This window comes from Numenius arquata, chromosome 6, assembly GCF_964106895.1.
Source record: "Numenius arquata chromosome 6, bNumArq3.hap1.1, whole genome shotgun sequence".
Taxonomy (NCBI): Eukaryota; Metazoa; Chordata; class Aves; order Charadriiformes; family Scolopacidae; genus Numenius; species Numenius arquata.
This window is the reverse complement of record NC_133581.1, coordinates 69,923,833-70,068,011: the sequence shown is the minus strand read 5'-3', so window position 1 is coordinate 70,068,011 and position 144,179 is coordinate 69,923,833.

The window sequence follows — 144,179 nt, the reverse complement described above, 5'->3', positions numbered from 1 at the left end:
GAATGGATTAATCTGGTAAGAATCATAATCCTTGCTACGTGATGCGGTGGAACAAACGGGTCTGCTATTTTCTGCCCTGCTCTTTTCTCAAGTGCAGTCACTCCTGCGTTTCTGTGGAGTGGAAATACACTTGTTTTGCTTTTTCACTCCAATTTCCTACTTATTGATCCCTCTTCAGACAGAAAGTGCAACAAAGAAAGGAGGAAACAGAGAGAGCTGCAGAGCGGCTCCTTGGCGTTCCCTGGCCGGGCAGCCTGCCGAAACGTCCCCTTTTCGGCTGCTTTTGACGCGCTTGTACCCTTGGGGCCACTCAGCCCTTCTCTTTGTCCACCTTTCATCCCACTGGACATTTAAATTTTGAGCCTCAGGGCTAGGGCTAATGTTCTTTATTGCTGTCTTTGGCCACACAATAAAAACAGATACAGGTTAATTAGGATTTGTTAATGCGGTCGGAGGGAAGCCGGCAGCCCCGGCAGCAGCAGGGACGAGCCACCGCCGACTCCCGTTTGCTCATTTCCAAGGGAGATTTTATGCCGGAGTCCTTTGCCTGGAGACTCTCTTCATGGGCACTGAGGGTGTCTGTTCCTATTAGAAATGGTGCAACAAATAGGAATTACATGCAGCATTTCATCCAAATCTCCAGCCTAGCGAAGGATACCTCCTCTGTTTCTTCCATTGCTGCTGCTTTTTTTTTTTTTTTGTTTTAAATTGCTTTGGTGAGATGCAATGTAGAAAGAAGAAAGTGATCCTAAAGGAATTATGACTCATGGAGATTAGATAAATAAGACAACTATAAAAGCCATGTTAAAAGCAGTTTTGCATACAAGTCCTAAAAATTGTCTGGTGGTTTGTAATTCCATCATGTGAATACAAAGCTATTTCTGAGACAAAGATTTGGGCAATAAGTATGCACTTGAATTTTAGTTAAGAAAATAATATGTCCTAAGGGTACATATTCTTGAAATCATTTTGCATGCGTGCCATGTTCCTTTTGAAAAGAGGAACTGCTATTATTTGACAGCTAACTACATAAACTAAGAAAATTAATAAGAAGATGCACTCAGAGCATGTGCGTTATTGCTGGGGACGGGCTGCTCGGCAGAGCGTCGGCTCCGAGGAGCCCAGGGGACCCGGTGGCTGATGTCCAAGCACGGAACGGGTGACCCAGCTGCACTGCAAGCGCCCACTGAACATGGCTTGGGAACGCTGGGACTGAGATAAAAAGGGTGATTGGTCCTCAGGGAAATCACAGGAGCAATTTGTTCACCGATTTTGTCATTGAGGTTTTGTCCAAAAAAAAAAGATTTTTGTGCTCTGCTTAGCAAATGTTTTTATTATTCCAGAAATTGCTTTTTGGGGAATTGAAAAAAATAATATCAACTGACAAGAGTTAAATGGAAACTTGAGAGAACGTGGTTATTACCTCGAAAGTGAAAGGAGTCTCGGGTGACCTTTCTCGTTCAGAAAACTCTGCTATCGGCTGCGTTTTAGACACATCTGGATAAAATATGTTTAGGTTTAATTGAGACACAGCCCTGCCATCAGGAGCCCTTGCCTAGTCACCATGCCGAGGGTCCTTCTGGGCGTCCTGCCAGTGGGGTCCTACTGGGGGTACTGCTGGGGGTCCTGGGGGGGGTCCTGTCAGGGCTGTACCTTTCAGGCTGAATTTTGACTGACTTTTTTTCGGGCTTTTTCAGTTCAGGTTCCTCTAGTGTCTGTCAGCAGAAATATGAATTAATGAAGCTGAAGCGACAGAGGTTTTGGAAGGTGTGAGGGGCTGTGGAGGTGGATGGGGGGGAGGACACCAAACCAAGCACACGCAGCACCCTCATCCTGGTACCTCTGAACACCAAGAGCGGGGTCATGTCCCAGTTTCCCCATTGCTGGTGGAGATGTCCAGACACTGGAGGGGCAGGAGCGTGGGGGGAGCCTGTGGAGGGGGCTGGACCCCCAAGGGCTGCTATGGACACAGAGGACACCAGGGACACCCCATCCTGGCTCAGGCATGAGGAGCATCCGGAGCCCTGGGCTGCGTCCCCCCTGTCCCGCTGGGGAGGCGATGGGGTGGGCAGCGCTGGGGGTCCTAAAAGCAGCATCTCAAAAACATGTGGCCAGCCGTGGGGTTTTTTTTGTGTTTTTTCTCCTCAAGTAGTTAGTGCCTGGACATAAGAGTATCTGCTGCAGCAGGGAAAAATCAATACCATTACTATGCCGTGGGGCTACATCTGACTAGAGCCGCCGGGGAAGCAGAGAGACATCCTTCACAGCCATGCTGCATTGCAGGTGAGGGGGGTGCCCTGGATGGGGGGAGCGCACTGGAGAGAGCAGTCCTAATGGAAAGAAGCCGCCCAGACCATCTTTTCCCGTGAAAGCAATCCCAAAAGCCGACAGACATTGGTGTGACTCTAATTACCAGGAAGGCGAACAGTTAAAGATTAGTGGCTATTAAGGAGATGCTATGTAAGCAGCTTACTGGCCCTGTGCTCCAGCTGGAGGTCTGTGGGCAAGCTAAGCAGCTTGTGCTATTGCATAGGTGACCTCTCCTCCTGATCCCGAATTTAATTATTAGTAGACCAAAACCCCTGCTGACTCACGGCCGTAACTCCCAGGGGAGCTGCTCTCTGCTGGAAGAAAGCCATGCCGGTCCGAGGAGTTTGTGTTCGCACGGATCCTTGGGGGTGAAGGGAAGGGTGGGGGGAGTTTTGTCACCCAATTAGCTTGTTTTAGCTTATTGTATTGCCCCTCTTCCTCCACATTTCTCCACGGGGAACCATAACCTTCCTCTCCTCTGCTGAAACCCCAAAGTGAAATCCTGCAAGCAAATAAGGTGGAGGTGAAAAGTGCTCACAATTAGCTGCGTGCAGCCATCCCGAGGAGGGGGCTGCAAGTGCCAAGCGAGGGCGAGCGGCCAGCAGGGATGTTGGCAGGACCCACCACCCCCAGATGGGGAGAAGGTCAGCCCGTGATGTCCTCCTCCTCCCCAGCCGAGCGCACGGCTCCTGCCAGGTGGCCACGGGTAATTACTGTGACCTGCCTCAGGCTTTGGGAAATATCTGCCTGTTCAACAGTTTGCTCTGGACAAAAGTAGCAGAGATCCCTCCCTCCACACACACAGACCAAGGCAGAATATTCTTCTGACCTGAGTTACAAATCCAAAAGTACCTATTAACCCCTTGCTGCACCCGTGCATGTGACAAAGTAGGAGAGTTTCTTCATAACTTTGTAACCACACTGTAAAGGTTATCAAACACTGGAAGAGGCTGCCCAGGGCAGTGGTGGAGTCACCAACTCTGGAGGTATTTAAAAGCCGGGCAGACGTGGTGCTGAGGGACATGGGTCAGTGGTGGGTTTGTCAGTGTTGGGTTGATGGTTGGGCTTGATGATCTGAAAGCTCCCTTCCAACCCAGACAATTCTATGATTCTCTGATAAGCTTATGATTGTGGTATGGCCTCAGAAATATGGGATTTCTTTAAAACCACACTTAAATCCCCATTTGGGTGCTGGGGAGCTCTGTCTCTGCTGGGGTGGAGGAAAGCCAGCAGAGCTGCCTCAGCTCCTCTGCTCCCTGAGCCACCAAACCCAGTGTGTGAGGAGCACGTCTTTGTGCTGGAGGGTCTCCCAGTGCTGGAGCCGGCCCCGCACCTGCCTGCTGCAGGGCACAGGGAGTTTCTTTCCATTGGCAGACGCCATGGGGACGGGTGTCCCAACTTATGGGGAGCAGGTCACCAGTGTGCTCTCATGGTCTACTTTGGGCAGTGGGTGAAAGGACACAGTTGGTGATGGGTGATAGGTGTGCAGTTAGAGGCAGACAAAAGAGCAAGAACAGAGCTCTGGAAAACTTCTGGAGAAGGAGTTCTGAATTTTAACAATTCCTCCAGGTTGACAGGCTGGCTGGGATGGGTTGCTCTCCATGGATTTTACATGCATGCAGTCTTGCAAGGAGTGTCCCCAGGTATTTCCTCCCTCCGACCCATAGTCAGGTTTCACAGAGGGATGCTCCAGGGAGCCAGAGAACCTGTGCCTGCAGCTCCAAGTAGGACAGACAACTTTGTATGAGGATGTTGAGAGTGTAAATGCACAATTTGGAGATCAAAGTGGGGATGAGCTTTGTGTAGAGACACCTTGGCTGTCACACAGGATGGACTTTGCCATGGTGTGTGCCACCATCTGCACAAACCTTCATTACTAGTGAAGTTAGAGCACTTATATAGAGAAAAGTCGCAAAACCACTAATAATCTAGTTCAAGGTGTAGCATGCACACACACAGTTTTCTCATTTTCTATCCCTTCTCATAGGGCTGTGCTCACCCTTGCCCTGCTCCTCTGGGTCTTCAAGTCAACAGCTTTGGGCAACTGGAGAGGATGACACCATCCATCATCAGCCTCAGCGTCTCTCACTGAGAGGAAGGTGATGCCCACGGTGATGGTTTCATCTTCCTCCTTCCAGGACCCTCTTGGGGTCGTTGTCCCAGGTTTGCTGATGTGGCTTTACACCTTTTCCCTTTCTTCTTTGACCTGCATTGGTCTGCATCTCCAGGTCATGTCTACTATCTGTGATGCCTTTTAAGTATGATAGATACGTTTTCTTTGTTCTCTTTGTTACCCCTGAAGCCATTTCTGTCCATCTGCAGCTGGCAGTGAGTGAGGGCACTTGTTCTCTTAAGTGGTGGAGAAAGCAGGGACTAACCCCCTTGTGCTCGCTGGGCTTGGGGACCAGTGGGCTCTGGCAGAGAGCGCAAGGGCTGGCAGAAGCAGGGACATTTCTGCTCAGAAACCTGCCAGCACCATTTCTCTGAGCTCTTGACTCCTCTCTAGGCGATTTTATGAATCTTTATTGCACTTTGATTCTGATTATCAAAGAGAAAAATCCACGGTAGACTTAAATAAACAGATTGCCTGCTCTTTGCTTCATGTATTAATTGCTATGCACACCACAAGCACTTCAGCTTATTTGCACAAAACCTCATATCTGGACTACCTATCTGCATGGCTAAGTTTTAAATATTTAAAAATATATTTACATATGTTAAAATATTAACTGTTTAAAATACAAATATATTAGCAATAAAATTAAAGTGTCCACTGAAGCTCTTTATGGATTTTGTAATATTCTGTCCATATTTCTAGCACTTAACTTCTACTCACTGTACCAAAAGCCTGCTCTGCCTCCAAGGCCAAGGGTGGGCAATTCCTCTGCCACCTCAAGTCATTTTCCCTTTGAAGGATGCACGCAGAAAAAATACCAGCACAGAGTGGTGATAGGGATATAGACTATCATTCTGCAAACTGATTTTTCTCCTGCAGCTTTCCATGGGAGCTGGGAGGGAAAGGATGCACAATAAGAGTTAGTGGAAGAACTAAATTGAATAAATCTCAGAAATCACAGCCTTCCAGTCCAAGCAACTTACTGGTTGCTGCTTGGTTATAGCTAATAAGTATAAATTTTGTATTGAAAGCTGGCTTATTTCTAGTTGCACTGTAACTGAGACATTTTTAAAGCTCTCTAAAAGCTGTTGATGATCTCCTTCTGGAGCCCTGTCTTTAGTCTGAGAAACATTGGGCCTGAAGAGAGCATCCCTGGAGGACAGTTTGACAGTGGTGTGGGAACGGAGGGTTGTGTTGGGGCTTTTAAGCACAGGCACTGGTCTATGGGAAGTTTTTTTTGCCTTTTCCAGTAGAACAGCTGGCAGAATAAGCTTATGATGTACCTACGCTCCCAGACACTGTGATCCAGGAGAGCTGTTGGTGTAGAAGAGGTCAGAGCTGCTGGGGGGAGCGTGGTGGGGAGCATGTGCTGGGAGTCTGGTTTGGCGCTGGTAGAAAGGGATGGGAGCATGGGATGTCATAGAATCATAGAAACATAGAACTGCCATGGGTTGGAAAGGATCTTTCAGGTCATCTAGTCCAAAGTCAACCTAACCTGTGTCAGGGTTTGGGCCAGGAGACAGCACACAGTGATGTATTCTCTGTTCCCACCCAGGGCAGTGAGCCTTCTGGAAGACTGGAGAGTCTCAGAGGGAACTATGACCCTTCCAGGATGCTCCAGAATCAGAGGACCACAATTCTGCATGTGCCACGTACAAGTGCACCCCCACCACAGGGGTGCAAGCAAAAAAAGGGCAAAGGACCTCAAGGTCCTCTTTTCTTTCTTATTTTATTTTTTGGATTGAAAGAAAAGCTGCTGTGTGCAGGATTTAATTCCTTTCTCTTTCTTATATGTACTGGCAAAAGTAATGAAAATCAGAACAGTCTATCTAAGCCTAAAATGGAGCCCACATAACTGTCAGTTTTTAACTGAATCGCATTTTTCCGTACTTAACAATATGTTTTAATTGTATTATGGATTTGCTCTGGGTGATTTTATGGCTTACACTATTCCAGGGACAGGTTAGGTACCCACAGAAGTCTCCTCAAAACTATTAATGTGCTATTTTTGAAGTGTGCACACCAGCTAATGAATTCCTGTAACTGGATGGATCTCAGAGTCTGTGTTTATGAACCCATCCAGAGCAGGCATCGCTGTTTTCCCCTGTGCTGAGAAATGCAGCTGGAAACCAAACGGTTTCTGTCATTACCACTCCCAGGGTGAGAGTACCTGCTTGCTCCCTGGTTTTGTCAGGGTGTGAAGTCTGTGCCGTCTGGAAACACCACGCTGTCAGCAGCTACAGCCGAGGTGTCACCCACCAGCCGTGCCACCAGGGTCCCCTGGGGATGGCAGTGGGATGTTGCCATGACATGGGACGTGTCTCTGGGCTCCGTCAGGGCCCAGGCTCATCGCAGAGGACAGGGATGCAGCTGGTGGCACCACCTCTCCCCGTGGAGGAGGCTCATCTCCAGCCCCTCCATCCCTCTGAGACCCCAGGAGACAGTTATCAGGCCAGGAGAAGTGGTTTTAAGCCACATTTTCCCCTCAGGTCACCTGCTGGACCACGAGGCCATATTTATTAGTCGTCTGTATGACAGAAAGGGGATGCTGCTGCTGTGAATATTTGTAAACTGTCGTTCAATTTAACCTCCTGTCTTCCCTGAGGTGACAGGTTTCACTGTGAAGTGAGAGTATTTATCACATTCACACTTCTATCTTGCCATTACTCATCTTCACTTCTAATTCCAAACCCCGTGTCCTGGTATGAAAAATGGAAGAGTCGATGGGGCCGCAACGTCTACCTGATTTTTTACCTGATACAACCTTTGCCTTTTGAACCTCAACTGATTTTCAGTTGAATTGCAACCCATCAGCTGTGGTTCTGCAGCAATTCCATTTATTTATCTGATGTTATCAGAAGTCATCAATACATAAAATGGGAATAATAGACCATAACATGGAAACCTGTGTTTCTCCCTGAAGATGTCTCAGTGGTTGCTGCAGAATTCTATGGTGTTATCATAGTCTTACTCTTACTCCTGTAAACTACAGATTATTACTAATAATCTGAATATTTTGCAATGCTTCTTTATAGCCAAGTAAGACTTTTTTTTTAAAAATTGATGTACAATTTCAGTTAGGTTTTATATCATTACAATAGATTCTTTCTATGAAGAAGCGGTTCCTATCCTGCAGTCAGGATAGGGAGGGGGAAACAGAACTCAGGGCAGAGTTAACACCATTGCCACCTTTGAAATATAAAGCTCACTTTTATGTAAACACAATTGCGAGGTTTTCTATCTGATTTTTCAAATCACAAAGGCAATGAAAGTGTCTTAATGTGCCCTGAATTGCTTGCTTTCTGTTATTCACTCAGCTCTAATGCTCAGACATCACTTTCTCACCATATTTAAATACATGGAGAAGGCACGGCTCCTTCACAATAAAGTAACAAAAATCTGTATACTTTTATTATTATAGAGAGAGGGCAATATTCTCACACACAAGCGTGTCGGGGCTGCCCCCCAGCCCATCTCAGCCCCTGGCAGCTCCCGCAGCCCGGCCGCTCTCAGCAGCTCGGGGGCCCTTTCCTCATCACTCCTGTCATACCCCGTGTCCCCCCCGCCGCCGAGATCACATCGCAGCCAGATGAAGTGGTTTCAATGCTTAGCTGTGTCAGACGGGGGTTAACGGCTCCTTAAGGATGAGACATTATTTTTTCATCCCTACTTGAAGCATTATACTGTTCTGCTGCTTCTGAAGAGAGAAGAGCAGTGTCCATCAAACACTTCACCCCGTCGCTCTGGCAGTGGGCAATAGTCCTGTTCTGTGTTTGGAACTTTTTATCTTCTGCATACACTTTAAAAAAAAAAATCCCCCTTATTGACCCATTGTAATTAATAGAGAAATAATGACAAAAATACGTATTTTTTTTATTCTCTCCTCATGAATGGTCTGTACTTGTGACCACCAGCAGAGACGGGTGTCAGAGAGGCTGGAAGGGGGATGATGTGGGGGATGCTGGGGGGCAGCACGCCTGTGCCTGGGGTGAAGGGGAGGCCGGGTGGTTGGTGCTGCCAGAGCAGACAGAAAGCGAAGGCGAAGCAATCCCTGTCTTTTTTTCTTGGTGTCTCGATGTGAGCAGAGGGGGGAACAGCAGCAACCTGCCCCCTGTGTCAGCATCCCCTGAGAAGGCAGGTTCTTAGTGACAGAAGATGCTGCAGGGTCCCCATCTGCTACCTGCAAGGGCTCCCATGCAGTGTTAGGGCCGCTAATCACGTTACCCAGTTAACTCTGCTTTCCTGAAATGGATTCACAAGTTAAGGAGCTGTTGTGAGCAATGGTCAGAGTTCCTTAAGGATCAAGAAAACGCCCCTCATCACTTGCGCCAGGTCCAGGGGCATCTCACAATCCAGATGGTGCATTTCAGCATTTTCTGGAAAATACCTTGATGTTGAAAAGTTTTCTGTAATTATAGAAAGTCTGAAATTGTGAATGATAGCAGCGTTCACACACTGTTTTAATGCCTATTGTATCACACCAGCCTGATCTATGATAGCCTTTGATAACTGTCTTTACTCCTGTTGTCCTACAGAATTGCAATGTCACATCAGGCAGCCGAGCAAGGCTTACAACGAATTGATTTGAAATTAAAAATGAAGACAGCCGTTCACTTTTCATTACTCTCCCCGTTTTTCGGACAGTAAAGGTAAAATCACTGTCTCTGACTCTTGGCAGCTCCGGGGGCTGTGGAGGCCGGGTGCATCCCCAGCTCCCCGGGGTGTCTGGGTGCTCTCTCCCCTGCTCTCTCCGAGCCATGGCCTCCTGCTCCTGCCAGGGCTCCATCTCGGCAGCAGCACTTCATTGTGGAACGTCCCACCCCTCACCGCCCCGCGGGACGGGGGTTGTTCCTCTACAGCAACACGCACAGTGTATAACCACAGACACCAGCCTCTGCCAGTGATACGCCGTGTCCTTTGTGATTTCTACTTGTTTTCTGAAATTCTGCCGTTGTTTTGAACAGAAGTGTTTACCTACTTGCAAATATTTTGCATATATTGTCTTACAGCCTTGCTATTTACATCTGTTGCGTGCCTAGCCCAAAATGGCACATTTTCATTTAGCTTCTGTCATCTCATGGCACAGCACGTTTGGGTTCCTGAATAATTCATCACAATCTAATCTGTGTTATAAACTCTTGTAGCTTTTGAGCCCAGCACTCCGAGTGTACACTGTGGGCAACCGTCGGGGTTTTTTTCTGAAGAGGAAAAAAAAAGAAAAGGTAAATGCCTTATGAATAAATAAACTGAGAACTTTGCAGAATGTTTCGGTTTTAGTGTATAGTTACAGCGAAGTGAATATGACTCAATGCTCCAGAACTGACCTTGCCCAGTTTCTCTGCAGCCCGCACTGGGGTGTCCCCTCCGCTCCAGCAGAGAAGGGAGATCCGAGCTCAGGGCAAGAGAGAAACAGCCAGTTCTCGACGTTTCTGCACCCCTGGAATGGAGCTGCTCAGTGCTCTGCTGCCGGGGCTGCAGAAAGGAGCTGGCAAGAGAAAACAAGCTCTGAAAAAAGGACAAAGACACACTGTATGGAAAATAAATTAGGTTTCTTGATAATCTAAAGCTGTGTTCATGAACAAAAGTTTCTTAAGTCATTTTATCTCATAAAAACAGGATGGCAGCAGCTAGCTGGAAGTGTCGCTCTGAGAGCGGTGGGCTGGCTGGGCACTGCCTCCTGAGAGGGCTGGCTGCTGGGCAGTTGGGTGGGATGGGATAGGATGGGATGAGATGGGATGGGGATGGGATGGGGATAGGTCAGGGATGGGGATGGGATGGGGATAGGATAGGATAGGATAGGATAGGATAGGATAGGATAGGATAGGATAGGATAGGATAGGGATGGGATGCAGATGGAATGGGATGGGGATGGGATGGGATGGGACAGGGTCTTGGCCACCTCCTCCACGCCTGGAGCCTCATTTCACGCTGGTGCAGGATGCTGTGTATGGACACACTGCACTGGATGATTGTCACGTTTGCTCCTGCCCTCACAACCTGCGTGTCTGTCACTTTTTTGCCCAGTTTTCTCAGTTTTTTATTCTGAAAAACTGAGTCTCAATTTTTCGCTCTGAAGCAGATGTGCCCAGCAGCACAGCCTCTGTCAGAGAGCTGGTTTGGAAACACCAGCTCACACACAACTTCTGGGCTGGTTTGGGTTGAGAGAGACCCTGGCACCGACGGGGTGAGAGATCAGCGTGTGCTCATGCAGTGACCTGTCACTGGGCAGTGTGATCATCAGTGCATTAGATAACTGTCATACCTCTGTCACAATTATTTTAATACATTTATATGCAAAGGGCATGTGTCTGTGTGTGTATCTGAATGCATAGTTGCTCTTTAAGCTAACACCATATAAACCTGGGCATGTTTAGTTTGGAGAAGAGGAGGCTGAGGGGAGACCTCATTGCCCTCTACAACTCCCTGAAAGGAGGGTGTAGAGAGGTGGGTGTTGGCCTCTTCTCCCAAGGGAATAATGACAGGACCAGAGGAAATGGTCTAAAGTTGTGGCAGGGGAGGTTTAGATTAGATATTGGGAAGAATTACTTTACTGAGAGAGTGGTCAGGCACTGGAACAGCCTGCCCAGGGAGGTGGTGGCGTCGCCATCCCTGGAGGTATTTAAGGAACGTGTAGACGTGGCACTTCAGGGCATGCTCTAGTGCCTGAGATTGTTGGTTTGTGTCTGTTGGTTGGGGGGGTGTGGTGTAGGGTTGTGGGTGGGTGTTTGTTTTGGTTTGGTTTTGGTGTTGGTTTTTGTTTTTTTTTTTTGTTGGTTGGACTTGATGATCTCAAAGGTCCCTTCCAACCAAGAAGATTCTGTGATTCTGTGAAAATGAATAATTTTATAGATCAGATTTTATTTATTATTGGTTTTGCAGAGAGCTGTCTGATTCCCCAGCCTGTCAAGGCTAATAGTAGCATTTTGCAGGGGCCGAGATTTTTTTCTAAGGTACAAGGATTCCTGCAATGCCTAGGGATGGTGGCTACCATGTAAGCCTGCCATTTAAATTCAGAGCAGTGTTGGATCAGCGCACTTTCTATGTGCAGCAAAGCATATTTCTGCTGCGTTTAATCATGTGGTTTAATTAATTTGCTGTGTGCCTCTTCAAAATGGCACTGAATCCAGGTCAAAACTCAAACCCAAAGTCTCTGCTGGTGAAGTCATAATGAATGGATTTGCAGACTAAATGTCAGTTTTCTGAGAGCTGATGGTGCTTGTCGTAAGCATCTTCCAAGGTTTCAGTGCAAGTCGTCACCCTGCTGCAGGTGTTTAGACTCTGTGTGTGTTTCCCAGGGGTTATTGGTGTTCCCTTGAGGACGTGGGTGGGGATGGATCAGTGGAGCATCATCCACTGCTGCCCAGGGCAGTGCCCGCATTAAATACATGGTTTTACAATTTCCAGGTGCTTGTCTCAGTGGTGTAACCCGGCCCTGTCACCCACAGTGCTGCCGTTCCTGAAGCCAGGGCCACAATCTTGAGCTGGATGCGTTTGCGTGTCCTCCCTAAAGACATCTGCTTCCCCAAAACCAAAGTGAGTTGGGATTTCTGTTTGTACGTGTACATTATTTCTGGTCCTGAGACAGGGGCTGAGCTCCCTGAAGCAGACATTCAGATGGGAGTGCTCTCTTTTCCAAGGTCAAAATTTGCTTTCTGTAGAGGTCTGTTACTTCCTCATTTCTCTGGTTTTATTGCTCCTCCTGCCTTACTGAGCCTTCCTGGCACTGACCATGAAATAAAGTCCTGGAACAGAATTCTAAAATACTAGGGATATATTTCAAGGTATATAGGGTATGTATTTTCTTCTTACATAAACATAAGGAGAACTGAACTATGCAATAATCCTGCCACAGGAATGTACTAAAAAGTATCAAATTTTGGTCCATTTGATTATTTTTTCTGTAACCTATTCTTGCATTATTTTACTACCTTGAAGATTCAGACCAGGTCATCATTTACATGTTATTCTTTCTGTCTTCTATTAATATATATCTACAAAGCAAAGGAAATATATTTCAGGAGAAACTGGAAACTTTGAAGACTTTGGCATCTGCCCTTGCAAAGGTCCCGTTATATCCAATAGATGTTTTAGCAGCGTAAGGACACAGTGAAAACTGCAGGGTATCGTCCTGTTTGAATTTTAATATGCTTTCATTTTTTGTTTTTCCCTTGTTTGCTTGTTTGTGAAACAGTCGGTAGCATATAAACATAGGTTTGTAAATAAGAAAGTAAAAGATATGTCAATACTTGCAATCCCAGAGGACTGACTTTCTTTCATTTTAATTACACTAAAAGTCAGTCTCCCCACACACCTTTTGCTCAATGTTTTTCTCTTCCTGATATTATATGGGGAAAAAATGCAGGCAGCGTCTGGTGCTTTCTTGACAAGTTCAATTGATCGTGGCACGAGTGAGAAGTCAGGCTGGTATAAAACAAGCTTTCATTGATTGCTGGAGTGGCACCGGCTTCACGGGGAATTTGAAGCAACGTCAGGTTCAGGACCAAGAGCCAAATAAGTAGCAAGAAACTGGTGTCTGCAGATCTGGAGGGTTTTTGACTGGCTTTGCATTTTTACTAGCTTTCAGTGGGGCAGCAACCATGGGGGACTGCAATATTTTTTTTATTTTGCTTTTATTATTTTTTTAATCATATGCTTTGAACTCCAAGTAAAATTAAAATAACATTTACTAAACGCACTGATGAAATGAATATTATGTGATAAAAGATCTTGTTTTTCCAGAAATGCATACACTTTTGGCTGTAACAATCAGTTGAAATAAAGCTTCTAAATCCTCAGACCATCTAAATGAATGTGATTATTGCCAATGATCGCTGCTGTCAAGAAGCTTAAAATCTGTTGTGTGCTTTTATCACTAACTATTGTGTGATTTTATCACTGAGGGGATGGTGATCTGTCGGGTCTTGCCATTTGTCCCAGAAAGTTTGACAGAAGTGAATGAAATCTGTGTTGTTTTCTGTTACAGAAATCTGTGCTGTTCTCTATAGATACGTAATGGAGCAACTGATGGGGTCTAGAGCCACATTGTTCAGTGACGTATAACTAAAGGGAAAGTTGAATAACAAACCCAACAGCAATAACAACAAATCACCGCAGTCCTGTAGACGGCGTGGTTTAATGATGGTTTTTATCAGAGTTGGGTTGATGGTTGGACTAGATCTTAAAGGCCCCGTCCAACCCAGACAGTTCTATGATTCTATGATTCTAAGATGCCTGACGGCACTGCCCCCACTGCCTGGAGAAAAGCCGGTGCTGAGCTTTAAACGTTCCCACTCCTCTGTCCCATTGGGAAAGCCTGTCTGGGGGGTTCTCATGGCATTTTTTCCCAGTGAAGAGCAGAGTGAGCTAGGTGCTTGGTTGGGATGGAGCAGTTCTGTTTTTCCTGTTGTGAGTGATGTTGAACCAGTTTACACCCAAGGGGATCTGCCGCACATTCCCAGTTCTGCCAGTGGCTGAAGGCTGTGGGGGGGCTGAGCTGCTGCTGGCAGCGGTGGGAAGGGAGGACCAGCCTGGAGCTGGGACTGTCCCAGGGTCTGGCCGGGCCAGTGACACTGAGCAGGTCTTGGACCCCAAACACCTGCACAGACCCGGGAGGTCTTTCAGTGGCCCCATAGAAATGTTGCACAACCTTCATGAGCTCATTCATAAATCCCAGAGGCCGGGGGAGAAGTCTGTCTCGGGTAAGATCTGTGATTACAGCTGTAACTGGTGGTGATAGCACCTTGAATAGATATTGCATGCATTTTTATTATATAATTTTCTGAAGTACCGCTATTAAAAATATGACATTCATTGCACATTCCACACGAAAATGTGTATCATTGATTTTTTGGTGTTTACCTTAGAATTCTGTTTATTCTATGTTATCTTTTCCATGAAAATGAAGATACAGAGAATCCAATGTGTTTTTTTACTGCAGTGAAAAACACCCCTCATCTTTATATTTTGAACCATCACAGAGAATGACATCCCACATCCCAATATCTTTATCTCACATCCTAGTCTGAAATGTATCAGTGTAGGATAATAATGACTTACTTTTTCACAGGATATACATAAAAGGAAAGTTATAACCAACTTTCACTCTATTATCATTTTGCTATTTCAGTTGTGAATGGTCCATGGTGAAAAGAAAACAAGACTTAAGAAACAATAATTTTAATCTATAAGCTTTTGGTTGTGGTTTTTTTCAGTATTATGCTTCTTCCAGTCCTCATTTTCTAATGAGAAAGAAACCCTAATATTCCCTATTCATCTCTGTACTAAGCAGGGTGTTTCCCAGCTTTACACCTGGGGGACACCGACACGGTCCTTGGTGATGCTTTTCTGCAGTGGCTCCAATGGGAATGACCCACTGCTGCCAGCAGTTGAGCGAGTTGTACTGGGGGAACCAAGGGGCACAGAATCATCTGCATCTCACAGAAACAGAGACGGGAATCTGTCCCCATGACTTGTTCCAAGTGCTGGGGAGGTGGCACCCAGGGTCTGTGACCAGGGCAGTTCGTGTTTGCTTTGGGAGTTGTCTTTCCTTTGTTTTGTGAGGGCTGGGCACACCAGGCGCCAGTCCTCTGGTACAGAAAATGGTCATTTCAAGTTCCTGATTAAACATTGTCCTCTCCCCAGAGTTAAGTTAAATAAATTTGTCCTAACTTTATGTTGTTAACTTTCAAAAGAGCCTTTTCCTGGTTAATTCTCATCTAAATATCAAACTATTCTCACTCTGGCTGCAGGAATATTCGTTGCCTCACTGAGAACAGCCTCTTTAGTTTTGCCCCTTTCCAGGCTGCCTGTGCCCATCACCTGGACCCCCCAAAATGTTCAGGAGGGCAGGCAAACCCATCATCCCGGGACACGCTGCACCTCTGTCTTGAGGGAAGGGCAACCTAATAACAACACTAGTTAGAGGGACAGCACTAATTGCACTGCCCGTCTGGTAGGATGCCACAGCGGCACAGCGGGGCCCCTGGGCTGCAAGGGGGGTGCCGTGACCAGCCAGGATGAATCGTCTGGCTCAGCCCAGTGGCCTGTGGGCACTGCTGAGGTACAGCTTCCACGGAAAACCATCCAAGGCCATTCCCAGCTGCAGTCTGGTCTGGGCAATCTGCTCAGGATTCCAGTTTGTGCTTGGGACTGGGTAGAAGCGCTGCTGGTCTTTCTCATTGTGATGGGAAGGATGATGGATAAAATGAAAGAGATTTGTCTAGCATTGTGTCTACTTTTAGTGTATGTCTTCGTATCTGCTGAAAAAAAATGTAGAAATATAGAATATAGAAATGTTGCCGAAGACAGTCAGTGAAAGTATTTTCTGCAGTTCAGGACCGTGGGCTGTTGGAATTTCCCACAGAAGATGGAAGGCTGAGACTCGATGGCCTGGTCTCTGCTGGGGGATGAGGACAGTGCCTGTGCCTGGTGATGGGAATGGGGAGCCCTGCCAGGGGTGTCCCTGCCCACCAGCTGTGTGATGTCCCCACATCTCTCCTCTCACTCCCGCCCGGATGCTTTTATCTCCTCCCTTGCCTACTTGGGTGGCTCATCTCTCCCATTCCTCCCTCGTCCTTGCTTCCCTACAGGCTTTATATTTTTCTGGCCCTAGACACATGCCCTAAGAAAGGAGAACAGCTATGAACACATTAGCTTACATAAAAGGGTTATCATTTCGCCCTAGGCAAGCCAAATGTTATTTCCTTCCGAGTCTTACGGTCACAGAATGTAATTTCCTTCTTTCTACACAGCTGCCATGGTGCCACTTGCTCCTGGTTTAATGATCAAAATCTTTTGCCTTGTTATTTAGTAAGACGTTTGCATGCTGATCCTCCAGTCCTACCTTTAGCAATAAACAGCCATTCACGATCACCAAACAAGAGACACATTCGTCTCTCATTTCCCATCCTTCTTCCTCTTTCCAATCTCTAAATTTTGGCTGACAAGCTCGTTTTTAACTATTTGGTGGCAGTTTCTCAAAAAGCTTTTAGGTATATTTAGAAAAATTTTGCAAAGTAATCCTTAGAATGTCTCAATGGTAAACATCAATTCTGAGGGGCACAAATGAAATACGTTTTATCTTCCTCTTCTCTAAAACACAGAAGCACCTAAAAGTGAGCCCCTGAAACCCGCCCATGTGATGCTTTCACACTGGGAAGGGTCTGTGTTAGCACCAGGGAGGCTGGAGCTGTGGGAACGAAGGGGATGGAGCCAGGCTGGATGGGATGGAGGTGTGTAATGCTGGGCCAAGACCACACTGTCCTGCCAGACCCCACGGAACATGGTTCTCAGTAAGTTTACATGGTCAAGCAGAGGAAGGAGAGGAATGAGACTATAAGACACAGAATCACATGGTTGGAAGGGACCTTTGAGATCATCGAGTCGAACCACAAAAAAAACCCCAAAAACCAAAAAAAAAACCCCCAAAAAGCTCCACCAAACAAACAGACACAAACAAACAGGCACAAACCAACAATCTCGGGCACTAGAGCACGCCCTGAAATGCCATGTCTACACATTTCTTAAATACCTCCAGGGATGGCGACTCCACCACCTCCCTGGGCAGGCTGTTCCAGTGCCTGACCACTCTCTCAGTAAAGTAATTCTTCCCAATATCTAATCTAAACCTCCCCTGCTGCAACTTCAGACCATTTCCTCTGGTCCTGCCATTATTCCCTTGGGAGAAGAGGCCAACACCCACCTCTCTACACTTTTTGGTTGCATTTGAAAGCTGTCCCAGATTTGTCCTGAGCAGAAACTGATTTCTGGGGACGGAGCGGAACAGCCGATGGGTTGATGCCAGCGGGATGCGCTGCAGGAATGAACCAGAGCCTCGCAGGGGCTGGTTTTGGTTGTACAGAGCATTGACAAAAGCAGGGCTGGGGATAGATGGGCTTGCATTACAAAAATGAGGGCTGTACTAGAGCTGTGTTCATCCTTCATCTTCAACCCTATGGGGCAGTTTTCTTCCCTAAGACTGAAGTGTGGGGACATTTCTGCCCCCCTGTGACTGTGTATGCCCTGCTTTGCTGCCACAGCCACGTCTGGATCTGCAGCTTCACTTCCCAGCATCAGCTGGTGCACAGTGTCGGGAAGATGCTCCAGCAGCAGGGTGGGTGGCAGCCCAGTCTGCCCCATCTCCACTGCAGCCATCGTGCTTGGCCACCTCAGGGGCTGCCCCTCCACGGGGATCTCTGGGGGACATGACATGCAGGACCAGCAATGTTCTTCCAGAGAGCTGGTTCTGCAAGCAGGTACGACTGAAGGAAGGTTAGAAGGGGTGTAGCAACACGCTTTGTCATCATCCCACCCTTTGGACTTAGAAAGATTTTGGAATTTTGTTTATTTTTCATTTTATGGAGTTTTTGCAATGTCTTTTCCCACATGATTAAAAGCACAGATAGTTGCATCTCTGGCTTGAAAAGGTCAGGCACAGAACCGTCAAAATATTACAGCAAAGACTATTGTTAGATTTTAATTTTTGCCCCTGCCAAGGTTGATATGAGAAGGAATCATTCATGAAAGCCCAGTCCTGTGACATTTCTAGCTAGATTCAGACATAAAAGACCCTTTCCATTTTCAGACTCAGCTCTTGCATTAAAATGTTAACCTTTTAAAATGTTTTGCCATTGTATATGGACTTTGGTGTAGTAGTTTAGCAAGCACAGAACATTTCTTAGTAAGATATTGTAGGAAATGATTGATTTGCTTTGCAGAGGAGTTCAGCTTATTTTAGTGAGCTACTGGGTCATTTGGAAAATAAAGTTCTGGGAAAATGAGGGGTCAGAGGGACTGATGAAGATTGTAAAGGCATAAAGCACAGCAGCTCCTGTTCACAGGCAACTGAAGGTGAGAAAAATTTCTTCTGTATCTCACTGTTATTAAAATATCAAGTATCCTTACCTGCCAATTATGTAACTTCTATGCCACAAAGGCAAATTATTTTAATTATAGGATTGTCGCATGCTCAGAGAAGATTATTTCTTTGGAAAATAAAATAAGCTGAAATTCAGATATTACAAGGTAAAAAAAAAAAGGTTAATTGCTCTGAGCTAGAGACTTGTAGTGAGGGAGGTGTGATGCCCAGAGAAGTTTCATCAGGTCTGGCAAGAAGCAGCAAATTCAAGTTAAATACAGGTTAGGCTGAATCACTGCTAGCTCCATGTGATTATATTATATTATATTATTGAGAGAAAAGGGTCTCTAGTGGCTGTAGCACAAAGGATGTGAGTAGGTGAAGGGGACCACTCATTTATCCTGCTGGAATGGAGGGCAAGAGGAGTCCCCTGTACCCGCAAACAGGCAATGCAGCAGGGAGTCACTGTGCCCCCAGCCCCACAGCCGATACCTGTGAGTCTCTGTCACGGTTCGCAGTTCAGTTTCATGTACCGAGGCTTTGGAGCTCCCCTCCCAGCCCACAGCTGTGGGCACATTCTTGGCTTGACCCTTTCAGGTCCATTTGAAAAGAGCCACGAGAAGCCCCTCTGCACCAGCTGGTGCTGTAGGACTGATCCTGCCACAGGAGAGGGACAGAGAATCATAGAATCACAGAATGGTTTGGGTGGGAAGAGACCTTAAAGCCCACCCAGTGCCACCCCCTGCCCTGGGCAGGGACACCTCCCACCAGACCAGGTTGCTCCAAGCCCCCTCCAACCTGGCCTTGAACCCCTCCAGGGATGGGGCAGCCACAGCTTCTCTGGGCAACCTGGGCCAGGCTCTCACCACCCTCACAGCAAAGAATTTCATCTTCAGATCTCATCTCAATCTCTCCTCTTTCAGTTCGAAGACATTACCCCTCATCCTGTCACTACATGCCCTTGTAAAAAGTCCCTCTCCAGCTTTCCAGAAGAAAGGAAGCTGCCTTTGGGTTCCAAGTCTCGTCTGTGTGTGGCTGTGATCACGCTGAGGGTTGTGGTGCTGGTTGAGGTCACTGCAAACCTTCCTTTGGCTTTGGAATAGGATCTCCAAAAGACACATTGGGCCATGGGGTGAGCAGAGAGGAACAAGTGAGTCAAAAGCAATTAGAAGGGGGCAAAAACCTGGAGATCGGTAGAAGAGATGCAACCAAACATTTGGCGTCGCTGCATGTTTCAGCTCTTTGGAGGCTGAATTTGGCCATCACAGGCACTGGTACCAGGCTGGTGTGGGTGCCTGAGGCCGGTGAGTCTGCTGGGGGCTGGCACAGTATCACGGGGCAGGATCAGCCCCCAGACTCCAGCAGCATCTGCTCAAACCTCAGGTGCTGCAGAGAAAGGACTGCTGGGTTCTGTGGAGTGGATTCCCGCTGGAAGGTCTAGAAGTTGCTTAATATGCACTTTGATGTGATAAGATATTCTCATCAGACAATGGCACCCTTTATAATCTGTCTCTTTTTCTTCACAGAGGAAGCAAGAATTGTATGGAAATTTTATCCAGATATGCTGAATGAAGCTAAAAGAGTTTTGCAGATCCATTGAAATCTTTCTCCTCTTAGACGATGAATCACAGTTTTAACTAGAAGAGAGTATTAAGCTAATATCTTTTGGACCAGTAATGTATTTCAAAGGGCATACAAGCCACTAAAGGTCTCCAGTGACCCTTTGTCTTATTTTTATTAAATACTTCATCACTCTAGAAAATACCTTAGAGCTTGTTACAGCTGAAGACTGCTTTAAAATATGATAATATAATGCACCACAATGGCATATCCATTTTTACATCTCTCCATTCAGATTGCAGAGCAAGGATGCTCATAACAGACGTATTTAGGTGTCTAGGAACTGTTGCTGCCTTCCAATCACATTCGACTGCTCCTCAGATAACTCCCTTCAGAAGAAAGTTTCACATGTCACTCGTTGTTTGAGGCATAGCCTTTCCCTTTGTGAGTAAATAATTTTCAGGTCGATCAATTTTTGGTAGAACAATATGTTCTACTCACAAGAAAAGGTGGGCTGTAAGTCCTGACATTCACAGGAGATGGATGGTGAAAGTTCTGCCCCATGCTTCTCTTCGACAGCCCCACACCGGCTCCATCGCCTCCCCATTGGCCTGTTCCCTGTGATGCTGGACCCCAGCGGGGGCTTGAAACCTGCACATCAGAGTAAATATTTTTATGGTTGGTGGAGTTTCCCAGCCCCGACACGGCTCCCGATGTCTCCTCACCTCCTGCCTGGGCTCAGCCACTGCAAGGTAACGCCGACTCCATCCCCTGCTGCATCCCTGCGCAAGTGGCCAGCACAGCATCGGCTGTATCCTCCTGGGAGTGCTGCTGACTGATGGCCCGTCCTCTCTCACAGCCCTGACAAACACTTGAGAGCTGAAACAGACAAATTAAAAATGAGGCATGGGAAGGCAAAAGAGGTCTCCGGGAAGAGCAGTTGACATGACTGCTCTCCAGGGAGAAGTTTATGGAGTGCTGGCGGAATGCACATCTGAATTTATAGACGAGTGTGTGCATATATATATATACATGAAGACATACAAGTACATACATATTCCTGCAATTCTGAAATAATTCCAGAATTCTCAATGAACTGGGAAATAGTTCTGCTTGTGAAAACACTTTATTTCAATGCAGAGCTGTTGATAATTCAATCAAAAACTAGAAACATTGCTCTATGTGGGCTTTAAACTTCTAAATCCAAAAGCTTGTGATGCTTTCTGAAGCTGTCTCTCACTGCAAAGAGCTGAGGTTTAGAAACCTTTTCTTTTCAGACACATGTAGCATGTTTTGCTGAAAATCTCTAACCTTTCCTTGGAAAGTGGCCTCCCCCAATACGGGTCCCTGCCCCACCGCCCGTCCCCTTACTGGGTGTCTGGGTGCAAGGAGCGGCTGTGTTGGGCCATGTCACAACATCATCCTCTCCAGGTACTTGGAATAATTTGGGTACCAGACCCACTGCTTCTTTTTCCAACACCAAAAAGTGCTTTGTCACCCACAGGTCGCTTTGCTTTCAGCAAGAGTGTGTCCTAGTAACAGAGCAGGAGAAATCTTCTTGTAGTTTTGCTTATGGGGAAAATACATCCTGATCAACAAATGAAACAAACAAAAAAAGATTATCTCTGGCGGGATCCAGATCGCTAAGTGCAACATCACCAGGAGGCTGCACTTTCTAGACACACACCAGGCCCTTGAAAGAAAATCTTTGTTGAAAACCTGCCTTGTTCAGGGAGCGGGTACAAAGCGCCCAGTATGCTCCTCGGCAGCGGCTTCGGTTGTCCCCTCTTGGCTGTTAGCTCCCTTTTCATCTCACCTCCCTTTCAAGGGAGCGCAGACAAAGCCGGGAGTTGAGCCGTAGGAATGGGTAGAAAGATGGTGTTGCCATGTTATATATTATCACAGCGATCGCCATGGAAACGGGAGGATGGGACTGACCTTGCTAGTTTGCCACTGATCCTGCGAAGGCTCAGCCTTGCGTCTCACGTTAAGTTCTTCTGACGTTGGAGATACACATCTGAAGCTAATAAATTAGAGAGGTAAAAGCCACAGAAATTTTGGAAATGCAAAATGTAGGATCCTTTAATCTGTGCTTCGGATGGGCTTTTCTGTGAAGAAACAGCTATTTTTGTGCAAATGGTTCACTGAGATATAAAAGGGGTTTAATATTAAGTTCACTGTTAATTATACAATTCCCTAGGCTTTCTAGTGCCTGTCTATAACACAGGTCTCCAAATGGGAAGATAGTTAATCCCTTCTTTCAAAACCTCCCTCATCCCTTTGGCAGTGTCCAGCTGCAGGAGGGGCTCCTTCTTTGGGGGCTTTGGGTGTTTCTGCCCACCTCCCCATTAACCTCACAACTTACAGAGGTTTTTATTGCAAGGATGAGCCAAGGATGTCCCTGAAAGGGAAACTGGATGCTTACATGGATTTCCCTCTCACATAGGTACAGAAGTCTTGTTTTAACCACATTTTTAATTATATCCTGTTGCAATATTTATACAGAAAACCTCCTGTATCAGTCTGTGGTGCTTGATCAGCCTGTAAGTAGCACTGGAAAGGCTCTGAATGCACTGGGCTTTGCACAGCCTGCCCTGCACCGCCACCATACCCAGGGCTGCAGGCACCCGCCGGGCACCCACCGCATGGCCAGCCCTTGGAGGGGCTTTCCCCGAGTCATGAGGGTCCCTGATTCAGGAGAGGTTTGGATGGATTTGAAGAAAATTATCCATTCAGGATGCATATTAGGAAAAATTTCTTCCCCAAAAGGGTTGTCAAGCACTGGCAGAGGCTGCCCAGGGCAGTGGTGGAGTCCCCATCACTGGAGGGATTTAAAAGCCGGGCAGACGTGATGGTGAGGGACATGGGTTAGTGGTGGGTTTGTCAGTGTTGGGTTAAGGATTGGACCCAATGATCTTAAGGGTCTTTTCCAACCTAAACAATTCTTGTTGTGGCTATGTTACAAACTCAGCATGTCTGGTGGCTCTCATGGAGATGATGGTCATTTGGATCTTTGCAGGAGCAGCAGTGGTCCTCAGGCCAGGATGCCCTGGATATGGGGCATAAGGAGGTCTCTTCTGTGGTGGGGCATGAGAAGCAGGTACAGAAATGTTGAATCTCTTGGAGTTCCTAAGAAAATGTGTGCACTGATATTGTGCTCCTTGTGCCGTAGCAGCCAGACACCGGCGTCTTGAGGCCAAGAGGTTTTTCAGGGTTTTATTTGTGTGTGGGACCTGCATGTGACACCCTCTTCTGTTCATGGAAAATACAGACGAGGCAACATCCAAGACACAAGAGCAGGCTGGTCCCCTGGTACTGAGCAAAGAATTAATTACAAAATACAACTGCAAAGTAATAAGAATAATTGATGTGCTTGAGTAATCCAGCAGTGAAACGTGCAAAAGGCCACGATGTAGGAACCTGGGTGTTTACAGAACTCAGGCTACAGATTTACATAACCAGTTCCAGAGCTGTGGGCTCTGCTCACTCGCAGACACCCCGCAGACACCCACCGTGGTGAATCCAGAGCATGTGCTGCCGTTCCTCCCCTCTAGAAACAAGAGTGCTTTCCCCTGTGGGATTCTGAGTCCATTTTTATCAGTAACAACAGCGGTGTAACTTTAAATTAGTTTGAAGAATGGTAAGTTGGCAACCACTACTATCTGAGTAAATAAGTTTGTCTCCAGAACTTGGTTTCAAATGCCTCACGGTGTTACTTTAGATACATGTACCTGACTGGAAATGTAAGAAAATATTTACATGGCCTTAATTTGTTCTCTGCTTTTTGACCTATGTTCACAAGTGACCTATATAGCTTTTTTCATAGCTGTTTGGTATGAAGGTGTTACTTTCATATTTACTTTTAATTTAATTTGTAAATTTCTTGCAGGTTTTATGTCTTCTCTTGCTGTTTGCATTATTGGGATTAGTCTATGGGGATTTTCAAAGTGGAGAAACCTGTTTTGCATCCCTTTCTCTTGATCTTCTCTGCTTTTTTTTAATTTTCAGAGTAGTTTGTCTTCTCACTGGTGTTACCAGCCCATAACATCCTGCAGAGAAAATATTCAGGGTGGCCTGAGAAAAAGCCAGCTGTTATTTAAGGTGCTCAGGCAGCCAGCCTTGTTAGAGCAGCACAGTGTGCCACTGCATTAAGCTCTAATCAAGGGCTATTAATATGGAACAGAAAAGCTTACCCAGCTCTGCCTTTTGGGGAGCTCTGATGTCTCTGCAGGCTCCTCGTTCCCCTTTTATTGACAAACCTCACTCCCAAATGAGACTTTGCCCCATTGGACACTTTTCCATGGTGTGAGGAGACAGGGATGTTCCCGTGCCCAGCTGAGACCCTTTGGTTTTTTCCCCTGTGAAGTTTCCATGTGTGGCTGCTCCATTTTTGGGACCTGTCCCTGGTGGTGTCTGGTTGTGCAAAACCAGCCGTGACTGTGTTCCCTTCCGCCTCATCCCGGGGTGATGCAGAGGGGCTGGGGGAGATGCAAACACACGCAGAATAATGTGATGAGGAGGAGGGAAGAGCTCGTGACTGCTTAAAAACAAAACCTCAGGCTTAAATGTCTTGAGAGGAGCAGCCTGCAGCCACCGGTATTTTCCTCTCAAATTATTCTCTATTATTCTTCCATAAAATGTTATGTTTCGGCAATGCTGTGGGGAAGAGCCCAACCCAAAACTTTCAACCCAGAAATAAGATCATTTTGAGGCAAAAGGTCCCACTGGTTTCCAGGGCTACCCAGCCTTGGGCATTTGATCCTTCTTCAAATATCTGGGTTCATCGCTGTAGTTTCCAGCGAGCAGTTTTCCACTGCCGGTGTCTGCCTGCTGGGGTGGGGGGGGTCCCTGGGGCTGTTTTGGGCTCTGCAGTGAGATCGGCAGTGGTTGTGCAGCTGCCTCAATGGAGATGGGGATGCCTGTGGCCATTGGAGATGGAGGTGCTTTTGGCGGTTGAAGACAGAGGTGCCCCTGGTCATTGGAGATGGAGAATATTATGGTCATTGATGTTTGAGGTCACTATGGCCCTTGGAGTCTTCTAAGCGTGCTTGAATGACCACAAGGGGCTGGCAGACAAGGTGGCAGTGAATGGGGAACCACATCTCTCTGAAGAGACACCTGGAAGCCAGGCTCAACGTGTACTAGGGTGTCTCAGATGGAAACTGGAACCTGTCCCAGGTGACGTAATTCAGTCTCTTTCTGGCTACAGCCACTGCTGTATGTAAAACAGCCACAAACATTGCAGGAGCTCTGCTGAATTAGATAATCCTGACAAAAAATCTGGATAAAAAGACCTATTTGGACAATAAGAAGGGAGCATTATTTCAGGGAAGCCTTGCTGGCCTCTGACACTCCCTTTGGGTCTTTACTGTTCGAGTCAGCCCAGACCAGGTCTCTGGCACAAAACGCAAACCAGCTCATGCACAAAGCCTTAATCTTCTACTTTGGTATTTGAAAAAGGAGACCTGGTAGTTGGACTCTTCAGGACAGGAGGCTGTTCGTAACCTTGAGGGTATGTGGGGGAGAGAAAGGGGAGAGGAACCTGGAAGGATATTACTATTGATCATATTTACTCTGCATAGGAGGAATAAGGGCAAATCTATTCATCTGTCCAAAAGCCTCAGACCTTCTGTGAGAAGTAAGAATAATTATATTTGAAAAGGTCAGCGTGAGAGTTTAAATCCAGAATGCCAAAGAGGAGAACAGGCTGGATGTGCTGTGACAAGGGAAGGTTGAGCACACGCACGCAAGTTGCCAAACAAAATTGGACGTGTCATTTAGTTGAAATAACTTGATTTGCAGGAACACATGTACCAGTTTGGCTGAGGAGGGAGCCTGTGGTCCCAGGCAGACCGATGGGCACGGCAGAGCGGTGGAGCAAGGTTCCTGCTTTGTCTTACCCAGCCATGGGGTCTCCCTGCTCCGCTGCGGAACCTGATGGGGACCCTCCTGGTGTCCCTCATGCCAGCTGAGCACTGGCACCACGGGCCACCCCAGCACGTGCCTGGGGGAGGGAGGTTTTCCCTTTCTTCTCCCCCTGCCCCTTCTCTTTATATTTCTGAAAAAAAGGTTATATTTATTCCTATTTTCTTTCTTTCTCTTTCTTTCTTTCTTTCTTTCTTTCTTTCTTTCTTTCTTTCTTTCTTTCTTTCTTTCTTTCTTTCTTTCTTTCTTTCTTTCTTTCTTTCTTTCTTTCTTTCTTTCTTTCTTTTTGATATGGAAAAAAAGGTTCTACACTTTCGTGGGAGAGCAAAATGTTTTTTACTTTGCACTGGAGCCTTACACCGCAGCCTTTTCAGAAAATGACCAAAGTTTGAGCAGCTGGGCTATGGCTGAGCAATGCAGGTTGGTAGATAGAACCCTGCAGCCCCAAGTGATGGTAGGGACACAGCTTTGGTGGTGTGGAGCAGCAGCTTCTGCTCACGTCTCCTCCCTTCCCAAGCAGGAGAAACATCTGGTTTGTGGCTCACTTTGCTGTGAAGGTGTGTGAGATGGCCAAGGGTGTGTGGTGCAGCCTCTCTGGAGGTGAGCTGCACAAAGCTGTGCGGCATCCTCACTCCTCACCCCATGTGCCCCCAGAGCTGACACTCCACATGGCATAGAATCATTGAATTGCATGGGTTGGAAGGCACCTTTGAGATCATCGAGTCCAACCATCCACCCAACACTGACAAAACCATCACTAACCCACCTCTCCTGCTCATCCTGCACCCACAGTGAGTTGCTGCCACCAAAGAATTCAGGATGACGGTATTTTGCTACAGGACTTCATTTCTAACATGGAAATTACTTGGTATATGACTGTCGTTGCTCAAAAACATAAAGGGAATCCATCCCATGGTCTGGTCAGGACTGTGAGTGGCTGAGCAGAGGACATAAATTACCCGCCCACAGTTTGCTGATGTTATTTTACCCAAGTAAGAACCCAGACTATTTCAAAGAAAAAGATTATCAGATATCAGAGTGGTTAACTTTTAGTTAAAAATAAAACTTTTCTTCTCTTTCTTCCTCAGGTATTTAGTGAGAACTGTACAACTTAATCCATCTTCTGGCTATCAATGCTGCTTTTTTGTGAGAAGTGATAAAAGAGAGGTTTCAAAAGACTGTGATGCCCTGGGGTCCTCGGTAAGATCCGCAATAGAACCGGATCAGAAAACAGTGAATGGGAAAGAGTTTTCTCTGCTGTTAATTAAGTAGAATTTTTCATCTGACTACAAAAGATTAAAAATAAAATCATAGCTGGAGGATAAGAGGTGGGAAGATTTGAAGCTCCAGAGCTGGTCCCAGACTTGCCTTTGGTCACTTTCTGAGGCAGGTCCCTGGCTCTAGGCCATCTGGGAATGATAGAATCACAGAATGGTATGGGTGGGAAGGGACCTTAAAGACCATCTAGTCCGCCCCCCTGCCCTGGGCAGGGACACTGAGCACCCCCAGGGAGGGCAGTTTTGTCTGTGATATGAACTACAGGGGTTTGCTGTGGCAGAAGCTCATTCTCCTCAGGTGAGATTTGTTTAATTGGAAAACTTCAGGGTTTGTTTTTTGTTTTCTCTCTTTTCCATTTGTTTGTCTGTTTTATTTTCTTTTTCTATGAAAAAAAAATGAAAGGATTTTGCAGAAAGGTTTCCCTGGGCCCAGCGTCGGTGGGAGGCAGTGTCTCCGGACAGGCAGCCCCCCGGGGCGCAGGCAGAGCAGAGGGGAGCACCTTGGCTGGCCCCAGGGCTCCGCTCACCCCCCTCCAGAGACACCCATCTCTGCTTTCACCAGTCCTAGCTGTGATTCTTTGTTAGTGTCATTAGCCGCAAAACAGCTCTGATTCATTTATTTAATTTATGCAATGCTGTATGTTAAAGAGTCTCTGCAATTATCCAGTAAAGTCTATTATTCTAGATTAGAGCTGTGCGAATACAGTAATAGAATATATGACTGTTTCTTTGAATCCTAAACTAATTTCAGTGCGAACATGCATGAGACATCTTTATATTCATGTTCAATTTCCATTTACGTGGAAGCTCTGTGAATAAGAGTCTGTGGTAAATTCATTCTCAGTCACAGTGCCCTCATGTAAGGAAACCTCTTGATCAGTGAGGGGAGCCATAGGAGGAGGGGGAAGGGTTTGACACTGCAAGAGGGGAGATTGAGATGAGATGTGGGGAAGTAATTCTTTGCTGTGAGGGTGGTGAGAGCCTGGCCCAGGTTGCCCAGAGAAGCTGTGGCTGCCCCATCCCTGGAGGGGTTCAAGGCCAGGTTGGAGGGGGCTTGGAGCAACCTGGTCTGGTGGGATGTGTCCCTGCCCAGGGCAGGGGGTGGCACTGGATGGTCTTCAAGGTTCCTTCCAACCCAAACCATTCTGTGATTCTATAAAATACACCCAGTGTGCATGATACAGTTCAGTTTAAGAGGCGTGTGGATTGCAAATACAGGTGCTCTCTGAAATCAGTGTTGTGCTGCTGCAAGAGGTTCAAATGCTAAGGCTTTAATCAAAGATTTCCAGATCTCTTTCCTTTGCAAACAAATTAGGTCTCAGAAAATGCAGAAGTGTCCATGTTTCCCTAAACAATGATCTGCACTTAGACACAGTAAACAGTAAATATATAACAATAGTTATACTTATTTCTTCTCCATTATCTTCACTTACCCTGATTTGTTTAAGGAAATCGATGCTCAGAGATGATGCTGGTAACAATGATAAAAGAATTTGCCAGATACTCCTCATTAGAAAACCCTCATTTTAGTTGCTAATAACTTTGCCAAGGTTTCCAAATCAGTCTCTTCCCTCAGGCTGGTGATTTTGGGATGGCTTAAGAAAAAATTGTCTCTTGGCAAGTCTGTGTTGTCTGTTTGTTCACCCTCCCTGTTCGGGCGGACAACTGAAAGAACCCAGCGCCAAATGATGCGATGGGCTCACAGGGTGCCAGAGCACCCAGCTGAAATGGGCCCTGGTGGTCCCCCAGCCCATTTTCCACCCTCTGGCAGGATGATCTGCTCTAGCAGAGCCATCACGGATGGGGCTTTTCAGGGGACATGCTGGACCCAGCCAGTGGAATGGCTTTGTGTGGGGAAAATTCCCTGTACTGTGCTTTCTGCAGCGGAGGGTGGGGATGGAGAATTTATCATTGTATTTTACTTGCTGAGGTGTTATGGGGAAGGGACCTTCTGCTTCAAATACACCTTGAATGACTTTAAATCACGGCGATACCTGGCAGATGCTGGCCCTGGCTGCCGGCGTCAGCAGCTCCTGTTCAGAGGAGGGCACGGACTCTGCCCTCCCAGACTGGGCTGGAGGTTGCTGTCACCTCGGGCCAAGGGAATAGAAATGTCCAGCTCCTTCTGCATAATCTCATGAGTTCTGTTACTTCTCTTGCTTCATCGCCATTTTTTAGCGAATTACCATGCCTGTTGTACTGTGGGAAAAAAATCATTTTTCATACCTTGCTCCCGCCAGGTCTCATGGCTCCTTCTGCCGTATATGTTTTTCTCATTGTACTTTTAATCAGGGCAACCTTTGGTTTCATTGTTATGCAGATGGCATGCCAGCATCTGACTGCTTCTTCAGATTCACCAAAAATAATTTCCACTGCTGATTGGTGTTTTCTAATACTGCGTATAATAGAGTCTTTCTGAAATAAACATCTCTCCTTGATTTCTTTATTGAGGTGCTGCAATTTTACTTCCCTTCTCATCTCTGTGACTCCTGACGAGGACTCCCAGGCTGCAGCGTTCCCCATTCCTGCTGGGAATGTGGATTCCCCCCTAACCCCGGTCCTGCCCAGCGCCAGCCTGGGCTCTGCTGCATCTGGGAACTCACTGTGCTCTGGAAATTAAATAATTGAAATGGCTTTAGTAAATATTAGAAGTAACGTAACTGACACTGCCTGAAAGGGCATGAACAGAATAACACATGCACTTGTAGCCTCTGTATTAATTGTTACCACTCGCTTTCCCATCATGTCAGAATTCTGTTAATATTCTGCTACATGCAGCCTCAGTGTGATTCAATCAGCTTAGTGAATAATTCGTAATATTATCTAATTGAACGTACATCTGGGAGGAAACTGATGGGAAAAGCGGTCTCCGTACCCACCGTTATTTGTAGGCTCAGCATCCAGCCCAGCCCCCGCCCAAACCCCACACTTTCCCCCTCCCTGGGTAAAGACCTTTCCATTAGCACACTCTGAGTTCAAGTTTTCAGGAGACTTCTCTAAGCAACATGTTCCTCTGCCCATATATTAAAGAGCTTTTATCTCTCCCAACAATTCCAGAATCAGTCTATTGGGTCCTTGCTCATCGATATGAGCCCTTCTCTGTGACGGACACAGCAAGGGGGCACTTGCTGCGGTGGGTGTTGTTTGGAGATGCTCAGGGTGAGCTCCCAAGGGCTGGCACTGGCGGGACCTTGGCTTCTTTCTCCACAATTTTTCTATCTGGGCTCACCAGCATATTTTCCACTGTGCATTTTTCCTTCAGCGTTGTTGGTGATGTGTCAGGCAGGGTGAGGAACGGCTGGTAACAAATTCCAGCTGAGAGAGGAAAGTCTCATTCCGTGGTGTCACTGCACTGGGTGGGAGAGGCAGTCCTGTGGCTCAGGGCACCATTCAGGTGCTGCATCAGATCACCCCTCCCGGGGGTTGTGTTTCCCCCTTTAGACAGACGGGATCATCTGGAGTTTCGACTGGACGAGGGTTCACAAAAACTAACTGTACCCCTGACAGTGACCTTCAGCATTGCCTACAGGAACATCATCTTGAGTGAGCTCTCATGGCAAGTGCAGGGCAGCCGAGGGATCAGGGCCAGCCAGCATGGCTTTATGAAAGGGAGGTCCTGCTTAACCAACTTGATCTCTTTCTATGACCATGTGACCCGCCTTCTTGATGCAGGGAATGCTGTGGACGTTGTCTACCTGGATTTTGGTAAGGCCTTTGACACCGTCCCTCCCAGCGTTCTCCTGGAGAAGCTGGCAAATCATGGCATAGACAAGTGTACTCTTCACTGGGTAAAAAACTGGCTGGATGGCCATGCCCAGAGAGTTGTAATTAATGGGGTGAAATCCAGTTGGTGGCCGGTCACCAGTGGTGTCCCTCACGGCTTGGTTTTGGGGTCGGTCTTGTTTAATATCTTTATTGATGATCTGGATAAGGGGATTGAGTGCACCCTCAGTAAGTTTGCAGATGACACCAAACTAGGTGGGAGTGTTGATCTGCTTGAGGGTCGGAAGGCTCTACAGAGGGACCTGGACAGGTTGGATCGATGGGCCAAGGCCAATGGGATGAGGTTTAATAAGGCCAAGTGCCACGTCCTGCATTTCGGTCATCCGTGCTCAGCGAGTTGTGATTAATGGAGCAAAATCTGGTTGGCGGCCGGTCATCAGTGGTGTCCCTCAGGGCTCAGTTTTGGGGCCAGTCTTGTTCAATATCTTCATTGATGATCTAGATAAGGGGATTGAGTGCACCCTCAGTAAGTTTGCGGATGACACCAAACTAGGTGGGAGTGTTGATCTGCTTGAGGGTCGGCAGGCTCTACAGAGGGACCTGGACAGGTTGGACCAATGGGCCAAGGCCAATGGGATGAGGTTTAATAAGGCCAAGTGCCAGGTTCTGCATTTCGGCCACAACAACCCCAGGCAATGCTACAGGCTTGGGGAAGAGTGGCTGGAAAGCTGCCTGGCAGAAAAGGACCTGGGAGTGTTAGTGGACAGCCGGCTTAACATGAGCCAGCAGTGTGCCCAGGCAGCCAAGAAGGCCAACGGCATCCTGGCCTGTATCAGGAATAGCGTGGCCAGCAGGAGCAGGGAAGTCATCGTGCCTCTGTACTCGGCACTGGTGAGGCCTCACCTCGAGTACTGTGTTCAGTTTTGGGCCCCTCACTACAGGAAAGACATTGAAGTGCTGGAGCGTGTCCAGAGGAGAGCCACCAAGCTGGTGAGGGGTCTGGAGAACAAGTCCTATGAGGAGAGGCTGAGGGAACTGGGCATGTTTAGTTTGGAGAAGAGGAGGCTGAGGGGAGACCTCATTGCCCTCTACAACTACCTGAAAGGAAACTGTAGAGAGGCGGGGGTTGGCCTCTTCTCCCAAGGGAATAACGACAGGACCAGAGGAAATGGTCTGAAGTTGCGGCAGGGGAGGTTTAGATTAGATATTAGGAAGAATTACTTTACTGAGAGAGTGGTCAAGCACTGGAACAGCCTGCCCAGGGAGGTGGTGGAGTCACCATCCCTGGAGGTATTTAAGAAACGTGTAGACGTGGCTCTTCAGGGCATGCTCTAGTGCCCGGGATTGTTGGTTTGTGGTGGGGTGTTGTGTGTGGGGTTTAGTTGATGGATGCTGCTTGCTTTTTTTTTTTTTGGGGGGGGGTGTTGTTGTTTGTTTGGTTTTGTGTTGTGTTTTTTTGTTTGTTTGTGTGTTTTTGTGGTTTTTTTTGTTTTTTTTTTTTTGTTTTTTTTTTTTTTAATGTGGTTGGACTCGATGATCTCAAAGGTCCCTTCCAACCACTAAGATTCTGTGATTCTGTGATTCTGTGAAAGATGGACACTTTGACTCACATCTGGTTCAGCTCCGCACGCTCCCCGGTGCAGCATCGTACCGGGGTGAGGGGGACAGTAATGTTCCTAAAGTGCAGAGAGGTAAGGGCTCCTCTGGGGCACCAGCCCAGTGCAGTCACTGCATTGTTTAGAGATAATAAATTTAGGTAATTTTCATTGTTTTGATGTAAAAACAATGTGGTCAAGGAAGGGAAATCTGGAAAAGAGAAAATTGTTCTTTCGCTGTCTCAGAATGAACTTTTTTTATTCAAAATCATTAAACTGTGCTAAATACACATTTTTAAAAAAAGTTTTAATGTGCAACACCATTTCGATTCTGGTTGGGACAAACTGTTTGAACCAAACCTAAGCTATTTGGAATTATCACTTAAGCACAACAGAGCAGATGAAAGAAGCAGCTCCTTGGCCCTTATTCAGTCTGTTGCTTTCTCTCTAAATCATGGAAAACATGTCAAAAAAAAGTGAAGTGAAATCTATTACAAGAAAGGGATCTTACACCTGAGCAAGCATATTAATTTACTTTCTTTTCAATAGCTCAGCTGTCTTATCTATCTCAGCCATTCAGTCTAATTTAATTGCCAAAAAAAAATGTTAATTCTTTTTTTCTTGCTCTGTCATATTTTATAATCCTGGAAACAAAATATCTAGCTACTCTGATGTTAAATGAAAACTTTTGAAAGTCCAGCTGCATTTCATTTTCAAACACAACAGAAAAACAGACCGAGTTGCATGATTAATATCTTTGGCCCACAATTATTTTATTAAGACGCATAAGAAGAAAATGTATGAGAAGAATGCAGCAAAATGCTAATGACAGAAATGGAAAATTGTTTCATCTTCACAAAATACGTATGTTGAAATTCATTATCAGTAAAAATTGAGGTCAACACCTGTGATCTTTTAACCAGAACATTTCAAATTTCTTAATTCTTTTAGCATAATCAGACATTTTGAATTTTAAATTTCAATTGATTGTTACTTTTTCTTCATAAAATAAAAACCAGTCATTGTATGAAAAAAATAACTCCAAAACATTATACTCATATATGTACACATACAAACTGCATATACAATGCCTATAACAAGCATTGTATAGATTTGATTACACAGATTTGTGTATGAATAGTTTAATTATATGTTATTGTATATTATAGGTATCATACATGTTAAAGTAGTATTGTGCACTGCTACAAATACTATCATTGCATACTTTTGTATATAATACTACATATTAATTATACAATTATCATATATTTATTTATTTTTATATATATTTACACACATATGCGGAACTTTCCTTGGGTCAAGTTCCATGTCTAACACTTTACAGATACATCAACAGGTTTCTTGCAAAGCTTTCAATCCGACCATCAGGCGTTTTTCTGGGAAAGCTCTATGAAGCCGGACATTTAACGCCAGGCCTGAGGGATTGCCCTGTGCCTAAAGAGCAGAAGCAAGCGTCTGGCCGGGATTTTGGACCTGCTGATCCCTCCCCTCCCAGCCCCCCCAGAGAGGGAATGTCACACCGACCTCCAGAAAATGCTGCAGTAAACAGAAATGTGACGGCTCCTCTCTGCTGCTCTGGCTGTGACAGTTTGCAGTGACAGGTTTGGTCCAGGGAGCTGCTAATTCCACACTCTCTGGAGTTATTTTATTGGTGTTGGAAACCCGCGCCCTCTCCCAGCACCTTCCCATGGGGGCTGAGAGCTGCTGTGCCGAAATATCCCAGGAGGGGGACTGGGTAGGGGCTGCCATGAGGGTCCCTGGGGGCCACACCAAGACACTCATTTCTCCCACCCACAGCCTGGCAGCTGGTAACAACAGATACAAGAGGGTTGGGATGTTTCTCAGACTGTTAAAAAAACCCCAAACCAATACAACAAAAATAGACTAAAACAAATAAAACAAGGGTGTGAGGGGTGCTGGTCCTCTGGGTGCTGCAGCAGAGGAGCCCCAGGAAGGACGAAGATGCTCACCACATGCCAAAATTGGGTGGCAATCCCACCTGGGGTGGGATGGGGATGTTCACCCCCAGGTGTTGTGATTTCCCAGAGCCCAGTAGCTGCCAGGTCCTTGTCTTGACGAAAGAGCCAAAGGTAGCACGGTACCTTCTGTTCACAAACAAGTAACAGACTGAAAAGACCCTGGCATTTTTATCCTCCTCAATATTCATTCATCAGAAAGATAAAAAATTAGTGTGGCCATTGTGCAACAGATACCAGCATTTTCATAAAGCAGAAAATTTTAAGGCAGGCTTTTTCTGCAATATTGCACATCTGCAAAGGTTTATTGTGATAGAAAAGCACTTCTCCAGGTAAAACCATCTATGCAATGCAAATAACATTCACATAAAGTTTGACTTCTGTTTATTTGTTTTTTTTTCTGTCATAGGCTCCTCTTTCTGTGCTTGCACTTTCACAAACCTTGTGTGTTTGTGGGGGATAAAAAAAGAGAAGAGGAGATTTCCATCTCCCTCTTTAAAGCTCACCACTGAAGCCTGTACTTCCAGAGTCTGAAAGGTTCCTTATCAAAATTTCTCAAAGATTATGTGATTTCTAAAAGCATATTCTTCATCATTTCACTAGCTGAAACCTCTCCACCCCTTCCGATTGTGAAAACTCCTTAATCCAAGCCGTCTTTGAAGAGCTGGGTAAATCCGAGTGGGGCAGTGGAAGTGGTTCTGCTGCCTGCGATGCCCGTCCCTGCCTCCGCCAGGCGCAGGCGGGGGGGATGCTCTGCCCCCACATCTCACCACGGTCGGTGGCCGGGGGTGTCCCCAGGATGGAGCAGCTTCTTCTGCAGCCAAGCGGTCCCTCTGCACTGACTCAATTAGTGGATTACTTTGTTATCCAGTCTGCAGTTTACATTTTCAGGTGAAGCCATGCCCCTGAAATCAGCAGAAATGGAGAATCTGGAGCAAAATCTGCTCTGCTCTCTGCTCACAGAGCACCCGGGGCCAACAGCTACCCAGAAATCAGACGGACGCATTTGCACTGCAGTTTGCCGTGATTTGCTGGAGGAAAGCACTGCGCTGCATCAAAATGCTCTCTCTGTGCTCCCCTTCCCTTTGCATTCTTAGGAATCATCAAAAATGAGGTTTTGAGGAAAACACTCTTTTATTAGAAGCTGAGTATGTCATGATAAAAATGTAATGAAATAAGCAAATTTCACGGCAAAATAATCCAGGACCTGACAGAAGTCTCTTACAACTGAGAATCGTTTCCTGCTGAGAACTGTGTATAAAAATCATGGTGTTTTATTAATATATTTATGTCTACAGAAAAGAGGTGCAGGAAATGAAACAATCCCCACCTGAAATTGCAGTTATTTGTATATTTGTGTGACACTTCAGGAAAGCCGCGTTTCTGAAACAGAGCCCCTCTGCTGCCCAGTTTTTAAGCTTAGAATCATAGAATCACAGAATGGTTTGGGTGGGAAGGGACCTTTTAAAGCCCCCCCAGTGCCACCCCCTGCCCTGGGCAGGGCCACCTCCCCCCAGACCAGGTTGCTCAAAGCCCTGTCCAACCCGGCTTTGAAAGCTTCCGACTCATCACTCAGCCTGCAAAGCACATTTCAGATTCATGCTCAGTGGTTTTTCAAGAAGAGAAATAGGCAAATTTTGTATAAAGCCGTAAAAGTGTATTTCAAATAGGGTGGCGTTCCACAGGTGAGTGGGCCATCCTTATCTCAATCAAATGCTGAATTGAACCTTTATGTTAAAGAGGCAAGCGGGGACATGGGGTGTGCTGGGGACCACCATCCCCACCGCAGCTCCTGGGCCAGCGCTGCCAGCCAGGCTAGACCTGAGTTTGGCCACTGTGGCTTACACCCATCATGAGACACCCCCAGTGTTTCAGATCTGTCTTCTGGACAAGAAAAGCCATTCAGAGCTCCCTTCAAGAGTGCAGAACCGTGCTGGAAACCCTTTATTCACAACCAAAATGTAAATAATTCAAACTTCTGCTGCTGGATAAGGAACCGCAGTTTGGGAGTCTGGGCTGCTGCTGCCTTCTGCTTGTAATTCTTGTAGTTTTGGTTGATTTTTACCAATCATGCCCTTGTCAGAAGAGAAATTACTGCTAGGTTTCCATACGTGAACTTGGCCTGAGTGTGTGTGTGTGTGCGCACCGGTGCAGTCCTGTTACATGGCATTTCAGCAGCAGAGTTATCGTGATCCCATCCCGAGGCCGTAAGTATCCGTATTTCAGTCTAGTAAGAAGCTTCCTAATTCCTTCATTGTTAAGTGAAATTCCAAGCTGATCTGAAACACGGATGAACAGTTAATTCATTGTGTTTCAAACACAAAGGACAAGGTCTGCAGAGCAGAAATCTTCAGATTTCTTGTAAACCAGAAATTACAGTGTCTCTTCAATCTCCTGCTAATTGTTTTGTCTCGGAAAGATTCAACTCCTTCTGAACGTGCCCTGAAAGCATCTCGCTTTCCCGTATGCTCTGCTGTTGTGACACCATGTGCTGGGGAGAAGGGACTGTCCGTCTGCCCGTAACCCAACATACAGAGCCAGTGTCCATGTCCGTGTGATAGCGGGGTGGTATGGTCCCCATCTGCAGTGACACCGTGGTGGCTGCCGAGGAGAGGGGGCAGAACCCCATCGGGCCGCTCCTCCGGCGGCGACAGCCTTCTCGCTGCGGTACTTAGTATTTACTGCTGTGCTTCTCTTACCTTTAAATTAACTCCTATAATGTGCCTTCACGACTAATGAATTTGATACATAAAGCCCATGCACTAGAAATGGTGCCATTCGTTTTCTGATGTTCCCCACAAAAATGATTGTCAGCTCCTCCAGCCTGGCAGTGCAGATGCCGATATGAATCCCTCGCTGTAATTATGTTCCCCCGGACTTCCTTTTCATTGCTAATACAGCCATCTCTTCCCCTTTCTCCCTTAATAAGGTTGTTTGCCTCCTTGGCAAGGACACTGTCATCCATATTTTGGTGCCACATTCTGCGCCTCCTGGTTTCTCTCTTCAATTTTAAGATAAATTATCTCGCCTTTGCAGGGCTGTCATCAGCATGTTTTTGAAGGACCGCATTATCAAACAGTATAAGGCTTGCAGTGGGGCAGCCTAACCTAAAAAGACATGTTTATCTTTATTATCACACTCCTATCTCTTCATTAACTTTCAGATATCTTCATGTTCCAAGGGTAGCTGTTGTCACATCTTGTGAGCGATAGTATTAATCTTCCCCCGTGCCTCTGCCCGGGACCGTGCTGCCCTATGGCTTCCTTTGAGGTTTCCTGTTATTTCTGTAATCAGGTCAATATTACAGTTCTGCATAAACAAACAAGTAATGTTTGTTATGAATCCTTATGAATTTATTATGATGGAAATTCTTCTCTTTTATATGCATGGTTATTCCCTGACCTATTATTCTACATTTCTGATGTATAGAAGGAGGAGTATGAGCAGTTGTACATAATTTAATCTCTTCTCCCGTTACATTAACATCCTCCTCTTACTGAGAAGCATCCAGCTCGCTTTGGGTGGTGATGGCATTATGCCAGCCTGGCAGGGCCACCTGCACGGGTGGTGACTTGCCAAAGGGAAGGGAGCTGTGGCTCTGGGTGTCCCTCGGTGGCCGTGGGAGCGGTGGAAGCCTCGTGGGGATGCTCCTGAATATGTTTTTGGGCTCATCCCCTGCCCGGGCTGTGTGTCCCACCAGCCTTGCTCTGCAGAGCACCACAGACATTGCAGGGCGGAAGGAGGGGGCTGCTGTGGGAAATACAAAATCCTTCCTTAAGGGGCAAAGATTTTTACTGAGATAGGAAAGTATGAATGAAGCAGTAGATAATGTGACATGGTTCGGTGATGGTTTTGTCAGAGTGAGGTCAATGGTTGGACTCAATGACATGAAGGGTCCCTGGACAGTTCTATGTTTCTGTGATTCTGTAATGGTGCAACATCTCCATCGTGCTGGGCTTGCTGCCCCTGCCCTGGGTGTCACTGCACGACAGGACCTTCTGGCCAGTGCGACAGATCCAACACCATTGACCTCTCCTCTCCAGCACAGCCCTTAAACCCTGGTCCTGTCCTGAGTCCCCTTTCGCAGCAAACCATGGTCCTGCCGCCCGGATTGGCTTTACGGGAGATTCAATCAAACAATGAAAATGTGGCATGGATGCAAAGGCAGGGAAGAGCATGGCATGTCCTGGAGAGGAGACGCCAGGGTAAATGGTATTGGTCATGCTTCTTACACAGGTGAAAAATGGCTGAATTTGTGAAGGTGGGCAGGTGTTTGGTGCTTGGGCAGGCGAATGTCCAACCCCGAACTCTCCAACTCTGCCAGGAGCCTGTCACTTTCCAGCTGCACCAGGATGGGCTGGCTGTAGATATTGGTGACACCTAGGATAACCAAAAGCAACACGTCTCAAGTCGTCTGGTTGGTAAAGAGAGATGAGGCAGAAACAGCAGCTGGAGGCTGGTCACTCCTTGTGCTGCTGCACAGACTAGGGAACCCAGGGGTTAGAGGGATGGAAAGAGGCATCGCTGCAGAGAAAGCATTCCCCAAGGAGGGGTGAGGTCTCGGAGAGACAAAGGGACCAGACAGAGGAAGGTGCTGGTCACTCCAGGAGGAATGATGCAGAGGAACCAGGAGAGGAGTGCTGGGATGCCCGGGGGCTCCTGTCCCACTGCCCTGCAGCAGCAGCGGGAGACGATGGGGGGAGTGAGACCATGAGATGGGGGAGTGAAGTACCAGCTCTGACCGCCCCAGCTCTGAACCAGCCTTGGCTTCCAGCCCCAGGGCTGGGTGCTGCTTCCTCGACCTCCCTGTGCTCTCTGGACCTCTGCAGAGACAAAGACAGCAGAAAGCAGCAACGAGCCTCCTGCCCTCCTCCCATCCATCGTCAGATAACTTCTCCTCCATCCCTCATCCAGTGCCAGGTCTCAGGCCTGTCCTCAGGGGCTTATCTGTGAGACAAGGAAGATGAAGGTTCCCTGTCCATTCCCCCTGAGTCAGATACACCAAGCAGAAGTTAGGTGAGTGCTGTGGTGCCGGAGCTGTTGGCAGGGCTCACAGGGCTCCTCAGCACAGGCAGAGTGTCCCCTTTAGCATTTTGGTTCAGAACAAAGCAAGGTTCTGAAGCAACTTCCCTGTTTGACCCCATTTACTCAGCATGGTTTGGTTTTCAGAGTGGTGCTGGCACATGCAAACCAGAAATTAAAGCAGAAGATCCATTCCAGATGCGTATGGCACTCTCATCAGTCTCCAACTAGTACAACAGTTCAAGGCAATGACTAGTCCCTCTGACAGCTTCAAGTCATGTCTGTGGTGGGGATGCTTTAGCTGAACTAAATTAGCTAAAGCCAACCCAACCCTATGACATCTAAAGGATGGAAACTCCCAGGTCAGACTGTGTAGAAAGGTGGCCCTTGGCTCCACCTGGTTTGGCTCCGTGATGCAGTGCTTCTGCACTAAACAATGTGCTAAAGTAGATGCAGATAATGTGGGAATATCTGGGATAAGTTCCTTGCCAGCTTGCTTGTTAGCGATCGGAGCAAGACCCACCAGTGCTCTCCTGTTCCCACAGGCTCTTCTGCTCCATGTTCACTAACCTGCTGGCTATTGGAGAGACACATCTTACTTCTGGATCTACAGGTTCTTCCAGCCCTCCTTCCCCACTGTCTGCCACTGCCAGATGGGGTCCAGAGCCAGGAAGGAGCTGAGTCGTTCCAGAGTCAAGCTGCTCCCTCTCTGCAGTGACCACCCGCTTCTCAAAGTCCATCATTGTACTGTCCGGAATGTAGAGCTTTCCCTGGGTGCTGTAGACCAGCCCTCCCGCTTCTCCATGCCCTAAATTCACATCCTTTTCCATTTCATCAACGTGTGTGATGAGAAGGTGGCACTGTCCTATAGGATAGCAGAAGACAAACATGGAGATATGGAATCGGAACAGTTAAGGGTGTTTTTTTTTTTTTTTTACAAACATGCTTTTGTCTTTTTTTCCTAAATCAGACAATCCAGTGTTGTTCATGCTCTTATCCGTGCCCTGAGCAGGATGAGTCAGTGCTTCAGACACGTGGGTGTTTGCTGGTATCTGCATCACATCTCTGACAGCTCCCGCAGGTATGTTCCTGGCTGTATGTCCTCAGCGAACACTGAGCAAACAGGCTGCATGGAGAACATTTTTATTTTTCTATATCTTTAAACCACCAAACTGAGTCATAACTTCCATTGCTGCCCTTTTGGAATCATCCAAAATGATTGCTTTTTTTAAGCAAGGATTAATACTAGCAGTTTATCATCAACTTCCTGATTTTTAACACAGCTTTAATCTAGAGAGAACACAAGAGTGATTTTAGAAACAGCAATTTCCAGCAGGCGTGTATTACATCTGCCCGCGGTGTTGTATTAGAAAATACAAATGCAGTGCAAGAGAAGGTACAACACTCTTATCCTTTATATATACATATATATCTATCATCACATGAACTTCCTCTGTATTGTGGAGATCTGGAATTTTTATTTTTTTAAAATACAATACTATCCCTCTAATGGACAAACACAATTTGAATTGAAAGTGCCTGCCAGGTCACAGGACTTTCAGGCAAACCTCTGTCCTCTCAGACATTGTGTCCCAAGGTATGTTTTTAGGCTTGACCCATTTACGTCTCAGGTTGAGGAGAACTTGCCTTTGTGCAGCCTGTGATGGCTCTTCCCGTGGAGCAGGGAACGCCTGGAGAACGTCTGCGGGGCTGGATGGGATCCAGCAGGTCTGAGCAGTAAAATGACGTGTTAAAACCTTGCCAGGGGAGCACTTACGTGGCCCTTGCATGTCCAGGTGCAGAAGACCCATAGGTCATGCTGCCCCACGTCACCTCCAAGCTGGCCACGATGCCCCACAGAGACCTGCCTTGTGTGTCCCAGGGGTCTCCTGGGGTTTCCCCGCTGCTAACGGAGGTCACCTTAAATCCAGAGGGTGCCGTGAAGCTGGGCCTGGGGCGTTGGTGAGGTCTCTCTGCAGTCCTGTGCTAATGAAGTTACACAATCCTGCTCTGCCCCGGAGGCATGGAAGGGCTGTCACGGGCACAGAAAATCATCTTCCTGTGTCTCCCCCCGCTCCGCCTGCCCCCTTCTTCCCTTCCACAGCATTTCTGCATCCTTGTGCATTTTCTCTACTACGTGTCCCCGGTTTTGTGGCCGAATCATCATATCTCTCAGAAGCCTAAAATAGCTGTGCATAATTAGGATCTTGTTATGCTGACTGTAGTTTACAGAATAATTGCCACAACCCAGGTATAGAAAATAACCTTATAAATAAATTAAAAAGTGAGACCAGGGACTCTATTAGGGCGCGCGTGAATGGGAGCTCTGCGGAAGAGAGCAGTTCCCTCTGGAGCAGGGCAGATGCCGAAGCTGCCATGGAGCCGGCCCCAGGGACAGGCTGGGTCTCCCCTCCCTGGACCTCCCAAATCTGTTGGTGGTTTTCAGTTGGACCATGCAGGGCAGCAAACCTCTCTCTGCTTTGAGGTTCCCCCTGAGATAGAAACGGTCATTAAAAGTTTGGTAGTGAAATTTTTCAGTATAATGAAATGTCTGTAAAGGCAAGAAGGAAGAGAAAGAGGTTGCTGGGAACAGCCCCCTTTGTCTCCCATGGAGGAAGAAAGACTTTTAAAACTCCCAGCTCTTGTGTTCAGTCGGAAAAGTCACTTTTATATTGGCCCTTGGAAACTCTATTTGGTATGGACGGCTGTGCATTGTGCTTAGTTTTAAAAATAATCACTCTTCTCTCCCTTCTCCCTTCTATCCCTCAAAAACCAACAACCCACAGTCTTACTGTTCCCTGTAGAGTGGTAGGGAGGGTGCTGAGATTTTGTTCAGAGAAGGACCCACTTCTGTTTCTGGTAGGTGTCTGAGCCATTATTTCCAGCCTGCCCGGTGACAGGGTGACAGGGTGACAGGGTGACACTCCACTGAGACACTTCTTTGAGCCCTCACCCCTAAACCGCACCAGCTGCCAAGGGGAACTCTGCGTTTCCCACAGGGGAAGGTGCATTTTGATGTCCATGTCACATTCACACGAGACAGGGCAAAAAAATATATGACCGCTTCCCAGCCTGTGCAAGTATCTCACACTCACTGATGTCTCTTCTTGTTTCCATCGCTTTTCTGAGGCTGCCGACAGAGGTGAAGAAAAGGCAGTTAAGGAAATATGCAAAAAAATGAAATGATAATGAATGAAACTTTTTTTTCATAATTAAAAGTGTGACACGAAAATGTGAAATGTCAAAAGGATCAACTTCAAAGCTGTATGAAATGAAACCTGCACTTTGATTTGAATATTACTTTATGAAGAAAGATATAAGAAGAAGAGCTTTCTGTGTAAATATTAGAATTACAAATCACAACTTTCATGATTAAAATCATACTTTGAATAGTAAAAAAATTCGTACAACTTCAGAATGGGCAGAAGAGCAGAAAAGATGGATTTTCATGTTGTGTCACGACGTTGGGAAGTAGCAGGTGGAGCTGCAGGTCCCACACCTTCCCCGTGAGCACAGACATGGCTGGTGCACGGAGGGATGCTTGGAGGGATGCTCCTTCCAAGCTCAGACCCCCATGCCGGCTGGGGTCTCTCCCTACCCCCGCACCCCACCGCCTTCACCCTGGGTTTTCTTCCATTAACATTATATCCTGACACCTGAGTTCTGCACCTCCAAAATATTGTGGGATTTGGTTTTTTTTTTCATTTCAAGGTTGTAACAAACCCCAGCAGAGTACTGTGTGAGACTCCCGTGCTGTGATCGTGTTCAACTAAAATGCAGTTCTGCGTCCGTAACTTCCCCCGTCCACACCAGGCGATGCTTTTCCAGACACCAGTGAACATTTCTGGTGCCTGTGCATAGAACTGTGGACAACAGAGGTGGCCTCCAGCATGCACGCTTGGGTGCAGCCCGCAGGTTGTGTGTTTCTGCTGCTCTGAATACGCTCTCATCTTCTAAGGGGAAATAAAAAAAAAAGTCAATGAATTTTAAAGCAGCTCCAGCCATGGGCTTACCTCTGAGAGGATAAAACAGAGAAACCTGCTGGGCTGTCCCACGTGCGATTATGGAGTAGAAATCCCTGTCCTCACCCACGCATGACAGTACCTGCCTCAATTCATCCAAACACACAGGAGTCTTCAGTCCTTTTTTTGACCTAGGGTTTTTTCTTGGAAAATTTTGTATTAGCTGAAACACACCATGGTTATACACTTAGATATGGGCCCATACTAATCTTTCAAATTCCTCACTGTGTTATTGGCACCTCCATGCCCACAGCTGAGATACAACATATGCAAAATGTAAAAAAACCCTCAGGTTTATGGGCATAAACTTCATCAATGTGCATCTTCTCTGAGGAAATTAACCTCAGTTATCCAAAATTTTTTTTTTTTTTGGATAACAAAGAACCAGATCTAATTAAGATCTGATTCCAGATCTAACTGAAAACTTCACATTTTGGGTTTTTGTTTGTTTGGTTACTTGGCTTTTTGTCTTCTGGTGCCAGACACCTGTGTCCTCCCATCCCACCTCTGAAACCAGCCTCCTCTCACGGCACTACCTGGGCTTTTCCCACTTCACACCTTTTTCTGCCCATTCAGCAACTTCTCCCCCTGTGTCCCTTCATGTCCAGTGTCCTGCCCAGGTGGCACAACACAGGGGCTGTGTCTCACACCTTGTCACATTGGTGCAGCCCAGGGATGCCCACCTGAGACTGCTGTCACCAGCCAGCCACCATCACCACTCCAACTCAAATTACTCTTTGTACTACATCAAAATCCATGGAAAAAAACCCCAAAATATCTGATTGCAAGGAGATAATTGTTCCTGAATCAAATCTTCTGACTCTGCCCCTAGTTGTGCAGGCAGCTTTCCCTGGTGTTTGAATACAAAGCTGCTAGAGCTGGAAGGCTGTGCCCAAACCTGGGCTTCAGGAGCCTTCTCATCTGAAGCAGAGCTGCAGCGTTTCTACCAAATACCGTGGGGAGGAATCAAGAAGCACTTTTATTCTTGGAGCTGGTGGGCGCTGTGCCCCCCCAGCCCCCGGCTGCGGTACTTACCCAGGAATGCTGCTGCCGGTGCCGCATCTCCTTGGGAGCAGGTGAGGGAAGGCAGGGATATTTTTAGAGCCTGCTCATTTCTTAATATCCCGGTTATATACCCAGTGCCTTCTGGGGAGACATCTTTGTCTCACTTGTTACCTAAAACGAAAAGCAGAAGGCAGGTGTAAGGCAGGATATTGTGCTAAGCCGCTCCTCTGCCTCAGCGGAACACGGATCTCTGCAGGCAAAGAGTAACATTTCCTGTAAATATTTAAATATTTACATCTGATTTACAGATCTTTAGATACGATTTACATTTGCAGCTCTCCATGGTGAGTGGTGATGCAGGTTCTGTGCAAGTGAAATCTCGGCTCTCAATTGATGAGCTCCGTGGGTTTTTCTTCCCTCATCTGAGGGAGATGCAGCACATCCCTGGCACGCCTTTGGCCTGCTCACGCTCCCCTGCGTGGGGAAAAGCTAATTGCTGGTATATTCAAAATAACAAATGCGCGGATAAAATGAAAGTTGGAGTTTCTTAGCAGAACACAATTATTTTAAAATGAATGATACTCAGTTTTCTTTCTATTCATTCTGAATTTCATGGAAGGTGTCACTGTGGTTGCTTATAAATGATCACTGCGGTCACCTAATGAGTAGAAGATAAATTACGTTACAGATATTTTAAATTCATCATTTTTGTCCAATCTGAAGTAGAGTTTTTTTACAATAGCATGGAATGAAAAATTAAAAAATACTCCCAGGAGCATTCAATAAAATTGTCTAAATTATCTACTCAGGCAAAGGATTGATTTGTGTGGTTGGGGGCAAGGTGTGAAAATTGACCTGTCTGTGGCTGGAGCAGGAAGATGCACCTCGAGCTCAGGAGGAAAGCTGTGTAGGAAAGCAAAGGGCCATCACCTTTTCATTTCACTCCTCGACAGACACTGACCTGTGGATAAAACCCCACTTTCTCCCTTCTCTCAATATTACAAGTTTGGCACTGTGGGACGTTTTGATTGTTTGTTTGCTTTTACCACGTATAGATCGGTTTGTCCTCAGACTCATGGCAGGGTTTTAAAACACAGCAAAATATAGTCATTTTTTGCTAAACGAGCACAGCAGAGAGCTGCTGCATGGCTTCTTCCGTGGGGCCGGGCACGTGTGGGGCTGAGCAGGCTCCATCCCATGGACCACGGGCTGCTTCAGAGCTGGGGGAGACACCAGTGGGGTGTCCCCGCGAGAAGACCCTCTGTTAGGACTTTGGCAGAGGGGAAAGGGCTCTCCATGAGCCCAGTTCTGTGCAGGGCTGGTGGTCTTGGTGGGACAACCCGGCTTGAGGAGGAACATCCCTGTGCAGAGGGCTGGGGCTGACGGCTCCCCGTCCTCTGCACCTTGGCTTTTGCAGTGTCTTCACCCAAAACCTGGCTCGGCACATCACACCCTGTCTGCTCAGGCGGAACTGCGCTGGGTCTTTGCTCATGGCCTCTGGCCTGCATGTTTTTACTCTACAAATAATCTCAACTGAGATGAATAGCTCACTAGAGGAAATGGGTAAAATCCCTTTTCAGTTTGAGATGCCATCATGGTGTTTAAAAAAATATCCCTTGTTGTAAATCACTGTCCATTAAATGTTATCAATTTTCTGATTAAATACTGTTTGGATAAATGGAATTATCAAACAGCAAAGTATTTCTCAAGCAAATTAAATAAAACCACTGCTAACACATCTGGCTTTTAGCTGCTGTAAAGATAATTAGGAGGACAGATATTTTTAGCCTTAGACATTTTAGCAATTTCAAGAGGTTGTCCCTGGCTGGCAGATGTGAAAAGGTGCCATGAGGGTCTCCCATCAGGTGATGCTTTTTCCCGTGGCAGAACCTGTGCCCGGGCCCATGTCGGACAGCCACAGAACCTGGGATTTTTGTTGCTGGCTGCGGTGTCAACCAGGTGCAGGACCCATTTCTGGTAACCTCTTCCATATGGACATGAGGCTTTGGGGAGCACCCATTCTCCTGCCCCGGGCGCTGCCGGGGGGAGCTGTGGGGTGGGGGCTCCTTGAGGACACCCCAGGGACGGCCCTGGAAGTGTGTGTCCTGGTGCTGCAACCCAGCAGAATGCCACCTGGGTTTTGTCTTCCCTTTCCTGTTTGTTTGGATTGAAAAAAGTGATATTTTTGTGTTGGGCAGGACAAGCACCTCCAGAGCTGTTGTATGGAGATGGGTGAGCAACAGGGGCTGAGATGAAAGGAGGGTAATGTCAGGGAGCTGAGCCAGCGGAGATTTTTGTCTAGGCTATTTATTTTACTAGGCTTTGGCTTAGGCCAACAATGCTCTTTCTGGCCTCATAAATTCACTGGAACAAAACAGAAATGATTGGGTCAGTATGGTGTTTAGGGCCAAACGCTCTCTCAAACGTATCCATCCATCCATTCCTTCAGGCCGGGCTGGGCATCCCATGCCCTGCAGAGCCCCCAGCCTGTTTGGGTCCCCCTGGCCAGGCGCGAGGGCCATGGTGGGGCGAGGGCACCGCGCTCCATGATGGGGACACAGGCAGAACCCCTGGGCATGTCCCTGGCAGAGCCACAGCCACTCCGGTCAGGAGGATGGTTCATCCTCTAATCCCTGTCTATGCCATTTGATTTTATCACTGTTCTATGTGTATCTCCCACGGCCAAGGCAGTTTTTTTCCCAGGTGTGGCTTCTGTGGGTCCCTTTGTGCCCGGGAAGGGGTTGGCACCTGGCAGCTCAAGCCTGACAGGGGTCCTTCCAGCCCCTTCCAGGGAGATGGGATGTCTGTCCTGCCTGAGAAGTCCACTCTGGGGGAGGAGTTTTTTAAAGACAGGTTGGACGGGGCTTTGAGCAACCTGGTCTGGTGGGAGGTGTCCCTGCCCAGGGCAGGGGGTGGAACTGGATGGTCTTTATGGTCCCTTCCCACCCAAACCATTCTCTGATTCCAAGGGGGAACCAAACTCCCTTGGAGAGTGAACCCCAGGCAGGTACGCCATCTGCTTCTCTGCAAAATTCTATCTCAGGCTGAAATTCAGCAGGATTTTTCAATTGCTTTTTCAACATCTCCTACACTCCCTCGAGATTAAGCAATTATGCCAGGAACCAAGTGTATTTTTTTGTACTTTGGAGACTCCACGGTCCCGATACTCCAAAAGTAAGTGCTGCATTCAGTGAACTAGAGCAAATGTTATTCTCAAGTGTATAAATCTCTGTAATTTTCCTTTTTAAGACACAATATAAACTACAATATAAATGCACATATATTTTTAAAAAAACTGCCTGAAAACAGGGGGTGAGTACTTGGCATGCATGTATTCCTATGTGCCCTACTCAATTCCCCTCCAAATGCAGAGCAAATGGTAATTCTTTAAGTCAAACACTGAAAAGTGCAGAATATAGGTTTTGATAGGATGGATTTAAAGAGCCAGTGTAACCCTTACCGACACAATTAAGTCTCACCTCATCATGCCTGATGCTTTTCACTTCCCTGCCTGTTTTGGCTGGTGTCCTGTACTGGTGGTAATTTACTCTTCAACAGAGGTGTCTTTCTCAGGAGCTGCTTCTCTCCCTTCATGCCATCGGCTGCTGTCATTATATCTCCTCCTCATCCCATCGGGTCCATGGCTGTGGCTGTTAGGGAAGTCCCAGATGTCACCCATTAGCCTCCCCGAGCCCTTTCTGAGAGATGCTGATGAGGTACCTGCACGATTGCAGGTCCCCAGATGGTACTCAGCACGCCTGAGATAAAAATCCAAGTGCCAGCCCAGCTTTGCTTGAATGGGAGGGAGAAAATATGGGAAAGGCTTAAAGACCAGCTGGAGACCTTTTTCTGTAAAAAAAAAAAAAAGGAAAAAGAAACCTGGTTGTTGATCCTAGAAATATTAGGGGTTGTTCCATTCCTTTAAATGGCTTTTGGCTGCTCCAGTTCGTGCCCGTTGATGGATGTCTCTGTGATAGCTCTGCCCTCCCTGCTCTGCTCCAGAGTCCTCCAGCAGCCACCGGCTTGGGGATGGGGCAATCCCTTGTCCCTCTGCCCAGGGAATGGCTGGAGATGGTCCGCTGGGGATCTCAGTGGGACGGGGACATAGTTGCCCTTCAATGCCTGCGGGCAGCTGGGGCTGCTGGCAGAGTTGGGTAAGGAATAGTGGCAGAAACTGCATTTTGAATAATCTTGTCAAGGAAGTTACAAGAGACACCTGGAAATGGCCATTTCATAACCCCTGAACATCCATGACCAGTGGTCTCTGCTGGAAGAAGGGTCTTGCAGCTGGGCACCTCCAGCCAAGCCACACTGCTAGGGGCAGTACTGGCCTCTCTGGAGCTCCACCAAGGGGCAGCAGCTCTGGAAACCTGTCCCTTGGTCACCTCTTGACTTCCTTGAAGAGAGCCATGAAGCTTCTTGCTTCATGAAGCTTCTTCTGGGCAGTTACAGCTGTGCCCAGTAACCCGTGTGTGCGTTTCCTGATGTTCATGGATCGCCTCTCGAGGGGAAGAAGAAAACGCTGGTCCAGGAAAGGTGAACCATTTTGAAAGAGCAAGTTTTTTGTGACTAAATCAGCCATTTGATCCTCCATGAAGAATAAAGGCTTATTTTCTGGTTGCTGGATGCTTTGCCATAAGGGAAAAACAAACAAAAAATGAGCTCATTATTTTCTGATGTGCTTTCAGTGATAAACCATAGATGACTTTCAAAGGGGAATAACACACAGGCAGTGATGCCTTGCTTATTCCAGGGAGGTCTCTTCTCTCTTTGTTTTTTGGTTTGGTGGTTTTTTTTGTGCTGGGTCCCAAAGTATTGGTTATTATCATTGTTGCCTGAGAAGTGCAACAACAAGGGAGACTATGAGAATATGAGGGGAAAAAAAGAAAAAGAGGAATTATCTTACGTCCTTCTCAGGCTGTGCAGTTGTTATCCCTTCACAGGCACAGAAAAATGTGAGCCTGTTACTTTTCTTGCATTATAGTTAGATTTAGAAAGGCAATAAGCCAGGTCTGAGTAAAGGACACAGTTCCGTAAGCAGAATGTGATGAAAAAAGGCTGAATGTGAGTGATACTTAAAGAAGGATTTTCCAGACTCAAAAAGTTTCTCTCATTAAGTAGTATATAAACGTAAATACAGTTTCATTGATTTGTACAAAACATAAAACATATAAATAGACATCAGAAAATGAAAATCAGTTTGTCCCATTTTATTAACTTACACCTATGTTTCCAGCACTGCATACTGGGTGTTACATTTGAGCCTTATTAAAATAAATTGGATGTTAACACAGGCTTCAGTTGAGACAAAGTTTCACCTTCTGCATACGGCGCAATTAGTTTGTGGATCTTTTTGTCCTGAATACGTGTAATTATTTTTGAGGATATTTATATTTTTAATTTCCAAACTCTCCCATGGCTCTCGGTTCCATGTTTAATTATGTATCATGTGGAAGAAAAGTTCTACTAATTAAACCCTGTTTTTATTTTAAACCTACCGTTAGACCATTTGTTCAGTGACCCCTAGTTCTCATGATGGGAGAAACAGTGAACAATTGTTCCCCAATTATTATTTTTTCATGCCATTCAGTTTGGGTTTTTTCCATCAGAAGACTATGTCAGACTTGAAAATATAGATATAGTTTATCTAGTTGCTAGAGATACCCAAGAGCAGCAGCGTGACGACTACAAACACCAATAGATCAAACGTGACCGTGCAAATATGCAATAATGGATAAAGTTGCTTTAATGTGTGCACCATGATCCTGGTTTTAATTTAAAATGTACTATAGAACGAGCGTAACTTGGGGTCTGGCTTGGGAATCCTTGGTGCGCTAGTTGTGTAATATATACATTTACACACAATATTGCAACTTCTGAGTATGTGAATGATACAAGGGACAACCAAAGCAGCCAAGACGTAGCAAAAGTACGAAGCACAAATTCTGCCTGGGACAGTGGGATCACAAGTTTTACGCTTCCCACTCCACAGCAGCTTTCAGATGGACTTTCTGTCACTTTTGCTGGGAGTACCAATTCACTGGTTTTATCACTCTAAAATGCTGTAACTCCTCTGTGTGCCTGGACTGGGGTCACCGTCTCAGAGACGCGTTACCACCACAAACCGGGGCTGTTTGAGGGGCTCTGACTGTGGATCCCTCCCGTGGGATGCTCTGTGAGAGGACTATCCTCTCATGGTGTAGATTGGACTCACCAACATTCCTCAGGAGAGATGAGCTGCACACACGGAGGTGTCTGTGCTCTGCCCAGCCAGGGCAACCCCTCTGAAGGCAACTTTTGGGCACCTGGGGAGTATCCATGTGTTTAACATCCATTTCTCTGCCAGGGTGAACACAGACAAAGACGTATGGAGAAGTGACCACGGTGATGCCAGTGTTCTGTTTCCCAGAATTGTACCCTGATTTGCTTGTGTTTTCTTTCTTAAAGAACTGGCAGGTCCATGCTGGCCCCCTTTCTTGCACCTTCCTGCAGTGTCATCCAGAAGATAAAAGCTGTGTGTGAGCAGAGCCTCATGCAAGGTGGGTGAGAGCTGCCCCAAAGCCCCGGGGCGGGGGGGGGCACAGCCCCTTGGCAGGGGGAGAAGATGCTTGACACAGAGATGAAGGGACTGGCACTGCTGTTGTGGGCTCAGAGGATATGGGTCACTGTCATTGTCACCCCACAACTGGCTCCCCTGGTCTGTGAGCATCCACCGAGCTGCTAAGCACTCGGAAACACTGCTAAGAAAAACGATCTGCTTGGTTTCATTTGTTGTTTAGCACATGAAAGCACTGTCTGCAGGATATTGCCACCAATAAAATTCTTTTGTCAGAATACCTGAGTGTACGTTCCCTGAAATAAGCAGTTAATTTATTCTTTTCAGACAAATTTATTTTACTTGCCTTTGGTTTATGTATCATGAATTGCAAAAGGAAATGAGATTTAAACCATTTATTTTATTGCAAGTTAGCATTGCAATAACGGTAACTGTAAATGTCAGGAGAAATAGCTGGAGCTGAGGAAGAATCTTACAGCCTTCAACTCCTTCTGAACTGCATCTTGACGAGGACATATGGTGGCACAGACACATAGACACGCCACTGATGGCTCTGGTACCGTCCCAGATGTATTGCACAGATGTCACCAGCAGAACCGGGTGGCTGCTTCGGATTTTGGAGAACCCTTTGCATGATTTCCCCTCTGCCAGCTAAAGCAGCACACAGGCCATTTGTTAGTTCACACGCTTCTGCAGGTGAGTTTTTGCTGAGCTCCCCCCCTGCAGCGTCCCACCAGCTCGAGCATCCCGCCAGGGGGTGGGTGTGCACGGGCAATTAGCAACAGGCACACGCATAAAATAGAGCATCCGACATTGAACATCCACCGGTTCCTCCTCATTGAGCCTCTGTGTTCTGTTTGCCTCAGAGAAAGATAACAGTGATAAAATGCAGCTCATCTCTGATACCAAGAGGAACGTCCAGGATTCCCGCCCCTCCCTCTGTGTTTCCAGCCATGGTGGTTTGTGACACGCTCTTGATCCCACCTCAGTGGGTGGCTTGTCCCTTCAGGAGGTGGTTGCTCGGGGGCTGGACCCACACCCGGGCACAGCCGGCACACATCCCCTGGATGCTGTCCTCTCTCCTGAGCTCTCTAAAGAGGAGAACACCCTCTGATGATGCCAACGATGAAGCCTGGAAATGTCTCCTCGGGAAGGAAATGCTGACCTGGGGTCATGCTCACCCAGGCCAGGTGCCGGCTCTGGTCTGCAGCAGCATCTCTGGTGGCCAAGTGGCCACCCCCGCCCCAGGACAGCCCACCCGGGACACGCGAAGCAGCTGGCACTGCAGTGTGAGCATCAACCGGCACTGGTTTATGGCTGTGAGCCGGTGTTCATGTTATAGCTGAACAGTGTTGCTTCCTTCAGTGCAATTCCCAACACAAAATATTTGTTCTTCAGTACCAGGACATGTTTTGATTTAGTTTATGTTGCTAGGGAATAGATTTAAGGTATATTGAAAAAGCTGTTTTATTCAATAGCAGTCACTACAGGAAGAGATATAGTGAAATAATTACTGTAGTATAGTTATATGGTAATTATGTTGGTATAATTGATGAACCTTTCCAGTGCAGAAAAACCCTTACTGCTAATAGCAAAAAGAAATTGTAGTTTTCCTGTCTTCAGAAAATGGTTTATAGCCCAGTCAAAATACACAGGCAACCGGTTTGACAGAGAAATTTAGGCCAGAGGGGGAAAGATCTCCACAGCATAATTAATCTTGATCCATCTAGAGCCCCATGTGAAGGGTAGAGTAGATTCTGGGATATAATTAAGCTTTAGTTCAAAATCCTAAACTTAAATTGTGTTCCCTGCCCTGTTGTGCCCCTCTGCACGTTTCACATAATGCCGGTACCCACCAAGGCATTTACTGCAGGGAGAAACTGTTGTTCCTACAGGGATACCTGTTTTCTGAACTGCCTGCCCCAGTTTCCTTTTTCCCCTGGAAAGCAGGGGCTGGTTCATGGTGTGTAACGCGCCGCGGGGGTTCTGTGTCCAGAGTTCACTGGGGGGTTTAGTCTGGCTGCTCTCGGAGAGAGGAGGAGGAGGAGGCATGAGAGAGATCAGCAAACCCACGGATGCTGGGTCCCGGTGCTGGTGGGGAGCAGGAGGGGGGCAGAAGCAAGAGAGACCTTTCAACCCAAGTTTTGACATGTTTAAATGTGATTGCCCCCCCGTGCCCCTGGGTCCCACCACTGCTGTTACTCTACCTGCTCACACCCACATTAGTGTTGCACAGAGATCTCCTTCTGCTCAAGCGAGACAAGGGCTCCTGGGAGTGAAATCTCATTTTCAGCGCCCTCAGGGGCACATCTCTCTTCTGGGCTAAGAGAGAGGCAGCAAACGGCTCCCAGGGTGAGGCTTTGGATGGACGATCTGATATGGCCATGGGCAGTGCAAACGTTAGAAGGTGAACAAGAAGAAATAAAAACCATTCCCAGATGAAAGATCTCAGACCCTGCACGAGGGAGAATTTTTGTCTGGGTTTAAGGTTTTTGATGGTATCAACAGGGGCAGTTTGGGGTTTAAACTGAGCTTTCTAACAAGTGTCTCCTGTGCAATGGAGATGCAGCCCTGGTGGCTCACCCAGGAGAAGGAGCATCTCTCAGCCGGGGACTGGAAACGACTCTGCTGTATCTCCATTTCTCACTCTGCTTACAGCCACCGTCTCTGGTCCTTCATAGGGGTACGAGCTGAGGGGGAGTCCAGGGTGTCCTCCCCAATGTCCCCCTGTGCCAGCATGTCCCCGTGCCAGCATGTCCCCATGCCACCAGGCTGGGAATGACAGACACACACTCTGTGATCGGGGCAGCAGCCATAGGACCACTAAGGATGTATCTTGTCTGCAGCTCTTGTAGCAATTCTGGAACATGATCCAAAATTCAAATTATGTTACCCTGCTGCTTTAAACCTGATTTATCTCAAATGACTCAGACATCCTTGAATATTACTTCTTAATAAATAAAAGCACAATTCTGTTAACACTGCTTCAAGTCAGGTTACATGGCAGCCTGAGGGCGTCAAAGTCCTTTGTCTTTTCATTATCTTCTGTAGTATACTTTTATACCCAAACCCCACAGTTTTGTAAGTCCTACCTATGGTAGTTAAAAGACACCATCAAATCAGATCAGATTCTGCCAATATTTGAATGCAAAATAGAGGAAACAACACTAAGTCTCGAGAAGAATCAAAAGGAAGCAGCCCCTCGTCAAGCAGTTTGTCTTACTCTTTAAAGCCATAGTAATTGGGAGGATTAAAATCTCATTTTCTTCCATATGTTTGGAAGGACCAATTATGCTGATTAAAGTGGCCTTATCTCAGTTTGAACCAAAATATGCTGTGGCCACTGGTAACGAAATGAAGCCAGAACCTGAGCTATTGACTAGGCTGAGAGGAAAATCACACAGAACGAGATGCTGCATTTTCTGCATATTTACTCACCCTCCTTAGGTTGTACCAATTCAAAATTATCTCTTTTCCTCAAAGCTTCACACCCTGGTCCCAGGGCAGACAGGACGAGGTGCTGTTCCTGGGGACAGGAGCCGTTTCAGTGATGGCTGGAAGGACCAACGGACCTGCATGAGCCAGCGCCACCCTCCCAGGCCCTTGCGCCTGGTTTCGGCGGGTGCCCATGAGCTGAAGGAGCCACCTCCTTTGGGACACCGAAGGAGACAAACGCAGGTCACATTGTCTGATGGTTATTTTGCTTCCTTAAAGCCGTATTCTGGGATGAGGATGATGAAGGCAGGATGCTCCACTGAAAAACAGAATTTCATTTTTGTAACCTCAGAAACCGTATGGCTCGTGTTTGAAATGTGGATTTACTGCTGGTTTCAAAGTTCTAAAAGCAATGGAAAGTTCAGGAATGTTCTTTTCAGTTATTCTAATTTGCTGTGGTTTTAATAACATAAGTGTTTCTTGAGGTTTGCATCGTCACTTATTCAGGTTCAGTGGGGTATGCATCACTAGCGTGAGGGTAAGGAGGAGAATTTGCATTTTCAAAGAAACTTTTCAAAATTAGTTTAAATATTGATGCAATTTCCTAGAAAGCCCTGAAATTAAATCTATTTGTTATAACAGAAAAAGCCCTAAGCTGGGAAAAAGGTCAGTGTCATTTTATTACAGATACAACTTTTCTCTTCTGCATTGCTCCGGCACTGAATCACACTGGCGTGCGCAAGGGTGCTAATGCTGCCAGCCTGAGGAAAATTAATTAAGCAAATACAATATTAGAAACACCTTTTGTGCAATCAATAATATTCTGTACTTGTTGTATATACCTGAATTATTACCATCATTTTAAATGCAATTAAAACCATTTGTTGTTGAGTTTCTAGCTCAATACAAAGCTACTATAACAGATGCTCATATATCGCGCTGGAGATATTTTGATAGGAGATGGCGATTACAGAAGAATAAATTGTCATCGTTACCCACATAAATGGACAGATAATATCTTTTTTTTTTTTTTTCATAATTGTAATCAAAACCTTGAGGTTTTGCAGTTTGGTTCCATTTCACACGTGTCTGGGTGAAATTATCCAGCTTGTTCCACAGGACTTCTCTGTATTCAATCCTGTGAAGTGAGAATGAAGAACAATTATTTAATCAAATAAAAAGGAAAGATTTCAGCCTTACTCATGACATCTTTCCCCTTTTTCTCTCTATTTTTTGAGTAAATAGGAGTGGAAATTTTACAAGGGGAAATGGGCATAGTTCCCCTTCCCAATGCAACAAGGGGAAAAGGAAGAGAGCTAAAATATTATAACTCAAGAAAAGTACTATTTGTTGCAAGTTTTTCTGTAAAATCTGTGACTTAATAAAATTTAAATCTGTTTCCTAAAAAATTTCAATGGAATTTCATTCTAATTTAGTTTTAAGTGGAAGTTCCTTTTTTTTTTTTTTCTTTTTTTTCCCCCTCCCTTTTTTTTTTTTTTTTTTTTCAACATTTTGGTCTTTATGAAGCCAGCAGGGCCTTGCCAGGCTTCCCACAGGTGCAGCCCATGGCCTGACCTTGCAGCTGGGGAGGGACCCTGGACACTCGCGCTTTCGCAGGGTCTCAGCTTCTCTTCCACCCCAGCTTTGCCCCAAGTGAGACGCGGCTGAGGTAGGGTTTGGGGCACGCAGGGAACCGTGGGGACACCAGGCTCTGTGCCCGCCGGGCCCCCAGAGCTGCCTTATTGCTTGAAAACCATCTTGGCTGGAGATTTGTGCCATTCAGTGCTTTATCTCGCTGCTTTTTCTGGAGAAAATGAAAGAAGAAAAAAAAAAGGCTGTTCCTTGTAGAGTCGGGGGCAGGCACGGGTGTGCGAGTGTGCAGCGCAGGTTTCTGCGTTGCCCTGATGCCGGCTGGGGTGGTGCCGCTGCCGGGAACTGCTGGGCAATCTGTGTTTGTCACGGAAAGGTCAATACTGAGAAGAGGCAACTCGCACCTCGCTCTGCTGCTCGAGCACAGGCGGCAGGTAATAAGCTAGCTTTTACCCTTTGGTGTTTACAAACAGAAGTTAAATTTGTCTAGCGTTTGTTAGGAACCACTGACTTCGTGAGCCTCTGTACAACCCACTGCTGAGGGAGCAATGGCCATTTGATGTAGGGGGCTTTTTGGTAATACAAAGAATAAGATTGTCAGGAAATACTATTTTCCTGATAAACAATGTGATGTAATAAGCACAAAGACTGCAGGCTCTGCATTCTGACTTGTTTATCTTGTAAAATAATGTTATGCCAAAGTCTTCCCTGGGGAGCTGCTGTGCCACATGTAGAAGAAAACAACAAATCTTCTCCTTGTTCATATTAAAAATTGGAAAATGTGAAGTGTGATGTAGAAGCAGAGACACGGTACTGCCCTTGCTTGCTACTATTAACGCAGCACCTTCAGCAACTCGGCTGCTGGAAGTTGCTGGGAAAAAAAGAAAAGAAAAGCAGAGTTCAGTGCAAACTCAAATTAGCTCTTCTAGTTGTTTCAAATATATGTCTGTGGCTTTAATTACAAGCAGGGTCAATGCTGCGCTCTTGTCAGGGAGCCGCCATGGTGCAGGCTGTGGTTTCAGCTTTCCTCTTCAGCTGAGACTCAGTTTCCAGCATCAGGACCTAAGAAGGCAGCTTTTCCTAGAATCACAGAATGGTTCGGGTTGGAAGGGACCATAAAGCCCATCCAGTGCCACCCCCTGCCCTGGGCAGGGACACCTCCCACCAGACCAGGTTGCTCAAAGCCCTGTCCAAACTGGTCTTGAACCCCTCCAGGGATGGGGCAGCCACAGCTGTCCGGGTCCCTCTGGATGGCATCCCGTCCCTCCGGCATGTCAATGCTCCACACAGCTTGGTGTCATCAGGAAACGTGCTGAGGGTGCATGCAATCGTACTGTCCATGTCACCAACAAAGATGTTAAACAGCTCCAGTCCCAGTACTGATGCCTGAGGAATGCCACTCGTCACTGGTCGCCACTTGGACATCGACCATGGTGGGGTAGACGTTCCCCATGCCCCTGTACACCCCTTGCCATGGTCCTGGAGCTGTGAGGTCTCATGGAGCCTGTACAGGGAGAGGACCTCTGTCCCTGCCTGCCCCACCAGCTCCCTCCTGGGGGCTGCAGGATGTGGGGCTCTGTTCAATTTGACTTGCTTGATATTTGCAAGGAAAGACAGGATCGTGCCCAAAGGACTTCAGTGCTATCTCCTTGCCTGATTCTCCTCTTCCAGCAGTTCCTTGCATCTGTCAGCGTAAGCCCACTCATTCCTAAATCATTTTCAGATTTTGTATTAATTTTTTAATCATCTGGATATGAATGATTAATAAATGTTTAACAGCTCATAAAATATTTATCGTGTTTCCCTATGGTAGGCTCTCCATCTTCACTTGTTATCACTAGTGGGTATGAAAAATGTCTACAAGGCTGCAGAGTGAAGCAGCAGCCTCGTATTTGCCTCACCAAACAGAACTCTCGCTTCTTTCCAGAACATGCAGTCTTTAATGAAAAAACAGGTGAGGAATCTTGATTAACTCTGCAAACGCTGAGGCGCAAAAGTATCTGCACTGGAACAACTCAGCTGCCCTAAAAATCATTCTGGCCAGGCATTCAGCAGAGATCCGCTCTAGAGACTGAGAGTGAAGAGAGCAGGTTGTGCCGGCGCCGCATGTCCCTGCCCCATGTGAATAACCCTCTTCTGGCACGGTCTTTCTTGGTATGATTTTCAGTGTTCGTTTTTGCATTGAATTATCTTAGGGAGTAAAATCTTTCAGATCAGTAAGTCATCGTCAGCAAATAACGAGAATTTCTCCCTGTATTTATTTTCTCACCAGGGGTTCAGAGGAACTGAAGCAGTTTCTGCCTTTGGTTGCTCACTGTGCAATCAACCCCGGCCTGTCAACGCTTCAGAACGTTCCTCCACGGCATCAGCAGTGTTGCCCTGGACCTGCTCTGGACTAGAGGATTTTTCTCCTGGCAGCCTGGGCACCGAATACTGCTGCCATCTCCCGTCTGGGCTGCTCCAAACACAACAAATCTGGCCAAGAGTCCACACTTCTTCCAAAAGCAGCAAATCTTGGCCATCAGGTCCACTTCTGTGAACTTCAGACCTGCCCTGAGCTCTGGGCAGCTGAGCAGAGAACAGCAGGTACACTTCGTCTCCAAAGAGCTCAATTGATAGAGAGAGCCTGTTATAAGTGAAAAAGGATTAATGAATAAATGAATAAATAAATAAATACATGGGGAGAGGCTTTTGGTGTGGTATCTGTTCTTAAAATACCATCAAATGTTCCTCCTTTAAGATAAGCATGTCCATACCAGAGACAGGACCAAGTGTGCAGAATAAACACAGCCAGAGGGTGGGGACTGGTTTGTGCTCCCAGTGTGGTCTCTTTGCCCGTGCGTAGGATCAACACCCATCTTCTGAAAACAAGGTAAAGCCTATGTAAAGGAACCATAAATATAGAACAAACCTTTTTTCTGTCAAAGCATTTCGACGAGGGAGAGGCAAAAGGGACAAATTCTTATATCAGCTGCAGTATTGAACAACCTCTGGGAGATGCTCAGCCTGGTACCTCTCTCATGGGATATTCCACCTTGGACCTTCCCAAACGGCCTGTGCCTGCCCACGGCACCATGCAGAGGGGTGTGTGTTGGTTTGGTGGTGGGGTTGGCAGTGCCAGGTTAACGGCTGGACTTGGTGGTCTTAACGGTCTTTTACAACCTAAAGGATTCTGTGATTCCATGATTCTACATTAAACTGTGATAAGTGGGAATTTGCGTGTCCACCTGCATCCAGTGCAGCAGGAGCACTGCAAAGCTGGTCTGAAATTACATTTGCATTTGGGCATGGAGGCTTTTCACAACTACAATCTTCGTTCTTTACTTGATTAAATAACACAATTCTGCCACTTGTAAACACTGTGCAGGTGTGGTGGTCACTGAAATGGGCCACTTCATCTTTTCAACACACAGGCTGGACTCTGACCCAGCATCAACTATTTAAATGTGTATTAGTTTACTTCACCAGACCTAGTCCAAGCAATTATGGCCTTTACTTTAACCATTACAGAGTACAGACCAAATGTAATCCAAACAAGATTACCAGGAGTGACTTTTCTTCTACAAGTTCCTTTTTTAATATGAAAAAATCTCATTGCAGAACCACCCAAAATTAAAAATCTGAGTATAAAGGTACCACCCTCTATCTGGGTGAATAGTAGTTTGGTTTTTTTTTATTTTCTGTTATTTAAGTTCACTGCCTGTTTAAAGTTCTAGTAGATAATTAAAAAAATAAAATAAAAAAAGATGAAGTAAAATATTTGCCTCTACACCAGCTCAGTCCTGTATGACACGTGCAGCCAATGGAGGTGGCACCTCTCCTCTCCCAAACGTGATGATCAATCCAAAGCCATGGAATTCAGACTGGGTGGTGACTGGTCAGGTCGGTGTGATAGCTGTGGTGGCTGTGGGGGCTCTGGGGCTGGGACCTCCACCCTCTCCTCTGCCCAGGCATCTGCCAGGGGACACCAACTCCAGCTCCCCCTTTCTCCCCCCAGTCCTCTCCTTTCTCCTCTCCTCTCCTCTCCTCTCCTCTCCTCTCCTCTCCTCTCCTCTCCTCTCCTCTCCTCTCCTCTCCTCTCCTCTCCTCTCCTCTCCTCTCCTCTCCTCTCCTCTCCTCTCCTCTCCTCTCCTCTCCTCTCCTCTCCTCTCCTCTCCTCTCCTCTCCTCTCCTCTCCCCTTGGCCCCATCGCTCCTCTGGAGGGGGAGCCGACCCTGCTGGGTTTGTCTCCGACAGAGGCTGGCACAGCTCCTGGAGTTGTGCTCTTTTGGGTGGGACATTACCTGAAAGGTGACCTTTTATGCTCTTTTGGCCAGACAACACAACTCTACCACACTCACCAAGTACCAATAACTATTCTGGTTGGATCTGCAAAAAATAATAGGAAAACGTGTTTTCCAAGTCAAACACAACCGTATTTTTCTTCCTTTTTTTTTTTACCAAAAGAGAGGTGCTTTTTCACTTTAATATTTTTAATTGTAATGATTTTTTCTTTTAAGATTATGGAGATTGACTATGAAGGATAAGAATCAATTATATCTATTTATAAATAAATATAAAGCATTATAGGATAAAACTCTGAAGAAACTGTCGGCTGACATCATTGGCTGCTTGAGTAAAAGCAAATACTCTTCAGAAGAAAAAAAAAATTAGAGGTATGTGATGTATTTATTTATAGAGAAACAACGTTCCTTCAACAACACTGCTTCTTTTTTGATTTTTAACATTTCCCTCAGATCAGACATGTCGTTCTGTTTGTCAATACAGTCAGGCAATTCAATTAATATTTATCAAGACTCCATGTATGACAAATGGCTTTGCTTACTGCCGGGATTTGGTTATCTTTGGCAACTCAGAGTAACAATTACTACTATTAGAAAGAAATAATTGCTAAGTGACAATTCAGCACACAATCAAACTGTACATAATTGCATCTGGTACATTGTATTATGTCACATTATGTCAAAAAAAAAGAAATCTGAATCATAAACTGAAAGGCAAAGTCACTTCTGTGCTTCTGACACAGAAATAAAGCGCGCCTGAGAAATTCAGCAGATTGAAAATAATTTGGTACAGGGGAAAAATAATTCAATTCCAGTGCCACCGGCAGTGCTGCAGCCACTCCAGCATCCCTGGGAGCACTGCGGTGTCCGGGGTGTGGGGACCACCTCACACCAGTCCCGGTTTTTAACCTGATTTTAGGGAATTATCCCTGAGTGCACAGCTGCTGCCCGCTCCGTGCCCCGGTGTGCCCGACTCTGTGCCCAGCGGCCACCAACACCCCACCACAGAGCGCTGAGCCCCACCTTTAGAGATGCAAGAAGTGCAGTTTTTAAAGATGTATTTTAAATTGAGCAAAAAGGTGGATATTTCCCCTTCTCTGGGAGGCTCTTTGTACGCTACGACCTTATGGAAACCTGTTTCTAGCAGCCAGAGCCATTTTTCAGCTAATGATGGCCATGTCCTCAGCCCACCCACAGCAGGCAGCAGCCCGCTCTGATCAGCCCACTCTGATCTACGTGTCAACTTTTTTTAGGAAATACCAAGAGTTCACGTCTTTAAAAGGTGCTTCTACAAATTGTAAAAGATTAAAACTAAAATCAATAAAGCAGGGAAAAAAAAATAATCCCCGGCTAAATCTGCCGCTCTGTGCTGGAGAGAAGCTCCCTCTGGCCCCGCAGTGCTGAGGGCGGCCGGGAGGAATTTGTTTGGAGGGAAAATGTAGGAATGGGAGAAATGGAAAGGAGCATACCTGGGACTGGGTGTCCTGGTGCCGCCCCGTCCAGCTCTGTGCTGGGGCATCACCTTGGCTGCAGAGCTGCCCCCTGCCTGCCTCTCCCGCAGCCCCCTCGGGAGGCTCAGCTCCCACCCCAGCAAACCCCTCCGTTGGTGTTTAACCCCCGTGTTTCCATTGCCAGACCCAACATGATGTGTTTCTGAGCCACTGCTGACCCTCAACTGCCTTTTTCACAGCTCAGGCAGCTGTAGAATGACAGAATCATAGAATTGTTTGGGTTGGAAGGGACCTTCAGATCACTGAGTCCAACCGTCAACCCAACACTGACAAACCCACCACTGACCCATGTCGCTCTAACTCAAAGATCCTTTTCCAGTGGGGCAGTAAATAGTTTGGAGGCCTTCATCCCACCTCTGTAACAAAGGCTTCCTCCCCTGCACTGAAGCACATCAGTTTGTTTTCACCTGTTTGAATGTTGTTTTGATTTTTATTCCCCATCCCTCGGCTCCCGTGGCTCCCACGGCTCCGGCTGCTGCCACTGCCACCCCTTGGGAACCCATTTTTGCTGACAGATCCTGCCCGCTCACCATTCCCTCCATCATCCTCATCCTCATCCCCCACCAACCCACCCACCCACTCTCAGTCAAGTGGGGGCTCTGCGGAGAACAGCAGCCGTTGCCCTCAGCTCTGCTCGCTGCCTCCTCACAGCACCTTTCTCCTCGACAGCATTTCTAACTCTCCTTCCTCGTCAGTTCCTCAAATGGGGGAAAAAAGGTACCGCCTTTTCCCCAATTGCATCTATTCATTTGCTTGGGATTCTCTTATTGCCTATGTCCATTCTACTAAAAATGACTATGGCAAGCTCATTTCATTTTAGCTTATGAGCTTCTGTATGAATATTTATAATACTCCATATTATAAATGTGGAAAAGTTCCAGACTCTGAAAACACGATGGCAGACCCCAGGGGAATAGAAAGGCATTTTTCCTTTTTTTTCTTGGTCACATTTCAAGCCAGTTTCACACCTCCTGCATTCCCAATTTGAAGTCTAGCACCGACTGTTTAAATCACTTAAAAGACTTTATGACGTTCTGTGCTTGATGAACACAGAATATGTTCCCATGCAAGAAAAAGGGAATCTATTATTAAAGTACTTTTTAATAACATACTTATTCAAGTACTTTTCTGTTCACATCTGGCTTTCATGCCCTTTTCATTTCCCAATACATGAGAAAATGCATATTACCAGCTCTCACCTGCCAAACCCCAGAGCTTCATGCCCTGCTTCAGAGAAGTGAACTCTTTTCCCCTCCCCTAAAGCCCTTCCTGCCCCGGGGCTGCCAGCACCATTGGCTGTTTGCAGAGATGTTTCTTCAGTCACGTTCAGAGGGATTCCCTCCTGAGTCACTAAGGATGGGATAGTGGTGACAAGCTACACAGCGCGTTTCTAACTGGCAAAGAGGTTTAATTGCAGCCAAAATGCAATCTTTGCATGGTGTAATTTGTGTAAAGGCTGGAGCAGCCGGGGGGGTTCGTGCAGGCAGATGTCTTGTCCCATATCTTCTCTGTACTGGTGGACTGGGCACACGCAGCAGAGGAAGATGCCTGAAATTCTCAGGACTCAATGTGGAAAATCTTGCCTCAGGGGAAATTTCTCCTAAGGCCTTCTAGCGAAAGGGTATTTGAAGCCCTGAAGCACAAAGAAGTACCCAAAGAGCCAGTTCAGGCTGTCTCAGAGATCGCTCTGTAACCAGGACATCCCTTCCTTCTGCAGGTGGCACCATCGCAGCCCATCTCGGTGCTGTACCCATCCTCTTCTTCCCTCTTGAAAATGGTCCCAGCAGAGAGGAGAGATGTGGAACTCTTCTCTATTATTCAATCATTTTTATTCCATCTACTGCATTTATGGCAGATTAGCCTATTGGAATGAAGACTTTTAGAGCTCGAGTGTAAGAGCTAGGATATGAAAAACTCTTGAATTAAAGCCTTTCCATTATAGGTCACTTGGAAGAAATAAGTTATAAAAAGAAAGGAGTGAGGGGTTGCGGGCTCTGTGATGCTGGTATCAGAAATAGAGGAGGTCCTGGGCAAAGCCCTGGGGTCACTTTCCATCTCCCGGTGAAAGATGTGAGGAGGACACTGGGGGAAAGCCGTGGAGATCCGGTGCTGCTCTTCCCCATCTCCTCTCTCCTCCCCCAGCACTGAAGCTGTACCTGAGAGCAGCTGTGAAACAGCGCTGAAAAAGGACTGGAATGAGTCAAGCTCAGGTACCAGCAGGAAGGAGAGAAAAAGACACCTCTGAGTGACCCATGGACCACTCTCCTTCATCTAGGCAGAGCGGGCTGGAAGGGTTCGTCCGTCCTCTTCCACAATCCCTCTCCTGCTCCCCTTCTGCCGCTCACCCTTTCTGCTGGTTCGCAGCCCCACTGGCCCCACACAAGCTTCTCCATCCAGAGCTACCAGAGCCTTGGAGCACCTGAAGTGCCATTACTGTTGCTCTTAAGAATTCAAGGTTTCTGTACAATAAAGCTAATCAATATGAGTGTTGCAATAGATGATGACCTCTCCATAGCTTCAGAAATTTTACATCCTTCTCTCTTCCCTGCTTTTCATTATGTCTAATTACTTGATCTATAGTTACAAACAAGAATCGATGGGGCTGTATTACAACAAATTATTGTTAATTCTCTTTTTTAAAAAGGATCAGAAAGTGCTATTGAATATGACACTTCTAGTTATCTAGAGCAAATAAACTTTCTGTTGGAGCTCAAAAGTTGCTAACCAATTCATTTCCGATGTCTCAGGTCCATGTTCCACAAAGGATATAATCTTTTTATTTTCCAAATACTTTAGGATTTTTTTCCCCACTTTCCCAGAGGAGCTCTGTGCCCTTAACATTTGACCACAATACTGATTTTTGTAAGATCGCACCCTGACTGCACGGTGTGTTGGATGCGCAGGGCTCTATGGGAGTCTCTCTGCACCTCTCTCACCACCCATCTGTGGTGTGTCCCATCAGACTAGCTGTGTATAGAGTATTAAGTCTTCTTTTCCAGTAGCACCTATGATTTTTTCTAGTTTAATAAAGTGGGTTTTGTTTTCCTGAGGTGCAAAGGGAGAAAACAAGGAGCTGTAGCAAATTGCTCTGCCTGCAGAAGTGGGGTCATTAGTGATTTGTTGGTTATGAGTCAAAGCCTGATGGACACTGATGTTGCCCCTCAAAAAAAACCACTGTGTTTGTCCAGCACTTCTCCCCTTATTCACACACACACACACACACACACACAGAGATAGTAGTAACACGGCAAAACCTAACCTTGTACATTACTCAGGCAAACTCAGAGCTAAAGCAGAATGACCTGGGGATGACAAAACTCAAGTTTCCCACTAAAGGACACCCAACACCAAAGGCAACTTTTGGCAGAAGTGAGTCAGGATGTTCTGGACCAAAACAGACCTATGGACATCAGACACCTCAGTCCGCAGGAAGAGGTTCATGACTGTGGCCTCAGGCCATTCCACATGATTTTACCCACACAAAGCTGGTTCTGCTTCCAAACCGCTGTTCATGTACCTGTCTTCTCCTTCATGCCAACAAGGGTGTGCCTCAGCCTGTGGAGCTGAAGGATGGAGGCCTCCATATCTGGAGTCTCCCAAACATACAAGAAAGAAGACCCTTGACAAGGGATTATAGAATCATAGAATGGTTAGAGTTGGAAAGGACCTTGAAGATTATCTAGCTCCACCCCCCCTGCCATGGGCAGGGACACCTCCCACTAGACCAGGTTGCTCAAATCTCTATCAAACCAGATGATGATGAAGATATCAGCAGCAAATGATGATGAAGATGATGAAGATATCAACAACAAAATAGCAGCTTGTCTTAGGCAAGAGGGAAAAGACAAATAGTGACATAGTCCAAACTCTGTTATCTAGCCAGGTGGCCTAGAAACATTAGATCATGTCCTTTCCAGTCCAATTGACAAATGAGGAAAACTTTCCTGCTGCTGGAAAAAGTGGGTGTGGATGCAAAGCAGGGCACAGGCTGTGATCCTGCACACCCCTTAGTCTGAAAACAGGAAAAAACTATGAGCGATATATGTGAATATTTGCGGTATCAAGACTAGAAGCATAATGTGTCTTTAGCAGTATGTAGGTGCCGAAAGAAGTGGGGATACCTCCTGGGTTTTTAGGCTTTAAAAAGCCTGGCGCTGGTGAAGTGAGTTGATTCCATCCCCTCCACCTGAGCCGGGCTCACCTCGCACAAGGATGCACATTCGGAAACACGTTCAGAGGGCTCGTCGGTTCCTGAGCCCTTGCACAGCTCCAAAGTCTTGAAAACCTGGCCTAAGTATTTAATTACTGTGGTGGTCCTGGACTTCACCTCAAGAGTATTATTTTAATTAAGAAAATTCCACTGTTTTGTTTTTTTTTTCTATTAGACTGTCTTTGCCAGCTTCCGTGGTCTCTCTCCATTTGTCAGTTTTGCTTGAAGATCTGACACCTCTGGAACTTAGCTGAAGGGAAAAATTCAGTATATGAGCATCCTTTAATCACCTGGTAACTGTAGCAAGAAGGGACAGACAATAATGGAGAAAAGGAATCTCAAAAATAACTGTGCTTTTAATGTTTCTATGGAAAGGAAGCATGATACGCAGACATACCGCCTCATTTAGTATGCACAAGACACACCACGCTGAGCTGCTAATGAGATGATAGCAATTTGGAGCCTTGGGAAGTACTGGCCAAGCTTCATGTCTACAAGAGTCAAGGAAAACGGATGAGTGAAGTTTTAGAAAACTTGAGTGTAAGAATTGGAGAAACTGTTGTGTCCAGATGAAAGGGTCTGATCTGGTGGCAGAGAGTCACCTCCTCACGTAGCTCGTAAGGGTGACACGTGGGTACAGTGCCTGCGCAACGCTGAGAAATGAGTGGTTTCAGTGGCCATTTGGGCAATCCGGGCCCTCTGTATTTACTTGCCTTGATGTGTGCAGTACTAACAAAGAGTGACAAATTGAGATTGGTGGGAAAAAAGTAGAAACAGAAAATTATGTGAGACTAGAAGTGGAAAATATTGCACACAATCCTTGTGTAACTTCCCCACTTAGAGAAAGGATGAGTGTATTTTGAGTACAAAGGCAACAAGAAACAGCTTCTCTCACTTCCTGGATGAACTTGAATTTTTTTTCCTAAAGGTACAGCAAAAAGGCATTCCCATTTTCCATTTCAGAGTGAGAACTTCATAAATATTTTAATTTGCTGAGTGCCTACTGTTTAATGCTTGCATACCAAGAAAATTTGAGTGAACATCGCCTTGCATGAAATGCTCTGAAAACAAATTTTGACAACTTTGATTGCTTGCCCCACTGTGGAATAAAGCTGGTGTTATCTGACTTGTCCTCTCTGCTGCGAGCAAGCAACACTTTCAGATTATTTGTGTTTGAAAAAAAACAACACACCACTGAATTGAGCACCTCTGAAGAGAGAAAGTTTTGCTTTTGGCTATTAAAGCAGCCGAATAAAATAAATCACTTATGCTGAATAAATCATTGACTATGAGTTACACGCGAGCGCTCCTTGGTATTGGCTCCCAGGTGAGACAAATGGGACGTGTTTATGTGACTCGGCTGTTTAACTTGCAGTTGGAACCTGTCCCAAGGGCTTCCCAAAAATAACTGTTACTGGGTTGAAAAAATGAAGGTGGGCAGGGACGAAATCCCCAGTACAGAGCCCTCCAACCCCTGCCACTTCCCTCTTTGTGACGAAATGGAGGTGGAAGTGCCAGTGATGCTGTGAGGACTAAAGATGGGTCAACTTTGTTCCACCCAAGCCCCATGGACTGAGCCTCCTCTGCCCCTTATGCCCCCACCCAGAGGGATGTCCTGCCCCCCAGCACCTCTGCCTTCCAGCGGCATCGTGTGGTTTTGGGGCAAAAGCAGTCAGAAGAGGAGGTTGTAGTGGTTTGACCCTCCTCCATCTGGTGTTAGCCAGCTCCTGCTGCAAGATAGCCCAGCACACGAGAGATAATCTGCATTTATTTCAGCCCTGGATCAAGTGCGCGCATACATAAAAACTTAGGTCCTTACGCTTTGTGGATTGATGGTGCAGTCTCGAAAACGGAGGCTGTCTCTGGCAGGAGAGAGCAAAAAGCTGCTGGCAAAAAGGTATTAACTTCACTATGCTGCATTTTATGAGGTAACAAAGAGTGTCTTGGTTCTGTGCCTTGAAAGTAAATAGAACAATATTTCAGTCCTCCTTATTCAGTTGTCCAAATGCACATAACCGATTTTTGCAGATAGGGATTTATGTTCGCTTGTCAGCGTCTAATAAAGTAGAGCAATTGAGTCTGCCATTTATTTCAGTGCTGTTGCCTTTATTTCAGTATCCTTGTGTACACTGCCTGGTGCCTGCCTTCAGCCCTCGCTGAGCCATGGTGGCTCCCTTTGGTGGGTCTATGAGCAGGCGGGGATTCTCCGGACTGCACACATCCAAGCTGCCAGGTTTTAGAGGTGTTTGGAGAGCGTACCCAGCTGCCAGCGATGCCCCCGGCATCCCCCCCACCAGACTTGGTCTCAAAGAGCACCAAGCCTCAACCATCCTTCAGAGCGGAGGATGCGGGAGGAGAAACGCCCTTCCACCTTCCCGCCCTGGCCCACGTGGACCTGAGGGAGCAGTCTGGGGAGGTTGTGTCCTCCCTGCTCATTGGTCTTACTCCTTCAGCAGCCGTTGCTGGAGTTGTTATGGACTACACAGACTCCCGGTCTGAAACAAGCTTAAATTCATTCCTCTAGTCTTCCTGCTTTGTTTTCAGGCTCAGCGTTTGTTCTGCTTGGGGCATTCCCTATATTGCTCAGCAGCAGGGTGGCAATTTAACAACTGCCAAGACAGGGAGACCTCTCTCTGAAAGGGCCCTAAATTATCACAGCCTGCACTGGAACCCGGGAGCATTTCCACTCTTGGGGTTTTTTTTGGTTTGTTTTCCATCTGGATTTTTGCATTTAATTGATGCACAATCCAGCAATTTCTCACTGAGACACCTCTTCTTGCTTTAGGGTCCTTGCATTCACACCCTGGTGCGTTCTCCGTGCAGCACACGCACCAGAGGATGGGACATAGGGGCTGTGCAGTGCTCTTGCCACTCTCAGCCCATGCTATTTTCTTTTCGTGAACCTTGTATGAAGGCGAAATGCTGTTGTCAAAGCGCAGATGGGACACTCGCATCCCCTGCACGTGCCCACAGCCGGTTGCAGGGCTGTTGGGTGACCGTGCAGAGTCCTTCCGCCTCCGCCGGGAATCGGGACTGGTGGAGTCATGTGTGAGAGGAGTTTAGCAAATGGATCCAAGCCATCAGAAAGGTGCTGAGCCATGTCCCTACTCTCCTGGCCCGTTGTGTGCTAGCAAGCGCTGCCTACCGCTGGCCGTGCAGGGTTTGCCCGCACAGGGAGACGATGCAGGGGCAAACTGGGAGCCAGCATAATTTGGAAAGAAAGGAGATTTCTATGCTTCAGTGGCACAGTTTTTAAAGATTTTCTTTTTTTCATGTTTTATTCAGCTAGAATTTGTGTTTCAGCTACTAGTTCCTTGAGAGGAAATATAAATCGATCTGGACTAACACTGGCCGGTACATCCTCAGAACTGTCTTTATAAAGAATTGCTCTGCAGAGGCAGGGCACAGCAGCGTTAGCAGAGGAGCTGCCGAAAAGCCCCAGGGGTCTTTGCAGTCAGAGCCTGGTTTATGGCTACTTTGCTCTCATCTAATGTTAATGGCACTGCACTAATTTCCGAAGATCCAGACGGAAAAGCAAGCGAGAGCGGTGCCGCTGGGGACCTGATCTTTGGTCACTGGTCAGAAAAGATGAGTTGGTGGGGAAAGGGCTGTCGAGCCCAGTCAGTTCTGGGAAGAACAATTTTAAGAATGATTTTACTCCAGATATTTTTCATGAAAAGTTTCGAAGGAACTGAAGAATGTTAGTTCACATGATGGCTTTCCTGAAATACTGCAATTTTATCTATGGCGTACTCTGTAGAAAACGCATATTTTTCTTCCTTCCAATATCCTCTCACCTAAATTTCCTGATGGAAATGCTTTGCACTTGCATTTTTTAAATTGCAAAAAGAAACCAGTGTTGAAATATTGAAAGGCTTCTCTTTGCACATGTTTATTTATGTTCTTGACATAAAGTATCTTGACAAACATTGTGGATCTGGTTCCAATTGAAATCTACCTCCCAACAGTTTCAGCTTTACATTAACGCCTCAGAGAGAAGGATGAAACATTGACTCTTTTGTGGTTTATTTCACAGGGGATGTGTTTGGAACACAAATAAAGAAAAAAAAAGTGAACAAAACAATGCTTTTGAATACTGGGTGCTAAAAAAGTCCATGGTTAATATGTCTCCATGCCCACTCTGCTTGTCCATCGTTATTCACCCAGGAAGAGAATCAGAGTGCTCAGAGCCCTTGTCTGCAAATTCCAGTCTATAAATGAACTAAGTATTTCCTACATTTTAGCTGTTCCAGTAAAATGAAATCCTGAAGTCTATTTTATTGACTTTTTTGGATGCGCTTTAAATAAAATTGCACGCTGGAGGAGAACCTGGGGGTTTGGTGTTTATACAAACACAGGGAGAGTCTTCTGTGTGTAAAATCTACCAAATTTACGTGAACTGCAGAAGGTCTGTGCCACTGGCAGCGGAAGGGTCACCATTGATGCTGTCAAGGGCTGTGCAGAGCAGAGCCTCCTCTCACCCTCGGCACGGGGCCACCGTCCCTGAACCCCCTCTGGCCGTTCTCAAAATGGTGCTGGGAAACACAGGGCTCCAAAAAACCCAATAAAGGTGATAAGGGACATTTATAGTGATAATTTGGTGCTATTAAATATATAAATTTATTTTCTCTCTTTAAAATCACTCTTTAACATGCACAATTATAAATGTTATATTGGTATTTATGAATCTTAACCTCAAAGAGAACATTACTTTGAGAAGAATATGTCAAGGTTAGGACTTTTCCATGGAAGACTATAACCAGCTTGCAAAATCTACACATTTTAGCCTAGATTCCCATAAATGAAAGAGTTTGGGCAGAGGACCTTGGACCTGGCACCGTGCTCTGAACATTCATTAGCAGACAGAGTTTGTTAATTTGCTTACGCCATGCATATTTTTTAAATTTTTCTTCCAAGAGGAGTCTATTCCAGACAATGACGTGAACAAAGCCTTGTCAGAGAAACCACCACGAGACCCAGTCCTGGTACCAACTGCAGAGCGTGACACTGTGAGGGTTAAAAAAAATCCAGTTTTCAGGGAATTACAGTATTAACCATTATCTATATCTCTTTGGGTTTTTTCGTCCCAATTGTACTTTTTGTTTCAATAGTTTTGCCCTTCTCCTCATGATTATTCCTGTATATGTCAATCATATCCTTAGTTTAACCATTTTTTGCTGTGCTAAACAAGTTGAAAACTTTTTGCTGCTCTCTGTAAAATATGCTGTCCATTCTCCTTGTCAGCTTGTGCCTGGTCGACATCAGTTTCCATCTGATTTTTGTCCCTGCACAGGTTTATACATTATTCCAGATGAAGTTTCTCCAGTGCTTTGCACAGCAGAATTACAGGGGAATATGTCCTGGCTGCCTGGTTACCCTTTCCAGAAAACACATTTTCTATTTACAGAAGGCTTCCCTATAAACATGAATCTTCTCTCAAACTACTCAGCAGCTCAACAGGGCGACCTGGTGAGTAGTAGTTGATACAAACATGTTTTAAATCACCAGAGTTTCACATCTGGCAGTGTAGGTCGGTGTTTCTGTAGAAGCAGCCCTCCATGACACGCGTGTTGCAGTTGAGTGTTCTTCATCCCATCCCATCCCATCCCATCCCATCCCATCCCATCCCATCCCATCCCAGGTTTTCTGAAGCTCTGCTGTGCCTTGGCTGTGCTGAATTACAGCAGCCCCAGGCAGTTTCCGTGAGCAGCCACCTGGCACCTCTTCAGGATGTGCTTTCATGTGTTGTCCGTGTTTGGCACCTCTTGGGCCAAGCAGCCACGATATGTTTCACAGTGCCAAAAGATTGTTTTGGTCATGGGGGACAGGACACTGTTGCAGGTGTCGTCCTTCAGTAACTTTTACAGAGGTACACTGAATAACTTCAGCAGGGCCCTCAGTTTCCCCTGAGGCCAGCTCAGGAATGCTGTGGGAGGTCCATGGGGACCTGGGACAGCACATGGCGGCTTCAGGATAGATGTGGGAGATGCCCTGGGCAGGACTCTTACGGTCTACCTTTAGACTTTGGGAAGTTAATTGCCTGGGTCTAAACTGATCATCTGGACTCCAGCTCTAGTCACTGCAACTTGTGTCGTCCCAGTTGTCTCCAACACTGATTTTTCCACCGTGGTAACACCCTCAGGGACCACCTGCGTCACTCTGTGGAGCACAACATGAGGCCAGGGGAGTAACTGGGACCTAGACAACCAACTTTGAAATGCCTGCATCACAATTAGATTAATTTTCCCTCCTTTTCTCCCCCCTCCCCAAACAATTCCTGGGAATTCTGCAGAGTGGCAGCACCGACTGGTGGCTGGCAGGGTCCCCCAGGCTGGTGGCCGTCTGGGCTGGTGGCTGTCTGCTGTTGGGTGCTGGGCCGGCCCGTGGGCAGCTTCTCCACCATGCATGCTGCAAAGTTGGAGTTCTTCTCAGAAAGTGCCTTGTGTTGCCAAATAAATGTAGTATGATGATGAAGATTTCCCTGGGCTGCACACTGGCATTGTTTTCAGTCAAAATTTACAAAACTGGTTGTATCTTGAAAAGAATTAATGTGGTAGGAAGTTAGAAAGAGAATAAAACTGAGAGGTTTGAAGGCTGGTTTCCAGCTCTCATTCCTCTGTCTTTATCTCACAAGGAAAGACTGCACACAGGTGTCAAATGAGAAGGCTGCTCATAATTACACTCCTTAAACACTTAATAACGTTTTCTTAAATTAATATATTCCCCATCTGTGTAGCATTTAAGACATTCAGCTCACAATATTGCCTAGTTTATCAGTGTCAAATGACACACACTCAATCCATCGGAGAATATTATCAACAGATAGAGGCTTAACGTGCATTATTGCTCATTCAGCTAATGAGTGTGATTTGAGCTAGTACTTATAATTAATAACAGAACTGAAATGCTGGTTATGGTGGGTATGTTAACTGAGCTTTATGCAGAAAAAGCTGTGGAGATATAAAAAGAAGCTGACCCTTCAAGACCCAAGGCAGGCAAGGTTCTCCTGCTAAAGCCCAGGAGAAGACAGGGAGGTTGAGTGGAGGAGAAGACTGAAGAGCTTGGCAGTTGAAGACTTCTCATTGCCATTGCTGAAGGAACATGAGGAAAGGGATCCAGCGGCCCTGAGGGGCTGGGAAGGAGTGATGGGTTCCACAGCTGGATGATCTGGTGGAGGCACCCACGGCTCCTTCCCAGCTTCAAAGGCTGTGAGGCCAATGGGACCCATCTCTGAGCACGGCAGAACCCAAGGCGCTTCCACCCTGGGACTGCTGAGAGCTCAGATCTGCCTGGTCGTGTTGTGATCACTGAGCAGAGCTGGGCAAGGAATAACTGGAGTTTGTTTTGCCATCTCTCCCGCTGCTGGTTTGCTCTGGATCCTCAGTGTAATGGTACCTAAAAACATTTGTGTCTTAATTATTTATATAATTTTTTGTAATTAAAACTCATGCTCATTCTGTTGCAGAAGCTCTACTCTAACTAGTGCAATGCCTTGCTAAGTAAAAGCACATCATTAAAATCCTTTCCTTTCTCTTCTGCACAGTCTAGCCTCATTGTCATTGACTCAGTTTTACAGTAGGTGGAAAAGTCAGGAGTTCATCTGGCCACGACCCTCTGGTGGGATCTGGGTCAGGCTTTGAGTCTCCAGTCCTTCAGCTGGGATTAATATATTCCTGACAAGCTGCTGCGCTTGCATGTTCAAGCCAGCTGGGAATCAACTTACTTGATTCTGTTTAGTTTCCCCTTTCATTTTTTTAAAATTTTTTTTTAAAATCAGACTTGAAGGTTTTGCAGCTAAAATGGATCAAGCAGGGTGCTCTGCAGAGCCCGGCCCCACGCTCCCCCACGGCTCCCTGCCTCCTCCTTCGCTCTTACTAAACATCCTCCCCTCCTCCCCGCTAACCTGAATGTTTCGTGGGATCTATATCTCAGTTTACAAAACATAAATAATCAATTCAACCTGATTTTAAAATAGAAGAGCCGGAGACTAAAAACCTGTGTGGCATTGACCAGAGAGTTTCATGGCTCGGTGTAAGGATTTGGTCTAAAACATCAGAAAGAGCGAGGTGGATGAGAAATTCAAAATGGAAGATAAGGATGAGGATGTTGGGAGCTCAGACCAAAGCCCCTGGCGGGCGCGGGGAGCGAGCTGCTGTCTGCAATGGAGAAATGAGTTAGGTCCTGCTTTTCCCAGTGACTGGGTGCCCCAGTCCTCCAGGCCAGTACATGGGCTTGTTTTTCCTGCAAAAACCTGGGGAAAGGGATCTTCTCACTGATGGGCTGGGGTGCCGGGGTGGTTGGGGCAGGGACATATGTGAGCCAGGCTGCCAAGGCAGACCTGCAGTGTGGAACCCCGGCTGGTGGGGCTGGTGTCAGCCCGGCCGTGTCTCTGCCTGGGATGCTCACGGAGTCCCACCAGGACAGACACTGGTGGCAGGGACTGGTTCTGGAAACCGCTCAGGAAACTGGTGGGAGAAGAGGGATTTCACAGGAGACACCAGCGTGGCATGTTCCCTGAGGGGAGCCAAAGGGATGTTGCTCAGGACATGGTAGCTCTCCTTCTTCAGGGATTAACCATCTGCCCTGGAGTTTTGCAGACTTTTTGCCTAAACGTATGACCTTCTTCAGAGATGTCTAGTGGAAGCAGAGGCAAATCCATGGGAACACTTTAGGTACAGCTGATTGTGCTCTGGAATCAGGAGACAGACGAGGTTATGTTCAAGGTCCCCCCTACACTATTCCCTGTGATTCTGTAAGTACACTGCTACCGCCCTGAGTCATGTGAAAATTGTGGCCTGTTTTCTACTTATGCATTTATATCTGATGGAAACACATTTCCTGCAGCTCCCCTGGCTGCAATATTAGCCCACGGCTGGTCTAGTGAGAGCGATTATTTCTCGGTGGCAACAACGAGCGGAGGATGCAGCACGCTGCCTTTCCCAGGATGACTGGCAATGTCTGCCACCAAATCCCAGAGAAGCAGATGAGATGGACCAAAAGTGGGACAAGTGAAATATAGACTCCAGGGCACCAACGCCCTGCCCCTGCCATGCATTCAGCAGTGAGTACTAGGTTGGGCTGGTGGTAGGAAAAATTTCTTCCCCAAAAGGGTTATCAAGCCTTGGAAGAGGCTGCCCAGGGCGGTGGTGGAGCCCCATCCCTGGAGGGGTTTCAAAGCCGGGCAGACATGGTGCTGAGGGACATGGGTCTGTGGTGGGTTTGGCAGTGCTGGGTTGGTGGTTGGACTCCATGATCTGAAAGGTCCCTTCCAACCCAGGCGGTTCTATGATTCGATGATTCTGTGAGTCTCCTCCTGCTTCCCCCAGCAGCAGTAGCCCTCGCTCATGGGTGCTCCTGCATAAGAGATGGGTGAAACCAGGCATTATTCCCAGCCAGACTGTGGTGCGATGCCACCAGGCAGACAGCGGTGCTTTCCAGGCACCCTGAACCCACCTTGGGGAGCTCAGAGCCTGCCTGGCACAGGACAGTGGTGACACCAGCAATTTCCAGAGCTTGGTCCCAGCACCAGGATCTTTCATGCAATGAGGCCGTCAGATAGGAGCAGAGAATGGCAGGCAATTTTAAGACCCAACTCCAAATTTGAGTCAGTCTCCTTCACAGCGCTTTTATGCAGGGTGGGCGCTGCTGCCTCTCTGCAATCATGTTGTAACAGGAGATATTCTGGCAAGCAAAATAGACTTCACGATTTATATTTTATTTTATTTTTTTATTGCTCTCTATTTTGAGGTCTCTTTCCCTGTTATATTGCTTATCCTTGTGAGAAAAATAACTGCAAGGAAGAATCTCAGAGAAATTGGAACAAGATTTTTGCTTTGTTTTTGTTCCTGGTGTTTTGGGTTTGGTTTTTTTTTTGTTGGGTTTTTTTTTTTGTGTGTGTGTGTGTGTGTGTACTGTAATTGCAGGCTCCTCACTGCTGAGCACAGGCTCTGAGCCAGGCATTGCTCCTTTTTTCCAGCTGACAGAAATTTTTTTTGTAACACCGTTTTAGTCCAAGGGGAAAAGTTAAATATAGGCAGGATCAGGAAAATTACCATGCAGCGTGGTGGAGAAAGTGCTGACTTGGGTCTGTTCCTGAGAAAAGGCAGCGGGGATTTCATGGGGTGCCAGGAGCGAGTGCCGAGGGAGGGAGCCACAGGCTCACTGCTGGGGTTCCCAGTCCCACCACAGGGGCAGCGATACCGGGGTTCCTCCTCCCCACCCTGCAGGTGCTGGGGGATGTTGGCATAGAGTCACGGAATCACAGAATTGTCTGGGTTGGAAGGGATCTTTCAGATCATGGAGTCCAGCCATCAACCCAACACTGACAAACCCACCACTGACCCATGTCCCTCAGCACCATGTCTGCCCGGCTTTGAAACCCCTCCAGGGATGGGGACTCCACCGCTGCCCTGGTCACTGCAGCTGCTTGTGAACCAACTGCAAGAACAATGTCTCCTCCCCTCGGAGCCCAGGGAAGCCTTGAAAGCCGATGCATCCTTCAAACACCAAAGTGTCGCCCTGAGCAGGCTGCATGTACCTCCATCACTCCACAACTGTTCTGCTTTCATGGTGACTTTGGAAAATAACCCCCAGTCTGTCACGTGTGGTTCCTGGGGCAACACCGCCGTGCTGGTTTGGAGGGGGTGAGCCACTGAGGCAGCTCTCCCCCCCTTCGAGGCAGCTGTCTTAGGTTTGGGCCAGAATCAACTTAGATTGTACAGTTATAAAACGCTTGTATTGCCTTTAGAAGCAAGTATACAGCTGTCAATTTGTTAATCTGTTTTCAGCAGCCTGCAAGCCAATAAAATACTATCGAAGGAAGAATTAAGAAACAAGGGTGGCTGGAAGAAAATACAGCAAAATTTTAGAAAAGATATATCCTGCACCTGACAGATTTCTCTGACAGAACAACTAATTTTCTAAGCAAATGGACTTTCCATGGTCTTCAGGAGAGCATATTACTAGTTATGTTGGAGAAAGCTGAGCCTGGGTGAATGTGGAAGAGGATAAGGAAGAGATAGCCGCAGGTTGCATTGAGCGGAAAATTATGGGTGTAAGGAGTAGATTTTCTCCATAGCAGGTCTTTGGAAATGTCGTAGTGTTTTCATGAGCGATTCTGGCACTGAAAGACAGTCATTGAGTTGGACCTGCTGATGAGGTAAAGTTGCAATGCTATTGCTGATAAAGAATTAGAATGTGTTAGAATATTATTGAGGCATACTGGTGGCTTGAGAACAGCAGTGACAACGCAGGTGGCATCCACTTGTTCAGAACCCAGGCACTTACCATCAATAGCTGTAACCTCTGCCATAACCTGGAGGTCCTGGGGAAGGACAGAGATGCGGAGAAAGATGTAACCCAGCTGTTGGATGCAACCATGAAAACGGCCACTGAATCAAAGTGTTCCCTGAAAAGCCACTCACCTGCGAGCCTGTGTCTCCACCAGCTTCTTCTCTTAATTTCAAATTCAAAGAGCACTTACAATGTCTTTCCTCCGTGGTAGAGCCTTTTCTGCATGACAAGTAGCAGAGTTAGTGATTGCTGTTTGAACCCAGTGACTACCAGTCTAACATGGCTCACAAATTTAATTAAAATGGGAGCCTCATGTGGGAATTAATGGAGACTTGTCAGGAATATGTATAACGCCAGCTACCTGAAGCCGACGCTTTGCATGTGAGATGGGGTGATGGTTCCCTGTGCTGTTCCCTGACTCCACAAGGCTTCTAGTTTATGCATTAACAGAGGTAAGAAAGCCAGTCCCCAGAGGGGCAGCGATCTCGCTGTGTGATTCCCATTTACCGGAACTGATTGTGCTATCTTCTCTTCCTGTGTTTTTAAAGCACACACACAGAGTACCTTCTGTGCTAATCAAGTAGGTCAAACAGCCTTATTTTCATCTTTCCTCAAAATCTTATTCCTCCACCAGGAAATTCTTGACAACATAGAAACACAGAATTGTTTGAGTGGGAAGGGACCTTTCAAGGCCATCTAGTCCAACCCCCTGCCATGGGCAGGGACATCTTCAACTACAGCAGGTTGCTCAGAGAAGGGATGGGGCATCGACCATGTCTCTGAGCAACCTCACTGAGGGTTGCTCAAAATGAGGGTCTCACCACCCTCATTATAAAAGAATTCTTCCTTATATCTAGTCCAATTCTCCCCTCTTTCAGTTTGAAGCCATTACCCCTTGTCCTATGGCTCCCCTCCCTGATCAAGAGTCCCTCCCCAGCTTTCCTGGAGCCCCTTTAAGGACTGGAAGGGGCTCGAAGGTCTCCCTGGAGCCTTCTCTTCTCCAGGCTGAACCCCGCCAACTCTCTCAGCCTGTCCTCACAGCAGAGGGGCTCCAGCCCTCCCAGCATCTCCATGGCCTCCTCTGGCCCTGCTCCAACAGGTCCATGTCCTTCTGATGCTGGGGGCTCCAGAGCTGGAGGCAGTGGTTAAAATATGTAGGGCTTAAAGAGATGTGTCAGAGGCCAAAAGACAGTACATGAAATTCAAATTACATTTGCACAGTCTACAGTTTGCTGGGGGAACTTGCTGCTACATTGAATCATTCAGGCCAAGAAACAAGCATGATTTTAGGGCAAACCAGAGTTTCTATAGCTACGATAAAGGCTTCTGAAGAACACCATTCTCATCTATCAGGAATTAAGACAGCCACTAGCAAAAAAGCATCTCGAGTGAAACCAAAAGTGTGGCGAAAAGACCACAGATGACCTTACTTATGTGTATATTGCACTTTTCTTGGAAGCAGCTCTTTTTTGCTTTTTTTTTTTTCTGCCTTGTTTCACCTGCAAGCACATGCATTCCCTCTCCTCTGTCTGTAACCTCTCCTCAGTACAGGTTCCCGATCTGAAGAGCAGGCAGTGGAGCCCGTGGGGGAAAAAAGTTACAGAAGGAGGGGAAAATGGTGAGATCATCATATCTCTTTTAACTCACTTCTGTGGCTCTGTGTATGTTTGGGTAACTTGATTTATCTGCTTGTTCTTGATGTCAGTAGAGATCAGCAAAAGGCAGGCCACGGCAGGCTGTGGTAACTCTGGTGTGTGGAATGTTTGCAACACCTGATTCTTGTCAACAGCGAGGGGCAGAGGAATCAATGGTATGGGTATGGCATGGGTATGGCGGTGTCTGGCTGTGGCTGCACACGATGGCACGGATATGTCATGGGTATAGGTGTGGATGCACACAATGGCATAGATATGACATGGGTATGGCTGTGGATGCACACGATGGCACGGATATGGCCCAGGTATGGCTGTGGATGCACACAATGGCACAGATATGGCATAGGTACGGCACAGGTACAGCACAGGTATGGCTGTAGATGCACATGATGTCACGGATATGGCACGGATATGGCACAGGTATCTGGTTGTGGCTGCACAGTGCATCGGGCAGAGGTACAAGGTGTCTCTGTTCACCAGCAAGGAGACTTCAGAGGGAGCCATCACAGTGCTGAGAGCACCCAGGAGGGACAAGAGGTGTCTGTCCTCTCGCCTCCACGAGGTGCAGTGATAGCCCAGTGAGCAGTGACACTGCACTGGGATGAAGGACTTGGCATGGCCTTCAGACAAAGCTACAACTGGCGTGGGTCAGACCCTTCCCTCTTATCCATGTACCTATGGCAAGGTCAGGATCTAGAGAGGGCTTGGGCTGGACCTCCTCTCTGAAGGGTGAAGGACCACTGTGGTGGTCAGGACTCAGGACTGGTGGGGAAGGCTGGTGTCCAGGAAGGCTGGTATCCAGGGAAGTAGTGAATCTTTGCTGCCTCCAAAGTGGGTGAACCTGCAGTGTCCCAGCTGGCCACGTCTGGGTTAAATCCTTCCACAGCTACACCAGGAGTCAGTGAAAGTTTCCACCTACATATGCAAATATGTGACTAATGTAGTTTTAACTTGTATGCAAGGGTTCTTGAATCAAGATATTTATGGATAGATACACCTGCTCTTAACTGTCTCTGGGTGAATTTGACCTTCATACTCACACACATCACATATATATGCTTTATATCATGTTGGATTGCATTTTGTGTAAATATTGTATTTAATATTTTTGTAGAATAAATGCACCTATAAATGCCAATTACCTCCGGTTCCTCTCCCTCCATATTCCTAAATGAGCCATAGGACAAATTAAAAATTAGGTCAATGAATCACTCATACACCTTTGCGGCAAGAGTGAAAAGATTTTTCAACTCTCAGGGAGTCCTGGAGACTTGTAAGCCTAGTGATGCACATGCCACCTTTATTATTTTGGTTTTCTACTCTTACTTGAGAAAAATAAACATGTGCAGGAGACAGCTCAGTTTAACACTAAATAAAGGTTTTCTTCCATTAGTATTTAGAGGACTTTAAAACACCTGACACGTTGAGGGCAAATAGTCCAGGGACTTCCATTAATTCATTTGACAAGAAGCTATTTGATGAATGTTGCAGCCGCACTTCTACACTGTGTTGTTTTTAGGAAGGCATGTAAGAAAAAAAAAAGACAGTGGTTTTCCCCATTTTTCTGCTCCATGCAACAAACTGCCTTTGTTGCGAGAGATGCTGGAGGAGCCTCCGGAAGCTCCCTGACACCACCCCATCTGTCTCTCTTCTGCCCAGCGTTCTGCAGGCTCCATACAGATGGGGCCTGACAGCTGATATTTCAGCCCAGCATTGATTTTTCTCTTCAGACTTGAATAACTGTGACCAAACACACAGTGTACTTTGTTTTATCCGATCCTGCCTCATTAGCTGTTGCTAACACACACCGATGACACAGGGATTTCTTGGGCCAAAGCTTTCTGTTTGCTCAAGCAGAATAGTGCTTAAGGGTTTAAATTGCTCTCAAAGGAGTCCCCCCAGCACCTGGTGGGATAGAGTGTCTCAGAGTGAGCAGAACTATCAGTGTCACCAAAGTTCTCTAACAGGAACATAAAATCACAGAATCACAGAATGGTTTGGGTTGGAAGGAAACTTAAAGCCCATCCAGTGCCACCCCCTGCCCTGGGCAGGGACACATCCTACCACGCCAGGTTGCTCCAAGCCCCCTCCAACCTGGCCTTGAACCCCTCCAGGGATGGGGCAGCCACAACTTCTCTGGGCAACCTGGGCCAGGGTCTCACCACCCTCACAGCAAAGAATTTCTTCCCCAGATCTCATCTCAATCTCCCCACTTTCAGTTTAAAACTACTACCTCTCATCCTATGGCTCCACTCTACCAGAAGGTTGAATTTTACAAGTAATGACAGAACACCTTGTAGAATGGGATGGCCATGTGCCTGCTCGTGGGAGAAGGCAGGAAGACGATAGAACTGATTAGCTGTGAAAAGCAGAGCTGTTCTACAGTCATTTGTGGTTTGTGGACAAAAAAAAAAAAAAAAAGATGGATGTGTGGCAAAAAAAGTAAGAATATAATTTTTTGGCTGCCAATGTATCAAGCCAGGTATCTGAGTTGGAACCCCCACTGGAAACTTTTGTTGAAGAAACAACAAAGAAGAAAGATTTTGAAATCTGGCTTTACTAAAACCTTGAGCTATGAGGCATGTGCTAGAATATAAAGGTCTCTAGTTATGAATAATGTGGAAAAGGATTGAAGAAGATATCGTGTACAGAAAATGAGAGAGGTGGGTGATACTTATTATTAAAGACACTTTCACTATTTTCAGTAGAATTGCTAATTAGGAGACCCAAGACATCAAGTCAATGGATATCATCTAGATCTTACATGGGAAACCCTACCTCATAGATCCTGTTATGACGGATGAAGATTCAGTGGTCATCAGAAATTCGTGGTTACTTTAAAATCACTTATAATCTGATCATGGGTTATGTTATTGGATGCAGGATGGGGCAATATATCCTCATTATAGGACACAGTGTCACCTGGTTTCATTCTAATCCAGTCACAGAGAAACATATAGAGTCATGGTTGCAAATGGTGTGAGCAGAACAGAGGTTTGGGTCCTGAACACAGCGACGGTGAAGCTGGGAAACTCAGGCACAAAAAAGGCAATTTTGTCATTGTGTGTATGGGAGGAGATGAGTGAGGAGGAGCATTGCTGTGTCTGTGCTTTCGAAGGCTGATGAAAATCTAATGAGAGGACAGAAAATACAGAAAAATCCTGTCTGGTTGATGAACTGCCCTACGGTGAGACATTTACGTAGTTCTTTCTGTTTATTTTGTTTTTCAGACACAGAGATGACAACAATGATAAGTCACCACATTCATTAGTAAAAATATCCAGTACTGAGAAAGTTGGATATTTACAGGAAAAGACATTATAAAAACTAGTGGCACCGCATCGATATTCACCAAATACAGACAAGTTGCGACTGTGAATGATTGGCCACAAGAACTGTTTATCTGGGAGGAAAATGAGAAGAGAAACACAGAGGAAACGCAGGTTTATCCCAAAGCATATGGAAAACCTTTCACCAGTCTCTGCTGTGTCTGTTTTGGTGGCATTTAATTACACCTGTAGTATTACGGCCGTGGCAGTGGGAATCACGGCTGAGCTCCTGCTCACAGCACTCGCACTGTGCAAGCTGCTATCACTGGTAGGAATAGGAGAAACCCTGTGCCTTGAGAATTTTCACTTTATGCATTTATATCCTTAACTTATTAAAATGAAATTGTGTTTCAAAAATGCTTTCTTATTGTGAGAAATGAAATTCAACAAGGGCAAGTGTAGGGTGCTGCACCTGGGGAGGAATAACCCCCTGCACCAGGATAGGTTGGGGATGACTTGCTGGAGAGCAGCTCTGAGGAGAAAGACCTGGGAGTCCTGGTGGACAACAGGATGACCATGAGCCGGCAATGTGCCCTGGTGGCCAAGAAGGCCAATGGCATCCTGGGGTGCATCAGGAAGAGTGTGACCAGCAGGTGGAGGGAGGTCATCCTCCTCCTCTGCTCTGCCCTGGGGAGGCCCCATCTGGAGCACTGTGTCCAATTCTGGGCTCCCCAGTTCAAGGACAGGGAACTGCTGGAGAGGGTACAGCAGAGGACTACAAAGATGATTAGGGGCCCGGAACACCTCTCTTATGAGGAGAGGCTGAGGGACTTGGATCATTTTAGTCTGGAGAAGAGAAGACTGAGGGGGGATCTGATCAATGCCTAGAAATACTTAAAGGGTGGGTGTCAGGAGGATGGGGCTGGTCTTTTTCCAGTGGTGCCCAGTGACATGACAAGAGGGAACGGGCACAAACTGGAACATAAGAAGTTCCATCTGAACATGAGGAGGAACTTCTTTCCTGTGAGGGTGTCAGAGCCCTGGAAGAGGCTGCCCAGAGAGGTGGTGGAGTCTCCGCCTCTGGAGACATTCAAACCCCACCTGGACACGTTCCTGTGCAACCTGCTCTGGGTGGACCTGCTTTGGCAGGGGGGGTTGGACTAGATGATCTCCAGAGGTCCCTTCTAACCCCATATCATTCTCTGATTCTGTGAAATCAAATGAGCATGATGGTAATAGTTTTCTGTTTGGTTTTGGCTCTGCTTTTTTTTTTTTTTTTTTTTCCATTTAGTATATCCACAGCAGCTAATTAGCCCTGTGATGGGATCTCTGGGTTCAGAACCAGTGCCACGTTATGTCACACTCTGTCAGCACCTACAGATGCATTTTCATTTTCTCAGGGGCAGCTGGGACCCTGCTGGGCACTGGCCGTGGTGGCTGAGAGCGGCTCCATCCTGCAGAGCTGTGGCCAGAGGCACCTCCGGGCACACAAGCCTATCTGCAGCACCAGCCCTGCCCCTGCTAATTGATAACTGGCAATAAATACAGTTAATTGGCGGCTGCCCCTCCTCGCTGCATTATTTTGGCATAATTAGGCAATGTAAGCTGTTGCTTTCTCAAAACATACATGTGCATAGCAACAACCAAAAAAGGTTGTAATTTCTTCTTCACAAGAAAATAACTCATTAATGCAAATTTGTTTGGCATCTGTGGTTTAGCTCGCCATAGGCAAAAGGAAGGAGTCAGGTTCAATCTGAGTTTAATTGCCACAAATGCTATTCTGGGACCTCATGGAAACGAGGTGATTCATACATGCTATTACACTTTCCAAGCCATCCCTAGACGTGGGGACCGGATACAAAAAGGCTAAAAAGAAAGTTTATAAATGAATACATCCTTAGTTCTAACAAAATAACCCTGAAGCAATCCTGTTGATGTTGCAGGCTAAATGCAGGCAGGTGTTAGCCCCACTTTATTTACAGCAGAGACTCCCACCATCTCCCAGCACCAGGGTCCTGGTGGGAAAGTGCATGGTGGGGTGAGGGCACTGGTCTGTGCAGGCAGGAACGGGGTTGCTTTGGGTGGAAAGAGCACATTGCTTCTGAAAGTTGGAAGGAAGAGGAAGAGAAAGGAAAAACAAAGAGGAAAATGGAAGAAAAAAAAAGAAGAAATAAAAGATAGAAAAAGAATGTCAGAGATGAAAATAAAGAAAGACAAATAGAGCAAAGAAGAAAAAATGAAACTAAACCAAAAGTAATAGAGAAAAAAGTAAGGGCCAGGAAGAAACACTTCCAACAAGGCAGATGGAACTGGACATAAACCAGAAAGAAACAAAAGCTATATAGGGATATAAATTTTTAAGCAAAACCCACCACTGACCTCAGATAACAAGAAACAGTTCAAGCCAAATAATGGAAAATCAATGGGGGTAAAAGAAGAACCCAGGAGCGAGTCTGCAGAAAGTGTTCCTTGAAATAAAAGAAGTAATAAAGGGCTGAAGCCACCTTTGCTTAGAAATGGGTGTGAAAAATTGGAAGAAATGATAGATGTTTTTCGTGGCATGTACTGTGGAAAAAGGGAAGGGATTTTTTCCCCTTTATCATTAGGAAGAGAGAAGTTGTCCCCTAGTTGGAGAAGGCAATTTCTAGAAAACCTGTCTCATGTTATTTTTGAAACAAATGTGTATTCATTCAAGTGAAAAATATAAAAAAAGGTTAAAACCTTATAGAAAAAATAACCCCTAGCTACAGGGGTTGTTAGAAATATCAATACTAAAAATTTTACTACCCAAATAATCCATACAGTTCAAATTTTCCTTTATTTCAACTGATAATAAAACCTAGAGAATAAAATTCTGACAAATCTCACAAAGATGTGATTTTCCATTAAAAACAGCTTCTTGCTCAAAAACATTTTATGAGTTATCATTTTTACTGCCTACTATATTCTACAATATTTTTAAATTAAATAAAGAGTAATTTGAAAACAGAAAGATTGAAAAATCTGGAAAGAGGATGCTTCACCAACATCTGAAGTCTTCTTGTTACCAGGCTTTTGTGTTTTGTTTTTCAGAACCCCAAATTTGGTGCAATGGACATTATTTTGCTAAGACTTCTTCTTTCATTTTATTTCCATCTTATTTTTCAAAGGATTCATGTGGCTGTTGGGGAAACGGCATAAAGGATTTTTTTTTTTTTTCTGCAACAGAAGGCTCAGAAATGACTTTTTGCAGTCCTTACAGAAAGAAGAGTTGATTATTCTCTCTCTAAACAGAATGTTTGGTCACTGGGGATTGCTTCCACGGTGGAAGTTCAGCCTTGGCTTCACTTCTGGAGCACTGAATCTTAAATTGCCAGAGACAGCAAAGATGGGGACGGGCTCAGCGGCTTCTTTCTTCTTCCTGTTGTTACAAAGACTTTCTCCAGAAGCAGAGGCACGGCTGAGAACAGAGTCTGGGCAGGGGATGAAAAAGCCCCCCAAGGAGCTGTAGGTCAGACGTCATTCCTGGACTCTTATATCCCCTCCCAGAAGGGTGAAAGTCCCCTCGGCTCCTGTCCCTCCTCAGCCTGGCCAGAAGCCCCCCAAGGCTGTGGCCGGTCCCAGCACGGTGGAAGGTGGGGCGGTGGGACAGGTTGGGAATTCACTCCGGGTGAAAAAATAACAACAAAAGGAACAACAAAAGTAATAGAGAGATGAAGAAAGACCAGAAAATGTAGAATATGAAGTGAGATGGTTTGACAGCTGTATTTTGAGAGTGTGAAGACATGTTGGGGAAAAATGGAAAACACGTTACAACAGTTTAGGGAGAAGGTTTTCCTGGTTGCTTCTTTTTTTTTTTCAAAAGTCATTAAATTATACGTACATTAATGTACAAAGCAAGCAATGTTGGCAATGTTTAGGAGATAATAAAGTACACCAGAGTCTTCATACTATATTTGAACAGCATAAAATAGTGTAACACCAGAGAAAGTGAACTTGTTTGCACTGGTCAAGAACTTGAGCCCATTTTGAAGATGAAGTTCCTGTGCTGTTTTCATATTGCTTGAACTTCCTGATAGTTGTGGTAGTTATTTATAAATTTGCAAAAAGAAAAATAAAGTAAAATCTTTCAATTACAATCATATACACCTGGAGCCTTTCAACCTCACAAGCTACTGAGCTGCTGTGGAGCGAGTGAGCAAAAGTGACTTAAAAACCCTCCCACCAGAGTCAACGGCTTGGTTATAAAATGGGAACACAAATAAACCCAGCTTCTCAATGAGCCCGTTTGCTCAGACTCGTAGGAGGGTGGATTGGAAGCAGGTCTCTGTTCCAGGACCTGGGGGAACCGGCTGTCACCTCCCTGGGGATTTCCTTCAGGTGGCTTGTGGTCCAGCCCTGTGGATTCGGTGCACGTTCTCAAGTGGAACATCTTTCCTGGCTCAGGGAGAATTTTTGTTATGTTTGCTTTCAAGAAGTTAGAAATACATAATTAGAAAACAGTATAATTCACTTCTCCAGTGTAAAGTATTGTTTCATTGTGAGATATAAATCTTTTATACTACAAATTAAAACTGAGATAGACAGTGTTTGAATGTTGATTAGTCGTAATAAAATCTTCTGAATCCTCAGAGCTACATTTCCTTGAGATGTTAATTTTATAAACTTCTGAAAGTATTTTGAACAGATTGAGACTAGAATCCTTTTGAGATGTCCCAACTTTTTTTTACAATACAGAGAGGAGAGATCCATCGAGATACTTATAAACATATAATTGTGTCACTGCACGGTGTTTGTGGACCGCACCGTGTGAGAGGTAGAACCATCACTGCGACCTGCTCAGTGCTGTGATTGCGGTAACGCACTGACTGTGCTTGCGATTTCATGTACCAGCTGAAGGTGAGTTTGGGTCACCCACCCCCCAACCCAACACCCCCAGCATCAGCGGGCTACTGTTTTTTTCAGAGAGGCAAGATTAGCGTCAGGGCTCCTCGCTGCACAGCTATTCTGCTAGTCCAGGGCCAGCTGTGGCCAGGTGACATTTCCACTAAGCGAGACAACTTCAGTCTCATCCTCTATAACCTCTGCTCTGGACTCAGACTACATATAAGGAAGGAATTTTTTACGCTGAGGGTGGTGAGACACTGGCCCAGGTTGCCCAGAGAGGTGGGAGATGCCCCATCCCTGGAAACATTCCAGGTCGGGTTGGATGGGGCTCTGAGCAACCTGGTCTGGTGGGAGGTGTCCCTGTTCATGGCAGGGCCCATGGAACTGGATGGGCTTTAAAGGTCCCTTCCAACCCAAACCATTCTGTGATTCTGTGATTTAGCTTTTGTGGAAAAATATCAAAAAGAATCAATGCAACTTTGACCAATGTTGGTAAAGAAAAATAAAATATTTAATTGAGAAACAATTTGCCATGAAGCCCCAGCCCCAAGTGCCTGTCCCATCCCGACATCCTGTGCTGAGTGCGTGTGAGCAGAGGCGGGTCAGGGCGAGCTTCACTGCCCTGTTGCGATCTGCATCCGAACGAAGCAGCCCCAGTTAGAGCCGGTCTAACTGCACTGATTTGATTTTGTGCTTGAGATAACACACTGCGAACTCCTGTGACACCCACGCTGTAGTAGCAGGTGCCACCCCGGTGAATAATGCATTGAGCCAGAAGCACCTGCACATTCTGTGATAGATTCCTTTTTGCTCCCAGTCGTTCTCCTTTAAAAACCCAAAAAGCTTACAGATTGCAGATTGTGCTTCCACCTGCACAGACTTTAAACGAGCTGTCTCTTATTTGGGGACTGATGTGTGTTGTGGCTGTCCAATGGCATTGCTCCAAAACTGGGAGTACTAAAAATTCTATTTTTCCATAGAATGAGAAAGGGGATTGATCTTCTGTTTTGAAAATACAGATTTATGTTATCCCCTTCCCAGTCTTCTGGAATGTGACCAAATTCTGGAGCTGTGAGATGACTTAGTGAAGCCAGCAATGAAATCCTTTCTGCTGACCTTGAATAATGCTGGAGTGATAAAGTCCAGTACTTCATTGCTTGTCAGGCGTCTGTCTGCCTATCATTATACCCCTGCTCTGTAGGACCCTTAGTACAACCGGTCGTACTCAATATAACCACAGAGGCAGCCTCTTTCTTAATTCAAAAGGTATCTTCCCAGACATGCTATATGTCAGTATTGTGGAAGCATTCCCTGTGTCCCTGTGATGGCAGGTGTCACAGTCCCTGTGATGGCAATGGATGCACACCTAGAACTTCATGAGATGTTAGAAACTGAATGAGGCAGATGGTGAAAAAGTGACCATAATGTCTCCTAATAAATTCTGAAAGGGATTGTCAAAAGAACTTAATATCTTCCTTTTAATACAAATACTTCAAGTCAAACTTTTGTTTACAGGTTTGATGAGAAATTTGGTTTCTTACCTTATTTTGTCTTTACTTCTTGAGTCTGTAATGGAAGCATAAGACAGGTAGCAAAAAGAGGAGAAAATGGATACAGAGAGGAGAAAATAAAAACATGGAAGAATATATCTCTGAGAAACGTGCACAGTAAATCATGCACATTATGATGTGCATATTCAGTGTTTCTACATGTCTCATCTGTAAAAAAAAGTGCAAAAGGTATCTCAGCATTATGTAGAGAATGACCCTTGGATGCAGTGGTCCTGGGCGCACTCGCTGAGCACCGAGCAAAGTCTGAGAGAGGTTCACTCATCATCTGCATCAGCACAGACAGCAACGTGAGACCAGGAGAAGTATGATAAAAAAGTAGATTTTAAGACATAAAATGTGTGTTTTACAAGTAGTAGAGTTACAGGTGAGTATGCTACATTTTTGTATTCCTGAAGAGGAGGTTAAATTAATATTTACAAATGCAAAGTCCTAAGTTCTTGATTAAATACACAGATATAGTGAGTTTATCTGCACTCTTTCACTGACTTTTCCTGATGTTTTCCTTTGAGAAAGTCTTTAATGCTAAAGGTTTTTTCTCAAGAAGGAACACAATGTAAAGTACATTTTAGGAGGTCAGCTTTGGCTGATATTCAGTGCCCCTTCCCTTCCCTTCCCTTCCCTTCCCTTCCCTTCCCTTCCCTTCCCTTCCCTTCCCTTCCCTTCCCTTCCCTTCCCTTCCCTTCCCTTCCCTTCCCTTCCCTTCCCTTCCCTTCCCTTCCCTTCCCTTCCCTTCCCTTCCCTTCCCCTCCCTTCCCATCACAACTATTGATTTAACTCTTCTTTTTTTTTTTTTTTTTTTTTTTGTAAAATTAATCACGTCAGAGTTTTGGGAACTCTGTACACAGGGGATTTAGAAAGGAATTACCTTTTCTGTAAACAGATCCTGCACACCAGGAGTGGGGTTGGCCCAGGGACAAACCCCGCTGTGGGCACCGCAGAGGACATTAAACCAGCTTTGGGAGATTAACCCTGCGCTTGTTGCGCTCCCTTGAAAATCAGGCTGATGGAAAGTGTCAAGGTTTAGCTCCAGAAGCACAATTAGCAGTGAAAACAGGACTTTCAACAAATGGCATTATGATGGATTAAGGAGGGATTACTGCCTTGTATCTAACAGCTCTCAAGAAAATAACTTTACAAAAAATACAAAAGCGAAGAAATTAACTTGTTTTCCACTGGAAGTAGATTTGTTTGCCTTCACTGCCATCTGCCAACTCTTGCCTATTTTATAAACAAGAAAACTAAAACAATAATACAAATCACTTGGGAAAAACTTGACTGTGAAACTAATTATCCAGGGCTGGCCACGAATGGGCTGGTGGTCAAAGAGCTGCGGCATCTATCACTTTCCGTTGGGCTTGATCACCCTCCATGTTGAATTGTGACTCAGTGCTCTCCTCCACAGGGCAGAGCGGTGACCATGGGGTCACTGATGGGAGTATCGAACCAGAAGACATCCTGGGCGATCAGAGTCGGGCACGGGCAGAGCGGAGCAGAGCAGCTCCTCCTGCTGATGTTTGCTCCATGCTCCTCAGGGCATCCCACCCCGTCCAAAGCCAAGGCTGGGGAAGAGGAGTTGTTCACTGGATGACTCTGGCTGGGTCTATTCTCTTCCCACTAGCCCTCTCTGTCCTTTGCCCCCTTCAAAATGACTTGAAATCATCACCTCGGTGATCCTGGGAACGGTCCTTGGCCCCAGCATGGTTTACCAGCTGACCCAGTAGGATAATGGGAGATGCCTGGCTGAGATGGTGTCAGCCTCTGCCCATGCCCTGGCCCTGCACCCCTTCTTCTCACCACCCAAAAGCGTTCACAAACACCTCCCATATTTGCTCTGCAGGACCCTGTGATGTGGGATATATGTGCGTGTGGCGTGAGTATGGCTGTGGAAAGATGGTGCAGGAAGTTTCACTTTTTCCCCATCTCTTTCTCATTCTCCTTTTCTGGTGACTCTTATTCAATTAAAGTCATCCTAAAAGTTTCCGCTCAAGTGCACTATGTACTCTAGCATCCCAGGGAGGAAGGGCTGCATTACTAAAATCATATTTAGGATTCAGGCTCCCTCTTCAAAAGAATCTCTAAAGTTTTCAACAAGGGTAACCGAACCTTTTATTTTCTCAGTGGGCCACAAAAAAAATACCGCTTAAGGTTATTAATTTTCTCACAATATGACTCTCAAATGCTGGATGAAGAAGAATTTATATGCCAGGCAGCGTGTTCATTTTAATTATGTTTACCTTCCCAGTCTTTCTAAATCAGATTTGATTGCATTTAATAAGGGCTTTAAATGTGTCTTAATAATGTTTGGAATTAATACTGGTTTGTGAGTATCTGAGGATGGTAGGTCCCCAGGAGACCCTCTGAAATCTTGTTGTGATAAATAATCTAAAGCAACCACCTGTGATAAGAAATATTTTGCATTTTTTTCATTAATTTTCTATGCTGATAGGGGTTTTTTTTTATAGTGTCCATGTCACGGAATAGCTTTGGCAGTGGCAGGCAGGAGCAGCAGTCAGTATATTAAACTGTCTAATAATTTTTTATTTCCTTCTGACTACCCTTCATGCATATCTTTCTTAATTACAATTTCTGTCTGCGAAAGCAGGCGGCAGTGTGTGATGTACCCGGGAAGGGCACGTTCCCTGCACCGCTGTTATCCCTGTCCCTCCTGGCCACTTGGGTGCCTGGGGTGGGTTTCTGGGATCCTGGCCACTGGAGAGGTCACCGAGGTGGTCACTGAGGCTGAGTATGGATGTGACAGCGCTGGGGCCAGTGAGGAAAAAGTAATTTGCAGGTTGTTTATTTGGGAGGAGTTTGGGTGAAGAAAAGGACATACAGAGCTGGCAAAAAGTTGAGCTCGAGAAAGGAGAAAACAGGTAATAGGCATGAAATTGTGTGGAGAGCAGAGAATCACAGAATGACAGAATCAATAGAATCACAGATTCCTAGAAGGAGGGGTTTCTGTCGGTAGGAGCGGGGATGACCAGAGGCTGAGCTGACCTGTGGGACACCAGGAGGGGACGCAGACACACCTTTATGCAACAGCAACTAAAACATTAAAACCATTAGGTACAAATCAGGGGAGCAAATGTCATTTCTGACTGTACGTGAAGTATAATTTTCTGTGCAATAAATGGAAACCCTTTTTGTTAGGATCTGTGCGCTAAATGTTGATGCTCTTGTATTCTATTATGATAATACCTGGGGATATAAAAGAGCTGTGTTATATGCAATTAGGGCCAAACTGCAGAGGAAGAAACTGCACCCATAAAAGAACAGAAAGTTTTCAAGAAGAAACGGGGACCTTGAGGACAGTAAATAGGTGGCTGTGCTTTGCTGAGTACGGAGGAAGAAGAGCAGCCCCTGAGACCGCAGGGACCTGATCCCATGCGGTTCTGTCCCATGTAAAGGCCAACGTCCCATGGGGAACCAGCCAAGTCATGCAGGATTTTTGAAAGATATCCAGAATCTTAGCGCTTTTGCACATACACGAGTCTATGTTTGTCTGGGTTTTATATGTTTTATGTATATTTTTCCCTACTCCACTTCTTTTCTAGATATATTCTCTATATCTCTCAGAGACATGCGTTAGTGATGGTTTTTGTCAGTGTTGGATTGATGGTTGGGCTCAATGATCTGAAAGGCCCCTTCCAACCCAGACAACTCCATGATTCTGTGATTCTCTGATTTTATTCTAAAGAAATGGTGAAATTACAAACATGCCCATCACCCGGTGGCCTCTGTTCTGGCACCCTTGGACCACTTGCAAATAAAAATCTACACAGCCAGTAGCTTTTACACACTTCTGTGCTGGCTGCAGAGCCCCGGGAGGTGGGGAGTGAAGACAACCCGGGGTGCTCTGCACTGGGCTGGGGGGCAGGCCATGGTGTGGCCCCTCTCCTCCTGGCAACCCCGCTCCCAGGAGAGCACACAGTGATCTCAGCTGTGCTGAAAAGGGAATTATCCTCCTTTGATGTCATAGGGGATTTCAGGAATAAATTGGTGTTATTGATGGCTGTTAGTCATCTACTTCTGCGACCCTTTAAGAAATAAAGGAGAAGGAGATTTATGTCTTTGATGTTCGTTGCGCGGGGAAACCACTTCAAAGGAAGATGAAACAATGCCAGTAAACTCGAGAGGTTCTCGGGTCCTGGAGCGAGCAGCAGCCCCATGTCACACTGTCGCTTCAGCCACAAATTAGCTTTATTTCTTTGTTTTTAATTTTCTCTCTCACACAGATATCACTGAGCTCTTTAATACCTTTCTTCTGAACTGCTACACAGAAAACCTTGTGCTGAGTTATTTCTGTTTTTTTTTATGGTAAGTATGACTCCTGCAATTCTCCCCTGAGAGGATGTTTCTCCTGTCCCTCAGCTGTCAGTCCCGGGAAACCCTCAGCACTGGAAACTGCAGAAACTTTCACCCCAAACCAGTGGACAAATCGGCATTTCTGGTCGCAAGAGCCAAATCAGGCTCCAGGAAATCCTGGAGATGTAGCATTAAATGGAAATTCAAGGACTTTAAAGGAAATTTTTATGATTTTCAGCTGTGTATGGATAACTACATAATCAATACATCCACAACTTATCCTTTACTCTCATGCTTGTTTCTTTCTGTCCCAATGTTTTCAAGTCAACAAAAGTAATTAAAAAAACCTACCTTAGTTATACTGTAAAGTTCCAAAATTCACAAGAATATTATCAAAATAGATATATATGGATTAGTAGACAAAACTGATTTGCAAAATGAGTAGATTACTGATTTTATTAAATTCAAGTTGTCTATTAATTTTTAACAAGGATTTAGAATCATTGAATCACCGAATAACTTTGGCTGGCAGGGATATCTGGATGCCCAGCTCTCCTCAGAGCGGGGCCAGGTGAGATCAGGTTGCTTGGGGCCTTGGGTGGTCTTATCATAGATAACCACTTTTCCACCAAAAGGGGAAAGGACCAGTGTGCTGATGTTACCCATTACTTCTTCTGTCTCTAAAACAAACAAACCATCCCCCAACCCTTCTGTTAGCCCTTGCCCGTGGGTGATGCTCAGCCCCTGCCCACGGACAATGCTCAGACCCTGCCCATGGACAATGATCAGACCCTGTCCATGGATGATGCTCAGCCTCTGCCTGTGGGTGCCCCTGCTTGTCGGTTTGGGGATGTTCCTGACTCCGGAGACAGGCAACAGCAGGTGAGGTGTCCTCCTGCTCTTCCACAGGACTCTGCCCAACACTCCTCAAGCATCTCCCGAGATGTGGGAACATCCGAGAACAGCACAAAGTCCTGAAGGCCAAGCACAGGGCTCCCGGATGGGCAGAGCAGGCTCCTGGCTGTGCTCTCAGGGCTCAGAAACTCCTGCCTCTGAGGGGTAATTAACCCAGTTTGGGGGATATGGTTATGGCCACACAACTGGTATTTACTGCTGGAAGGGTAAAGTTTTGCTTTTTCATCTTTGTGACAATCATTACTGCTACGACTTTTATCTAATCAATCTCAGAGCCCCAAAGCAGAGAAATTTATTTATGACACTAATTATTTCTGAGACTTATTTTTCAATATGTTGTTATACAAAACATGCCATCTGCTCCCGCTATCAAGGTCAGTTAAAATACAGCAATGAGAACTTTTTAAATACGTGGGACTGGTTTCTCTGCTGCATTAGTCTGCACCTTGCTGCCGTGGCAGGGCTGTAGGGTGAGACCCTCCAGTGCTGCAGCAGCAGCTCCTCCATCTGCCCCGTGCCTGGGCACCATCACTGCTGCTCCCGGACTCTGCTCCCGGCTGGGACCATCGCAGAGCCATGGCCATGCCAGGAGGGGCTGAACCACACGTCCAGCGCTGGGACCACCAACATCAGAAGGACATGGACCTGTTGGAGCGGGGCCAGAGGAGGCCACAGAGATGCTGGGAGGGCTGGAGCCCCTCTGCTGTGAGGACAGGCTGAGAGTTGGGGGGTTCAGCCTGGAGAAGAGAAGGCTCCGGGGAGACCTTTGAGCCCCTTCCAGTCCCTAAAGGGGGGGGCTCCAGGAAAGCTGGGGAGGGACTCTTGGTCAGGGAGGGGAGCCATAGGAGGAGGGGGAAGGGTTTGACACTGAAAGAGGGGAGATTGAGATGAGATCTGGGGAAGAACTTCTTGGCTGTGAGGGTGGTGAGAGCCTGGCCCAGGTTGCCCAGAGAAGCTGTGGCTGCCCCATCCCTGGAGGGGTTCAAGGCCAGGTTGGAGGGGGCTTGGAGCAACCTGGTCTGGTGGGAGGTGTCCCTGCAGTCCACAGACAAAGGAATCTGTCACTGACTTGACAGACAAGTTGATTTGCAACCTATTAAAAAGTGCAGCAAGATAATCTTAACAGCAACATTCAGTGATAGAAAATATGTCTCATAAAAATCTAAGCTTGGATCTGCAGAATAAAGCTTTTGGAAATTCAGTGTTTGTTCTACAGAAATTCCCCACATTTACAACTTTTGTTTCTTTCTGAATCAGAACTAAAACATATACCTTTAAAATTTCCATCAAATTCATACATCTATGGATATTTATATACGTGTATATACAGAAATAAGACATAGTCACATTTTATTGATTAAAATAATCATACTGATAAACCCTATTTTTGATATTTTTAGATTTTAGCTATTGTGATTCTGCATAGTATTTATGAATTTGCATTTGCATCATTCCTTTCCTGCAAAAATAGTTTGTTTCACATATTTTTCCCTAAATAGTTTTCCCTATATTGACATATTCCCAACAGATGCTTTTTAAATGAAACAGCATTTTCTGAAAGGTTAAATTGGAGGCTTCTGCCAGCATTTCTGATGAGTCAGAGTAGTGATGTGAAATATTTTCATATAGGCTTGAAAGAACTTTGCAACAGTTTTTTGCCTTTTGGAAGGCAGATTTCTGAGTTTTTTCATCTCTTTTTCATTTCCAGTGTTTATTTTGGCTGTGCCGTGAAGCTGCTGAATTTGAAATAGCTTGTAGCAGGCTCAGGGGAGAGCGATCCTGCAAACAATCTCCTTGGGTGATTTCTTGGAAGTTTAAATAGAGCTTTTCTACCACTGTATGTATAGTTCTTGTGTCTCTCATTTCTCTGTGCATTTTAGGACTCGAGCTTCTTAGAGGAAAATTTAAGAGAAATAATGTAATTCAAATTACTAATGGAAGTATTTGGAAAAATGAAATGCTAAGCTTAAGTAGGCATCTCCATAAACAGCACCTGAAGGTGATGACACTTTGGATCTTGCTAAACTTACCCCCGTGAGAGATTACACTTAAATATTCTTCAGCCCTGTAAAGCAGGCTGGAAGCGGCACAGTGACCCCACGTTGGCATGTCTCACCTCCAACGCCACAGCTATGGGACAGAGAAGCTTCCCTTAGGGGACATCATGGCTTTCCCCCTTGCCCTGCAGAGCACAACCTGGACAGCAAAGCCTGGGAAAATGGGTGTGTTTCAGGAGAAAACCAACACGGAGGTGATGCTCAGCGGAGAGCTGCCTTCAGGAGCTGCCTGAGCTGCAGTGATGGTGGGGAGGGGGAAAACCACCGCTTTGCTGTGCCCCAAAACTGCTTCCTCCACAGCAGCCAGCAATGTTTGCTTCTCTAAACATTTTCTGCACTCGGCGGTTGGGTTCCTTCACAGCACTCGATGCTGTGGACAGATAACTGCAGGAGACACAGCCCCAGAGCTGTGCGACGGCAGAGGAACCCATGTCCATCTCTGCTGCTGGACGCCTGCAGAGCTTCCTCCACTCCCGACCCCCACCACCATCTACTTCTGGAGTTATTTCAAAGCAGATGAAAAGATTATGACTTTTATGTCTGTCAATAGCTAAAAAATCATTGCCTAGTGATTTGTTCAAAATGCTTTGAGTATATCGTTTGAAAGACTTTTTTTCTGGGTTTTTTTTTTTTGTTTGTTTTGTTTTGTTTTGTTTTTTCTTCCCTGAGCTGTCAGAACTTTTTTGAAGTGCAGCATTTGTTGTTTTTATTTGAAATTGCTGGTCCTTGCAGAAAGCCCATCCCTGAGATGGGAGACCTGGGAGAAACCGACAATTTTCATTTCACAAACATCTGCATGGAATGAAAGTCCACTCCCAGGAAAGGTGAAATGCCACTTGAAGGAACAACAAAGATTTTAGGATGTAAAAGCTGGTGGAAACTCAAACTGCCGCAGAAGAACTATGATTTTTCCACAAGATAATACTTGATATTTCAGCAACAAATTTCACCCTTTTCAGCACAGCTCTGAAGAAAAGTGTTCTGTTTCCACCTGAAGAAAAACTCACACGATACAGAGGAAAAAGTGGTTGGGTACTGCTTTTCCCAACCCGATGGAAGCTTTTCCTGCATCTGAAGTAATCAGCTGCAAAACCTCGGGGAAGTGTAGGCAGATAAAAGTTAGGAACAGATATTACAACAGAAAAGTAGTTCTGCCAAAAAAATTCCCACTTTTCACAGGGAAACAATTCTTGGAAGATAATTAAAATAAAACGGATGAAAAGTAAAAGAACAAAACTCTATGTAAAGAGTTTTTATTTGGCTACAATAAAAGAGGTTCATGACAAATTGAAAGGAAAAAAGAAAACAAGATGCATTAGTATTTTTCATATATAGATTTTTAAATGGCATGACTATTTGTGGATGACAATATTTTCAAGTAGAAAAATAATGCTGCATATAGTTAATTCCCAGTTATAAAGTGATACCCAGCAGACACGGAATGTAATAGTATTGCAATTATTCCCTTTTCTAACTATGCTCAGCACTGAAAACTATCACTCTATCTATTTACTGAAATGTAAAATTAAATGCGACAAATAATGGGAGTTGCAGTCACTGGTGTTTCTGCCCAAGAGAACTTTCATCATTCCTTACTCTTTTCATTAATCCAAATTCATGGTCTTCAGTTCTATTTCCCTCTGCTAATGCAGAGTATTTATCTTTTTGGGGCTCCGATCAGGCCATGTAATGCTGTTGCCCCAGGATATGTGATCTTATCTGTCCCTGTTACTTAAAAAAGACAATTCAGCAAACATCCACTGTAAATAAGTATCAGGCTTTCTTTGGTGTGCAAGTAGAAGGAAAGGGATTTTAATAATATTTTACATTTTCTTCGCATGTTAATACAAAGTGAACAAAAGGGGTGCTTTCAAACCAACCAGAGGGGGAAATATAAAAATATCATGATCTTTAGCCAGGTGACACTGGCTCAGCTGGTGCCGAGAGATGCTGCCAGGGGTCCAGTGAGGCTACTGCAGGTAATGCAGGAGAGAGATTCTCGGACCACTGCATCCCAGTTTTCCATCCCAGGTGGACATCCAGGCAATATTTGCAAATGTAAATGCCCTCTGGACAGGGGTTTGATGCTGCAATGCTCAAGTGTCAGGATAAGCTCTGCTTTGAAAAGCATTACAAAACACATCAAAATTAAGGACTTTTAATGAGTCCCTGACACTGCAGGATGTTCCTGTGCAGGACCACATTTCTAATGGGTACCAGCCAGTGAAGAATGGGGATGCCTCGAGGTGGCTGCCAGTAAAACACAAGGTGCAGGGTTCAGTACACGGGTGACAAAGAAAATGCAGACATTTGTGATCCCCAGGCAGATTGTTGATAATTTTGGGTTTCACTCTGCAATTATGCATATCAGTAAGGCTGACCAACTCACGTCTACAGTCACTCAAAGGAATAAAAAAAAATTAATGATTTATAATATATATTAGAACATTTATTTATATTTATATTTGCATATTTGTTTTTCTGTGTAATATACACATCTTAAAATTTACCCACGACTTTAAACTGTGGACCCAATGATGCTCTGCTTTTAAAAAAAAGATGAACATGCATAGAGGAGAGTTATATGGATTCTCAGTGTCCAGGGACTGCATCATCATTAATAAGAAATGCACCTCTGAGATCCAATTTCTCGGACTCAGTTCAACACAAAGATGCATCAGGCCAGTAGCTCAGGGGGTGTACAGATCCCTGAGAAACTGGAATTAGCAAAACTACGCAGTTCTATGAGCCTTTATATTATGATTCCTCATTGCGTGTATTCATAGAAAGGGATGAAAAAAATATATTAGCATGAGGGTAGTTATCCTGCTGTGGCCAGAATATTCATGGTACAAAGTATTGGCTTTTGGCAACAGCCTTGGTTTTCTGCAGTGAGTGTCCTTCCTGTGGGGACCTCTGGTTTCCAGCTGCCGAAGCCGCCGCTGAATGGTTTCCGTCTGGATTCTCTCCTGGAACCAGCCTCATGGAGCGCTGACGTCTGCAATCAATGCTGATACAGGTCCTGCTAAAAAGACTTCTCCTCAGCTGTTTCCCTGAACACACGGACATTCCCAACCTCCTTTTATTACAGTCCATTGTATAATTGCAATGCGATGAGCAGCCAGCAGTAATTAACAGCAGGGTGCACTCACAGGCAGAGCCGTGCCGTGAAATTATTGTCTTACTCATCAGTCAGAGCTTTATGGCCCATGTTCAGCCCTCGCAGCCACCTCTGCCACCTCTGTCCCACCCTGCCCATCCCCTCCCGGCAGCTGGGGCACATCTGGTCCCCCCCAACATGTGGGGACACCTGTGGGTGTTTGGGGTGCAGAACTCAGGGCACCCAGGACAGACCCCAGGACCCCTCGTCCCCGAGGAGCTGTGACATCTGAGATCCCTTCCTCCTAACTGGTCACCCAAGCATTTATGCCTTCTACACAGATAATATGGACTTCCCAATCTCACATGGAGAACATGAGTGGTGATTAAGGGCAATTATTTACAGAGCTGTTTGCATAATTTTTGTCAACTATTTCTAACAATGTTTCCTGAAAAAATGAAATTTTCTTTAGAAAATTTATGTTCCTGCATCAGCTGCTCGGCATAAAAACGCAGAGTTTACCAAAAATCATAAAGAAAACTAATCTTCCAGTTTTAGCCAAAATGAATTCATGTTTGCAACTATTTTTTTCTGATTTGGAACAAAAATTATTTTGAAATAACTTAAATTTCCCAGGAAATAAACATTTCAAGTTCTGAAACTTTCTAATTGCACATTTTATTCTAAGTCCTCATCTTGCCTACTTTGAAATGTAGGTCTTTTTGGAGTAATCACATGTATCAGGATTTTTCTGTCTTAACTAAGAAAAAACATATTCCCCAAAGGTTTTTAATGAACTGCTTAGAGATAACTGTTTACATCCAAATACAGCAAATACCATCCTGTATTTTTTTTTAGTTTTTTCAGAGTAACACTGAAGCTTCTTCATGCCTCTTCCAGTGAATTTATGGTACTGTATCGACATGGAATAAGTCTGTATCTTGGGTTGGGTTTTTTTTATATTTGCTGTTCGATATTAACTATAGTCTGTATCTCACCAAAAAATGACCTTTTCCTCTAGTTAAAACCTCAGCGATAATGAAAAATGCTGCAAAACGAAAAACATCTCTAGTTATTAAGAAGACAAATTTTTTACCCCCAGCAGACATTGTCCTCCTGGGAAATGAGGTGACTTTCCTGCAGCAGAAGGACAGAAGCTTTGGGCTGCTGTTTTTCAGGGTTACAGTGGAGTCAGTGACGTCTGAAGAACTAACTGGTGCTGGAGTGATGGCACAAGCTGCCTTGCTCCTTGTCCAGTGGAGCAGAACAGGGCCCCGAGCCCTTCTTCCACCCAGGAGCCTTTTCTAGACCTTCCAGGCTGTGGAAGATCTTCCTCAGGGGAAGGGCTAATGGGCAAGGGCAGCTCCGCCATGACCTGTGCTCCTGCATCTGCCTTCTGTCCTTCCACTCACAGCCTTGAGGATGTCTCCATGGCTGAAAAAAATACAATATAGATTTTTACTACATAAATTTTGACCTGGAGAAGAAAAAAAAAAAAAAAAAAGACTGTTCCAAATTTGTTTGCCCCCAAATATGAAATCTGCTGGTTTTGTTCCAGGTAAAAGGATATAAAGTCATGATCCCGAATCAGTAATACGCCAAGATTTCCTGGAGAGTTTATCCACAATGAAAGATAAAAATATCAGTATAAAAGATTCATTCATTCAAGTGGTACACGTCTTAAGAAACAAATTGCACCAGAAACCTTCCCATGAATAGAGGAATGGTATAAACTCCAGAAAGCCTGGGGAAAAATCTTTGATTAATTACATATATGAAAGATTTTCTTAGATAGCCTTTCACTGAATAATACTATACTAACACTACAAATAAACAGTGGTTTTGAGGAAATTATATACTTAATAGAGTTTCTTGGGTGAATTACTATCAGTTTGACATTTACAGGAGCAGATTTACAGCTCTGGGGCGAGGAGCTGCTCGCTGCAATGGGGGGGCTGCTGGAGGGGCTGAGCAGAGTGACCTGAGCAACCCGGTTTAGCTCCCAGTGTCTCCAGTTCAGGGTTACATTATGGGATTGTTCCTGCAAGAATGGCCCTTTTTTTTTTTTTTTTTTTTTTAGTTTGAATATTCAAATATTTCTTATTGCATTTCTCTTCATTCTCAGGTGAAGGTAAAAGGAGAATTGCAGGTTGGGGGAGCCTTGAATTTTCACGTTGAACAGTTTGCTGCCTCTTCTGCAGAAGAAAATGCCTGCGTTGGAGCAAAATCAGCTGGCGAAACTTATTGGTGGGGTTGTAAAGCTTGGTCATTAAAGTAAATAGAGTGTTTAATCCCGACTGTGGCTCATGCTGCTTCCTAGTGAGCAAAAAAGTTTGGAACAAGTTACTAAACCTACGGTTCTCTAACCTAAAAGTTTGTATAACTTGAGCTCAGATAAACCCCGCCATACTTCAAGCCATCTGAAACCTGGTTTCATGTCGATGATAAAGTTGGCGCTACAAAATAAGGACATGATTCTCTCAAACAGATCTCTGCGTGTGTGTGCTCTCTTTGGCTCTGGTTGGCATTGCTATTATTGTTTTTTTATTTGGGCTTGGAAATAAGGGATTTACTGATGTTGTGTAGGTGAGCAATCACAAAGCACAGTTTGAGAGGCCAGAGGAAGTCACCAGGACATGGCAGGACTATGGGAGAGCGTGGTGGCACGGTGCTGGTCCACCACCCCAGACTGTGCCCTGCCTCGGGGATCCATCAGCTGTGCAGAGACACCAGGAATCACAAGTGAAAACAGCATTGGCAGCACCCACATCGTCTCTTCTCACCTCATCTCAGCAGTGCCAGAGTGAGCACCGAGCAACAGGTAACTGAGCTGCAAGAACTGCTGTACCCAGAGCCATTGTCATCCACTTCAGTCATTTCTTGTAGAACAGCAAACAGTTTATGCAGCCCTCTCAGGAGAAAAATAAAAAGCTAAGGGGATAAATGACCAATTAGGCTGCCTCATTTCAGATCTAAAAGCAGGGCCAGCAATATGTGATAGAAAAGCAAAATGCACGGGGACCTATTTAAAGAAAATGCTCCTTTTTCTGGCTGCACTTTTGCTGAAGATAAACCTCTGCCTCAACAAAAGGAGTTTTCCTCTCCACAACCCTGAGCACAGAGAAACGTAACTGCTGGTAGCACACGTTCACAGCCGACAACTTCATCTCCAGGCAGCTATTTCTGATTGAAGGTGGTGCTTTGCTGCCTGTGCTCAGGCTCTCCCAGCAGCAGAATATGCAGACAGGCGTTACATTCCCCTCAGCCAGAGGCAGGAAACTCACTTTGGGAACAAAGTCACCTGCTTTGACCGCAGCATCTTAAAAGCAGCAGATGAGCACGTTCTCCTTTTTCTCTGTACTCACAGGGGGAGGGAGAGCACATCAGGTTCCTCCTTTCCATTTACTCGGATCCCGTACTCCCCTGCTCCTCTCCAGCTGCTGGTGGCTGTTTTAACCCATGCGCAGGCATCACTTGCCAATTGGTTTCCCATCTCACTTCAGTTGTGGGGCGTTCAAAGGGCAAACAATGCTTATGCACCTATTTCCAAGAAGCCTGAAGTGTGCTCTGTGCCTGTGATGCTGCCGTCATAGAGAGTCAGGAGTCAACAGAACAGGCACGGGGGGGACTGCTCCTGTGGGCAGCTGTGGCTGGGGGAGACGTGGTGCTCACTGCGATGCTCTGACACAGCCATGGGCAGGACATCAGCTGAGGATGTTGACATGTTTCCAAAGAAGGCTGGAGTACCAGTCTCTGACACCCAAACTGTGTGCCGTGCTCTGCCCCATCCCACCAGGGCTGTGCCATGCCACTGCTCAGCCACTCTGGCTTCTGCTGCCATATCCCATCCCAGAGAAGGTGCACACAGCTGGGGAAATCCATGGAGAACCTGCCCAAGGGGATCCAGCCCTTCTGAAGCTGTTCGCATGAGCTGCCTGCGCACCAAGGGTGTTTCTGGAGGGTAAACCTGTTACTGAGGTTTCTCCCTTCCTTGCTCATGGTCCTGCAGTGGATTTCTGCACCCCTGCCAGCATCCACCCAGTGCAGCCCTGGGCACTGCTGGGGCTGGTGAACATCTCTCTCAGCCCTGGTGTGGGGTGGCCGAGCTCCTGTGTGCCCTCCTGCCGAGGAGAGGTGCACTGTGCACTGTGGGGGGGGTGTATAAGCCACACAGGAGGGAAAGGGCTCTGTCTCCCGTCAAGAATCACAGAATCTTCATGGTTGGAAGGGACCTTTGAGATCATTGAGTCCAACCATACATGAAGAAAACCCAAAAAGCAAAAAAGAACCCAAACACAAGACAAAACACCCAAACCAACAATCTCGGACACTAAAGCATGCCCTGAAGTGCCATGCCTACACGTTTCTTAAATACCTCCAGGGATGGTGACTCCACCACCTCCCTGGGCAGGCTGTTCCAGTGCCTGACCACCCTCTCAGTAACATAATTCTTCCCAATATCTAATCTAAACCTCCCCTGCCAGAAGAAGCTCAGGAGTTGGTGCTGTCAGTCATAGTCTCAGCTGCAGGCAGGGAGGGAAGCAGCAGAGGAGATGTGGCTGTCCCCACCTTCACACCTTCACATCCTGGAGGCCTTGGACATGCCTCCAGGATGTGAAGGAACAGAGGGAGCACAAAGGCATGGGCAGACCAGGGCAGAGAGCTGAGAGCTGCTGAGATAACGGCAAATGATACATCAACTTCCTTTATAAATTTAATGCAAATATCCATATGGAATGTTTTCTGGTCATGAAAGAGGCTTGTGTTTTACACTGTGTCTCCAGGGCAACTCTGCAGCAAGGCCACTAAACCAGCTCTTGCCCAGCATGTGCATACAGGTGCTTTATCTCAAAATATCAGCCCTGCTCAGTATCCAGGCGCTTTGGCACTGGTGTGGGAAACGCAGGTGACGGGAATCAGGCGAGCACGTTGTACCCTGGCTGGCAGCTGGGCCAGCCCCCGTGCCATTCATAGCCCCGGGCATCGTGGGGACCTTCTCCACAGCCCTCATTGCTGTTCCTGGAGCGTGAGCTGATGAATAACCTTTGGTTGGGAATGTTTGGCAGTAATAAAGCAACACATTGCCATTCTTTTTCCTCTCACTCCTCATGAATCCCTTTTTCATCTTTAGAAATAGTCTAGTGTCTTAATCTGCAAAAAAAATGGAGATCAGCAGCATGTTGAGCTGTGGCCCAGGTACTCCTTGGTTGCCAGCGTACGATCGACCAAGCTGAAATATCATTGTAGGAAGCACAACATTCCTGAAAATGGACAAACAGGCAGCAGCTTTGTTTCCTAATGAGTTCTCTGTCAGACATGAATTCCTAAGCAGGTTAGCAAGCACGTTCTCCTCGGGATTTCCTGCACCTCTCGTTCTGTACATGGAGCACCAAGCATCTCCTGTGACATGAGCACTGTCCCCTGCTGCCCCGAGTGGCTTTTCAAGTCTTGTTTCTCCTACAGGTCTTGACAGATCTGAGCATCCTCCTCCTCAGGGGACCTGCTCAGAGGTATCGTCATGGAGGTAAACTGGGACAGAGAGCCCCAGGGCTGTCCCCACGGTCTTGCAGCCACCGGTGGCTTTCAGCCCATGTGGCCAGGTGAGAGCTTGCCCAGGAAAAACCCCCGAAGAGCCGCTGTGAGGGCATCGTTGTCAGCCCAGCTGTGCTCCTCCATGGTCTCTGCTCCCTGGGTCAGCATCGCCCGTCAGACATGGGCACTCTCTGCTGGGGTTCATCACTCTCAGGGGCAGGAATTAGCAGCATTGTATGAGCCAAAACCCTTCTGTATTTTGCTACTTTTCTCCCCAGCAGAGCTCATCACAAAAAAAAAAAAAAAAAAGCCCAATCCCCAAAGTCCAAAGTTGTAGCCACTTATTTTGTCGTGACAGAAATGCCTGTAAATAAGAAATGTGTCAGATTTACTCTCTGCTCGTGAGTTTCAGACCCTCTTGCTCCTGAGTCTAGTTTTCTGTACAATTTTAGGCTTTTATATGCCAGGGTCTCATTAATGTCCCCACCATCTCCACTGCAGCCAGGGGGACAGAGCTGTGGGAAGCCATGGCAGTGCCCGGAGCATCAGGAGGTGCTGGGACATCTCCTGGCCTTTAACCAGAGACCCCCAGCTCAGCTGCCAGACTCTGAAACACATTGTACACCCCGTGAGGAGGGAAAGGGGAAGAAAAGATGCAAAACACGGCCCCAGCTGTGCACACAGGCTCGAGCTGCTGCTGAGGACAACATCTGGTAAGTGCTGACCTTTTCAAAGCTGTGCCTCCCACCCTGGCAAATCACTCCCTCTGCCTTGCCAAAAGAGCCATCAATTAAAAATACATTACCACAGCTCCCCAAAGCAAAGCCAAAAATTGCTGCTTATTCATTCTGCAGATACTCAAGGCATGTTTACAGGGAGTTTTCCACATCAAATATACTAAAAAATTAATTGACCTCACCTGTGAAGAGATGTTAGGAAAAACAAGAAGATAGGTTTGGAAATAATGTCTCTATCTGCGTGTGGACACTTCACAGGCAGAGACATCCCTTTCTGCCTCACACCGTGTTTCACCACATACTGTGGGGCCTGTGCCACGTGTTTCACAGCCACTGGTGACCCCCGTGGAGGTAGTGGGTCCCCATGAGGGGTGCAGGACACCGTGGCATCGTCCCACCCGTGGCAGAGCTGGCTGTGACCCCCGCTGTGGTGGGAACGCTGTGCTGGAGGTGATGGGGCATGTCATGGCTGGTCTCCTGCCCCAGGCAATTCCCAAGGTCTTTCTCAGTCGAGGGGCAGCAAAGAGCTAACGCTGATGATTTATCAACCAACCAACTGACCATGTGTGCAGTTCAGGAGATGGGGCTTCACCCATAGCTCCTGCAGGGCTGTTGCCTGCAGCAGCCAGCACAGTGGGTATGAGATCCAGCAGCTGGAAAACAGCTCCATTAAGGCTAGAAAGAAAAACACCGAGATCGAAAATAAAAAAGGAGCACGTGTTAATGTGAGACTAAATTACAAGTATAACATCTTTGCTGGAGATGTTCAATTTTACAGTCTCTATCTGGGTACACTTGTAATAATTAGGCAGCGGTTCAGGGAGAAGTCACGGCAGGGCTGAATGAATTATGGAGCGAGACCATCCGTCCTGGATGTCACAGCAGTCGCAGCTCTGAGCCGGGATGCTCCTTTCCCTTCGGTAGGCGACCAGAGACACACAGGAGTGGACAGGCACTGCTCCGGCCTTTCTTCTGAGCAGGTCTGTGTTCACTAAAGCAACGTAAGATCCAAGCAACCACGCACAATGCCAGAAATGTTGCTTTTCTTAGGGTTTCGTTTGTTTAACAGAGATTTCTGGCTGCTGTGTGAGGTACAGGGCTGGGCTGTGCTCCTCGGCAGTGGTGCTGGAAGAGAGGCTGGAGGCAGCACAGATGGTTTTGTAGGACTGAGGTTCATTCTGCAGGTGGGCAAAGGGAGCGAAAGGTCTGGGCACATGGACAGAAAGTCATCTGGCAAGACGACTGGTCCTGAGATGATGGTGACCTCGGACACCAAGGCTCTGATTCAGGAGTGCTCCTCAGCACGTGTCCGAGGTACCTGTGAGTTCCTGCTGGCAGAAGGGTCCTGAGGTGCCATGGTCTGCTTTGAAGGGCTTCTTAGGTGGTTCCAAACTCCCTGCACTGATCCTGCTTTGCCTCTTCTTGGTAACAAGGACACACTTGTCTTCCACTGCTTGGTTCCTCTTGAGCTTTCACTGAGCTTTTGTTTTACACGTCAGACTTTTAGCGGAGAGGGAACACAGCCAGGGGGACTTTACAAAGACCAGTTCTCTCACCCAAACACTGGAAAAAAATTTTTGAGGAATTCAGACAGCAGTCTGCTTACTGCAGGTTATTGCCTCTCTCCACAGACAGAAATAAAAAATCAAATATACAACCTACTGAGATACTAAATATAGAGAGTCTGGGTTAGAGCCCATTTCTCTATGACAGCAGAGCTAACCATGACATTCAGATCAAAATGTTGCTTCCAGTGAATGATAGAAATATTAATACTAGTGGGGTTTTTTTGTCTTTTTCCAACTAGTTCCACACAAAAGTGTAAATTGTATTTGCTCTGGGCTCCTAGATACTATCTCAAACTTAATAAATATCTACCGCCTCACACTTAAACTGTGCTGCTTTGGGAGAGCAGTCCACAGACGCTAAAACAATACTATTACTGAGATGTCAAAATGTAACTGAACAGGGGCTCTGTAACTGCTGTCTGCCAGGAAAATTAAAAATAATGATCGGGTTACAAATGCCATTTTTTGCATTTGAATAGCAGCAAGGAGGCAGACATTGTAATGCATGGATTATCTCTGAGCAGGTAAATGGCACTGGCAGTCCCTTATTTATGTTGCTGTCATAAACATGCCTCCAAAATTTGTTGTCACAATATTGTTGTTTTCCTACGAGATACATGATGTGCATAAATTAAGAATATGAAGGTCTCCTTCTTTCACTAACACATGCTTTACTCCGTTATCTTTAATGAATTCACTGCAAAATTAAGTAGCTGTGTAACAGGCTGCAGTGCCTGAAGTAGAGCAGGCGATGCACTCTTTGTGTTGTGCCTGTGCAGCTGAAACACGGGAATCTTTTGAGTAGCTAAAAGTAAGACAAAACAGGGAATTTGTTTTTAATCTGGGCAGTATCCCACAGCTGATACGTAATTCGTTTCCTCATAACCTGAGAAAGATGGAACACTAGAGAGAAACACTGAAAAAACCCCAACAAAACTCCACCTGGAAAATGATGGGTGCTCCCTCTTCAGGTCAAGAAAAGGCCAAGGTGTCCTCATTTGCCTGCCATAAATATGCAAACAGCCTTCCACTGCCTGCAGCACAGTCCGCACACTAGAGGATGAGTGAGGTGGTGCTGGAAGCCTCTGTGAGAGGAGCCTAAACTGGAGTCGGTGTGCTGGGAAAAAAAGTGGTGATCAAGCTGAGGTTGAGGAGACAGCCAATATTTCAGAGCGTCTTCAAGTTCATGTATCAGCTTCATGTTTGGTGTCCACGTTGAGGTCTTACCATGTCAGCTGTGGCTGGTGTGAAGGGACAGAGTTACCTGGGAGGTGTTGGGGGAGTGGTGCTTTAGGGCTGAGGAGAGTGGAACAGCTCTGGCACCACGAGACACCTCCCCTTGCTCATGTTGTGACAGATCCAAGGAGCTGGTGGCAGACCCCGTCTGCCTTATCTCAGCCACGGCCTCTGCACAGACACCTCCTCGCCAGGTGCACGTTCCAGAGCTGGGATAGGATGCAGCACCATTGAGACACCATGTTATGGGTCCATAGGAACCCTCAAAGGCACTAAAGGTCAGGCAGCAGCAGTGGGACCGTGGTACATCCCCGTCTACAGGTGCTTAAACGTCAAATAGCTTCATCGACACCAAGCTCAGACAAGTGTGCTGCTCTCCCTGAAGATCCTGGTGCCCACAAAAGAGTCAGAGAGAAAGGGCTTAGACATCAGCTGAAAATTGCTAAAACCCAACACACAATCCATCAGCTTTCCTCTTCCTTCCCACACCCACCTCCTCAGCCATTTCTTCTGGTTGCAGCCCCTCCACTACCAATGTTTCCCACTTGCAACTGCTCATCTCCTTGAATTATTTTATTGCTCACTCTGCTGTCAGTCCTGACTTTTCCCTTTTCCACCTATCATTCCTCACATCCTTAACCTTTACAAAGAACATTTACGTGCATCATTTGGGGTTTTTTATGTTCTAAAAGTCTTCTGAAGGATCTGCCACACGTAGTTTACATATATCCCCAGAAAAGAAGACCTCATGAGGGACATCAATTCCAGAAGTAGGTATTCAGGCTTTTCTGTGTTTTATGCCTATGGCTCAGAGTCAACAAGAGGATGGTGTGGACACGCAAGATGGATGGACGTTGTTCATCCTGGCATGCTGTACAAGTGCTCTGAGACCTGTTTGACATGTACTAAGTTACACTTCTCTTAAGATACATAACGGCCACCTCTGCCACTCCCCAGGAGGTGTCGTTCCCCATACCATTTCTGCTGGGCTTCACCTGAGCCATGGTGTGAGCTGTGGGGACAGAGGTGCCCGTGGACACCCCAGCAGCAGGTGCAGCATGCTGGGGCTGAGCAACAGATATGGAGTGAGTCTTCTCTGGCTTTCTGTGACTAAAATTATCAGCATTTCTGGGTTATATAACGGAGGAGATGGTACCGAGTAGGTTATTTCCAGAGGAAAGGAGCTAACAGTCCTTGCTTGTAAGTGCCATCGGGAGCTGCATCAGGCAGCGTGCACCTTAACACGAGCAGACACTTGTGCCCATGTGATGGGGGCACATGACGTCCAGGAACGCTGCTAAAACGTGCGGAGATGTGATCCGGCACTGAGAAAAGCTGCTTGTCTTCCCCGCTCTGTAGAACTGGAGATGATAAGTTTTGTAAGCACATCAAGATGGTTTAGCTGTAAAACGTGGGACAGAAAAGAAGTAGATCCTGGCTGGGCTGCAACTACTCACTTAGCGTTTTGGAGTCTGTTCCCATTTAGGCAACGTGGGTCCTGGTCTTCTCTTGTTAAAAAACTGCAGGAATAAACCTCTTGTGTTTGGGGGTTGCTCAGGTACCCTGTACCTAAGCATCCAGTCCAGGACATGAGCACATGATGGCATAAAAAGAAAGTGTAACTTCTCATAAAGGATATATTATAAGGTATACAGAGAAAAACAACTTTTGAGAAAACTAAGCCATTTTGGAGGACCCTGTAGGTGAAGGGTAGTCCTTGGTGCGCATTTCTGCTGCACCTGTGGAAAGACCTAAATCAAAGCAGATACGTGGGAGGGAGGATGTTCCTGTAGATTTGGGTCCTATTGAAATATTGTCCCTGATTCACTCTGAAGTGTTTTGCCTACAGCTATTCAGAAAAGCACTTTTGCTTATGCTACCTTATGTCAAAGCTGAGCTAAATCACAATCCTGGCAAAACTGCTGAGAAAGTCCTTACCGAGGGCTGCTCAGGCCACTTACCTGATGTGCCCTAAAGAATGGTCTTGCTTAGATCCAGTGCTGTTTTAGATCCAGTGTTTTAGATCCAGTGGTGTTTCCAGTGGTGGTGAATCCCTATTGTTGGATTCAGGAAGAATAGCTTCATTTTCCAGTTACTCAGAGGCACAGTCATTCACACATTATCTATGGATTGTCTACAAAGCAAGCTCTTCATGCTCTCTCATCCGGGGGACACCTGCGGCAGAAGGGCAGGGTGGTTCAGCTGAGGGCAGCCACTGAAACCCTGTAGGTTCACCATGCTGGGTCAAGTACCTGCACAAATGGATGCTCGATATTATTTTGCCCCAGTGTGTCCGTACCTGGCTCCACCGGCAGCTCCGCAGGCTGCTCAGTGGAATTGGGCAGGGAAAACGGCGTGCGGGGCTCTGGGTGGTCATCCCTGCCCCATTTCTTATTGCACTTACTGTCCAACCCACCTGCAGAATCCCCTCAGTGTCTCTCTCCCCCTTCTCTGCCAGAATGAACAGAAGTTACTCATCTTTGCCATGGGAGACCCTGCATTCCCTGTGCTGGGCACTTTTCATTTACAATGAAAACATCAGCTCCACTTCTGGAGGATACTGAGCTCACCTTCATTTGTCACTCACGAGATGCTCATGTCACCTTTGAGCTTTCCACTGAGGGCTCCTCATACTTGTACAGAACCCCTCACCCCCAAACCTCTGCAAAGCCATCTTCTTCCCTGGAGCCCACCCCTGTCCCAGATTTTCTAGGAATACACTTGATATTGAAGAATAAAAAGTTTGTTGCTTCCCCAAAATGAAACCTGACCTTGAAAACATCTGTATCACGGGGTCACAGTTACTTTGTCAAAGTAATTACATTTCTCACGTGAGGTTTAAGATTGCCAGAACTTTATTACTCTGTTTGCTGAAGGGGATCAGCACCAAAGCATTGGTTCTAGCCTATTTTCTTACTGTAAGCTGAGTTATCAAAACATGTAATTTTAAAGCACATGAAATATGGATGAGGGATTCTTCAGGCTGGTGGTTAACGAAGTATCTGGCCAAAGGGCATCACAAGCTGGTCACTACAGCATCTCTCCTGGAGCAGGGGAGGCTGCACAGGGTGGCCAGGACCTGGCTGGGGACCGTCACCAACGGGCTGAGCGGGGTGGCCTGTGATGGAACCTCGTGCTTGAACAGGACTCTGCTCTGAGGAGCTGCAAAGGATCATCCCTCAATGCTCTCTGTCACATTTTGCCCAGGCAAGATGTGGTTTTTCCAGTTGTTCCGGTCATAAGGATGTTATTTAATGAAAAGCGTTAATGGGGAAGATTGCAAAAAAAAAAAAGGGGGAAAAAACACTCTGCTAAGGAATGTTACCTGTCTGGGTTTAATAGCACAATTTATTGTCTTTTAATTGCTTCATAATGCAATGTGGTTCACTTAGGGAAATGATTGCAACCTAATTGTTATATTTGTCTGATAAAATCTAGTTATCATTTTAATTACACTTATGAAAATCCTGGTTTGTGTCTTAATTTTTGCATGTTGAATGTGATCTCCTGCAGCAGATCCCTGTGGTCCTGGCAGGGCAGCTCCCCCGGGCAGCGGGCACTGCCTTGGAGTGCAAGGGGTGAGAGAAATGCTGATTTCCACCCTGGGAACACTGGTGTTCCACGGGAATTTGTGCGCAGGGAGTCATTCAACCAGCGATTTGGATAGAGTTGATGTACTGGAACTGCTGATGGGGAGAGAGCTGGGGAGAGAGGCGCGATGCCTGCCTCGGCAGCATGGGGCAGTGATGGAGAACAACAGGCTTCTGTCTCTCCCTGGAAAACAGGGGCTCCTGCCCCTGAGGATGTGCAGAAGTCACTTGGTGTCACACGCAAAGCGGGTGCAGGGGCCAGAGGGAGCAGCGTGGGAGCAGCGTGGGAGCAGCGTGGGAGCAGAAGGCGACCCCTGGGCTCCTGGGCATCGTGGCAGCTCCTGCCCTGCTCATGGTCTCCCGACGCCTCGTCCCAGGGTCTGACTTCATGGAAGGCGCTTGCCAGTGAGATCGAGACTTGGGGTTCTGTGGGCAAAAATAAACAAAATAAGGAGAGAGAGAGAAAAAGAAAGAGAGATAATTTTGTCAGTATAATGTTAATTATTTTTTCTGCTAATGAAAAAGCTCATAATGTATAAATTAGCATTCACCAGTTCACAGACTCTATATTAGTCAGATCAAAACATGACACACGATTCAAGTAAAACGTGAGCAATCCCTTCTTAGTACTTTAAATCCTTTGGAAGGCTGTGCCACATCCTTGCTAAAGAAAATGCTGAAGGAAAGACCAGAGACTTTTTATCACCACAGAAATATCCTAGCACTTTCTTTTTTGCTCCCTCTCCTCATCCGCTGCATTCATGCTCTCCAAGATCTTACTTTTTCTGCTGCTAGAATTGTTCACTGAATTCAGCACAGATTCACAAATGATCTGTCAGCTTGTAACTACATTTCCTGCTCATATACTGGTTTACTTAAAAAAATAAATATCCAATTCCAGTTTGAAAAGCAGAGGTCTGACCTAAACCAAAGGGGAAGTTTTGGAAGAAGATCCCAAAGTTCATTGGACAGAAGGTGGCACCCAATGTGTGTCCCTTGTGTCCCTCGGGGTGCCTGGCAGGGGCGGTGTCACACACGTCCAGAAATGCACTTGGGTCTTTTGCTGCCTTTACAACTATTAAGTTTTCCTTGTTGTCTGGAAAGAGGAAAATCTCTCCTCCTGGAGCACAGAAAAACAGGAATTGTGACTTGTTTCAGTGCACAGGATCAAGTTGAAAAGCAGATATTTTAAATTCCTTAATGGTCTTAGATTTTAAGCATAGTCTTAGTCATGTTTAAAAACTGCACTACACAAAGCATTTATCTTTTCCAGGTTGTTCTGGGGTTTCTTTTAGTGGTTTTTTTTTTTATTGTTTTGTGTCTGTCGGAATGTGTCTTTGATAGAAATGAGGAGAAAAGAAAAAGTACCTTTCTGGAATGTATTCCTCTGGATTTGCAAACAGACTGTTGAGGGTTTTTGAGATTTTGGAGGGTGCCTATCAATGCTTTTTCAAATTCGGCGGTTGCAACACTCTGTATGAAACGGAACTAAGTGGCTTTATTTTACTGTTCTTCTAGCTGTATACAAACCATTACCCATACTCTGTACTTTTTCTACCAGCACATACCTGTTCAAAGTCCTTCTAACACAAATAACCCAGTGCAGAGGCACAACAAAGCCTGGGATAGATTTTCATTCCTCTTTCCTGTCTCATTCGCATCGCTGCATGGTTCCTTCAAGGGCTGGAAAATAAGGATTTTTTGGTGATATCCCGAAGCCATATGTACCTCCAGTGACAAGTGATTTGAATTTGGTAAAAATATGACTTGCAATAAATATCTAGACTGCCATACTCTGCTTCAGCCTCTCGCATTATTAAATTCATACTTCTCCATCCTTCTTCCCACCCACACACCCTCCCCTGTCCCGAAGAACCCCATCATTCCTCCTGTCATACCAGCTTTCTAAACTGGATAGGTTGAACCACATTTTTGCAGAGTTTGCCAGCAAATTCCCAGGCTAGAGAAGGAGAGGTCTGGAGGGCCCAGTGGTATCATCCAGTACACATTCAAGGTTTCTCTAATTTACTACCTGCAAAGAAAATAGAATCATAGAATCATAGGCTCAAGAGAAAAGACGAGGATCTCAGAAAGCTGAAATTTTCCTTTAATTCATCTGTCCTACAATTTGGTTTAATGTCCAGTTTGCAATTCTTGTCAGAATTTACTCGGAGAGATGTATCTCTAAGGAAAAGAGCTAAAAAAAAGGGAAACTCACTTTTTATTATGTGTTGAAAACCGTTGGAGGGTCCACAGGTCTGATATGACTTGGAAAATCCACTTCCAGAGCCCAGCTTCTATACAGCTTATTCCTGCCCTGCTTTGTCTTCCCTTTCCTCTTTCTTTCCTCTCTCTTTTCTTATTTTTATGCTTTCACTTTTTATAATTGTATTCAGAGCCTGCCTCTGGGCACTGTGCTGAAGTTAGCACGCTGCACAAATGTCCTTTTAATTTCCATGCTACTAAAATGCAATCAAAATAAAAGGTTTAATTTTTCAAATGTGTTGGATATCTCACGGCCATTTAAGTGCCTTGATCCATCTGCTGGTCGGGAGCCAGCGCATGGCACTTGGACGCTGCTTAGACAGGAGTTTAAAGCTTCTCTGAGAAACAAACAGCAACAACGTCTAATGGGGATGCGGCAATAAATCCGCCAGTAAAAACACAAAGGAGAGCAGAGATACATGAACGCTGCAATACAGGAAGAGAGGAATTTTTTTACAAGACATTTACAATACCAAGATTCTTTTGCTTGTGTATTGCTTTAGAAATGAAAGGGACAAAACCATGTGTAATGCAAAGTGATGTGTTATGATTGTTAGCAGCGTATATGTTCAGAATGCACCCAAGGAACTCATAGAGTGTATGGCAGCTTGAAGTAACTAATTGCTGTTAGACAGGTACCTGAAAATGTACTGATCATAGAAATCAAGTTCCTAAATTCATTAATTTGTGGGCAAGCTCTGGATCTCTGTCAGTGCCTTTGAGTGAGACTGGCTGCCTCTGGCGGTGTGTTACAGCATCCAATCCAGTGTTTGCTGGAGAGACTTGAGGAAGAACAAGGAAGGTGAGAAGGTTCTGGATCAGAAAGGGAGACGATGCCTGGAAGGGAACGATCACAGACTGGACTGCACTGCTCCCGGGGCTGAGGAGTCAGTGTTTTCAGACGCTGACCAGTGCCAAGACAGCACTTAGAAGAGCACTTAGATAGATCATTGAAGTACTCTATCAAGAAAATAGCTAGTACTGGAAACCCTTGTATCATGGCTAGTTTCACTGTCAAAATACCTAATCCTAAACCATTGGTTATTACGAGCACTTTCAGCTATAACCGGAACTATTTTACTGAAATACCAGCAATAATGCTCTCAAAATCAAAAAGCAAAACAAAACAAATTAAAAAAAAAGGAACAAACAAACAAACTGGCCTCATATGTTATTGAAAGATTTAAAACAAAAAGACATTAAAGGCATTTTAAAAGGTTTAAGTCTATAGAGTGTCAGGAACCTTCTCTGGTGGGTAATGGTAAATTCTTACTGCATTTCAGGGGAACGGGGAGGATGACAGCATCGCAGGGACCCCGGTGCCTCGCCCGAGCTCCCCACCAGTCTTGAGTCATGCTGGTGAGTATTCAAAATTCTTCCCTTTTACGTGGAGCTGTGGGGCAGAACAGGCATTTCCCGTCACTGGAAGAATATCAACGCCAGGGGGACAGTTTGTCACTGGGCTCTACACCCAGCAGTTCAGGTTCTGGTGGAACAGCTGTAGTGATGGCAGAGAGATTGTCCATGGTGCTACATCACTTTAGTGCCCAAATCTATTCCACAAAGCCATTTTAGCATGTTTACAATCCCTAGAGCCTCTTTTAGCACAGTCAGGACTGTTTGGTGTTTTTGTCCGGCGAGCACGGCTGTTCCACGGAGCATCCCACCTCCCCGACACCTGCACTCCTCGTTAGCAGGGTACACAATGTCACAGGCAAACGCTCCCAACAGCTGCGCTAGTGAGGAATTAGTTTTATAATGAAATCAGTTACACAGATTTAGCTTCTCCTGGATTTGTGCCTTCCCACAAACAGGCTCGCCCAGCCATCCCCAGCTGACCGTGCGTGAGCTAGATGAACAAAGCCGTTCTCTTCATCCAGACGATGATTGCTGGCTCCGCTGTCATTTGCACTGTAATTCCAGGCTTAACTCCAGCATTCAAATTCATCTTCTCTGTGTAAGTTGGGGAAGGCTCATTGCATGGTAAAATCTCACTCGCTGATTTTATACTTTTCTCTATTTCTCTCTTGAAGATCAGACAAATTGAGAACACACTGTAGATGTTCACGTGTAATTCTGGAATCTTTTCCTTTCCTTTTCCTTGAGACATAATATGGAGTCACTGGTAGTGACATTATGGCTATTTCACAAATCCTAGATTCACACAGTGGGAAGAAGATACAAGTGTTTTAATGTTTTCTCATAAGAAGCCTTAAATTAAAAGCAGTTAAAGCAGAGCAGCGTGTCAGTGGAGTTACCCCTCTCCTGCGCTCAGGGAGAGCTGGTTACTGAAGAACAACCTGAAGAATGTGCAGCCAATTAACTCCTGAAAAGTCTCTTCCCTATAGGGTGGATCTCACAGGGGTTCTGGGCCAGCAGGAACTCCTGGGTACCCGTGGGAGGCAGCGGCTGACCAGGGGGTGTGATGGTGGGGGGATGCCAGGCTGCCCGGGGGCACAGCTGTGTGTGGCTGCATAGTCCATCCCACTGGCCCCAGCTTTCCTGGGACACTTCCAATGCTCAGGCACCAGCTGGTCCACCTGAACGTCTTGGAAGCAGCACCAAACGAGGCTTGGTGGTCTCCCAAAGAGAGGGGAATGCTTGGACCCACAGCACACAGCATTTTCTCCAGCTTTGCAGTATGATTCACTGATCCATGTTTAGTGTGAACAGCGTCACGCAAGGGTCCCTATTAGTGCTGCCAGAATATTTTCTTTGGGATTGAAATGGTACCTTTTGTGTCAGGATCAGCCTATGGAGGATGCTCTCCTGGATCACCATGGGATCGCTACCTTCTGCGGAATTATCCATCGGCACTAAGGGCTGCTGGCATTGGCCATGTGGCCACTGACCACCCCAGTGTGCTCCAGGAAGGCTGGCCAGCAAGAGGGCTGGAAGGGCAGAGCTGCTTGGGCTTCATCCCTCCCTCCCAGGGCTCTCCTGCACAGCGGGATGAGTCGCAACCTCGGGGTTTGCTGAATGGGAACAGCAGCTCCTGAGCCTGTCCTGGGTTTTTCCGTGCTCTGGTTTGGATGCTGTTACCCAGAGGGATGCGTCCAGACCTGCCGGCAAGGGACGAGGGGCATTCAGCTGCTGTGACAGACAGACACGACCCTCAGGGTGCTGGCACTGATGGTCCTGCAGCCACCAGCCTGGGCAGCCGAGGGCACTGCTCTCTCTCTGGGACACCAGCAGCAAGCACTGGGACGCTGCTGGCGTGTCAGAAATCTCTTCATCCAAGTCATTCCCTGCAGTGAATAGACTAGCCTTGGAAGAAATATGATTTGTTTTGTTTTGTTTTTTTTTTTTCTTTAAGAAAAACATTACAAAGGAGTTTCAATCCTTTTTTTCCCATTTTGCTCCTATTTTGTACAGTGTTACAGTTTTTGAGAATGTTTCACTGATTTTTATCTTGCTCTTTCTCTTCCGTGTGCAGTCTTTGTAGAACACAGCAAATGAGGCAGAAATGACTTTAATGCCTCCTTCCATTTAAAATGTTTTATTTTCCTTACCGCTATGGATGCTTATTACTTCCTTAATTGATCAGCTCCAAATTCCTGGCTTTGTTAGTAAGGATGAAATAACTTTATTTAGTAAAGATGTAAGCTTATGGGCATTATTTACAGTAGAGTTAATTAGTTATCATTATCTGTTTTGGTATATATTTAAATTAACAAGACTACTGCTTCAGAATAACTGTAAAGAACCATAGACATACAATGGTAATATAATTTATTTTAAGCCTTTCCAAGTTTTATCTCTGCATTTTTAACAGTGACCTATAGAATATATATCTGACTAAACCGGAATTAATGTCCTCATTAAAACATATACTGTTTTGGATTTGAAGGTCATCTAATCGAAAGATCTTAAAACTTAACAGTCAATAGGTCAATCACGGGTTGTTGGCATCCAGGTTCATTAGAGATCAAGGTCAGACTTAATGCCACGTATCAGTTCTACCCAATTCTGTGTGAAAGCCATGGGGCAGGTCAGCGCAGCGCAGCCTCTGGGGAAAGCTGGGGCTGAGGAACAGAAAGGGAGGGAGGGAGGGAAGGAGGGAGGGAGGGAGGAAGGAAGGAAGGAAGGAAGGAAGGAAGGAAGGAAGGAAGGAAGGAAGGAAGGAAGGAAGGAAGGAAGGAAGGAAGGAAGGAAGAAATATTTGTGCTTTGTCTCTGAGTCCCTCCCCCAACGGTTTCGGTGGTGTTTAGGCAATAACAGAGCCACAACCACTGTGTTTCACTGCAAAATTTACCAGCAAAATCAAGTAAGGAATATATAGTTTCCCATTGAAAGGAGGTATAAAAGAACAAACTAAAATAATAAATAGTCACAAACTTTCATTTATAGAGGACATCAGTTGTTACTTTGAAAATATTTAAAAAAAAAAATAAATTATTGGCAGTTAGAACTATCCTGTAGGAGATTCAAAATTCGATATAATTCAAGTTATATTCTGCAATTTCATGTGCGCATGGTCTTTGGAAAGGGTATCTGCTGCTTTGGCTGAATAATGATAAGACAATTAAAATGCCCTAACGATTTTAGCAGATCTAAATATTACAGAATGGCCACAGTAAATAAAGTTAAGATGATCTTTCAGTGTGGTTTACTTTATTATATGTATAAAAATATGGATATTGATGCAGAGACCTCATGCAAATGCTAGCTGTTAAAGGCAGCCAGTTCAATGAAATTGCAAATCAGTGCTATAGTAAAACATTAATATTGGAGAATAAACTTAAATAGAAGTTTGATGAAAAAATGAAAAAGTATTCTGTTTTCACCTAGGAGCTGTGATAAATACATATAACACTGCAATCACTCCTCAGCAGCTGTGCTGGGAACTCAGATGGTGTCCACATCAAATTTTTCTTTTTCTTTTTAACAATTACATTCAATTCTGCCTTTCCAAACTTTCTGCATGCAGTGTGTGGTGAGGTAACCATGATTTGGTTAAAGAGCAAGAATGCCACTAAGCATGGCATGAACAGTCTGCTGAAGAAAAAGTTAACTTTATACGTCATTGCTAAAAACTGCTGGAATTAGTTGTTGATTAAGAAGAGATTTCTTCCTATTTCCACCAAAATGTTAAAACTACATCTGTCCCTCACATCGCTCTCTGTCTTTCATTCATGTAGAAAATAGTCATTAGTTGCCTTTAAAAAAAAGGGAGCAGCAACAAAGCCTGATCCATGTTTCAGCTGCCAGATGTTGCTTCTTGTTGTGCCGTTCCCAGCCAGGGCAGGGGTCGGGTCAGTAAATAGGATTTCCCTCCTTTGATGGCGTGCCACAGTGATCAAGTCACACCATGGTGTTTTCCTGATACATTTAATATATTGAACTCTTCAGATTTATACTGGCAGGCATTTCGTTCTGCTCCAAATTGTTTTTTTCCAGGTCTTTTCTGTAACTTCCTGATTTTTCCGTTTTGGTTACAAAAGCTGTTAGACTTGGGCACGGCACTGCTCTCCCTGGGGCCACACGTCCCTGCCCAGACTCACTGCTTGCTGCTTGCGTAGCCGGTGGCACTTCCCATTTCAGCTGGCGTTTTCCTAGGATCCACGAGAGCTTTCTGTGTGGAGCCTCATTAACTGAATTCTGAAAATCCAACATCAAGTAGATCAAATTTGTCGGTTTTCGCGAAGAACTTCAGTAGGTTTGGTCAAAATCTCTCTCCGTAAGGCATGCTGACCGCCACCAAACTGTAACACCAATGCATGGATTAAGAATACGGCCATCAGGGGTTGGTTTTAGTAACCCTGGTGGCACAAACAGCGGGTGTGTCATCAGGCCGTCACGCACATGACCTCTGGTGACTTTTCCAGGGAGAAATGTCAGGTTTTGTGGTTTCCGCTGCTCTGGCGTGAGTCAGTGACCTCAGCAGTCACCCACCCCAGACAAACTGCAGCCCCCCAGGCTCGATGCTGCAGGAGGCAGAAAGGGAATACGGCAGTAATGGGTTATGAGACCCTTTTAATGTAGGTTTAAAGGCGTGAAGTCTTACCAGTTTTGTTCTTTCCAGGGAGGTGAATCAGGAGTGGAACTAATTTTTGCAGAAAACATGTGTGTCGAGATATGTCCTGTGTTACTTGAGATAATCCTGGTTACGGGTCCTCCTGCTACTGGAATTTTTCCTCTAAATGTGATCATCTTCAAGGGAAGGAAAGTGAGAATATCTTCAATGACAAAATGCTTCTTGTGTCCTACAAAGTGCTAGCCTGACACATTTAGCATCTTCAGTCCCCTGGAGAGGTGATGAATAATAAATAACGCAGGAGAAAGAGCTGATTGTGCACAGCTTTACACTACGCCTTTTGTGAATTCAAAGGAAATGGGGCATTCAATAAATAGCTGGTTTGAATTCAGCAGAGCACCCTCCCTGCTGTTCCCTTCCACCCGGCTCCCTGCCCGGGGCCGTTTGCTGTCAGTCCCGGTGTGTCCGTGGAGTGCTAGAGGAAGAGCAGTAGCTCCATCTCCCCCAGCAGGGGCTATGCAGCCCCCCACATCAGCCAGCACGGTCCTGCCTGTGTCAGAGCTGCCGGGCTGCTCTCTCCTGGCTTCTCCCAGCAGCACCAGGGTGGGGAGGTGATGGGCTGGTGGGGTGTCCATCAACGGTGGGGTCTCCATCAGTGGTGGGCTCTCCATCAGCAGTAGAGTCCCATCAGCGGTGGGTTCTTCATCAGCCCTGGGCTCTCCATCAGCCATGGTCTCTGCACCAGTGGTGGGGTCTCCATCAGTGGTGGGCTCTCCATCAGCCGTGTGCAGTCTCCCACAGCTGCTGGAAGAAACAGCTCCACCCGCAAGTGAACTCTCAGCTGAGACTGAAACACAGTTGTTAAATTCCTGTTAAATTCCTGTTTAATGAGCTCCATTACTATTGCCACTTTTTACATGTTCACGTTTTTATTTCCAGCAGCAGCTAGTTCTCCAAACAGCTTCAGGGAGCGAAGCAGCAGGCAGCACAGTGGGGGTGTCCAGGATGCTGCCCCACGAGAGCTGAGCAGCAGCAGGAACACAGACCCCCACCGCACTTGGCATGTCTCAGCACCACTGTGAAGCTTGTGAGGATTTTCAGGTGGAAAATGAAGGCTTTGATTCTGCTTGTGATAAATACCTGTAACCTTTAAACGAATGAGCCTGAAAGGAAAGAATTTGGAAGAAAAATGCAGGAGAGGTGTGGGTGTTTCTTTCCTGGCTGGCGCTGCCCCTTGGGAAGGTGTGGGGTCCAGCGTTTCAGGACTGGCTGGGGGCAGGGGGGCTCTGCAATGGCTCTCCAGTGCCCTGGTGGGTGCGATGTCCAGGGCTGATGCTGCAATGGGCATGCCAGCCCCTCGGCATTGTGTGCAACTGGGATCCGAGCTTGAGAGCCTCTTGTAGACCAGCAACCATGGCCAGTGGAGGCATTGTTCGTCCGGCAGGACCCCCACTGTGGCACAGGGTCACCACAGGCATCTCACATGTAGGCAGCATCTCTTTGCAGAATATCAATTCCATGTCCTTACAAGAGGCAATTTCCTTTGCACACAGGTTGTTTGAGGAGCAGCTGCTAAATGAAGGGGTTCTGCTCTGCAGGTCAGGTCTGCTTCCCCTGGCACATCCCTTCCTGCAGAGCTGGGAGAAGCTTTCCACAACAAATGAAGGCAAGAGCTTTCTTGATTTGGCCTCAGGGGGCACTGGGGGAAGTTGCACTGGGGGAGGTTTAGGATGGATATTAGGGAAAAATTTTTCACTGAGAGGGTTATCAAGCCTTGGCAGAGGCTGCCCAGGGCAGTGGTGGAGTTGCCATCCCTGGAGGTATTTAAAAGCTGGGCAGACGTGATGTTGAGGGACATGGGTCAGTGGTGGTTTGGGCAGTGATGGTTGGGCTCGATGATCTGAAAGGTCCCTTCCAACCAAAACAATTCTGTGATTCTGTGATTTGGAGGGGTGTCATCTTCAGCAATATACCGTATTCCTGCTGCTGGGATAACCAACCGCAGGCTGGTTAGATGTGTAACAGAGACTCCATTGCCCAGATACTGAGTGCTGCTCGTAGCGTCTCTCGGGTCACCACGCAGTTACACACTTCAAGGCCAAACTCTTCCCAGCCAGGTCTGTGAGGAAGGAAATTTCGCCAGGATCACTGAGTACCTTTCCATGATTAAACCTGGCTTTGCGAAGTGCTTTATCAGATCCCACCACTGAGAAGTTATTGCCCAGTTCTAGCAGGGTATCTGGGGTATGGATTTAGAGAAAAGGTCGGGTGGCTGTTGGCACCAGATAATATAAATCACTGCAGCATCCTGTCGCTGAGGTCTCTGAATTATCAGTGCAGGTTCATGTGAAAGTGGATTTTCCACACTTAAGAAGAGTGTAGGAAAGATTCAATTAAGCAATTTCTGGAAAGTCCTTGGAACATCTATTTATGGACAGTTGAGTCAATTATTTCTCAAATAGAAAATTATTTCTATCCTATGAAAGCTGAAGGCAATAGATCACTGCTGTTAGCGGACCATTCGTAGCACACATTTTCATTACAGTACATTTGAGTTATATGTCTGTTTGTACTAAACTGCACATCCTTCTCATTATGCTTATTAAAAACTAGGTATTTAAAGTAAAAATAACATAGATTATTCATATGGCACGAAAGTATGCAAATAAATGCATATCAAAGTTATTGATTAAAAAAAGAGTGCATAGAAACGAGAGTTTGAAAGACAAGAATATGTCTCATTATCATGAGAAGGGTGTGAGTTTTTATAAAATAATAACCCATCATTATGAGCGTAGATATTTGAAATAGTATAGAATGGAATTGAGTGGAATAGAGTAGATGGAACAGAACTTTTAAACATTCAGGTGTAATTAAAGAAAAATAAATACAGATCAGTTAGACTTCATACCCAATTACTTGGTTAGAAAATCTTTCCTGTTTGGTCAAGAGGAACCACAGGTAATAAATCTGAATTATTAAAGAGTCCTTAATTTGGCATTTGCACAACAGTAACACAGACCAATGACTACGGTAACATTGCACACAGCACAGTAAGAAATATTAATGATCATTAAGAGAAAATTCAACCCAACATTTTGATACTTGAAAAGATACTTTCCCCATGTAAACCACTAACAATGTGGCAATGTGGTAACCTGCTTGCAGTGACGCCTTCATCATGACTTGTCCCTTTGAAATGTAACCCTTCCCGATGGAATCACAGGTGACTTCTAAACTGTTGAGATTTAAATACCTGTCTGGAAAGTCAGGTATTGCTGGGGGTGGTTGCATTCGCTCTGGCCGGCTCTGGCCAGGCTGGTTTCAGCTGTGCACATGGCATTTTGAGCCTCTGCCTTAAATCCCTTCTGATATGCAAGGGAGCTTTGTCAGATGGAGATGTGAGGATGTGAGGATGAGGGTGCTCATTTTGTAGAACCAGACAAAGGGAATTTTTAAGCTGAGCTAATTTGAATTTATGGCTGTCAAGGCAAATAACTTGCCCTTCTCCAGCTGCATTGATCTTCCTGGAGAAAAGCGAATGGAAAGGTATGGCCAGAGGAGAAATGCAAATGTTACCAGCGAGGAAAGCAAAAGAGAAAAGGAGTGAGAAAAACTAGTTGGGGAGCATCCAGGGGGAAGAGTGGAGTGAAGACTGAGCAGGCACTGGGACACTGAGCACCAGCCGTGTCTCAGGCAGTGTGTGAGTGGGACCGAGCATCTGCTGCTCCCCATGCCGGGTGGGAGGAGACACCTACGCACCCACCAGCTGACTCCCCGCCAAAGACATGTCTTATTTTCCCTTTTCCTTTTTCCTTCTTTTTACTTACACATAGTCTGTGCTAATACTTCAGGTGCTGAGGTGTGCTCTGGGCACAGAGGGTCAGTCTGGGATGCTCAGCACCCAGCTGTAGCAACTTGTGCTGGCTCTGCTGCTGATTCAAATGCTGGAGTCACTGGAGCTGATAAAACACCCTGTCTTGCACAGCTTTTGGCACAGTGAGGCCCTCATTCTTGTTGCCTCCTTTTTTTTATATGATGGACTGATTAAAATACAGTTATGATGAAATATTTTTATTATCATTTTTATATGCATCAAGTGTTCACCCTTTATAATTCCCCAGCAGGTAAAATCTGAAATGTCTCCTTAGAAAAGGAGGTTGAATATCTGTTATTTTGGAGGAATTTGAGTCAGAAATGTGGCAGTGGTAGGTCAGATAAAAGATATGAAATATTCTGTTTCTTGTTCAGCTCTATTTCATCTCTCCAAGGGTGTGTAAGCGTGGTGGGTCTAGGGTTCAGAGCGGGTTTGGAGGCAGCCCACCAATACTTTGATAATTTGTTTTTCTTCTTATCGGTCAAGAAATGTTTGTGTCATATTGAAACAGTGAATCAGGACGAGGGATAACTTTCTGAAAAGTGGGGGCATTGGGGTGCTGACCCTGCCCCAGCAATTCCTAGGTGCATTTACAAGAACCAGCATCTTCTGAAGACCTCGGGTATCAGCCCTGGCCTGGGCCAGAGCTCTGGGTCCACGGGGGACTGTGGGCTCTGCCAGCGTGTCCTATGCCAGCAGATCCACTTCAGAGAGATACCCAAATGATCAAGGCACAACACCAGAATCAAACAAGAGCAGCAAAACAGTGCAGGTGTGGAATCACAATGTGAATATTACGCCAAATTGCAAGGATTGAGATTTATCAAGATTCTCTCATTCAAGGAACTTATCACTGCATTTTCCACCTTCTGCTCCCGTAATGGCTATTCCACAGCTAATCGCCGAAGGATGTCACCTTTTAAATATGACTTCTATTGAAAGTAATGTATCTATACGCAGAATTACCATGCTGCTATAAAATTTGGTCTCTGACAGAGGTGAGTGGTGAAAGCCCCAGGTGAAAGCACAACCCCTGGTGGCTGTGTGGGGCCGGGGGAGGGCAGGGAGGGTGATGGGGACCACCACAGCAGAGCCCAGAGGGGACGGGGAAGAAGGGGGCTGTGGGGCCATTAGCTCCTGGCAGCTGGGGGGGACCAAAGCTGCAGGAGGCCGAGCTTCATCACCCCTGATGATTATACAGCAAATTGCTTTTCCTGCAACACCTGGGGCCTGGGAGGAACCTTTGACATTTATTGATGTCCATCTTGTATTAGATACTCATATGATTAACAATAATATATTGCCTGCACTTAGGGATCTGCTCAATTGCCAGTCACCTCTGTCTCTGAACTCCTCCTGAAACCCACAGAAACAGCCGTGACCACAGCGAGCTCCCTGAATTTCTGCTGAATCTCCCATTTTGAGGAAATCCCCCTGGCTACGGCAAAGCAGTCAGGGTCTTTTAGATTTCCTCCGTTTTTATTTACATGGTTGGTTCTGTGCGCTCAAGCTCACATGCACAAGGAGTATCTGTGCTGCAAATATCATTGTGGTAAAGTTTATCCTGAGAGAAAACAATAGAGAAAATTACCAGTTGCTAAGGTGCTCACAGTGCCTTACCATACTGGTCTAATTTCCCTCTTTCCTCCCTCTTCTTCTCTTTTAATCTATTTGACTGGATGTGTTTTCAAACGCAAGTACCTGAAGCAAGGGAGTGACCTATTTTCCTGGTTACTCACAGCATAACCCACTGCAGAGCCTGCAGAAAACAAGGATGCAGGAGCCCACAGACACGGATTTTTGAGCTCGGAGCTCCAGCTGTGCGGCAGCCAGCGCTGATCTAGACCCGTATGCTGCAGTGAAATTGCCGTGAAACTGAACCCAGCACAGCCCTGACACCTCCTGCTCGTCTGGGCTGAACCCAGTAGCCCCGGTCCTGCCACCAGGGCCTGTGGCAAGTGCACCCCTGCTGCCAGCCCAGGGACTGTGACCCCACATGGACATGGAGCAAGACACGCACGATGCTCATGCCACATTGTGCAAGGTGTCAGACCTGTCAGTGTGCGGTCACTGGGTCCAGGGGAGGCTTGGAAACCTTCCTGGCCTCATTCCAGCCAAGCTCCGCTGAACGGCAGCTGCAGGGAGCGCTTTGACATCTCGGAAAAGGAGCAGAACAGCAGCCACCACCAGCAAAGCCCTGAAAAGGCATTTAATGGTTTCAGTTCAGTAACTGGGTGTGAGTTAAACACCAGAAGACAGTTACAAAACACTGGGGCTAAATTAGTTCTTAGTCAGAAAGGAACAAATTTTTCCCTATTCTCTTTAGCAAACCCCCACCACCCCCCCTCCCCATCCGTCAGGGCACAGGGAGGCTTTCCCGAGAGCCTCTGGTCAAACAGCAGAGAAAAAATCATCCCCTTTTGGTTCCAAACATACTGGGGCTGGGATTCACAGAGCCGTGTTGTGGGGAGCTGTCACAGCACCATCCCATGACGCTATCCCTGCTTTCCTGGCTGTTTATGATGGTTCTGCAGTGCCAGATTCACAAAACAAGTTTTAAGTTGGATGGGATGTTGTCACCCATCAGGGGCAGGATGAGCCGGTGCCGGATGCTCCTTCCGGCAGCAGAATAGGAATGTGCTGTCCCCAGCGGCAGCACAAACAGCGTCAGAAGTTTGAGTCTGAAAGAGAAACGTGTTTTCCCGGCTGCCCTTACACACCACCGACAAATCGTGTCCCTTCACAGGAGGCCAATGCTCAAACCTTCCAAACCGCCTGTTTTTTAAGAATTCTTTGCACTTTAGTGGATTTCACAGGCATTTCATTCCAGCTCGGGGGGCTGCCGGGCAGACACTGCTGTGCTGTTTGCCGGGGGCTGTTTCAGCCCTGTTACCCTTGTGCGGGTCTGGGGGATGCTGCATTGTCAGACATCCAAGGTCTCTCATTGCTGGGAGAGGAGGTAAGCACAGATGGACACAGGGTGAAAGCAATGCTCTGCTTTGGTAAAAAACCAGCTTCTTTTGTACTTGTTTGCATCTGGAAGTATGATCAGCTTAAACAAAGAAGACAGTAGAACAGATGGGTCCCAAGAGGCAATAGCAGCACCCGTTTCCATTGCCATCTTTAGGGCTGGAGAAGCTGGCTCTGAAGCAGCGGGGTTTAGCCAGAGCTAAAGATATGTTCATGAGCAGGCGTTAGAAGAATGACTCAGACATTTTTCATAAATTTCATGGTAAAAGAAACTGTGGTTAATGTTCGTTTCCCCCATTGGCAGAGTGAACTGCAGGCAGTGGTTGGAGGGGTGAGGGGAAGACGAGGCTTATCATGAGGTGGCAGCGAGCACTGGGGGCATCGCTCTCCTCTGGGCTGTGGGGAGGCCGGGGGATGGAAAGAAAGCATTTGTACAAAATAACACAGGAGCCTGATGAGTGTTGTGACATGTTTATGGGCTTCCCTAAGAGCAAATGAGCTACACAGATAGTCGAAAGGTACACATTTTACTTTTGTATTTTGAAATCCAGAAAATACAAGAGAAAGAGTGACAGGGATTCCTGATGACCCACATTACCTTTCCAGAGAGGAAATCCACACGGCAATTTCCACCTGCACAGCCCCACGGGTGACTTCAAGTCTTACAATCACTCGGTTTGTACGTAGATAGGCATGGAAGAGCGAGAGGGGTGAGGGGCTCTCCCCTCTCCTCCCTGGTCAGGACAAGGACCCCCTTGCCCCCATCCTCCCCTTGGGGGGAGCAGTCCCACACATAGCCCCCAGCTGAGGGGCACCAGCTCCCGTATGGGGTCTCACAGCCGGTGATGGACTCTTGTGGGGATGAACAATGTGATGCAGACAAGTCCTCTCCAGCTCTCTCAGCTCCAGCTGGTCTACAATTAACTGAACATTTCCTCCCTTGAACTAAATTCCTTTCTCACATGTAATTTCTTCCACTAAGATAATTCAAAACTACTGAATTAATACGTAAGGACTTTTCTATTTGCAGAGAAGATGCTGGACATGGGTGTGTTGCATGTTTCCTTAAATGAGGCAAGTTACCGAACATTGATCATCCCCAAGAAAAACACCTCGAGGAAAAAATGGGTACATTTCCTTCATATTTTTTAAAATAGTGTGAGAAGCCGGTGCCGGGTGACTGCAAGCACCACGTATATCAGAACAATTGGTGGATTACAATGCAGAGAGGGCTGGTATCCCACACACTCCCATTTAAATCATTATCGGAAGAATGGTTTCTTACCATCCACTCGTGTTATTACAGTCCTTGTGAACGGGAGGGCATAAATTGTCTGAATAATAATGAGGGTGGATTTGGAACAAAATTACTCCCCAAACATTATCTAATGCTGGAGGCGGGAGTGCAAATGGAAGAAGATCCTCGGCATGCAGGAAGGACATTACTGCTTTTACGGTTATACATCTTTGGAGAAGAATAAAACATGATGGCTCCGACAAGCACCAGCCAAGTTTCTTTCTCTGCTTTTCAGTTGGACCTTCTCTCCTCAAGTTGGAAGCAAAGCAAACCGTTTGTAGAAGACCCCAGCTGTGAGTGCAGTGCAGGGACACGAGGATCTCTCCGAGGAGCACGGTTCACTCGGTAGGGACACCGGGAGCCGTGCAGGCAATGCTGACCATCGCTGATGGGGAGGGAGTACTGCAGCCTTGGTTTTTCCCCAAGAAGGGCACGAGTTTTGCCTCTCTCCCTACATTGGAATATCCCAAACCTCCATGGCCTTTCGGAGAGGACAGACCTTGCTGTGACGTCTGCCAGTGGGCTCAGCACCATGGTACTACAGCTACCACATTTACCCTGCCTAAAAATTACCAGTGGGAATTGCAAATGGAATGAACATTGTGGCCAAAATATTCTCCATGTCCAATGCAATCCCACTGGAGCACTCCCTTTTAAATAACAAATCCCAGCTTGGAGGGACCCAAACAAGGGGGCTGCCATGGGCTTGTTGTCCCTCATCTCCCTCTTTACATCCCTAAATCGTGTCGTGATCACTGTGTTACGCTGGGCTGTCACTCTCCCCTCGCTGGGGCACTGTGTCTCCCAAGTGCTTTATTCTACATTATATTCTGCTCCTGCAAGGGAGACAAAGCAGAGACAACCAGGTAGCGCTCCCCTGATGCCTCTTCACATCATATATGCTGTCAAGTAAACTTCCTTAACACTAAAGAAATAGAATTTCCCTGGGAACATGGACATGGTCATCTCAGAGGAAGATAGATTCCCCTATGCAAACAAAAAATGTCTCTTGCTGACCTCTCCTCTCCCCCAGGAACAGGCAATAACTCTGTGAGGCATGACTCCTGTCATTTTTCTGGAGGATTTAATATATGTCTCTTCTGAAGATCGGATTTTGCAAAGAGTCCAGTCATTAAAAAATCCATCTGAAAATCCAGAGCTATAGAAAATCAATTTGAAAATCATTAATTAAAAACAAAGTGAGTCTCTTGATTCATCTTTACCTTAATTATTGTCTGAGGGGAAAATTTACTCTCTTTGTATCTCTGCATAATGTGCCACATTGAGCCTTTTCCCTGTGATTCACCCCACTGCAATGTGTTGAAGGAGAAACTGGAAAACTATAGACATTATGAAGTTTGGGGAGTTCCTCCAGTAGCAGAAAAAAACCTTACTCTGCATCTCTGCTTCCCTGCCAAAAGCTGAGCCTGTGAAAAAGTACCTGATCAATCCAGAAGACTGGGACTCGTCTTACTGGCAGAGGAGCTGTAACGCTTACAGGGTCCTTCTGCTGATGTTTATCTGTGAGTAGTGAACCTGAGAAAGAGGAACATTTAAGTTTTCATTGATGAACCTGAGGCCTGAGTGATGCTTCCTCTCCTGGGACCTGCATTGACCTGAGGTTTTGAGGCAACAGGAGCAAAACACTCCCTTGTAGCAGGAAATCTGCGCCATCTCTGCTGTGAATCAAGGACCAGTGTGATGGAGAGGTGATGGATTTCTATAGTGAGCTGAGCTGTGCACAGCTGTGTGTGCAACACACGCATGTGTGAAAATCTCCTTCAAAGGTCTCAAATACCATTCACAACCTGAATTCCTTGCTGTGACAAACTCTCAGAGCCAGGCTGTCTGCACTGTGACTCTGGAGGAGAAGCGGGGTCCAGCTGAGCCGTCGATGCCGTCGTGGTGCACGGGTATGTAACTAGCCAGGAGCCCTGAGGGTGGGCACCACCAGCAGCTCTCTCTCAGGAGGTGATGCTGGACATTGGTGCATGGGGAGGCCGACACATGGAAAATCACGTGGGACACATGCAGTTAAAGCAAAAGAGTCCTCAGTTTGCAGGGATTTGGACAAGATCAGAGAAAGCAGCCTCCATAGCACCAGTGAGTGTCACAAGTTGAGGGGGTGTCACCAGCCCTGGGAAGGTTTGGGTGTGTTTGGGTGACAGCCTTTCAGATGTCCTGGGGGTTCTGGAACCAGAGACCAACTCTGAGGGGAGCCAGAAGAGGAGGGGAGCAGAGCCCTCCACCCAGCAGTGAGATCCCACTCTGGTCAGTTGGTGGGATGGATGGGGAAAATCTCCTGCTAAGAGACCTCCCTGTTAATATGGAAGCCCAGAGCACCCCCCAGGCACCGAGGGGTCTCCAACCTTCACCCAGCCCCGTCTCTGAGGCATTTCCACTTCTCCACCCATCACCTGGGCAGATGCAGGCTGTGTGAGCTGGTTTTGATTCTGCGGCACTTGACATGTAATTCAGATGAACAGGATGGTTTGGAAGATGGCCCTTATGTGACAAATGGTGAGGAGAGGTGGGTGACAGCTCCACCAAAAACCACAAGGGCTCTGATGCTGGCAGGCCAGCCCATGCTCTCAGCAGCTCTGTAACTTCCAGTGGATGAATACTGATCTCATACAGAATCAAATATTTATTCACAACCATGCACAATAAAGCATTTATGAGCCTCTAAAAGAAGCTAAATTGTCTCAAGACAAGGTAAACCTTTGATGTTTAATAACCTGTATTATAATAAGTATCTGCTTCAAAAAATAAGAAATGAAAATTGAAGTCTTTCAAGCAGAGCAATCATTCACCTGCTGCAAATTGGTTTACAAGACATTTTAATATATCACCAAATTATTACAGTTACTGACCAGCACACTTAGCACCCTGGGAAGGCAGCGCTATACCTGCCAGGCCGCTGCAGCAGGAGGATTTAAAATAGACACAGGGATAACTTTTCTCAGGGCATGACTTCAAGCCAGGAATGCATTTTAAAGCACCTCGTGATGGACATACTAAAAGACAGAGAAAGCAAATCACCGCCTGGGAGACTAGTCCAAGCAGACTGAGGGAAAACAAGGCATTTCCTTCCCCTGTCCCAACCTAACACTGCAGCCGATTTCTCACAATCTAGTTATTTTCTCTATAAAACATTTGTTTTGCAGATGTGTGGAGAGCAAATGGGTGCTTTGAGAGTGGTCGGACCCTGGGACAGGCTTCCTGGAGAGGTAGCCGATGTCCCAAGCCTGTCAGTGTCCAAGTAATGCCCTTAATAACGTGCTTTAACTCTTGGCCAGCCCTGAAGTGGTCAGGCAGTTGGATTAGATGGTCATTGCGGGTCCCTTCCAGCTGGAACTATTCTGTCCCACATTAGGAAAAAGGAAAAAAGCATTGTAAAAGAATGGGGGTTTTTGAAAGGTGTATGCTGTAAGGGATGGCTGTCTTTATCTTTTCACGAGGAGCAAGCAGAGTCCTGGCAGAATCATCACAGTGCCTTGGATAAGCCCCAGAAGAAGGCTCAAAAGCTCTCGCAACTGGAGAAAGGCCAGGATAAAAGCCCACAGGACACAATGAAGTCCAAATAGCTGGTGCGTGTGTGAGAGTGATGAAACACTAAGCAAATTGTTTCATAGACAAATTATAAAAGGAATAACTCAAAGCAGGGGGAACAATCCTAATAAAGAGATTGAAGAAAATCAAGAGACCGTTGTACAATAACGGGCAAAAATGCAGTCATCAATGTATCCCAAAATACACTGCTTGCAAAGACATGGATATTGAAGTTATGGAGAGTGGGTAATGAAAACAGAATTACTTAGAAGATGGGAAACAATTCCTTGGCAGTAATGGTTTGCAATGAGTTCCTCTTATTACATATTATCACATGCTTCTGTGTAGCAGTTGAACTCCGTGTAAAAGAGCCAGCGTTTTCAACTGCTGCTCTCTCTGCTTGGCATGTTGCTGTCTAATTACTTGTATAACCCAATTAAAATGGAGGGATTGCTTAGAAATGTATAAGTAAGGATAATTAGCTCATTCTATCCATGTATATGACATGTCTAACTGTACAGCTTCAGTGGCAATATAGAAGGGAAACACTTGAAAATACCCCAAGAGAGCACCAGCCCACTGCGTGTCTGTGCAGAGGAGGAGGTCACTTGTGGGGATGCTGAGCCTGGACCACAGTGTGAGGAGCGAGGCTTTGCAGGGAGGATGCTGCTGCTGGGCATTGAATAAACAACAACAAACAAAAAACAAACAAAGAAACAAAACCAAAACAAAACCCCAAAACCCTACAGAAATCAGGAGAAAGTTTGCTTTATGTCAATCATGTTTTACTGTAATGAAGCAGACTAGCTTCTCCAAATAAGTTTGTCATATTCAGAAAAAGCTCCTTTCTTTCACACTGTCATATCATTACTCATTGTCTCAACCTAATTTTTCCTGGCTTTGTATATAAGTTTTCTGAATGCTTATGTACAGGTTTTCCAGCTCATTTTCTCATGGGCATGCAGCAGGTCTCTGACAGGTAACATTTTGAATACCATGTGCTGTGAAAAACTATTTATCCATCCAACATGCATATTCTTACATGACGGTATCCATGATTTAATGGAAAAAATGTTTTCCATGTGAAAAAGTATTTAGCCATCCAATATGCATATTCTTGCATGAAGGTATGAATGATGCAATGGAAAAAAAAAAAAAAGAGTTTTCCATGTGAAAACTGTTTCCATGCAAAATAAAAAGCAATATATATACCACCAGGTAATAAGCATAATTTCTTTTTTAATTTTTTTTTTTTTTTTTTTTTTTGCGGGGGGTGGTGGTGGGGGAGGGGTTGGTTGTTGCTTTTTTTAAAGCAAACCTAAATGTAAGTGTTTAAAAGTCTTACAAGTTGATCAAACCAATCTGTGTACATAAACACAATATATAACATAGTATAAAATAACCTGCAGTAGGTATAAGCTGGATCCTGGCAGAGGGCGACAGCTGAGTTTAGATCATCTTTACGAGCTCCCGTCCCTTCCTCGGTCCCTTCAAACACCTCCTACTTAACTGTGATGACAAGCAGGCTGAACTCTGGGACTCCTGCCTGCTATTCCTGTTACCTTTCTGAGTTCTACGCGCATTTTCATCACCTTATTAGAGCTTTCTGAGGCTCCTCCAGCAGCATTTGCCTGGATGCTTGTTGTCATTTGACTGCCGGCACCGAGCAGTAGCACAAAAGGTCCCCAGGATCAAAATTACCTTTCCTGCTTGATTTTTAAACCATCTTTTAACTCTTACAACTGGACACTGATAAATCATATTATAATAGTGCACATAATGTCTTTTTTAGACTGAATGTGCAGGAGTTGTGGGAAGAGGGGAGCCCGCTGGCGGTGCCAGGTGTGTCCCACTGCCCCCTGCTCCCTGGTGTGCTTTTGGGCAATGTTTCTCCCTGGTCAGTGGTCGGAATGTGGCTCATGCAGTGAAGGAGCACCAGAGTCATGAGCCACACACCACCTCTGTGGGGTCCCTGTGCCATGCAGTGTCCCCTGTTTGGTCCTGTTATAAAGCAGGACCCGGACTTTATGAGGCTGGGTAAGGCTGCTTTGGAGAACACCAGCTGCTATAGACAGGTCTCTCCTTTTCTTTTTTCCCACAAAATGGAAATGGTGTTTAACATTATTTTCTCTGATGCTGCCACGGCACTTTCTCTTCATATCTTTCCCCACCCCACTAATAAACCAACCCTGCTTACGTTTCTAAGGTACATCTTGCAGATATTTTCAGTTTTAAAATAATTCAGTTTTCCCCTATTACCTTTCAACACAAAATTAAGCCTTCTGCACCTGGAAAGCAATAAAAATGCTTCTGGCAGAGGCAGCTTCTCCTGTGGGAGATGCCAGGGGAGGCAATTTAGATTTTGCAACAGACTCCAGGCTGCTGCCGCCAGCGGGGAGGACCGTGGGTCTGCTCCCTGATATGTGAGTCCCCAAACCCCTCTATCACCAAAAATACACTCCGGTTGCCACTGCCAAATAATCCAGCACCGTCGCCCGGCAGGTCTCGGCCCTTTGGGACTCATTCTGGGATGAGAACCCTCGATGTGTGACCAGCCCAGGGCCTCTGGAGCTGCTCAGAGGGTTTCTAATTCATTTGCATTAATGCTCTTTGGTCTTACATCTAACATAGGGGTGTCAGCAAACAGCAGAAAGCAAATATTTATCTGTGTCCTGTTTTCCTTTGCCTGCCACATAATATCATCGAAAAAAAACAAGCATGAAAGTAAAACAAAACCAATACTTTGAAAATATTTTCATTTCCAAGAAAGTTTGTAATGACAACTTTCACTTTACAAATAACAATAATGAAATGGCTGTTACAATGTAACAAGTAACAGTCATTCCCTGTCAGTGTTACTTTCAATGTGAGCTCAGCCCTTTTTTTTTAAGCATTTCCAAGATAAACTGCTCTCACCCCTGTGAGAAAACCCAAACCAGCTACAATGTACCTTTGGAGTTTCCAACTTGCAGATTTCTGTTTGGGATGTTCCAGCTATGAGTCCTGAAGGGAACTAGAAATGCAAAAATAATTATTTAAAAACCCAGCAGAAAGCACAGCTGCTGCGAGGGCCCCTCACCTGGCACATCCCACTTTGGGCTTGTTCAGCTGAACTGGGAAATTCAGGCGAAGACGAGTGGTACCTGATGTACAGCAGGAACTTCAGGAGAGGTTCAGCCACAATTGGGCAAAGTTTTCTGGAAGATACTGCTGCTGCTCCTTTCTGGCTCACAAAAGGGCTGTTTTCTGTCAAACCCTGCAATTTAAAGCTGTTGGATGAGCTTCACAGTGGGTGGGCAGCTCATGGCAATGCTCTGCTAATGAAACAGACTAGCAAGCAAGCAAGCAAGCTAGCTGGCTGCAGGTCCTGACTCAGATGTTCTCCAGGAAAGTGCCCATGGCAGCAGGGCTGCTCCCTGCTCAGCTGGGCTAAAGCTCCCTGCAGGGCCCCCACATCACTGGCCACTCACTGGGCTGGGACCTCATGCTTTTTTTCTGTGTGTTTATAAGGGCTAAGGACAGGTAAAAGGGTAATTTACTGCAGTCAGGCAATACACAGAAATGTATTATGGTAATTCAATTACTGTCTCACATGAGAAGTTTAGGAAAACCAGGTGAAGGTTGTAGTAACCTACTGCTGAAAGTGGGTGCAAAAACATGTAGTTGTGAATGGTTGATTGCTGGCTTGGTACGATATGGACTGGTTGTTTATCCAGATTGTGTCTGGTTCCAGTCCCTGCTCTTGGAAACCTGCTCTGGGCAATAAGGGTAAGTACAAGCTAATGCACTCAGCGAGGCTGAGCTTTCTGATGTAGGATGGGAAACAAAAGCCAGCCCTTCACCAGAGGATTCAGGTTAGGGGCATCCCAAGCTAAATGCATATTAGGCACGTCCCACTCTGATGGAAAAAATAGTGTGTTGTGAATGAGAAGGCACAGACTTCTTCAGCCCTGCAGAAAATCGGATGTAACACTTTTATTCTGCTAAAGAGGCCTCAGCTGGGCTGGTTCTCTCACCCTGGGATCCCTTTTCCCCAGAGCCCGGGGTCAGCTGGAGGCAATCCAGAGGAGAGGCATAAAAATCCTCAGATGGGCTTAGAGGAGAGGTTTGAAGGGTGGATCACCTTTGCTGGCCTCCAGAAGGGCTGAAAAAGTTTGTACTAGAGATTGCTTTGAGTTGAACTGTATTGTTTCTTCTCCAGGTGGTTAAAAGGCAAGAGGGGAAGGAACTGGCTTAAATTCTGGGTGTATTGGGTTTACGTGGCAAGGTTTTGATACTGCTGCAGGGGTGGCTTTTGTGAGAAGACACTTGAAGCTGTTGCCATGCTGGACAGATGGGCCTGCCACTGGCTTAGGCTGTGCCCATCAACACTGATGGTTCTTCAAGGGCAGGGAAGGAGGTATTCTAGGTGCCAGAGCAGAGATTGCCCTGCAGCCTACGGTAAAGACTGCAGAGCAGCAGGTTGTCCCCCTGCAGCCTGTGGAGGACCCCATGCCAGGGTGGCTGGGTGTGCCCATGATGAAGGACTGCTCCCTGTGGAGAGGACCTCTGATGGAGCAGTCTGTTAACCATGGGAGGGACCCCAATGCTGGAGTAGGGGAAGAGCATGAGGATGAAGGAGCAGCAGAGAAGAAGCGTTAGGAGCCGACCATAACCCTCATCATCCTGTGCTGCTCGGGGGGAGGAGGTAGAAGAGTGAGGAGTGAAGCCGAGCCTGGGAAGAAGGGAGAGCTGGGAGAAGGGGGTTTTTAGTTTTGTTCTTATTTCTCACCATCCTACTCTATTATGTTTAATTGGTGATAAATTAAATTATTTTTCCCGTGTTGAGTCTGTTTTGCCCATGGCAGTAATTCCTGACTGATGTCCCCATCCTTATCTTGACCCACGAGGGTTTTTTTGTCATATTTTTCTCCCCTTGTCCTGTTGATGGAGCGTGAGCGAGGGACCGGCTGGATGGGCACCTGTCAGTCAGCCCAGGTCAACCCACCACAGAGGGAGAATCCACACTGAACAGCAAGGGCAGTAAGGGCACGAGTAACGAGCTGCCGGGTGAGGCTGTGATGCCCCTGTCACGAGAGGCTGTTGATGGTGGCGGAGGATGCTGCTGGGATGAGATGGAGTGGGATGCAGGGAAGGAGTTCCCAGCCCCTGGGGCTGTTTCCATGGCTGTGGGCTTGAGGTCGTGTAGGGTTCTGGTGAGACCAGTCCTCTGTAGAATCAAACCAGCTTATGCTAAACGTATCAGAAAATTGATTTAGTTAACAGGTCTAAAAAAGAAGTGGTAGGTAAGGAAGAATGATTTCATAAAAGTGGTTCTTAGTGGGGTCCCGCAGGGATATTTTCTTACTCCACTGCCGGTCTGTTGTATTCCGTGTCCCAGTGCTGTGTGTTGAGGTGGTGAATACAAATCGCAGGCTGTGAAACAGTGGATGAGGGCAGGTGACGTGTGAGGGGATGAGCTGAATCGTATGGTAGAATGAAAACATTTCCTTCAGCCCTGTGGCTTTATAGGGATAAAAAGCTGTGCTCCCATTGGGGTTAATGGGGAAAAGGGTTCTTTGGAAAACAGTAACTGCAAAAGATCCTGCAGACCGTGACCCACAGGCTTTGCGTGGGCTGTGTGGCTGCATTCTACTTCTTAATAATACAAAGGCATTATTCCAATAGGAGCCTTATTGTCTGGGGGTTGCAGATTTAAAAGCTTTATCTGTGTATCAGTACAAAAACCCAGGTAAGCAAATCTCACCGATGTGGCAGGCGATTGGTCTGGAAGTACGAGCTTTTTGCTTGTGTGCATTTAACTTTTGTTTGTTAGTATGTGACAGGTTTTGCATGTCAGAGGAGGTTCCTGAGTAGGGTGGTGGACACGAGGTGTTGCTGCTGTAATATTGGAATCGGATGGATTATTTTTATCTTTTTTTTTTTTTTTTACCAACATATTGTAACAATAAACATGAATTAAGCTAAGGTTCCACTGAGTTTTAGAAATAACAGGTTCTAGGGTTTTTCCCATCTGCCTCATACTTGTGATCCTCCCTGTACTGCTCAGTGGGCTTGTGTAAGCTGCCGTGGGGCTACTTCCCTTCAGCATTTCTATGTCTAGCACAAAAATTGAGGAGTTCCAGTGTGATGCTCATAATGGCTAAATGTTACCAGCACCTGAATCCACCTATTTTCAAAGCAGTGACATTGAAATTTCCAGTTTCCTTCCTAGATCTAATGAGGTATCCGTCCCAGGGAGCCAAGTGCATTGTGTGACTACTGATTGGCATCCCTATCTGGGCACTGGTCTAGAAATACCCAGAGAAGATTATTGCATTTGCTTGTTCCTTTGCAGGGCGGGGAAAAGAGGGGGCAAAGCTGGGGTTTGATTAGCTCACCTAATGGCACAGCGCTCTTTCTGCTGGTGATGCTTTTTCAGATGCAGAATTTCATTGGCACCTTTAGCCTAAGAAGCAGGTATTGGAAAGGAGTTTTTATGTTGTCAGAATCAGTGAGAAAATGAGTAAATTTGGTATTGAGATCTCCCCTGGGACTGTAAATGCACCGAACTGATCTGTGGATAGTAGCACATCTATAACTTTGATAGACATCAACAACATTGATCATTTTCAAAACAACAAATTAGGAAGCAGAGCGAGACCGGTGAATCAGGATTCTCTGACACAGTTTCTTCAGTGATACTTTGTGGGTTTTTCACCTTTTTCCAAGGAGAGATTAAATGAAAGTGGCACCTCCTATTTACATTTCTGAGGCTGGAAGTTTCACAAGTAAGATTGCTGGAAGAAGCTATTCTTGGGGACTATTCACAGCTTCCTGGTGCCATTCCAACATCTGGTTACAGGATCTGGAAAAGCACTGGCTTTAGAAATCCCTGCAGTCTCGCTGCTGTGGGAAAGGTCTGTGACCCCCACAGTAGCTGGGAGATCAGTGGGACCTGCCTCCACACTGTCACGCTCTCAGGTGAGAGGTGGGACACATCAGACCAAGCCCCTCTCAGCCTCTGCTGCTGAAACACCAAAGTGCACTTGCTGGTGGCCTCTCTTCTTCGTCCAGAAGTGCTTTGATGCTGACCCAGGCATTGGAGCACGTGAAGGTACAGGGATCAGCCTGCAGACTTCAGCCTTCATCTTGGCAGGGATATGGGTCACATCCATGGAGAAGATGCAGGGTTTGATGTCTCTGGAGCTTATGGAACTGATATTTTGTATGTAAAAAAAAAAAAATCTTGGACAATTCAACAGGCTGTTCTTATGATGTATATTCCCTGCTCACCACCCCCTTATCTGATTTTCAATTATAGTTAAAACTCCGAACTCTCCTCTGCCCTCTCAAAACCAGCTAATCAATGCCACAGTGTCCCAGCTGGTCCTGAGTTGATGTGCAACAATAGGAGCATTGTGTTCATATTGAAGACAAATGACTTCTCTGCTGCTGAACAATACCAGCTGATAAGTATCTTCTTGATCTACAATAGACCAATCCACAGACACAGCGTTTAATAGGCTGTCTACTCATCTGGGATATTCCTGTTGAGCTATTTGTGCAGCTGTCTCAGATGTTTTGATGGAAGACCATCTTAATCTTTGCCTTTTTTCTAGTGTGTGTGTGTGTGGGGGAAAGAAGCTATGGTTAAGTGTCTCTGAAAGAAGCTGGAAAATTCAGTCATATCTCGGATCTCTTCACCTCTTCTCCCCCCAAAAAAATATCTCAGAAAAGTGAAGTTGAAGCTGGAGCACGGGAATGCGTGAAGAGAGGCTGAGGTGGGTTTGTGCAGCCTGAAGAAGGGGAAGAGGATATTTCTGTCACCTTCAGCTCTCCAAAGCAGCCTGTGGAGAAGGTGGAGCTTCCCACCCAGATGGTCCCCAGGGTGCACGGTGCAAAGGGGAGAGGCAGGGGCAGAAATAAATAATTTAATGTTGTTCCTGTGAGTTAGGTACTCAACTGGAGGCCTCTGAGTCTCATGCAAACTGAACTTTTCCACAACTACACTCTGAACATGAGTGTGAATTTGGGATTAAAAGTATCAGTGTGCTTTGGCAATATGTGACCAGGGGGATGCCTGCTAAAGGCTACCTGTACAGAGGCTGTGATGTCCATCACTAGAACAAGTCCCTTATCCAGAAACCAGAGGTGTTTATATGTGGAGGTCCAGGAACGAAGGAAGGATTTGTTCCATGCTGTATAGAAAAGGTTATGGAGTTCAAGGTTTGGTTTTTTTTGGTTTTTTTTTTTTTTTTGATCAAAACAGGTTAAAGTTTCTTGTCTATAGGTATGTATAGGTCTATACAGGTCATCATATATATGATGATTTGGTAACAGGTGGATCTTGAGAGAAACCAATAGAGTATAAGAGCATTCAATGACTTCACCTGAAGCTGAACTAGCCCAGGGAAGATGTATCACTTTCAGCCAAGAGAGTACTTTCCAGGTGGAGCATCCCTCTAGGCTGAGGGGCAAGGCTTGCTGTTGGGTTTGGGGTTTTTGGTGATGAGAATGGTGTAGCGTGGGCTTAACTCTGCTTTTGGTGAAAGAGCTCTTCCCATTTGGGGAGAAAATGGAGCTGGGGGCCAGTGCCTGGGGCTGGGGAAGGCAGCCCATACAGCCACAACCTGCCTTCCTTGTGGTGAGGAAGCCTTCGTACCTGCTCCTGTATAACTATGTGATACCTACCAGTGACTAAACCTAGTGTTGTTTGAAGACTGTAGATGATGTACTGTGACTCATTCATTTCTCTGGAAACCTATTTTCTTTTGCCTCACTACTTTGGAAGCAGTTATATCAACTGCCTTTTTTTTTTTTTCTTGAACAATTTATTATTATTGCAGCTCTCTTCTATAGTTTTGAAATGTCTGTAGTTAATGATGAAGACTATTAAAAAGCCACTTTATCCCAAGTAACTGTGAACATCTGGCTTCATCAGTAGTGATGCAACAATTTCTATAACTCCAAGTTAAGGGAAAAGCTTTATGCACCATGTAAGAAACCAGAATTGAAGAATGTTTCAAACTCAAAATGAGAAATAAGCACAGCTTTCCCATTTGAAAAAGCACTTCTGTGGGAAAGGAGTGGCATTTATAGAAAATTTTCTTCCAGGTCTTAACATACTGAAAGCAAACTCAGTTTTGTGGTTTGTGGTGGGGATTTTTTTTTTTGTGTGTTTTTTTTTTTTAATGGTTTTCAGAAAACATTTCCAATTGCAAAGTTTTCAGATTTTCTCTTCACCCAGTCTGCACCGCCTCAGCCCCGGTTTGCTGTACAGCTGCAGCAATTGCCACACCTGCTATTGCTGTGTGAATGTCTTCGGATCAGATGTGAGCGTGCACCAATGAGATGTGATTTTTACCCCAGGAACTGGCGATAACTAATTAGTGGACTCACTGGAGTGTTACTTTGTTCCGTTATTTCCTTTTTTCTGACTGTGTCAATTTAGGATGCTTCCACTGAATTACATCAGTTATTAGAAATTTTCTACAGTGATCTTTAAATATCATGTGTGTCATAAATATTTTATGACATTTTCAGTGGCAAATGATGAGTTTAATCAGGCTCTGGAGAAATCCGGCTAGGAGCGAGGAGAGCACTCTAGGGCAGGGGCTCTTCAGAGAACATAAGTGTCAGGTTCCTGGGAGCTTTCACACTCTTCTGAGCTGATGACGAATGCTCTTTCTACTTCCACCCTGGAAAAGAGGAGGTGTTCTCTCCTACCGCCGCTGTCTGCAATGTGAGTGTCCTCCTCCTGCAGTCACAGTGTGTGGCCATCTCTGTCTTCCTTGCCATTACGGATCACATCTGCTGCTGCAGCAGAGTTCGGAGCAATCACCCACATCGCTTCATCCAGCTCAGCCAGACTAAAGGAGGTCACACAGCTGTGCAGTGACAAAGCAAAGCACTGAAGCTGGGATCTGCTTAGCCTCAAGAGCTGGTAGTTCAATTGTCCAAGGGGAGCATGTGGGGACAGAAGTGCCACCAACCTGCCCACCATGTCCCTGGCATCACATGCCATGGCTCAGCAGCACCTTGATCCTCTGTGTCTTGCTGAGCCCGAGGGAAAGTAATTTCCTTGGTAGCCCCGCACCTCCAGGTAACTTCATCTTTTCATTTCTTCACCCAGAGAACATCGCCTGAGACTTGGTGGGAAACATCACAAACACAACATTTCTAGAAGTGAAAGGAATTAAAATTGCAATTGTGAACAAGTCAAATTACAAAGACTTCTCCGGTGTATTTCTTGTGATCCACCCTCTAGGTCTGATGTTAAATATACCATTGTAATGCTGAGCACCTGTGTGGCAGGTGTCTCTCTGATAATTTACTGTAATCAGTGATGAAAATGCTTAAAAGGTGCCTTTGCAATTTTGTAGTTAATAAATCTTTGTACCATGTAATCTCCATAACTGTACTTTTCAAATTTAAGCTTGTCAGTTAACTAAAGGGAGAGCAACAAATGTCATACAGCCAGGCTCCTGGAGAGCCTCTGCTGTGGTCTCCAGCAGCATCCCCATGGCCTGGCTGGCGACATGCACACTGGCGAGGTGGCTGCATGGAGGTGGGAACCTGGGAGAGCTTTTGGGTTTAAAAGGCTGCCCAGCAGATGAAATCCAGAGGGTTATGAGCAGTGTCCTTTGGGGTCAATTCTTAATGTCTTGGCCCAAAACCAGGAGAAGGGGTGGCTGCACTGGAGGTAGGGCTGCTCCCTGGGGGGACATGGGCAGGTTGAGACCATGGTGGAGGGAGAGGAGCTCCAGGGGGGACCAGCAGCATCTGGCATGGAGATTGGGGTGCACACCCCTCTGTCGTTGTGTGGCTCACCTATGTCATTCTGTGAGCCAAAGAGCTCTCGTTTCAGACTCCATATGTATTTAACTTCTTTTTACCTTCAGAGTGAAAGTTCTGGAAGCTCTAAATAAAAATTGAGAGAGGAAAAAAAGCTGTCTGAATGGAGATCCTTCTGCGTAATGATGTGCTTTCCACAGAACTATAAATGTTAAAACAAAAATTACTACCTGCGTTTTGGAACAAATCTCTGAAGATAATTAATGTACAGAGACAATTTTTACTTATGATTATTCCTTCAAGATGTATGGCTGTTACTCTCGGGAAGGAGAGTTCTGCATTATAAAATTCCTGTGTGATGGGGGTTGTTTAAAGAAGTGCCGGCAGGTGGGAAAGATGCTGCCATCTACTCTGAAAGTTCCAGGAATGCTGAGAGGTCATCACGGCCAGAATGTCACTTCTCATGAATGAAGCACACAAAATATACCTTTTTGTGTGGAACGATTTATTTAAAGTAAAAGATTACTTCAGTAGCAAAAGGACAAGTGGAAAAAAAAAGTTGAATCTTTTCTCTTGAAATGCTGTGGTATAGAGTAGTCTGGGGAACTGATGGCTAAAAGCAGCTTAGCAGAAGATACTTGAAATAACTCAAAATGGTTGTGAAAAGCACTGGCTAACATTGAGGGGAAAGGCACACTGAGAAATGATGCTCAGTGCTGGCACTGCTGCTTCATAGAATCGTCCAGGTTGGAAGAGACCCTTGGGATTATCGAGTCCAACCATCTACCGTACACTACAAAGTTCTTCCCTATATCATATCCCCCAACACCACATCTAAACGTCTCTTAAACACATCCAGGGATGGCGACTCAACCACCTCCCTGGGCAGCCTATTCCAATGCCCGACCACTCTTTCTGTGAAAAAGTCTTTCCTAATGTTCAGTCTAAACCTACCCTGCTGGAGCTTGAAGCCGTTCCCTCTTGTTCTGTCGTTAATTACCTGTGCCAAGAGACCAGCACCAACCTCTCTACAGTGTCCTTTCAAGTAGTTGTAGAGAGTGATGAGGTCTTCCCTCAGCCTCCTCTTCCTCATACTAAACAGTCCCAGTTCCTTCAACCGCTCTTCATAAGATTTATTCTCCAGGCCCTTCACCAGCTTCGTTGCCCTCCTCTGCACTCACTCCAGCACCTCGATATCTCTCTTGGATTGAGGTGCCCAAAACTGGACACAATACTCCAGGTGTGGCCTCACCAGTGCTGAGTACAGGGGCACAATCACCTCCCTACTTCTGCTGCTCATGCTATTTCTAATACAAGCCGGGATGCCGTTGGCTTTCTTGGCCACCTGGGCACACTGCGGGCTCATATTCAGCTGCTTGTCAATTAGAACCCCCAGGTCTCTTTCTTCCAGGCAGCTTTCCAACCACACTTCCCCAAGCCTGTAGCAATGCACGGGGTTGTTGTGGCCCAAGTGCAGAACCTGGCACTTGCCCTTGTTGAAACTCATGCCATTGATTTTGGCCCAATGATCCAATCTATCTAGGTCTCTCTGTAGAGCTTCCCTATCCTCCTGGGAATCAACACTCCTGCTTAACTTGGTGTCATCTGCGAACTTGCTGATGATACACCCTATGTCCTTGTCAAGATCATCAATAAAGACATTAAACAGAAATGGCCCTAACACTGAGCCCTGAGGCACACCACTTGTGACCAGCCGCCAGCTGGATTTAAATCCATTGAGCACCACTCTTTGGGACCTTCCAGTCAGCCATTGCTTGAC